The sequence below is a fragment of the Canis aureus genome, chromosome 25 (genome assembly GCF_053574225.1).
Source record: "Canis aureus isolate CA01 chromosome 25, VMU_Caureus_v.1.0, whole genome shotgun sequence".
Taxonomy (NCBI): Eukaryota; Metazoa; Chordata; class Mammalia; order Carnivora; family Canidae; genus Canis; species Canis aureus.
This window is the reverse complement of record NC_135635.1, coordinates 5,739,987-5,861,882: the sequence shown is the minus strand read 5'-3', so window position 1 is coordinate 5,861,882 and position 121,896 is coordinate 5,739,987. Positions and strand designations below refer to the sequence as shown.

At 43.4% G+C, this 121,896-nt stretch overlaps 4 protein-coding genes and 3 non-coding genes across 25 annotated transcripts; 1 reads left to right on the top strand and 6 right to left on the bottom strand.

The window, feature by feature from the left end:
• Positions 1–2,982: 2,982 nt before the first annotated feature.
• KANSL2 (KAT8 regulatory NSL complex subunit 2) lies at positions 2,983–22,069 on the bottom strand. Of its 6 annotated transcripts, none has more exons than XM_077870259.1 (10): positions 21,915–22,069; positions 21,135–21,393; positions 19,765–19,943; positions 19,133–19,247; positions 16,399–16,566; positions 15,815–15,977; positions 14,174–14,270; positions 9,648–9,901; positions 4,399–4,549; positions 2,983–3,764 (listed from the first exon to the last, which is right to left on the bottom strand). In XM_077870259.1, exons 1-10 carry the CDS (start codon positions 22,039–22,041, stop codon positions 3,709–3,711), a joined length of 1,569 nt encoding a protein of 522 aa, XP_077726385.1. In that variant the 5' UTR covers positions 22,042–22,069; the 3' UTR covers positions 2,983–3,708. The 6 variants fall into 6 exon arrangements, with proteins under 6 accessions (XP_077726385.1, XP_077726387.1, XP_077726384.1 ...); XM_077870261.1 differs by having other exon boundaries at positions 4,430–4,549; positions 9,750–9,901; XM_077870258.1 differs by having other exon boundaries at positions 4,430–4,549; positions 21,915–22,068.
• On the bottom strand, positions 3,968–4,103 carry LOC144297792 (small nucleolar RNA SNORA2/SNORA34 family). Its single transcript, XR_013364654.1, has one exon. It is a non-coding gene; the product is annotated as a small nucleolar RNA SNORA2/SNORA34 family (small nucleolar RNA).
• LOC144297791 (small nucleolar RNA SNORA2/SNORA34 family) lies at positions 5,470–5,602 on the bottom strand. The gene has a single exon (XR_013364653.1). It is a non-coding gene; the product is annotated as a small nucleolar RNA SNORA2/SNORA34 family (small nucleolar RNA).
• LOC144297790 (small nucleolar RNA SNORA2/SNORA34 family) lies at positions 13,946–14,082 on the bottom strand. The gene has a single exon (XR_013364652.1). It is a non-coding gene; the product is annotated as a small nucleolar RNA SNORA2/SNORA34 family (small nucleolar RNA).
• Positions 22,070–26,236: 4,167 nt separating the features above from the next.
• On the bottom strand, positions 26,237–59,159 carry CCNT1 (cyclin T1). Of its 3 annotated transcripts, none has more exons than XM_077870256.1 (11): positions 58,611–59,159; positions 56,381–56,462; positions 49,497–49,625; positions 46,942–47,002; positions 45,393–45,455; positions 43,842–43,887; positions 42,081–42,244; positions 41,849–41,919; positions 31,137–32,309; positions 30,432–30,595; positions 26,237–30,140 (listed from the first exon to the last, which is right to left on the bottom strand). In XM_077870256.1, exons 1-10 carry the CDS (start codon positions 58,769–58,771, stop codon positions 30,587–30,589), a joined length of 1,959 nt encoding a protein of 652 aa, XP_077726382.1. In that variant the 5' UTR covers positions 58,772–59,159; the 3' UTR covers positions 26,237–30,140; positions 30,432–30,586. The 3 variants fall into 3 exon arrangements, with proteins under 3 accessions (XP_077726382.1, XP_077726381.1, XP_077726380.1); XM_077870255.1 differs by having other exon boundaries at positions 26,237–29,938; positions 30,075–30,140; positions 30,432–32,309; positions 58,611–59,158; XM_077870254.1 differs by having other exon boundaries at positions 30,432–32,309; positions 58,611–59,158.
• Positions 59,160–67,878: 8,719 nt separating this feature from the next.
• SPMIP11 (sperm microtubule inner protein 11) lies at positions 67,879–92,387 on the top strand. Its single transcript, XM_077870264.1, has 4 exons — positions 67,879–68,034; positions 88,936–89,058; positions 91,618–91,762; positions 92,197–92,387. The coding sequence occupies exons 1-4, from the start codon at positions 67,956–67,958 to the stop codon at positions 92,243–92,245; spliced, it is 396 nt and encodes a 131-aa protein (XP_077726390.1). The 5' UTR covers positions 67,879–67,955; the 3' UTR covers positions 92,246–92,387.
• A 360-nt stretch (positions 92,388–92,747) lies between these two features.
• ADCY6 (adenylate cyclase 6) lies at positions 92,748–113,809 on the bottom strand. 12 transcript variants are annotated; one of them, XM_077870249.1, is made up of 23 exons: positions 109,559–110,873; positions 108,820–109,006; positions 107,130–107,991; positions 103,452–103,601; positions 102,975–103,096; positions 102,770–102,881; positions 102,503–102,630; positions 101,870–102,028; positions 101,651–101,792; positions 101,406–101,534; positions 101,162–101,187; positions 100,779–100,950; positions 100,439–100,536; positions 100,176–100,263; positions 99,884–100,000; positions 99,446–99,604; positions 99,002–99,180; positions 98,050–98,085; positions 97,837–97,966; positions 97,301–97,564; positions 96,291–96,495; positions 95,387–95,511; positions 92,748–95,189 (listed from the first exon to the last, which is right to left on the bottom strand). In XM_077870249.1, exons 3-23 carry the CDS (start codon positions 107,985–107,987, stop codon positions 95,064–95,066), a joined length of 3,525 nt encoding a protein of 1,174 aa, XP_077726375.1. In that variant the 5' UTR covers positions 107,988–107,991; positions 108,820–109,006; positions 109,559–110,873; the 3' UTR covers positions 92,748–95,063. The 12 variants fall into 12 exon arrangements, with proteins under 12 accessions (XP_077726375.1, XP_077726368.1, XP_077726369.1 ...); XM_077870242.1 differs by lacking the exons at positions 108,820–109,006; positions 109,559–110,873 and adding an exon at positions 113,656–113,809 and having other exon boundaries at positions 107,130–107,988; XM_077870243.1 differs by lacking the exons at positions 108,820–109,006; positions 109,559–110,873 and adding an exon at positions 113,656–113,805.
• Between the last annotated feature and the right edge of the window lie 8,087 nt (positions 113,810–121,896).

Genomic DNA, 121,896 nt, shown 5'->3' with positions numbered 1-121,896 from the left:
TGACATGGTTACAACCAAAGTGGCCAATCATTGCAGGCTGTGAAATCTGGGCAGCTGAGCCAGTTAGGGACCATCAAAGTGTCAGGAATATAAAGAACAGGGAATCCAGAAAATATTCTTTCCACTTAGAGGAAGCTAGATCTCAAAGATTGAGACTATGACCTCTTGCCCAGTACATACCATCTCTGGCTGCTGGAGTCTGAAGGCATTAACCTATCTTTATCCCAACCATGTACTGGTCACAAGGCTTCCTGGAAAAAGGAAATTCTGCCATTTGGGACAATATGGATGTGCCTAGAAGGTATTATGGTAAGTAAAATAAGCCAAAGACAAATACAGTAAGGTCACCTGGGTGGCTAAATCGGTTAAGCGTCTGCCTTCGCCTCAGGTCAAGATCTTTGGGTCCTGGGATCAAGCCTCACGTCAGATTCCCTGCTTAGTGGGAAGTGCCTCTCCCTCTCCTCTCGTTACCACAAGCCCATGCTTGCTCTAATAAATAAAAATTTAAAATCTTAAAAAAATACTGTATAATCTCACCTACACATGGAATCTTAAAAAACCAGATTCACAGAAACAGAGAGCAGATTGGGGATTGCCACAGACTGGGGGTGGGGGTGGAGGAAATGGGTTATGGTGGTCAAAGGAAAAACTTCGTTACATGATGAATACTTTCTGGAGAAGTAATTACAGGCTGAAAAAAAATTAGAAAGCTAAAGTGGAAATAGGAGAGCCAGTGGGGTTTCTTAAAAAGGTCTCTTTCACCTGAACACTCAGCAAGCACTCACAGCTAAGTAGCAGCCTGAGGATTTAATGAGTTGAATTCCAGAGAAGCTTAAATGCTCAAAGTGGTACTGTGATGCCAAGGTCAGGAGCGTGACCGCAACAACCTGGATTGTATTAATGTATAAGTATGGTATTAGGGATCCCTGGGTGGCGCAGCGGTTTGGTGCCTGCCTTTGGCCCAGGGCGCGATCCTGGAGACCCGGGATCGAATCCCACATCGGGCTCCCGGTGCATGGAGTCTGCTTCTCCCTCTGTGTCTCTGCCTTTCTCTCTCTATCATAAATAAAAAAAAAAATTAAAAAAAAAATAAGTACGGTATTAAGTATGGTATTAAGACATCTATGTGGAAGCTCAAGAATATCAGCTCTGCAGACTTCCATGACCCGTGTTTGCAGAGGTGACCCATCACTCCCTAGGAAGAGCTAGCATTTCCCCCATGGAGGCAGGAAGACTCCCTTAAAGAGGGCCATCCTCACAAAACGTGTCCTCTTCCTCCCACAAAGCTGCCTCCACCTCATTTCTTTCCTGGTAGGCCTGTACTAGGGTTAAATTGCAGCATACCCCAACTAGAAATGCATCGAGCCTGATAAGGAAGTAAAGAAATTTTACGGGCAGTCCTGCTGGCTCAATGGTTTAGTGCCGCCTTCAGCCCAGGGCCTGCTCCTGGGGACCCAGGATCGAGTCCCACGTCAGGCTCCCTGCATGGAGCCTGCTTCTCCCTCTGCCTGTGTCTCTGCCTCTGTCTCAGGAATAAATAAAATACTTAAAAAAAAAAAATTTACCTCAAAGGAACCATAAGAACTAGCCAGCAGACACTGGTAGAAGGTAGCAGAATATCCCTGAAACTGGATTTTTGAGGGTGCTTAATAAAGGGGAAAGGAACATAAAATTGGATAAGTCACTGACTTGGGAGCACGTGCTCAGTTCTCAGGATTTAAGACCTTGGCCAGGAGCCCAGGGAATGGGGGTAATTTAGCTTCCAAGGTGCCTTTCAGAAATCTGGAAAAAAAAGGTGAACACTCAGCAAAGTAAAAATGCTGGAGTTGCCCTCGAAAAAGGCAGATGAAGGAATCAAAAGGTGCAGGGGAAAAATATGCCAAAATGGGTCCATTATGCTGAGGCCCAGAGGACATTCCTATTCACCAAAGGCATCAGATAAGGACACCAGTTCCACTAAGTTCAATGAGCCTTCTCTACAGGCCAGGATTGAGCTTGTAATAGCCACAGATCATGGGGCTAATAAATAAGAAAAGTGGGCAGCACTTTAACTGACAAAGGTCAAGGGACAATTACAAGCATACCTCATTTTACTGTGCTTCACTTTATTACACTTTGCAGATACCGCATTTCTCACAAATTGAAAGTCTGTGGGAACCGTGCATTGAGGAAATGTACTGCCACCATTTTCCCAAAAGCATTTGCTCACTTTGTGTCTGTGTCACATCTGTAATTCTTGCAATATTTCATTATTATATATGTTATAGTTACCTATGATCAGTGATTGACTTGCTAAAAGCTCAGATGATGGGCATTTCTGAATGATAAGTATTTTAAACAATGTATGCACTTTTTAAAGACATAACGCTATCCCATACTTAATAGACTATAGTATAGTAAAAATGTAAGTTTTACATGCACTGGGAAAGCAGAAAATTCACCTGACTCGCTTTATCAAGGTATTTGTTTTTACTACAGTGGTCTGGAACCTAATCTACAATATCTCCAAGTTATGCCTATTAGAGACAACTTCTAACATAGGTAACTCAATCGTAAGTGAACTTCTATTTTAACCTTATCTTTAGATTCACCATCAAAATGATCTTGACAGTTTATGCTTCTCTCTGTGATCTAACATCAGGCCCAACTTCAGGAAGTTTTACATATATACGTTCCAAGATCTAGAGAATTTTGAGATATAATCAGACGGATTTAATTGGGGAAAGAAATGGAAGTGGGAGTAGGTGGCAGAAAGTAGGATGAAAAGGATTTTTGGAACCGATAGGCTTTCATAAGGTAGTTCCACCCCTTTCTCTTACTTCTTTCAGGTTTTTATCTTATCCTCCTAATCAAACCAAGTTACTGAAAATGTATTTACTTCTTGGGATGGAAATTTACCTGTTGTGTTTTTCCCTTTCCCATCAGAAACAACTCCCTAAGAAACCCAAAAACATATATACGCATTCAAATACAAAGAAAACATGCATTCAAGTGATTGCTTTATATTTTCATAACATTTTAACATTTAATAGAAATTATATACAATAATTTTTTTATTGTATCTTACATAAGAGAGCCACTACAGAAATTTACACAGGTTAGAAGCAAGATGGATGGTTAAGGAGGGTCCAGTCGTGTGGGCTATTCTCAGAGGTTATAGGTTAGAGTTCACTGGGGGAAGGGAGGTTCCGATTACCAATCAGATGAGAGGTAAAGAAAAGCTAAAACACAGGCCATTAGATAGAGATAACCAGACACTGGGTTCCATTAATATCCCAAGGGTACACATCTCCTACCTAAACACCTATGTGGATTTGTTCCAAGACTTGGGTATTCCCATTACAAAGATGCCTCTCCCCTCAGGCACAATCCCAAACACTCAATCCCAGCAGCTCTAACAGGAATCACCTATCTCTCTCTTCCTTGCACAGAGTGGGAAGACATCCACAATCTGTAGACACCATTGGTCCCTCCCCCTACAAATTTGGTTTGTTTACCTATAGCACTCAATAACCCAGAGGAAAAACAACCATCGTAGTCAGTTGTCCTTCAGTGAGAGACAATCATAAATACTTGTTTAAAGAATGGAAAATTCAAATCCGCCAAAGTCAAATGGTTCCGAAAACAAACTATCAACTGATAGAAGAGGGTTCTGGCTTCCCATTTGCAGTAGCCACTCCACTGTGAGGCAATGGTGCAGAGGCTTTCTCAGTATTTCGAGACCCCTGTGATCTGCACCCATCTCCAGCCATCTGCATCTGGCCCTGTTAAAAGAAAGTCACTTTGGTTACAAATCCATTCATTATGGTCTGAAACATGAATCTAACTTAATCAACATCAAGAAGGCAGAAATTTTAAAAACTCTGAGACGTCACTCTTCCCCATACTTAACTATCTCTGACCCTTGGAGTCAGCAGTCATTATTTGTAGCATTCCTGAGGCCCTCCCAGTGGGAGGGAGAGCTGTGCATTGTTTCTTCCAATGAAACAGCCATTCACTGCTGAGGTTCCAAAACAGCCAGCAGATCAGAGGAAGATAGTCCTTTGGGCCTCTGTTTGAAACCAACAGCTATAGTACAACTGCTAGTCTTCAGTCAGGGCCACTGGTACCCCACCCAAGGTTCAAAGAAGCCAAATCACATTACTTGTCCCTACTCTATGATGAAAACAATCCCAGTGTCAAACTCTCCCTTTAAAAAGAACCATTTATGTAGATTCTTTATCTTAACCTCTTCTAGTTAACTAAAAAATCATGTGTCCTACTCAGAGAGTCTGGGACTAGTGGTGTTCTCTTTAGGAGCCCATCTGAAGAACTGCCATCTGGGGCACCTGTATAGTCTACTTGTGATGACAACCCCACTCACTGGGAGTACATGCTAGCCATAGCCAGCAGGGAGACCTGTGCCTGGATGGGGCTGTCCTTCACTTGCCAGAATATCCACTGGGCCTTCAGCAATTTCTTTGACTGAATGATCTTCAAGGGTTAGAGAAGGATCAAAAAGTAAGGGTGAAGGAGGGCACTGCATACCATCACCCACGACATCCAAGTCCTAGGAAAAGAAAGAGAAAAAGCCTATCAGCAATACCAAGGGAACCAATAAGCTGAAGCTAGCATATTTTTCAACAAATCTCAAAGCAATTTTCCCTTATTTCCTTTACCCCCTTGCCTACTTTCAATCAAAAAAAAAGATTTCCCCACAATGTCCAACAAATCAGGTAAGATCCAAAAGCACTAAGAACTTTTTCTTGCTGCTGAGTGTAAAACACAGACCACTATAGTAGCTTAGAAAAAGAAAAAGCATTTTCAAATAGAAAAATTCAGAGACATAAAGTAAAATAGTAGCAGGGACTGGAGGGAGAGAGGAAACCGGAGTTATAGTTCAATGGGCAGAGTCTCAGGGCTGATACAAAAGTTTCAGAGATGGACAATAGTAACAGTTGTGCGATACTGTTAATGTACTTAATACCACTAAATTGTACACTTAAAAACAGTTCAAACAGCAAATTTCATGTTACAAATATTTTACGAAAAAATTTTATTAAAAAAAGTATATTTCTTTTAAAACTAACTGTAGTCACCACCTAAGTTTGCCAGTTGTGAATCTAATATGGACAATCAGCATAATCGCAAGCTAAAATAAAATACTGCTTTAAAAGACTGGACAATATGTGGGGTGCCTGGCTGGCTCAGTCAGTAGAGCATGCAACTCTTGATCTCAGGGTTGTGAGTTCAAGCACCACGATGAGCAGAACTTACTAAAGAAAAAATTGAAAAAAGATTGGACAATATGAGATTGCTTGATTAATGTCTTAACAGTCACAGTGGGCTAAGGAAATACTATTTTAAGTCCCTATCCCCACCCAGCAAATTCCTAATTCTTAAACAAAACATACTTCAATTGCTCTTTTAAAAAGAAAGAGGGAAGGGAGGGGAGGGAGAAAGGAAAGAAAGGACATCATATTCCATAGACTATGTTCTTCTAATTGAAAGAGCCATTCCCATTGGGGTGCTGAATGGCTAACAGACCACAGAAACATATTACTCTTGGCTCCTGTTTGAAACCAACAGCTACAGCAAACCACTGGTCTTGATTCAGGGCCTAAAGCATTGCAAAGCCTCTGTGTGTCAAACTGACTTTCATGCTACCAAGAGTCTACTGCAAAACTCCCTTCCCAAGAGTGAAAATTACAACGGGTTTCTACTCCCCCATGCCCAATTAACTTTATAGAAGCTGTTTCCAGTAATCTAGCTTCACCATAGGCTTAGTGCTTCCAAATTAAGTCTAAGAGTTTGAAACCCTCTCCCCTTCTTTGGTGTGCTAATCACCACATTAAGAATCACATTTCACAATAATTAAGATAGAGATTAATTAAAGAATGTAGGGATCCCTGGGTGGCGCAGCGGTTTGGCGCCTGCCTTTGGCCCAGGGCGCGATCCTGGAGACCCGGGATCGAATCCCACGTCAGGCTCCCGGTGCATGGAGCCTGCTTCTCCCTCTGCCTATGTCTCTGCCTCTCTCTCTCTCTCTGTGTGTGACTATCATAAATAAATAAAATTAAAAAATAAAAAATAAAAAAAAATAAAAGTTAAAAAAATTAAAAAAAAAAAAAAAGAATGTACTGGGCAGCCTGGGTGGCTCAGCGGTTTAGTGCTGCCTTCAGCCCAGGACATGATCGCAGAGACGCTGGATCACTGGATCGGCCCAGGGCGTGATCGCAGAGATGCTGGATCGCTGGATCGAGTCCCACGTCTGGCTCTCTGCATGAAGCCTGCTTCTCCCTCTGTGACTCTGCCCACCCCCACCCCCCCCCCGGCCCCGTTCTCATGAATAAATAAATAAATAATCTTAAAAAAAAAGAAAGATTTAAGAATGTACTACACTTAAAAGCTGCGCAATTTAAGCAGAAATTCAGAAAAAGGATATGATCATCTATGTAACATCGATTTCAGATCTGTTAGAAATTATTTTTTTAGATGTTTTATTTACTTTAGGGAGAGCGCGAGTGAGAGAGGGGCAGCGGGAGAAAATCTTTAAGCAGACTCCCCACTAAGCACAGAGCTGGACTTAGGGCTTTATCTCATAACCCATGAGATTGTGACCTGAGCCAAACCAAGAGTCCAACACTCAAATGACTGAGTCACCTAGGTACTCCTAGAAACTTCTATATTAGAAACAGAAACCAGAAAAGAAAAAAAAAAAAAAAAAAGAAACAGAAACCAGTATTTTCACATGGTTAAGCCTGTGAACTGTTTTCTCCAATTTTTTTACTTTACACAATTATACAAATAATTATCTTGGAATTCAAAAGAACTCATTTAAGTGGTAAGGCATAAAGTTTCCAAATCTCAAGATAACAATGGTATGGAAATGCTTTCTAAAGAAAATAGATATTGAAAAGGCTTTTCTCACATACTCATGTTGTATGTTACAAGAATTAAAATTGGGGAAAGGAACCTAAAACTAAAACAAGAGAGGAAGGAAGAACCAGCAGAAATGCCTATTACAACAAGAATACTTAGAAACATAAGTCCATCAGGACATAAAGAATCCACATTTTGTTCTGATTTCAAAAATCACACAAAAAAAGTAATAGGATTAATGTATTAGGTTGTTGCTTGCCAAACATCCTGGATCAAAGCACAGAAAACAGCCAAGTATAATACCCAGAATGAGACTGAATTTTAACCTATATTAATACCTAATACCTGGTCCTCCCATAGATAAAATTACCAGAAGTTATTAAGCTATAAAAATATATCTAAGGCAGAATGTAGGTTATAAGCTAAGATTGCCTGGTGAAATTCATACAATTAAGAAATCATTTTTTTCAGCAAAATTTTATACTAATAAATATACACAGAATTTATAGGACAAAATTTCTTTTCAAAAACTGGATTTTGTTTCAACATTTTCTAGAGAAATTTTACCTCCAAAGATTAAAAACTATACTTATAATAACCAATGTGATTTATCAAAAGTACATTAATATAAACATAGATGATCAAGTACAAATAATTGATCATTTATAGTTTTTAAACCTCTAACATCAAAGGTCCATCTTAAAAACCCACTGGAATCCCCAAAATAAGGCTACTTCTCATATCCCTAAAAAAAAAAAAAAAAAAAAATCAAATCTAAGCAACAAGAATGAACAGATTTGACAATGTTTTTAAATATTCTTAAAGATTTTATTTGAGAGAGAGAGAATGAGTGGGAGGATGGGCAGTGAGGGAGGGCTACACAGGCTACAGGCTGAGCATGGAGCCCCAATGGGGAGAGGAATCCCAGGACTGAGACCATGACCTCAGCCAAAATCAAGAGTCAGACCCTTAACTGACTTGAGCCATCCAGAAGCTCCTAAATATTTATTTATTTATTTATTTTTAAAGACTTTATTTATTCATGGGAGATGGGGGGGGGGGGATACAGAGACACAGGCAGAGGGAGAAGCAGGCTCCATGTAGGGAGCCCAATGTGGGACTGGATCCTGGGTCTCCAGGATCACACCCTGGGCTGAAGGCGGCGCTAAACTGCTGAGCCACCCGGGGTGCCCCCTAAATATTTTTAAAATTAAGATTCCTTAACTGTCAGTTTCACCTATCATCATGAATCTTACAATCTCTATAATTTTGTGTAAAAATTCTCCAAAGAGCAATATGGCAAAAAACAGGTGAAAGGGGAAAAGCAAAAATGAAATGGCTCTAAGAAATTATCAGATGAAATAAAAGTTACTAACCTAATATGCCTACATTAACACGTGCTATTTCCATATATGCATATTAATATGCAAAAGGAATCTGGTGATGTAATGCTTATTAGGTTAATTTTTAGACCTTATAAAGTTGCTCATGTTATTAAAAGTTCAAAAAAAAAAAAAAAAGAAGATAGCACTTCTCTGTATATTCTTCACATTTAAAATGAAGGGAAGTGGACAAAACTCTGTCCTTATCAATCCAGAGCTATCTATTCATTTACGCTCTTCAACAAAATCTCACTGCAAAAACTTGGGAAGCACTAAAGTATATAAGGAGGTCCCTTTCTAGTTTTCACATTCTATAAAATCTGTGTGAAAGAAATTTTTAAAAAAGCAATTAAAATCAGGATAATAAAAATTATAATTTTATTATAAATGAAGTAATAAAAACCAAAAATAGCCTGTAAATCATACATTAAGCAAAGAAGGGGATGGGGATTATGAAAAAAAATGGAATCAGTTTATTCTTAATACTACCTTTCTTTTTCAGATATTACTCTGTCCGGATATATCCTTCTTAGCAAGCAATATCTTTGAAGTCACCCAAACTTTGCTTCTACCCTTAGCAAACAATCTTGCAACCTATATTCAATTTTCCATTTAGATTTGTCCCATTACACATGTCATGGTTATATACAACACACCTTTATTATGAAATTCAGAAGACTTATCTTCAGAACAAATAATGAAAACCTTTATCCAGAACACTAAATATTAAGTAACTTGCTAAGATAGAGATGGTAAGTCAGTCAACTGATCCCTGAGTCACATAGTAGGGGTAGTGCTAATTAGGGGAACAATAAAATCAGAGATGGGTTCATGGGCTGGGACCAATTGAGGAATAAGCTTAAAAAAGTAGTGTACATACTTAGAAGACTGTAAATACTTAAAAAGAGATCACTGTTGTTCTAGTCCATTCACAACAGAATCTGTAATAATGTATCAAAAATAAAAGTGAATAGCCAGAGTTAAGTTTAGAGTCATTTCCTGTGGGCACCTTACCCTGAAAATGAAATCTTTACTACTACAGAGCAAAAACATAAGCTTACAACTGTCAAGAGTAGGTATCAGAATTCACTTGTATTATTAAGATTCTAGTGAATCACTTACCTTGTGGATGGTACCAGACTTCCTGGCCACACCAAGTCCAACCATAATCTTGATTTTCTAACTTCCCATAGTTTACAATTTAATTCCCTTTTTATTCCCTCAGATAAACTCCTGCCATTTTAACTCTCTAAATCAATATGCTAACGTCAAATACAACCATACATGTATCATTTCAAAAACTTGGTATCAAGTCTCCCAGCCACAAAAGACTAACCTAGTCTCACCATTAATAAATAAGGCCTTGCCTGAAGGGCCAACCAGAGCAGAGCTTCTCTAACTTACATCACTGAACTCCAGAGGTAAACTCTCAGTGGGCTGAAGCTCGGCAGCACTCAAGTACAGATCCATGGGGCCGGCTTCCAGATCGTCTGGCACAGACAGTACCTGCTCGGGCTTATACATCTGAGGAGGCAACTGGAAATGCAGTGGGCAGCAGGGATCCTCAGAGAGGCTTACAGGAACTGGTTTGTTGCAGGGTACCTCTTCAGACCCCTGGCAGCATTTGAAGAGAACCTGATTCGTGTCCTGACAAATATCTGTAGAAAAATGGTCAAGGGAAATAAAATGGATCTATTGGAGGCACAAAATAGAAGGGCTGTCGGCCATGTAAAACTCAAGGTCTGCACTACAGAAGACAATGGGTTACATTTGAAACAGAACCAAGCAAGCACAGTTAGCAATTTTTAAAGTTCTTCTCAAAATAAGTATCATTCACTAGCATCTAATTCTAGCTCTACCAGTAATTTAAATCAAGTCCCTAACCTACGCTTCAGGATCCCAGTCATTTAAACTAGAGACACCAATCTTGTTCTCACTTAGGAGTTTGAGAACACTGCTAAGCAAATAGCAATAACAATCCTATGAAACTATACCTACTCAGAAGAAAACTGCTATGGCAAAGAAGTGCTACCAAACCCTTCCAAGAACTCTGGTAAGTAGATTGGCAAAAAGACTGCAAAAACTTTTTGAATCTTGTTCCCAAAATATTTACGTTTAAAGCAGCAGAGAACTCAGGAAAATAAAAGCTCCAGTAATAGACAGACAATAAATAAATAAATTTCCATGTCCCTTTACTTTTTGGGGGGGTAGGACTACCAGTGCAGGGAATTTGTCCTGGCCCCAAACAGAAAGAGATGAAGATAATTTTGCTTATGAGGTCCCTGGAAAGGAAGTACTCCAGGAACACTCCAAGAGCAGTAACAACTTCTATTAAGGGTAAAATAGTTAAAGGCTAATTTCCAAGATGGCAAAAAAGCTCTCTGTAGGATGAATCATAATTAGAATGATTAGATAAAACCACAAAATTTGGTTCAAGTTACTCCATTAAATGGGTTTTATTCAAGTGATACCATGTAATCTAAACTGTTTTTCCCCCTAGATTAACAGACAACTGTTATTTCAAATATCAGCTTACATTTATTTTTTTCTTCTTAAAGATTTTACTTATTTATTCATGATAGACACAGAGAGAGAGGCAGAGACATAGGCAGAGGAAGAAGCAGGCTCCACGCAGGGAGCCGGATATGGGACTCGATCCCGGGACTCCTAAATAAAAAAAAAAAAAAGAACAAAAAAATGGGATCCCTGGGTGGCGCAGCGGTTTGGCGCCTGCCTTTGGCCCAGGGCGCGATCCTGGAGACCCGGGATCGAATCCCACGTCGGGCTCCTGGTGCATGGAGCCTGCTTCTCCCTCTGCCTGTGTCTCTGCCTCTCTCTCTCTCTCTCTCTCTCTCACTGTGTGCCCATCATAAAAAAAAAAAAAGATCCCGGGACTCCAGGATCATGCCCTGAGCCGAAGGCAGACACCCACAACTGCTGACCCACCCAGGCATCCCAAATGTCAGCTTACTTTTAAACCAGAAAGCAACAATTTTCTATAAACTGTACCCAGGATTATAGAATTATGGGTAATTTTCTCCCAAATTTTAAGGTAATTTCTAAAAATTGAAAAGTCAAGCATACATTTTATTTTTTTTTTAAGAGATTTTATTTATTCATGAGAGACAGAGACACAGACAGAGGGAGAAGCAGGCTCCATGCAGGGAGCCCGACATGGGACCCGATCCCAGGACTCCAGGACCACGCCCTGGGCCAAAGTCAGGCGCTAAACTGCTGAGCCACCCAGGGATCCCAAAGATTTTATTTATTTATTCATTAGAGACACAAACACACACACACACACACACACACACACACACACACACACAGGCAGGCTCCACGCAGGGAGCCTGACGTGGGACTCGATCCCGGGTCTCCAGGATCAGGACCTAGGCTGAAGGCAGGCGCTCAACCGCTGAGCCACTCGGGCTGCCCTTATTTTTAAAACAAATAAAACTTCTTGAATAAAGCCATTTGTCTCAATCAATTCTTGGAAACTGCTAAACTCTTAAGGCAGAGTTTCACAACCATGATACTACTGATATTACTGACTGTCCTGTGCATTATAGGATGGTTAGTGGCATTCCTGGCCTCTACCCACTAGATGTCAGTAGCACTCTCACCCAAGTTATAAACAAGCAAAACTGTCTCCTCACGTTGCCAAATGGGGATATAAATGGTTCCCCAGATGAGAACTACTACTCTAAAGGAACAGTGAATAGTACAAATTAAACAGTATTTACTGAATGAAAATGAACAAATGAACACATGAATCCTACGGGAATAACCAGATGTGCATTCTGTGTGCTTAAAAAAATCTAAAGTCTCCAATGCCCAATCTTACTCAATATGAATACTTAAAAATCATTCCATTAAATTGTTTTAATCAGAACTTTTTTCATAGAATTCAAAGGACTTTAACAAGTCTCTTATTTAATACAATATTCTGGAAAAACCCTCCCCCCCATCCTCCTCCACCCCCTTTCCTTTACAATGGGAACAAGAGAGACAAAGAGAAGGGAATGGTTGACCTACAACTAGAGTCTGGGTCCTTCACTTTCAGTCCAGTGCTGTCTCCATTAGACCAGAGTAAAGAGTTAACAGGTCACCAATGGCAGTCGCATGTTTCTCTGGGATAAGGACTTAAGGAAGGGTAAGTGACTTAAGCAACTATGGAGTGGAAAGGAAAAAAAACATAAAACAAAAAAATCATACTTCCCTTCTCTTTTCAAATACATTTCAACTTTGCTTTTAAAAATATTCTAATAAACTATTTGAATATAATACTATAAATCTAAAATACTCCTTAATATTTGTAAATTGAAAAAAAAAATATTTGTAAATTGAGATTTTTTGACTTATAAAGTAAATCAAGCTCACTGAAGAAAACCTGAAAAGTACAGGGCAGAGGAATAAAGGGCATTAATAACCCCACCATCCAAAAGTAGTCCACCTCTTTTACTTTCCCTCTCAGTATCTGATTTTATGTAATTCCATACCTTATTTTTGTCATTATCATACATTTTTCTGTCATTCATAAATTTTGTTAAATCTAATGTTTACTGCCTAAACATATTCCATATTGTATCATAATTTTCTTCTCTATACCCACCCCATTTCTGAAAATTTTAAGGCTGTCTCCGTTTAAAAGAATTTCATATAAAAATATTGGTCTACATTTGACTATCTTCTTAAATTCCAAGGTAACATGATCATTATCAAACAATATAAATACTGTCAACCTGCTTTCTAAAAAGCTTGCACCACTTGGTCTTCCCACTGGCAGTAGCTGGAAGGACCATTTCACTACAATTTCACCAACCTGAAATTTACTCATTCATTAAATATATATATACAAGTATCAAACTCATAGACTAAAAATTTCCTTATTTCCTATTTCACATATGTAAAGTAAAGATAAATACTTTTAATTACCACTTCTACTTTTAAATCTGTCTACCAATGCCCAATTATATATTTTCAGCATTTATTTTTAATTTTTAATTACCTCACACAAGTATTTTGTATATTAGGGACAGCAATCTTTTACCATTTATTACAAAAAGTAGTAAAATGGTAAAATATTCAACAAACAGAACAGAAAAAAATTTTTTCCTCTCAGAAGACCAAGAGAAGGTTCTCCTTCTTTTCCTATTAAAGAAGATACACTTCATTTCCAAATATTTCTTATCTCTTGCCAGGCAAATGATATCCAGCAAGATTTAGGCCTTTCAGATAATAAAGATCTTCATACTCAACAAGTGCTTTTACTGTCAAAGTGACTTTCTTCATATTCATAATAAAGATGTACTTTCACAATCCAATAAACAACTCAGAAGTCTTATAACCTGGTAGTAAATGTGGTCTCATAGCAGAATCAAGAGATGCTATGATGGTTTAAAGGCAAACTAACTGGGAGAGTGGAATCATTGTTTTTGGAAATAGTAAGTTTCCAATTTGAATAAAGTCTAAATATACAAATTAGGGCCCTGACCATACAGAAGGATAATTCTCACAGAAAAGTCAGTTCAGAACCTATAGTATTTTAGCGGGAAACCCAAAGTAATTTTTTGTGTGTGATAACTGGATTCAACAGTATTGTATTTCCAATGAACAAGTTCTATCAGAGAGCTCTACATTTTGGAATCTCAGTATTCATCTACTACGAGTAAATATTAGCCCACTCCTATCTCCAATGACACAGATGTTTCTTTCTAACGAATTGACCATTACATTTCCAAAGTTCTGAAATGGCCAACAGACCATAGAAAGACATTTCTTTTGGCTCCTGCTTGAAACCAACAGCTTCAGCAAACTGCTGGCCTTGATTCAGGGCCAAAGGAAAACAAAGACCTTCAATTAAGCAAACTAGCAGAGATTCCCACCAGCCTTTAATCTAGCTAGCAAACTGAACTGAATAAAAAAGATACGGGTAAGGCAGTGTCTGGTCATTGGAAGAGATTGATTGGAACAACGAACATCATCCACAAAGGCCAAGCACCTCTGACTGGAACGAGTTGTATGAGCCTAAAATGGAGAAAATAGATAAATCAAACAAACCCTCAAAAGAAAATACAACCAACTGGGACTCCTAAGTGGCTCAGATGATTAAAGCATTCAACTCTTGGTTTCAGCTCAGGTCACAATCTCATGGATGTGAGATCCAGATGTGTTGGGCACCCTGCTCCGCGGAAGTCTGCTTGAAGGTTCCCTTTGCCCCTCCCCCACTTACACACAAGCTCCCTAAAATAAATAAATCTTAAAGAAAACACAACCAAATACCTGTGATATTTACTAATAAGAAATGTATGTCCTTAAAGGCTAAAAAACTCAACATTTGACAAGTTCACTCACCAATACTACACAAAAGGAAAAAAATTAAAACCTCATGTCCAAATAATGTGTCAACCCTAATACAAAACACCTCTCCATATAAGTGGGTGATAAGCTTAATGATTTCCAAACTATTTTGTCTTTTAGTGACAATTTTTTAGGGCTTGAACTCAAAACCTCAAGATCAAGAGTTGCATGATCTATAGACTGAACCAGCCAGGTGCCCCTAGCAAAACCCTTTTGTAAATTGCAATTTTAAGTGGAGCCCTAACAAACAAAACAGATAAAAATGGAATTATTCCAGGTGCCTCGGTGGTACAGCTAGTTAGGAATCCAACTCTTGGTTTTGGCTCAGGTTGTGATCTCAGGGCCATGAGATCAAACCCTGCATCAGGATCTATGCTAGGTGCAGAGTCTACTTAAGATTCTCTCTCCCTCTCCTGCTGCCCCTCCCCGACCCTCCTGCTCACTCTCTAAAATAAATAGATAGATAGATAGATAGATAGATAGATAGATAGATAGATAGATAAATAAATAAATAAATAAATTATTTTTAAAAATTAAGCAGAGACCAAGGGCTTAAAAAAACAAATTTAAGAATGATCACTTAACTCTGCTTCTGGGAAGCCTAGGTGGCACAGTGGTTGAGCTTCTGCCTTCAGCTCAGGGCATGATCCTGGAGTCCCAGGATTGAGTCCTGTATCAGGCTCCCTATGGGGAGCCTGCTTCTCCCTCTGCCTATGTTTCTGCCTCACTCTCTCTCTCATGAGTAAATAAATAAAATCTTAAAAAAAAAAAACAAAAAAAAAAAACACCTCTGCTTCCTATCAACTTAGCTCCTGACATTCTTTGCTCCTATTATTCTACCTATCCTCTCATCTTCTAAAACAAGTTTCCCAAGCAACTTACGCTTTAACCAGTCCCTATTTCTGAACTGAAGAATTTCTGAACCAAAGAACTTAGAAATCTATGGCAACCTGTAAATTTACAGAGAACAGAGGCCCAAAGAAGTTAACAGTGCAGACACAGAACTGGTCAAAAGAGAACTAAAAAAAAAAAAAGAGAGAGAACTAAGACTACAATTCACGTCTCTGGACTTCCACGTAAGTGTTCTTTTCAATTTACCCCACGTGCAATTAAGTCAGATTTCCGATCCAAGACTGTACAATGTTTTGACTATTACTCTAACTTGTAAACAAAGCAAATATATACCCCTTACAGATATAAACACAAATTACCTGTTGGGCAGCACCATCTGTAGCCAGCATTCTGCGCTCCTTCAGCTGCCTATGTAATAAGGCTTCCACTCCATAGCGCTGACGATACCGCCGAAGACATTTTAGACGCTTTAAGTTCTCTCGTTCTTTGGCCAAAAGTCCCTCTGGGCCAGTCAGGAGACTACTACCTGGTGAGTCACAACAGTCAAGATTTACGTGCCAAGCAACCAATAAAGGATGGCTTCCCCAATTAACAAGAAATAAACAGAGAAAACTCTGGCCATAAGATAGCCACTTTCAAAAGCAAATTCTCCTTCACTCCAGGTACCAAGACAGAAATAAATCTAACTACTACCAAATACACATTTTGAAGCCACAACAGCTTGTTGGGACTAACATTAAAACTTGCCTAGATGGGATCCCTGGGTGGCTCAGTGGTTTAGTGCCTACCTTCGGCCTAGGGCGTGATCCTGGAGTTCCAGAATCGAGTCCCACATCGGACTCCCTGCACGGAGCCTGCTTCTCCCTCTGCCTGTGTTTCTGCCTCTCTCTCTCTCTGTGTCTCTCATGAATAAATAAATAAAATCTTTTTAAAAAAAGAACACTTGCCTAGAGCTTCATGTTCCACTTTGCGATTATGTAAGTAACGTCGCTTCTTCTCTTTGAGCAGATGCTGAAGTCGTTTAAACTGATCAATGTACAAAGACTGCAAACGAATTAGCTTTTCACGCATAATCAGGGCAACTTCTTCTGCTGTGTAGACACCAGCATGTCTGGAATAAAACAGAGTTAAGCAAAAACATAAGAAAACACAAAAATAAAACCACAGCTTAAACGCAGAAAAGGGTAGAGAAGAGATTTAAGTTTCTTATTTAACAGTAAGTCAGCACAGAGACCATCACCTTATTAAATAGGAATGTTTTTACATACAGCATTCAAGTTATTAAAAAACAAAAAAAAAGTTATTAAAAAACAAAATAATAAAATCCCCAAGTATGGATACTAATTTGTGATCTCACAACATGATGAAGGCAAGAGGTTTCATTATTTTCCCCAGTTACCTGCATTATGTTTAAGAAGTGAAGACATGGAACACTCAAAGTTTTTATTAATCTACAATCTTATCCCAGTTTCATAATTTAATTGTGAAGAAATTAAAGCTATCAGAACAGCTTAAAAGTATTCAACTTAGTAGCATTTATACCTTAACCTATTTTAGTTGAAGTACAAAAGACAGTGATTTCAGTTTCTAATTTAAAATACATTCTGGGACGCTTGAGTGGCTCAGGTCATGATCCTGGGATCATAGGATCAAGTCCCACATCAGACTCTCTGCAGGGAGCCTGCTTCTCCCTCTGCCTGTGTGTCTGCCTCTTTCTCTGTATCTCTCATGAATAAATGAATGAATGAATGAATGAATAAAATCTTTAACAAATAAAAACAATTAAGTAAATGGTTACTTTGAGGAAAATCACATATACATACCTACAAGAGGGGAAAGAAACTACACTAATACTAATTCTAGTTAGGATAAAATCTAATGACAGCATCATAAATAATACAAAAAGCACCCTTCTGAAACAAGCAAGTAAAGAAAACATACGCTGTTAAATTGTTAATGATTCAAAAAAAATGGTCCTAGTGACAAAACACTGGCACCAGAAATGAAATTAAAAGAATTTCATTAAATAAAGAAACTTTTATTAAATTTAAGACATCAGCAATATGGAAACATATTAACAAATTTAGTATCAGGGACGCCTGGGTGGTTCAGCGGTTGAGCATCTGCCTTTGGCTCAGGGCATGATCCCAGAGTCCTGGGATCAAGTCCCACATAGGGCTCCCTGCATGGAGCCTGCTTTTCCCTCTGCCTATGTCTGCCTCTCTCTCTCTCTCTCATGAATAAATAAAATCTTAAAAAAAAAAAAAAAAAACTTTAGTATTATAAGATATTTAACAACTCTACTGACATCCCTAAAAATGCAAATATTTTAGAAGGCCAAAATTTTTTTTGGATAATCTCATAGGGGAATTAGGAAAGCCTTATATTTAGTTGCCTATTTTATTTTCCCCTTTGAATGTTCCTTTTAGGAGACACTGACATCAAGTATCTAGTCCTTTTAACATTTATACATCTCATAAAATTAACTGGTATTTTTAAGTTACACTAGCATAAATGTGTCCCCCAGAGACTGATCCACTGTAGATTACTACTGACAAAAATCAAGTTTCTGGACCTTCAAAGCTGAGTATTTACCACACCAAAGGACAGTCACTTTGTGACCCTACAGAGCATACACCTCTTCAAAGCAGCAAGTCTGGCTTTTTTTTTTTCTTTCAGAACCACAATGGGAGAGGAAAAAAAAAAGAATGGTATAAAATTACTGCTGAGAAAGAATCCTGCCAGTTAATGAACTTTCAAACTACTTAGATGAAACTTTCCAAACAAGATTGTTTGAACTGACACTCATTGTTTGAACTGAGTAACTGACATTACTCAAGAAAAACAGATGAAATTATTCTACTTAGCAAATGTAAACCTAAACGATTTTGTAAAAAGACTAGAAATTCATTACCTATTTACTATACTTGTATGCTGTCAATGCGAAATGTTTCTCAAAAGACAGTAGTCAAAAAGAATGAAGAAAACAAAAAAAGAAAAAACTAAACTAAACCCAAACCATGAGACAGAAATAGAAGGCAGTGAGTAGCAACGGTTTTTTTTTTTTTTCTACAACTCTTAAGGTGATCATGAACTAAGTGAAGAGCAGAATCTTAGTTAAGATATAATTAGACTGATTAGTCACTTCTAGGTTTCTAAATCAGTTTCTCTTTCTTAGGCATGAAACCAAGGAAACTCTTGAACATCTTTTTTTTTCCTACTAGAAAAAAAAAACCCTCATAAAATGTAACTTTGCAAAAAAAAAAAAAAAAGTAGTTATTCAAATACAATCACATTATTGTTCCTGAGGCTTAAGCCAGGAATCCATTTATATCAATTTCCTCTTCTCCAACGGATTTAAGCATTTCTCAACCAACCTCCCATTATGTCCAAGACAGTTCCTATTTTCTCCCCTAGGCTTTTTCATGTGTAGAATTTGATATCCAAAAATTTTTCCAAATTACAAGACTTCCAAAACAGAATAAAATCTTGCCCTGCAGCAAGATGGTGGTGAACCAGGACAGGACACTTTAAAATACAGAAGCTATTACTGCTCACAAAATAGCTAAACTCTCTTCACCCCTCCTAGGTTATTAATCTATTAATTGCATGCATTACTACAGTCCACATTCTAACTACAAAAAAATTTTAAAGCCTTATGTGGAGTTACAACTTACTTTAGGGGATCTTCTTGATCACTGTCTATGCTATCAGCTTCACTGTCAGGGTCACCTCTCCATGTCTGATCCACAGTAATGGGTTCCTGCTCCCCATCACTCCAGCTGTCTTCATCTGAGGCAAGGAAGGGAGAGCAGCCATTAAGACTTCCCACCTCCGTAACTCCACCACACAAAACTAGATTACTTAACACATCAACCCAAACCTTAACGTTTAAGAAAACAAACAAAAAAAGCCCCAACAACTTAGTACAAAGGCACTGACAAATAAAATTGGCTTGAAAAAATACAACCCAGGTAAGATTACTTAAAACATAAATAAGGTAACCTTGCCCTCAAAAGGGCAGAAAGGTCAACTCAAAATTATTCTTGCTTCCTGAAATTACCTTGCCTCACAAAGACAAGCATAAACAACAATGAAGGAAATCATCAAAAACTCAGAAAAATAAACCCAAGCACACACTACTTCAAACTGAAAAGAACTGGTGAACACAGCAATCCTGGAATTCTCACCAAACTGTCAATGAATTACATTATTATCACATGCCATGTATATTCACAAGGCACTGTGCTACCCAAAACAAGTTCTTTAACTTACTTTTTCCTTTTTCATTCTAGGAGAAGATCCTTACCCAGAATTCGGCTGGCTTCACTGCGGCTACTTTCTGGAGTCTGAGACCCCAGCTCTGTCTTAGCGTAAGAACTCAGCTGGCACAAGAGTGTTTCACCCATAGGCCCTGAATTGGTCTTCTTCATTTGAGCATGAAGTGCCAGGGCATTCCTACGGGCATGTTCAGCACAGAAAGACACCCTAAGGAGACAAAAATATTAACATTTATACTCCAGTCCCTTCTTCTTCAAAGAGTTCAACCATTTTCTTAGTCACTAATCTTTAGATCATTCTTAGGAAATTAAAATGAGGGCAGCCCAGGTGGCTCAGTGGTTTAGCGCCTGCCTTCAGCCCAGGGCCTGATCCTGAAGTCCCAGGACTGAGTCCCACATCAGGCTCCCTCCATGGGGCCTGCTTCTCCCTCTGCCGGTGTCTCTGCCTCTCTCTCTCTCTCTCATGAATAAAGAAAATCTTTTAAAAAAAATTAAAATGAGCATTACCTTCATTTATAAATTAAAAAGGCCAGTGAGGCAGAGCAATTTAACCGGCCCAAGGTCAGCTCATTATATATTACCAAGCAGAAATGCAGGCAGCATAACCTGGTGCTTCATTCATCAAACCAAACATTTCAACTATAAAAAATGCTGACATCATCTTAGAACAAATCAAAGAGATCCACTTTCATCTCTCAAAACTGGTTCTGGCAACTCTGTATTTTACTTCAGCTATCAATCCACTGTGGGTAATAAGACGTGGGGCACAATTTCAAAACCAAACTACACATGCAGAGTTAACTAGCCAAATTCTGTTTCTGCGTGAATACTTTTGCTTCTATGATGAAAGCCACAAAGCCTCTCCCAGAAGAATACACGTATACACAGCTTAAGGAGGCTCAGGGTCATGACCCAAAGAGCCAGGGGACCCCGGGGGAGGGGGGGGTGGGTGGGTAAGAATAATCTAGAATATCCCCTTATTTTACAGACAAAAGAAAAGGTCTAAAAGGAATGAAGTCAGTGGCCCTCTTTCCAGTTTTCAACATTAAAACTCCAGCTATGGGGATCCCTGGGTGGTGCAGCGGTTTAGCGCCTGCCTTTGGCCCAGGGCGCGATCCTGGAGACCCGGGATCGAATCCCACGTCGGGCTCCCGGTGCATGGAGTCTGCTTCTCCCTCTGCCTATGTCTCTGCCTCTCTCTCTCTCTCTCTCTGTGACTATCATAAATAAATAAAATTAAAAAAAAAATTTAAAAAATAAAAAATAAAAAAAAAAATAAAACTCCAGCTATTCACAACCTCACGATATACCTCATCCCACCCACCCCCCTCCTCCCTTTAAAACTCAAAGTACACACGACATAAATGATCTGTACATATATATATATATAAATATATACCCATCTTTCTTCTCGGGCTTTGGAGCAGCACTGGGACATCTTTTTCCATTCTTCGTCGATATATAACTGCACTGCTTGAAGGGTGCATTCTTGTCTTCTAGGATATGCTTAATGCAAAACTCCTGCCCTTCCAGACGAGGCTGCGAGCATGGGCGATGAGTGAATGAACAAGACAGGGGCTCCTGAGACCTGGGCACTGGGGTGATCCTCCCCCGATTGGTCGGCAAGACGTGGATCCGAATCCTATTCATACCAAAACCTGCAGGGTCACACAAAAGATCAGAAAGCCCTTAGCCCTCCCGAAAATTCCTGCTGCACAACATCCGGGCTGCCCGCGCGGGTAGTTTCCAAAGGGCTGGCCCAAGTCTCCCTCCGTAGGTCCCCGCCCCCCGCCCCCCTCCTCGCAGCCATTAGTCTCACGGCAACTTCTCCCCCACCCGGACCACCCGCGCGTCGCGCGCCTCCCAGTCTCGCACTGCCGCCGCACGAGGAGGGAGCGCCGGCCACGCCGCAGCACCGCGCCCGGCCTCCGCCTCCCCGCACGCCGCCTTTGTCCCGGCCGCCTCAGAGCTCACGGCTGGGCCCTGCCCGTCCCCGGCCGCCCGTGCAAGCGCCATTTTGTCCTCTGGCTCCAGGCACGGGAGAATCTGGCTTCTGGGAGCCTATAGGAAGAGAGCAACCTCGACGCTGGCTGAAACAAAGCAGCAGCTCGGAGACGGCACGAGGGGCGAAGCGGCTGCCTAACTGCAGAAGCGAGAGGAAGCCCCGCCGCCATCTTACCTCTGCCGCCGCGCCGCGCCGCGCCGCTCAGCCCTCTGGCCGCGCCAGCCGCTTCTAACTCGGCCCCGCTCCTTTCCAGGCTCCCAACCCCTGATTGGTTACGGTGCCCACGGCTGTGCGTCACCATTGGTCGAGGCCCGCTACCTATCACGCCTGAGGGGGCGGGGCGCTAGAGACAGCGCGGCCGGGGTGGCTAAAACGACCTGTCCGTCAGCCAGTGACTCCGCCCCCCCGGTGCGCGCACGCGCGCACCGCGGGACTCGCCAGCGCGGCGTTGCTGGTTTTCGGGCTGCGCTTGGCCGCTGCGTGGTCCGAGGCGGCTACTCCCCCGACCACCCCGGCCCCGCGGCTGCAAAAACTCAGACATACAGAGGCCGGAAGGTCACTGTACAGTTGATTCCTACTGTTTATACAGGAAAAGGCTGTAATTTTCTTTAGTGAGCAGGTCATTTATTGAAACGAGTATTTACGGAGTCTGGGAAGTTTCATATTTAAACACTTGATTTTCAGAGCAAACCCTGAGAGGCCGAGGCTGTTATCTCCATCTTACGGATAAGATAACCGAGGAACAGAATGGGCCTCTCTATCTAGTAAATGGAAAAGGGAGGTGAATTTGAACCCAGCTCTCATTCCTTATCCCTTAATTGCCTCTCCTGTAGCATAGAGCATTGGATTGAGAATAAGGAAATAGGAGTTCTGGTTTTGACCCTACTTCTCTAAAATTCTCTACAATTTCATGCTAACTAATGCAGGTATAGAGAAACGGCAGACAATCCCAATCTTATCATACTTTAACGATTTTTCAGCAAAAGTATCTTTTTTTTCATCTCCACCCCACCTGTTGTAGAAAGGAACCAACAATTTCTCCCTGTAACCCTTCTGGATCTTTTTTCTGCATCCCAGCCTTACAACGTTTATCTAGTGTCAGTTTCATTTAAGAGGTTTCTCCAGCAGCAATGAGCTGATGAGTATGATTCACACTGCAAGTGTGCATAGAGAATCTACAATGCTGGACAACTACACTTTAGGCACACGAAGTGATTAAAACAAAGGGGGGGGGTAGAGGGGGAGGTAGAAGAGATGTCATTTCCAGATTAGGGTGTCCCCAGAAGGCCCTTTTCTGAACATTCATTCATTCATTCAACAAATACTTATTGAGAACCTAAGTGCTAGGCACTAGGGATACAGAGAGAACAAGAGAGATGACCCTGTTCTTTTGAGTAAACATTCTAGAGCAGTTTCAGATTGTGGATGCAAATACAAACATAGTATCCACAGAAAAGATGATATATACACATAAGCAAACGCTCCAACCCTCAGAAGGGATACAAAGAAGACATTTGTTATAAACTCTCTACAACTCAAAACTAGCTGGAAAATATGGGAATCAGAATCTGCAACCAGGGGCGCCTGGCTGGCTCAATTGCTAGAGCATGCAACTCTTGATCTTGGTGGCGTGAACTGGAGCCCCATATTGAGTGCAGAGATTACTTAAAAATAAAACCTTAAAAAAAAAAAAAAAAAGGAGGGGTGCCTGGATGGTACAGTTGGTTAACTGTCTGTTTTTGTCTCAGGTCATGATCCCAGGGTGCTAGAATGGAGCAGAGATGTTATGCGGGGAGCCTGCTTCTCCCTCTCCCTTCCACTCCCGCGTTTGTGCTCTGTCTCTGTAAATAAATAAATAAAATCTTATTAAAAAATAGGAATCTGAAACCAGATGTGGTAATATCAAAACTCTACTACAGTGAACAATGAAAAGAGGCATTAGGAACTAGCTAGGGATGCAACAGACTTTCATTGTTTAGAGTGTCAACTATAGGTCTTAGTTGGAAAAAAAATCTTTTTTTTTTCTTTAAAGATTTCATTTATTTATTCATGAGACACAGAGAGAGAGAGAGGCAGAGACATAGGCAGAGGGAGAAGCAGGCTGCGTGCAGGGAGCCTGATGTGGGACTCGATCCTAGGACTCCAGGATCATGCCCTGGGCAGAAAGCAGGCGCTCAACCGCTGAGCCACACAGGCAGGAAAAAAAAAAAATCCACCTGCTAAAACAAGCAAAAAATTGCTATTTACAACCACTACCTTTAAGTGGGAAAGAGGGAAGATATTATTAAAGGATCAACATGTTGGCAAATTCTTTGTGCTGTTTAACAAAGAAGATGGCTGGGTTTTCTTTGTTTTTTTTTTTTTTTTAAGATATCTGTCTTTAATCCACTGAACACTCTGCTAGCTAATGAATAGGTTCAAGTGGACCTGAGGCTGCTTGTAAATAGATTGGCAAAGATGAAGTTTCGAAGAGAATTTTTGAGAATTTGTAGTTCTCAGTGCCAATCCTAGAGAAAGGGGTGTGTGTGCACATGACACAGAGAATGAATATGAATGAATGCCAAACTCCTGCTCTTTTTGTAGTTACCCCCGTCTCAGTATGACAACTCCACCTTTCCAGTTGGTCAGGCCAAACACTGGGAATCACCCATGACTATTCTCTTCCAAACTTACAGCAGATCCTACTGCCTCCAAATTCAAGATATAACTTCTCATTACCTGATCCAAACCACTCTCATCTCTTACCTTATTACGAAAGCCATTTCAAATACAGATGGCTAAAAGAACACTTTAAAACCTCAGCTACAAAAAAAAAAAAAAAAAAAAAAAAAAACCTCAGCTAGACCACGTCCCTTTTCTGCTCCAAGCTTTCCATTGATGCATTTCACGATCTTACATGGTGGCTTACAAGGCCCTACAGTACCTAGCATTCCATTTCCTCTCTAATCACACATCCTACTACTCTCTCTTCATCTTGTGTCCATACCAGCTAGACTGGCCTCCCTGCAATTTTCAAACATACCAGCATATTCTCACCTCAGAACCTTGTACTTGTTTCCTAAAAGAGCCTGTAATGTTCTTACCCCAGCTACTGTTATGGCTTGCTCTCATCTCGTTCAGATCTTTGCTGAATTGTAATTTTATGGGGCCTTCTTCCTTCCTAGCCATCTTATTTCCAATTTCAAGAGCCCTACTTAGCTTAAACACAGACACACAAAAAATCTCTATTCTTTCTCCGCTTAACATTCTCCAAAGTACTTATTATCTAACATACTAACTTTTACTTATCTCCACTACAACTAAAATGTGTTAAGTTCTTTGAGGGCAGGATGTCTGTTACGTTTACTGCCATATTCCATCAGTAAACAGTACACAGCACTTGATAGGTACTATTTTCTAATGAATGAATAAATTTAAGGCAGGAAAGTACCTGAAACTATTCTTCAGAAAAGGTCTACCTAATATTCAATTTTAACTTGTTTTTGCCTGAGTGTTTATGAAATAAAAGGGCGGATATGCCACAGTACAAAAAAAGGTAGCACAAGTTAAGACATGTGACATAAACGAAATCAGTTCAGAAATAAGCCCCAGAGCCAGACTGCAATAAATACATGCATCCTATCAAGCCAATAAAATCCACAGAAGACACAGAAAGGGTTTCAAATTTTCCTCAGAACATTGAATGATAGAGACCAGGATCATGCAAGCATTGATCATAAGATGAAGCCTAACTGTACGAATTAGTTTAACAAGCCCTATTCATGGGGATCCACCTTTATACTGTGATTTATGTACCTCATCTATTGCCAAGGATGACACAGTTGATATTAACTCTCTTAACAAAGGCAAGTCACTAAAACTTAGGATTTTGTAATATCATCCATTCCTACATTCTTCATTTGCTTTTCTTCCATTCAAACCAGACCAGAATGTCTAAAATGTCAGCAACTTCCACAAAAGTTTCAGGAGAGATACAGCAATCAAAAATCTTAAGTTGTCTTATTTTAGAAAATAGAAGGTTGACGAGAACTCAAGTGATTTTTTTTTCAGATGCGTACATCATTCTGTCAAATTGACCTTTTTTTCCTTTTAGTTTTTAAGCCATAGTTTCTGCTTTGTTATAATTTTGAAATATTTTGGCACAAGTATTCTTTCCCTTTAAATGTGTAATTTATAAGATTTACCGTGTGTGTGTGCGTGTGTGTGTGGTTTTATATGTATCAGGAAAAGAGTGAGCATTCACTATCAGTTTTTCCAGGCACCACCAAGAATGCTATATTGAGTGTGGGTTTTTTTCCCCCTCTGACTACATCATACTTTATACTACTACCAGGTTCACTGTGACAACCAAATCTTAGGTCTTTCCTGGACTCGAATTCTCCAGGATCTTGTGTAGTCAGAAAGTATATACTACCAAAACTAAAAACTATAATCATAAGAGTAAACGGCAGTTAAAGCCTAATTTAAAGACTTAGGACACATAAACAACAATCAGATGAGTGTTTTATCATTAACATTTATTGATGGGATGGATAAATACAGATTGAGAAACATACTTGACAGCAAGATATCAAACTGATAGCCAGACTATAAAATGTATACAACATCCTTTTTTAAATTTTTTAAAAATGTTTTTTTGAATTTTTTACAAAGAGCCCTTACTGTAATGGTCACTTACATCCTATCAGTCACATAACAGCGGTAGAGATCCCAGGGGTAGCATCCAGAACTGAGGTGCCCCGAGGAGGACAGAGGCAACAGCAGAAGAGTGTGCTGAGAAAGGACTCTTAAGAGCAATACAAAGAAAACAGACAAAAATATTACCACAAAATTGTACCTGAGTGACATAGATTGGTAAAGTATTTTACTTTTTTTTTCTTCTTTGCTCTTTGGTCTGATAAGAAAACGGACAGTTTCAGGTGTGTGGAATGGGGCGAGGGAAGGATCAGTTTCAAATCCAGAAACCTAGTTTAACACTATGTTAGGCTGCTGCATTCTTTTCTTAGGGTGCTTAACCCAGACAGCACTTCTATCTTGTAACCAATTCCAATATGATCTACCACTAACCAGTTAGGTCCTCAGCATTCAACTGAAGAGTTCCTGATAACCTGATGGAGACATACTTGTTCTGGCTTCAATTAGCATGCTGTCAAGCATCCCTCTCCATACTTAACATGGCAACGGAAAACCCAAGAGTCTTTCTCTTCTTTTCATTCGACCATAAATATGCACTCATAAAGGGGAAGATCAGACACTGCTTTTTAGTAAACATTTTCTTTCCCTCCCTTTTCCAATGCCAAGTCCATATTAAAAACTTTAGAAACATTAAAATGGAAGGGTCTCCCGCTTAGGAAAGAATTCTCATTCCAGAACACTCTATCAGGTAGGATTACAGTACCATGCTTGTTTCAAACACACACCCACAGAGGGATAAAAAGACAAAATAAAACTTGATAGTGTGATACAACATGAACATCTCTTAAACCATCAGGAGCAAACACTCAGTTAAAAGCTGGGTGTCAACAAGCAGCAACACAGGGAATCTGGGGAGGCATTGAAGTCACCGAAAGCTTAGTGGGACTGCGAAGGGCTTATTTCTCACAATGTGAAGGGTTGCATAGACTGCTTAAATTCTCCTAAACCCAAGAGAATATCATTTGTATTCCAACTTCAAGATGTTCTAGAATATCCCTTTTACTAGCATTAGTATCAAAATAACTTATTGACAAAAGAACAATCCTTTAAAAAAACTCATCTGTCCCCATGTTCCCGCAATTCCTGTGTTTCTGTTGGGAAAGATCTTTAAAATCCTATCATACTGGGCTAAGACTCCTCTAATTGCCTTTGTCCAGAAGCAAAACATGAGGAGTATGCACTTTCAACATGGGGAATTAGGTAGCAGAAGCTTAAGGAAATCCAGCACTGATGTTACCATGATTTTATTTCTATATCCTAATCCATTGCTGTTTCCAACTCAAGATTTGATTTCTTTTTCTATCAACACTGGTGAAGCCAATAATACAGAACTATGAAAAAGGATACATTGAATCAAAACACAAAAAAAATCATTTAAAGAAAAAAAAAAGAGGAAGCTGAGAGTCTCGGAAACACATTGATTCATGAGTGAGAAGCTTAGACTAATTCCTACATATTTTCTAAACCCAAAAAGCATAACTGATATTCCAGAAGACCAATTTAGCTTTAAATTAATGCTTCACTAGAGTTCAGCCAACAGCAACACAGGTATCTGATTAAAAGCCTTCAGGACATTCCACAGGTGTTTGTTTTTGCCAACGTAAGAGTCAAGCAAGGTTTTAGTAATGAGATTTACAGAACTTGAGGCTCCAGGCCTGCTTACCACCACTTATCCTTAATAGTCTAGGTTAAAAGGAGAAAAAAAGCCATGTTTAACTAGACTAACTTCGGATGTATAAATCCCATTTCTCACCCTTTGAAGGTGTGAGCTTAGAGAAAACACAGAGTTTAGAAACCACACAATCCTTTGAAGCCTAAGTTTATGTAATTTGAACAATAGGCATGCTAGCTGACAGGCACATCTGCTAACCCAAATGCAGCAGCTTCATGCAGAGCACACAGGACGTTCATGACATACACAGAGATCTAAAAAGAGACACTGTAAATATCTTAAAACAGTATCAGGAGGCAATAATATAGAAGTCTTTAAATTGACCTACATCAGCAATGAACTACTAGTGCAAAGGCCAGACTGCAGAGCATAAAGCAGCTCTTAGGCTCTAGTAAGCACTGTCTAGTTCACTACAGACAGGAGGTCTAAGGAACTAACTACAGATGCCACGGAGAATTGCTTGAGGCCAAGTGGGTATGTCTGCCTCTGTGGTGAAGGAGTGCATATGATTAGAAAAAATGTGACACTTGATGAGAAAAACTGAATGCTGGAAAAGACATTTTCATAATCATATCAGTGATTGATTCCACAAAGATACAGATCCAAACTAAATAAACTTTTGGGAAGGTCAGGAAGGAAAGTAGACTCCACCAAACAAAATCTAAACAAATAGAAAGCCTAGATTTAGTAAACACATCACACATCTACCAATTACCTAGCACAACACAGAAAATATCAGGGAGATAGAGGAAAATGTCATCTATAAAAATGAAGTAACACTCTAAGTAATACTGGTTTATAAGTCGGCAGAGAGCTCATTTTACACAGCAATGGCAGGCACTCTAGAGAGTTCAAATATGCAGAGATGCAGGACATTAATTCACCTTAAGGTTTACTGTACAAATTCCTTCCTATATTAGGCCAGTGCATCAACAATTCCAACTGCCTCAGTTTTCTCCCCAACCTACTCCTGGCAAGCAGCAGCACATGTACAACTCCTGTCTCCCCATGCCTTCCAATGAAAAATATTCAATTTTTCTATACAGACTATTTGGCGTAAAGGAAGCTGCATTAAAAATAAGGACAAATTCAAACTGCATCATCTTTTCCATAGCCAAAAAGACCATGAAGACCAAAGAATATCACATCAAATGATCTGTGGCTTGGTGGCATTTTCAGTTACACAACCTGGTTTAGAATTCTTTCTAGCCCCTTGACAGATTTCTTGCCTCAACAAAAGTGATGAGTTTTGAGTGCTAGGATCTTGAACACCAATTATCCTGAAATCTGCACCACAATCAAGCACCCATAAGAATAGAACTTCTGATCCATTTTTTTAAAGGACTCTTAGAAATCTTCTGAAAAACCTCTGCCTAGAAACTAAAGCCACCAAAGATGGACAATCTGGATCTGTAGACTAGGCTTGCTCACCCTCATGACACCAGTACTGTTAAATTCACAAGCTCCAATCTCTGAATCGTATAGGTTGCAAAAATTAAGGATGCAGCTGTTTCCCTTCAGATATACAGATAAAAAGCAAGTCTTACATTCATAATGCAATTTAAAATACAATACCCTAAAAACACCCAATCACAATTTCATTGTTTTCAGTATCCTCTAGCTCCATGGCTTCTCCCAGAGCTATTCTCATATATGGTCTGGGCTTTCATAGGCAGGATATACAGCACATCCCCCTTCCCTTCAGAGACCCTGAGACTGCTCTCACTTGAACACTTTCCCAAAGCCCAACTTGAAAAAAAGACACACCCGATTCTGTAGGGCAGAAGCCAGCCTTGCTCTCCAATCCTTCTTCCTCAACCCCACCTTTGTTCTGTATCAAAAGGAAAAGGGAGGGTAAAGGGGAAGTTTTTATAATGGAGTCTAGAATCAGGCTATTGGCTGCACTTGCCCAAACTAGAATTTAGAAGGCTACCACTCAATTAAAACATAAAGAAATGGGAAAATACCATGTTAAACACATGCCTCTTCCTTCCTTTATGTTCTAAAGGCCACACTGTGTTCTCTCTAGTAGACTGTTGGGAAGTGAAGATGGTGAGGGACAGGGAGGGAAAGATAAAACATGATTTTTAAACACACACACTTAAAAACACACACCCACACTTACGTACACACTTTAAGGTCTCAACACTTCAAGTGGCCGAGCCTATCAGAACTCAAGGCCAAAAGCCTACCCCCCCATCCCCCCTCCATACCCCCCACCCTTCAATCCCACCCCCCAGGAGTCACTGCTATGTATCTCATACACACAGCAAAATCCCTATCCCCTCCCCGATGATATAAAAAAAACTAAACAGATAACTTACTTTCTTTAAATTATTTTTTTAAAAGTCTCTTAAAAGATTTGACGTTTAAATACTTCCTCTCTTCTGATATATTAAACACCAAAAGGATCCACAACTGTTTGATAAAACAAACCCTCCATATTTCAGTCTTGGCAAGAAGAGGGAAGACATCAACTCTAATCAACCTAATTAGGAGGTGGAGAGGCCAAGAACAGAGAAAGTATTCTTAATCCTTCACAGCTTCAACACATTCTCACCTCTCTAATACCAGTAAAAACTATAATAAAATAGTTAAATTTCTGAGGCAGTAGCTATAATAACCAAGCCCCTCTACCACCCTCCCACTTGCATGTCGACATTAATTTATTCCCTAGTCCAAGAAGGGTGACATATTTCATAAGGGAAGTAATTTCCTTAGTTCAGAATCAGTAGTTACCAAAAAAAAAAAAAAAAAAAAAAAGTTGTTTTTAAGGAATTTTTTTCCCTCCTCTGTCTCTTTTACTTAGGAAGGGGTGGAAGTGGTGGAGGAGGTTCTGATGGTAGAGGTGGTAGCCGGGGTTTGTCTGTATTGCCAGATCTGGAGGACATTCCCCCAGCCCGTGGATTCAGATATTCACCATAATGAACAAATTCAAATGCAGGGGGCTGAGTGGGCTGAACACCCTGGGCACTGAGAAGGGAGTGAAGCATATTCACAGTATCTTGATAGTCTATTGTCTGGCTTACATTGTGACCATTGGCTCCAGTGGGCCCTTTATCCAGTTTCATATGAGGAACTCGAGTTTTACAGCTGGGCTGTGAAAAGGAAAGGCCACTTGTGTCTGAGCTATGCCCAGGCAACTGGGCCATTGTAGGAAGAGGAGGAAAGGTGAAATTTACAGAAGAGGATTTAGTACTCTTGGCAATCTTGGCTGGATGATCAAACATTGGGCCTCCAGTCTCTTCAGGAGGACCCCTTTTACGAGTAGAACTGGAAGAGGAGAAAGAACTAGACAAGCTATAGGTTTTGTGTGCTAAGGTGCTTGTCTGGCTACTATGTTTTGGATCACCTGGACGTTTGTTCCCAGTACCAGCTGGAAGCTGTGAGTGAGAGTGCTTGTGTGAGTGATGATTATGATGATGATGATGATTAGATGGGTGAGTCTTGTGCTTTTCTTTGTGCTCTCGGCTCTTTGTGACACTGTCCTCTACAGAATTGTGCTTGTCAGCTGCAGCATGGACTTTAATGCGCATTTTTATCTCCTCTGGTTTTGAAGAGGCAGCTTTATCTCCACTTGCCACTGGGATTCTCATTTTGAGAGCTGCTTTGTCAGTCTTTTCCAGAAAAGGCCGCTCGGGGTTTTCTGAGCCCTCTATGGGCATTTTCAGAATGACTGAAGAGTGGCTATCATGGTGAGACAGGAGATTCTGGGCAGCATATGCATATTGTGACTTCACATTGGCCTCCATGTTCTCCAATTGCCTCTTCTGGGCAGCCAACTCTTCTGCATGCTTTGCACGGTATTCTTTCAGTGACACTTTAGCTGATGGCACACTCTTACTATTCTGCTTCTGGGAAATAAATGCATTAGAACCATCCTGTTGCAAAGAATGATCAACTCCTATAAGTGCTAAATTCTCACTAGTCCGATGACCCTGAGCAGGTTCCAGTTTAAAAGGAGGTTGGGAGGAAAGCCAACGCTCGCCCTGCAGCATCTCCACATTGCTTAGGTTGCTGGATGACTCTTCAGTGGCTGGAAGGGAAGGCACTGCACTTGTAGAAGAAGTTGACATGCTCATTAAACCTGCAATAGTTGTGTCTGAAGAGCTCTGGGAAATCATATTGAGAATAGTCTGCTCCGAAGTGTTTTCATCTGCTCCTCGATCATCTGCTTTTGTTTTCTTGGCAGCCTGGCATGCCTAGAATGAAGCAAATGACATCTCTTCACCACAGGTAATTTATAAAATGGAAAAAAAAAAAACCTGGATTGAGGAGATTGTGGTTGCTGCAACACTGGAAGACCTGGATAGCCCACAGGCAGGAGGCTACTCTGGGATTGTAACATTAGAAGTAAGATTTTAAAAACCTTAAGTCAAGAGTAACACAAACAAGATCTCAAGGAGATCTCTGCACTTGCATGTTCACTGCAGCATTATTCATGCCAAGAGATGGAAGCAACTTATATGTCCATCAATGGGTAAATGGATAAGCAAATGTGGCATATAAGTACAATGAAATCATACCTTGCCTTAAAAAAGGATTCTGGGGAAAAGTTAGAGAAGGAAGCACCAGAAATCTGTCTCCCCACCTAGACAATAATTTCACTGGCAGAATTTGTCTGATGTAACTATTTTGGAACTCTGGAGTCTGTTAAAGGCTTGCAACTTGGGCAGCCCAGGTGGCTCCGTGGTTTAGCGCCGCCTTCAGCCCAGGGCCTGACCCTGGGGACCCAGGATCGAGTCCCACATCGGGCTCCCTGCATGGAGCCTGTTTCTCCCTCTGCCTGTGTCTCTGCCTCTCTCTCTGTCTCTGTCTCTCACAAATAAATAAAAAATTTTTTAAATCTTTAAAAAAAAAAAGGCTTGCAACTTTTGGGTTAAGCCTTGGACAGTAAACTGGAGTTAACTTACATCAACTCTTGCATCTCTCAGCACATTAGTAACTACCCATCTCCTACCCCAGCCACAATGGAGGCAGCTGTGCACCTGTTCCTAGAATAGCTTACACACCCTGGAGGAGCAAGTACGCAAAAAGGACTCTATCCTGCAAATATCAGGCTCTGTGCTCTGATCCCTGATTGCAGCTTCTGATCACAGAGGTACAGACCCAAAGGCAGGCAGCCACTGTTGCTGCACTTACCTCTACTGTTACAACCTCCTGCGCCTCTGGCTAAAGTGACTTCCAGGGGACTTAAAAGACGGCACCCTTTCTCCCCTTCATTTATTGTTTTTTTTCCCCTTTCGGGAGCCAGACATTAAAGAGCAGGATATTAAAAAAACAACTGCAGGGATGCCTGGGTGGCTCAGCGGTTGAGAATCTGCCTTGGGCTAAGGGTGTCATCCCTTTTTTTTTTTTTAATAAATTTATTTTTTATTGGTGTTCCATTTGCCAACATATAGAATAACACCCAGTGCTCATCCTGTCAAGTGCCCACCTCAGTGCCCGTCACCCAGTCACCCCCACCCCCCCGCCCCTTCCACCACCCCTAGTTCGTTTCCCAGAGTTAGGAGTCTTTCATGTTCTGTCTCCCTTTCTGATATTTCCCACTCATTTTTTTCTCCTTTCCTCAGGGTGTCATCCTAATCGGGGGATTGAGTCCCACAATGGGCTCCCTGCAAGGAGTCTGCTTCTCCCTCTATGTCTCTCTTCTCTGTCTTTCATGAATAAATAAAATCTTTTTTAAAATAAATAAAAATAAAAACTACATATACAGAGAGAACTAGAAAATTTTGATCACATATTCTCAGGGAAAGGATCAGAAAAGAAGTGAGAATATCTTAGTTTATACCTCAGGGTGACCTTCAGCAAAGACACCATACAAAATCAAATCCATCCCTCCATCCAAAAACAGTTAAGAAAAAATAGAAAAGCCTGGGAATCTGATGTCCAGAATTACCACATTATCAGATTCAAATGTCCAGTGTTCAACAAAAAAATCACAAAGCATTTAAAAAAAAACAAGAAAGTACGACCCATTCAAAAGAAAAAAAAATAAACAAACAGAAACTGCCTCTGAAATGGCAGAACTACAACACAAAGGCTTTAAAATAACTCCCTTAAAGATACTCAAATAACTATATAAGGGGAATTGTGGACAAAGCTAATAAAACAATATATGAACAAAATGGAAATATCAATAAAGAGACAGAAAACCTAAAAGGAAACCAAAAAGAAATCCTGGAGCTGAGAAATACAATAACTGCAATGAAAAATCCACCAGAAGGATTCAAAGGCAGATTTGAACAGGCAGAAGAAAGAATCAGCAAACGTTAGGACAGGACAATGAAAATTATAATGAAAAAAGATTGAAGCAAGTGAACAGAGTCTAAGAGACACCATCGAGTGGACCAACACATGCATCATGAAAATTCCAGAAGGACAAAAGACAAAAAGGGGCGGAGAGAATATATGGAAAAATAATGGCTGCTAACTTCCCAACTTTGATAAAGACATGAATAGAAACAAAAGCTCAACAAATTCCAAGTGAGATGAACTCAAAGAGGCTCACACAAGACATACTAAACTTCAAAAGCCAAAGACAGAGAATCTTGAAAGCAACGAGAGAAGTGAATCAGCAGGTACAAGGGATCCTCAATAAGATCATGAACAAGTATCTCATCAGCAACTTTGGAGGCCAGAAGACAGTGGGCCAATACACTGCAAGTGCTAAAAGAAAAAAAACCCTGTGAACCAAGAATCCTATATGCAGCAAAAATGTCCTTTAAAAATGAGGAAGAAATTAAGACCTTCCAAATAGGTAAAAGCTGAGGGAGTTCATGACTACTAGACCAGTCATCCAAGAAGTGCTCAAGTGCTCAAGAAGTCCTGCAAAGTATAATGAAAGGAAAACCTAGTATTACTGTAACTTTGGTTTGTAACTCAAATCTTATTTTCTATTTAATTTAAGAGCCTAATGCATTTAAAAGGACTATTAGTTAATGTTCTGAGACATAGAGTATATAAAAGATACAACTTTGTGACATCAACAACTAAAAGATATGGAGATGCAGGTAGCAAGAAGAAAAGTTCTGCATGTACTGAAGTTAAACTAGTATAAATTCAAACTATTATATCTTTATGATGTAATGTAATCTTCATGGTAACCAAAAAGAAAACAGCAATAGAATATACACAAAATGAGAAAGGAATTTAAAATTTTCACTATGAAAAAATCAACTAAAAGACAGTAATGCAGGAAATGAGGGACAAAAAAAGACAAGGCATATAGAAAACAAACTGTGTAAGCATAATGACATTTTCTATAATTATTTTAAATGTAAATAGGGGGCAGCCTCAGTGGCCCAGAGGTTTAGCGCCGCTTTCAGCGCAGGGTATGATCCTGGAGACCCGGGATCGGGTCTCACATCAGGCTCCCAGCATGGAGCCTGCTTCTCCCTCTGCCTGTGTCTCTGCCTTTCTCCCTCTCTCTCTCTCTGTCATGAATAAATAAAATCTTTAAAAAAAATGTAAATAGGTTAAACTCTCCAATAAAGACTGGGATTGTCAAAATGCATAAAAATATATGATCCAGCTATATGCCATCTACAAGCAACTGAGATCCTAAGACCCAAACAGGCTGAAAATGGGAGGGAAAAACATAAATCATGCAAACAGTAATCAAGAGAGAGCAAGGATGGCTATACTGATATGCGACAAAATATACTTTAAAACAAAAAAGGTGGGATGCCTGGGTGGCTCAGCGGTTGAGCATTTGACTTTGGCTCAGGGCATGATCCTGGGGTTCCAGGATTGAGTCCCACATCGGGTTCCTAGCATGGAGCCTGCTACTCCCTCTGCCTATGTCTCTACCTCTCTCTGTGTCCCTCATGAATAAATAAAAATCTTTAAAAATTTTTTAAAAAATAAAAAAACAAAAAAGGTTTCAAGAGATACGAAAGGACATTATATATTAATAAAAGACTCAATATAGCAATTATAACAATTATAAACATTTATATACCAATAAAAGACCATCAAAACTGACAGAAGACTTCACTTGGAGACTTCAATACCCACCCACAACACTGGACAGAAAAACCAGACAAAAGATAAGGAAACAGAACTTAAAATATAAACCAACCAGATGTAACAGACATAAACAGAACATACCCAACAACAGTATAAACCATTCTTCTCAAGTACACATGGACCTTTACCAGGAGACACCATATATGAAGCCACAAAGTGAGTCTAGATTTTTATTTTTTTTATTTTTTTAATGAATTTTTTTTTTAAGATTTTATTTATTTAGTCATAGACACAGAGAGAGAGAGGCAGAGACTCAGGCAGAGGGAGAAGCAGGCTCTACACAGGGAGCCCGATGTGGGACTCGATCCCGGGTCTCCAGGATCACACCCCAGGCTGCAGGCGGCGCCAAAGCGCTGCGCCACCGGGGCTGCCCAGTCTAGATTTTTAAAAGACAGATATGGGAACGCCTAGGTGGCTCAGAGGTTGAGAATCTGCCTTTGGCTCAGGGCGTGATCCCAGTTCAGGGATGATCAAGGCCCACATTGGGCTCCCTGTGAGGAGCCTGCCTCTCTCTGTCTCTCTCATTAATAAATAAAATCTTAAAAAAAAAAAAAAAAAAGACAAATATGATACAAATTAGCTTTTCTGACAAGACAAAGTTAGAAATCAGCAACAAGGTGATTGCTGGGTGGCTCAGTCAGTTAAGCGTCTGCCTTTGGCTCAGGTCATGATCTCTGGGTCCTGGGATCCAGCCAGGGTCAGGCTCCATGTTCCGTGGGAAATCTACTTCTTCCTCTGTCCCTCCCCCTGCTCCCATGTGTGAGCACTCACTCTCAAGGGCTCACACTCTCTTTCCCCTCTCCCCAAAATAAATAAATAAAATCTTTTTTTTTTTTTTTAAATCAGTAACAGGGGCACCTGGGTGGCTCAGTGGTTGAGCATCTCCCTTTGGCTCAGGTTGTGATCCCGGGTTGTGGGATCAACACCCCCATCAGGCTCCCCATGGGGAGCCTGCTTCTCCCTCGGCCTTTGTCTCTGCCTCTCTCTGTGTGTCTCTTGAATAAATAAAATCTTAAAAAAAAAAAAAATCATAAAATCTTAAAAAAAAAAAAAAAGAACGGGAATCCCTGGGTGGCTCATCGGTTTAGCGCCTGCCTTTGGCCCAGGGCGCGATCCTGGAGTCCCGGGATCGAGTCCCACATCGGGCTCCCTGCATGGAGCCTGCTTCTCCCTCTGCCTGTGTCTCTGCCTCTCTCTGTGTGGGTGTCTCTCATGAATAAATAAATAAAATCTTAAAAAAAAAAAAAAAAAGAACGAAAGCCAAAGCAAGTAGAAGGAAGGAAATAACAATTAGAGCAGAAATAAAATAGAAAATAGAATAGAGAAAAATTAATAAAACTAGAAATTGGCTTTTTGAGAACAAAATTAAGCCTTTAGCTAGATGGCCTAGGAAAAAAACAAGATTCAAACTACTAAAATCAGAAATAAAAGTGGAGACATTGCTATCAATTCTACAGAATAAAAAGGATTATAAAAGTACTCTCAACAATTATATGCCAATAAATTAGATAATCTAGATGAAATGGACAAATTAAATTCCTAGAAATACAAAACCTACTGAGAATAACCCATAAAGAAATAGAAAATCTGAGTAGATTTATAACTAGCAAGGAGATTGAATTAATAATAAAATAATCTCAAAAAATAAAATAAAAAAATAATCTCCCAACAAAGAACAGCCCTGGACCTGATGCCTTCATTGGTGAATCTTTTAAAGAAGTAACACCAATCTTTTTAAGCAGCATATTAAAAGGATTATACACTATGACCAAGTGGGATTTATTCCTGGAATACAAGAATGGTTCAACATACAAAGATCATCCATATGCCATATAAACCCAATAAAGGAAAAAAAAAAAAACACGATTTTCTAGATATAGAAAGCATTTGACAAAATCCAACACCTTCTCATGATAAAAAAACACGCAACAAACTAGGAATAGAAGGAAACTACCTCAACATAATAAAACCCATATATGAAACACTCATAGCAAATATCACACTCAACAGTGAAAAACTGAAAAGGTTTTCTGCTAAGATCTAAAACAAGAGAAGGATGCCCCCTTTCACTTCACATCAGAACAACCAGGCAACAAAAAGCATTCAGGGACACCCAGGTGACTCAGTCAGTTAAGCATCTGACTCTTGATTTTTACTCAGGTCATGATGTCAGAGTTGTGAGATGGAGCCCCACACTGGGCTCAGTGTTGAGCATGGAGTCTGCTTAAGATTCTCTCTCTCTCTCTCCCTCTGCCCCTCCCCACTCACATGTTTTCCCTCCCTCTCTCTCTCAAAAAAAGAAAAAAAGAAAAGAAAAGAAAAGAATTGGCAAATAAGTAAAATATTTGTCTGCAGATGATATAACCTTATATAGAAATGTCTACATACACAAAAAGTTAGAATTAATACATGAATTCAACAAAGTAACAGGATATAAAGTCAACACATAAAATTCAGCTGCATTTCTATACATGAACAATCTATGAAGTAAATTATGAAAACTATCCTATTTACAACAGTATTAAAAAAAAAAAACCACCAAACCTTATAAATTAACCACGGAGGTGAAAGACTTGTACAATTAAAACTGCAAAACATTGCTAAAAGAAATTACATAAGACCTAAATGGAGGGACGCCTGGGTGGCTTAGCAGTTGGGCATCTGCCTTTGGCTCAGGGTGTGATCCCGGATTCCCAGGATCCTTACATGGAGCCTGCTTCTCCCTCTACTTGTGTCTCTGCCTCCCTCTCTCTGTATCTCTCATGAATAAATAAATAAAATCTTAAAAAAAAAAAAAAAGACCTAAATGGAAAATTTATGTTCTAGATTCAAAGGCTTAAAATTGTTGAAATGTGAATATTATTACCCTAAGCTTCTACAAAATCAATGCAGTCCCTATCAAAATCCCAATGATGTTTTTTGCAGAAATAGAAAAGGCCACCCTAAAATTCATATGGGATCTCAGAGGACCACAAATAGCCAAATCAAAGTGAAAATGAAAAACAAAACTGGAGAATTTATACTTCCTGATTTTAACACTTACTGCAAAGCTAAAATAATCACTGTAAAGTGTGGTACTGGCATAAAGACATACAGATGAATGAAACAGAAGAGAAAACTCAGAAATAAGCCCTTGCATACATGGTCAAATGATTTTCACCAAAGATGCCAAACATTCAACAGGGAAAGGATAATCTTTTCAATAAATGGTGCTGGGAAAACTGGATATCCACATACAAAAGAATGAAGTTGGACCCTTATCTAGTACTATATACAAAATTAACTCAAAAATGGATCAAGGGCTTAATAAAACTCTTAGAAGAGGACAAAAGCTTCCTAACAGTGGATATGAAATCAATGATACAGGTAACAAAAGGAATTAATTTCTGGATATGATATCAATGGTACAGGTAACAAAAGAAAAAATGAACAATCTGGACTTCAAAAATTTGTTTTATTTTTCTAGTTAAAAAGTTTTAAAACCACTTCAAAAGTTAATATTAAAAACAGAACTACCATATAATCCAGCAATTCCAATTCTGGATATATAACCAGAATAAAAAGCAAGGTCTTAAAGAGATACTTATACACCCATGTTCACAGCAGCTAAAATATGGAAGCAACCTAATTGTTCATTAACAGATGAATGGATAGGCAAAATGTGTTAGGTACATACAATGGAGTATCACTCAGCTTTTAAAATAAACAAAATTCGGGGCAGCCCGGGTGGCTCAGTGGTTTAGTGCCGCCTTCAGCCTGGGGTGTGATCCTGGAGACCCGGGATCGAGTCCCACGTGGGGCTCCCTGCATGGAGCCTGCTTCTCCCTCTGCCTGTGTCTCTGCCTCTCTCTCTGTGTCTCTCATGAATAAATAAATAAAATCTTTAAAATAAATAAATAAATAAAAATAAAATAAATAAAATTCTACAATATGCTACAACATGGATGAAACTTTAGGACTTTATGCTAAGTGAAATACGCCACAAAAAGACAAATACTTTATGATTCCACTTATATGAAGTACTTAAAAGTAGTAAAATCATAAAGATAGGAAGTATAATTGTGGTTGCCAAGGGTTGAGAGGGAGGGAGAGTGGGGACTTATAATAATGGGTATAGTTTCAATTTTACAAGATGAAATGAGAGGCACGTGGGTGGCACAGTTGACTAAGCATCCAATTCTTGGTGTCAGCTCTTGGGTCATGATCTCAGGGTTATGGGATCAAGCCCCACACTGAACTCAGAACTCAGCAAAAACAAGATGAAATGTATTATGGAGATGAACGGTAATAACGGTTAAACAATATGAATATATTTAATACTACTAAAATATACATTTAAAAATGGTTAAGATGGTATCTTTATGCTATATGCATTTTACCATAATTAAAAAAAAAAAAAAAGAAAAGGATGGAAATCCTGCCACTTGCCACAACATGAATGAAGGCCTTTTGCTGTGAAATAAGCCGGACACAGAAAGACAAAATATGATCTCACTTATATGAAGAACCTAAGAGAATTAAATTCATTCAGACAGAGTAAAATAGAGGACTGGAGAGTAGGGAAAAACAAGAACCTGTTAGTCAAAGGATACAAAGTCAGTTACAAGATAAGTCCTGGAGACCTACTGTATAATGCCTATAGTTAACAACACAGTACTGTATACTAAAAAATTGGCTAAAAGGATAAATCTTATACTAAGTATTCTATCACACCACCAAAAAGTTATAGTAATCTATACCAATGCTACAAGCCAACTAAAAAAATAATTTGTGCATATCTAAAATTTATCCATGTCTTATGACTTATGACAGCAGTTAGTCCAAAAGCAAATTTCAGAAATTTTGGTGAAGTGTCATATGACCACAGTGATGACCTATGTACTGTCAATTCTTTAAAATCTAGGTAAACTCATTTTCTACAACTCACAAACTCGGGAGAATGAGATTAAATTTATCAATCTGAATTTCTGAGATTGCAAGAATATTTTTATCTTTTTATTTTTTTAAGATTTTGTTTATTTATTCATAGAGACACAGAGAGAGAGAGGCAGAGACACAGGCAGAGGGAGAAGCAGGCTCCATACAGGAAGCCTGACATGGGACTCGATCCTGGGTCTCCAGGATCACACCCCAGGCTGCAGGCGGCGCTAAACCGCTGTACTACCACCGGGGCTGCCCTGCAGGAATTTTTTTTTTTTTGGCAGGAATATTTTTAAACAAACTTTCTATCTGATGCCAAGGAAAAAAAAGAATGATCTCATTATAAGTTTTGAAAAATATTTGAAATACAACTTTTGCCTTCCATCTATAAAAACAAAATTCTACAATCCATTTAAAAGCAAATAATGTCAAAGACAGAATGATACCAGCTCTAACCTTGTAACTCTACCTTTCTTCTACCAGAATCCAACACTTTAGGACTCAGAGAAGTTACATTTTTTCCCCTAACAGTCTCTACATAGAAAACACTCAACCAATGTTGCTGACTATCACAAGAGTTGCACAACACAAAACAAATCCTGCTATCACCTATTACCATTAACTTCCGGGCCAGTATCCAAGCTATGAAGCTGAAGTCATGATTATGACATAACTAAGAAAAAGGGAAATTCCAAATCCAGGGTACATATCCAATTTTGGTATATTTACTGTGCAGTTAAAAGAAAAATAAACTGGTTTTGTACCACAAGCTGACAGCAATAATTCTTACCCTCCAATTCCGAATTCGTTTGAGCCGGTTAGGAGTTTTCTCCAGAATCTGTAGAAATTCATGTGTCAGTTCTACAAATGAAATAGAACATTTAAGAAAAACTCAGAGAAACAGAAGTAAAAAACAAGAATAACCTCAACTAACTATTTTCATCTGAATCAAGTCACTTTGGGCCAGATATGTGACAGATGAAGAGCAAGTGCTTTCCAAGGTCCCTTACTCTAAAACTTACCATCTAAAAGTTCCAAGGTCACAGTGGCGTCAACATACTCCCACCAGTGCTTCCCATCAGTTGAGACTGGGATCTCCCAGTTGGACCACTTGCAAGCCAGATGAATGCAGACACAGGCCACCACAGGAGGTGTGTACTGCAGGCTAAATGTGGTCAAATGCAGGCTGACATCAGAGGGAAGGAAACAAGAGAGTGTCATGAGCTCTCAATTCTGAACCCAAAGTTAAAACTCTCCATTATTTAAAAAGAAAAAAAAAATTAAAACACTGGAGAGTAAGAAGGGTAAGAAATATCCAGTGCTCTGATCCAGCACTCAACATGATTTTCCATTAACCCACCTGCTCAGGTAACATTTCTGAATTTTTTTGGCTAGATTTCATTCAATCTCACCCACTGATGAAAGACCAGGACCCAAACCAAATAGGGTACTCAGTTTTTTAAAATAAGGATCTATTATCCTGAGAATAACTTAGAACTTAAGGAAAATTATAATATTTTTGGTTGATATATAATCCCTAAATCAAATACTTTAAACTGTCTTAAAATCATCTTATCTCGTGCCAATCACAGGTCTGGTCTATTTAAAATAATGTACAGAGGGGAAATTGGGTGATGGGCATTTAGAAGGGCACTTGATGTAATAAGCACTGGATGTTATATCCAACTGATGAATCACTAAATTCTACCCCTAAAACTAATAATACAGTACATATTAACTAAATTGAATTTAAATAAAAAATAAAAATAAAATTAAAAAATGAACACTCTCTCAATTGTGAATGTGTTTAATTGATGGTTTACTTCAAAACTTTCTTCTATCAGGGTATAAAAATGAACTTCTTAGTCCTGACAGTCAGTAGGAATATCTTTGGTTTTCCATGATTAATCAATTGGAGATGAGACTGAGCAAATAATTTGGTAATACAAGTCATATATTAATAATCTTTGTTTTAAAAAGGTTAGAAGGAAGAAAAAATATTATAACTCTTTACACATATACATGCACATTTATCTGGCAATGGGGGAAGAAAACAGAAGTCTTTTAAATACCATAATTATTGGGGCACCTGGGTGGCTCATTTGGTTAAGCATCTGACTTTGGCTCAGGTAATGATCTCAGGGTCCTGAGATCAACCTGGGTGTTGGACTCCCCACCCAGGAGGGGGTCTGTTTGTCCCTCTCCCTCTGCCAGTCCCTCTGCTTGTGCTAATAAGTAGATAAAATCTTGAAAATAAATAAATACCGTAATTATTGCAGAATCCTCCAAATTAGATTCTCAGTCACTATCAACTACAAGTTTACCTAAACTTACAGAATTATGCTCTTGGATTATTTATTTCTTTAGATTTTATTTTTAAGTAATCTCCACACCCAACATGGAACTCAAACTCATGACCCTGAGATCAAGAGCCACTCGCTCTTCCAACTGAGCAGCCAGGTGCCCATGCTCTTGGATATTTTAAAGCAATGTAAGACATGCAGAATCAAGTAGGCTTTCAAACAATCAGTACTACATAATTACATCACCTTAGCAAATTAAAAAGCCCCATGGAAATTTAATTTACAATATGAAAACTGTACAGAAAAATCAACATTTACCAGAGAATTGTCTGTAATACACTGTATCAAATATCCATCCTGGGTCTTTGGGTTCTAGTTGACTAAATGCTAGACCCGATATATACCCCTCAAAAAGTAAAAATTCTAACCCCAGTAAAGTCCTATCCCAAAAATAGAGGGGAAAAATATTAAAATATAAACCTGTTAGTTGCCATGAAGTAAGAAGTCTGTGCTAAGTCCTTGCTTGCTAAAAAAAAAAAAGGGGGGGGGGGGGAGGGAAAAATTATTAGTTCCATTCATTCTCAACAATTATTTAGTGAGCATTTAATATATCCAAGTAGAGAAACATAATAATGAATAAAGCAGACATGGTCCCTGACCACCCAATGTTTAGTACTCTACCAAAGGAGATAAATTAGCAACTTTTAATTATAATAACTATGCTGCTTCCAGACCTAGGGACTCAAGCTTTACTCTGCACACCAAGTATTTGGGGTACTTGCTTAAAATGCAATTCCTAGATATCCTCTTTACAGTGTGACTTGATATGTTTGGAGGACACAAACATTTCTAACAAGTAACCCAGAAATTCTGATGCAAGAGTTCGCTGAAAAGTACTGAACTAAAAGATGAACTAATTTGGACGCAAGATCAGAACCTAGAAGACCCTGATATATTTGAGAAAAGTGATTTGTGCTTAAAATTTTTTTAAATTGAGTAGCCTGTCATTCAGACCCCAAATCATCAAATAACAATTACTTGATATACCACAATGAAGGAAAAAACAAAATACAAAACACATTCACCCTTCCCCAAAAAACTGCTCTGAGTAATAAAGTAAACTTTAATTTTCCTTAAAACTTAAGTCTTTTCAATATGGGCATATATCCACCTTTATTTAACCTTATCCTTGCTCAATATAAACTTTCTAATGCTTTGTAAATATAAACAACTTGGGAAAACATTGGGAATTTACAGACGAAGCACACATTAGCAAAATATAAAATGAGGCCAATTATCAGTTTCATCTACAAAATTAAAATGAACTTCATTGCACCAGTGTCTAGATATTGATATTAACACTTAAAGAAGAGGAACAAGGTTTCATACAATTACAGTTATTACGGTTAAATTAGAATTTAAAAAATGGGGCAGCCCAGGTGGCTCGCGGGTTTAGCACCGCCTTCAGCCTGGGGCGTGATCCTGGAGACCCGGGATCAAGTCCCATGTCAGGCTCCCTGCATGGAGCCTGCTTCTCCCTCTGCCTGTGTCTCTGCCTCTCTCTCTCTCTCTCTCTGTGAATAAATAAATAAAATCTTAAAAAAAAAAAAAGAATAAAAAATATGTCCTACCAAGACTTTGTCAATCATGGAAATAAGTCAAATAAATTCTAGATGATCCTCTGAGTGGCCTATAAAAGGCTGCCTAGGACAATCAACCCTAGAATCACATTAAGATCACCACTCCCAAAATATCCTTAAATTGTCATTACATACTAATCATTTGACTTTATAAAATCTGCTCCAGACTCTGACAAATATTCTCAAGAGACTAATTTTCTTTAACTGGAGATCACCTAAAAACTTTAAGAACCCTGCAGAAAAATCCCAAATTAGAAATAATCATTTTGATTTAAGCCAAGTAAATCCTTTCAATTTAACTTCTGGGCAAAGCATCAATGTTATATATTTGTCACAGTAAATAAATCATGGCTATTAAATGGTAAAACAATTTCAAGTTGGGATTCCTTACCTCGAACCAATTGAGTGCACTTTACCACATGTGTATGTGGGTGATCAATTGTTAGTTCAAAGCCTTTAAAAAAAAAAAAAAAAAAAGCTTTAGTTAAAAAGTTAAAAAAAAAAAAGCACTTTAATTAAAAAGCTAAAGATACTGGAGACATTTTATACTTCTTTTATGTGAGTCATCATCACAGGTCTCCCTCATTGCCCTCTCCCAACACTGCTGTTTCAGAGGGTCACACAACACATACAGCATATTCTTCTCTAACACAAATTATCTTCAAAGACAATTATGTTTTTAACTAAATGATAAAGCTAATGCAGTCTCAAGACCCCTGAGGAACCAATAATCTATAAACAGAAAATTATTCTAAGTGGATAAATGATTTATGCAACTTAGATCTTACTGGCTTCCACATTAAAATATTAATAAAAATTTATTCCACCAGAAAAATATCATTGTCCCCTAAAATAGTTACTTTGAAGATAATTTAAAGTAAAAAGCTAATTAACAGAAATTAACTTGAAATAACCTTTTAGTGCTCACTTTGGCAGCACATATGCTAAAAAAAAAAAAAAAAAAAAAAGATAAGCCTTGAAGAATTGTGTGTACCGACATGCATTAAAATATAGCCATACCAGTAACTTTCCAACACAACTCACGAACTCCTCCCTTACCCAGAGAAGAGAAAAAGAGGCCAAAAGAACTAGGAAAATCTCTTTTATTTTCCTTATTTGCTAAGCTTTTGAAGGTAGTGTCTCTGATAAAAATAATAATGGAACATCTGGGTTCCCAGCCATTCAACTGCTGGAGCTTGAATTTCTCCACCTCCACTCTGCTGTTTTAAAAACTGATTAGAGAGGCATCTGGGGCAGAGTCTGAAAATTCTCTCCCTCTGCCCCTCCCGTCCACATAGGCACACACACATGCACGTTCTTTCTCTCAAATAAATAATCTAAAAAACAGAACTCTATGTGACCTCTTTAAAAAACATTAGAGAGAGTGACAAAACATGAGAGACTCCTAACTCTGGGAGACGAACAAGAGGTAGTGGAAGTGGAGGTGGGTGGGGGGATGGGGCGACTGGGTGACGAGCACTAAGAAGGGCACTTGACAGGATGAGCACTGGGTTGTTATACTATATGTTGGCAAATTGAACTTTAAAAAAAAACAAACCACTGATTACCAATTTTAAAAATAAATACTGTTATCTAAATAGAATAAAAAAACAGAATAAAAAATCCATGAAAGGAGAAAAGTTTTTTAGTGTCTGCATTTATCATAAAGTTAAAAAGTGCCAAACCTTCCAAAGCAAATCATGATCCTAGAATTAAAAAAAACCTGCTAAAAAAAAAAAAAAAAAAAAACCTGCTAACTGCTATTCCAAAGGACAGCTATATCTACCTTCTCTCTATGGTATAGGTCAGGGTTAAACTCTGTACTCCACAACCTCTATAATTTGCAAGAACCTTCACTAGAGATTTTCTTCCTGTTTCCTATTTTGCAAATTTATAACTCTATATACATTTCTTAATGTTTTAAAGAAAAATAAATTTACCTAAAGTCTGCAGAATTATGCTTTCTAGTATCACCAGATCTTGAACTTGTTGCAGGTAAGCCTGCAGATGAGAAGACATATAAATTATTCCCCCAGAAGGCACAATATATAAAGTATAAACAATGCTAACAACTCCTTCCAGGGAAACCAAACCAACAAACGGCAGGGATGTAGAATTAGCAGGCAGCCTAGGAACTGAAATACAATCTTTATCTCTATTTAGCACAAATTCTCCTCTTAAAAGAAGGAAAAAATGGCACATTGAAGTAACACTTTATCCATAATTAGCTACAGAAAAGGCACCAGAGATTTGGTTCATTTTCAAGACTGACATTTTAGGTTTTAAAGTCATGTAATGTAGACAAAGACAACTAAAAATATATATACTTTTTTTTTCAACACCATCAAAATACATTTGTAGACCCTTCCTATAGTACTATAGGTAACCTTAAACATTTGACTCCTGACAAACCTTCACATTTGAGGTAATGCTATATTTCTAAGAATTAGAAGAGTTCAAAGGAAAAGGGAATAAACCAACAAATTCTCTCAGATTTGTACCAGCCAATACTGTAGCCACTATCCACACATGGCTACTGAGCACCTAAAATGTAGCTAGTCTAAATTGAAATGTGCAATAGAATATACACCAAATTTTGAGGACTTTTAATTAAAAACTAATAATGTAAATGACCTCATTAATAATGTTTTAATACTGATTTATGCTAAAATGACAATATTTGAGGTTATATAAATAATATAAAATATAACAGTTCTTTCACTTCTTTTAAATGAAGATTTTATTTCTAATGAAGATTTTAAATGAAATTCAATGAAAGTTAAAAATTTTTAATTACACATGACTCCCTTTGTCCCTTTGTAGTGATTTCTAGTGGGACTGCACTGGTCTAGAACTCTAAGAGAATGAGACATAAGGCAGGAGTTAGAGCTACATTGCAGTGACCTTTCCACCTAACTTTATGATCTTCAGTGAGTCCAATAAGAACTTAAGCTATGCTAGTACTTCTCTCCATATAGTGAAGAAAATATCTTACCCTAAGATTCCCCATCTCACAAGGAATAAAAATTCAGATGAGAAATTTGATAAATATACTTTAGAGGGAAAAAAGTGAGAATTATTTTTTGTTTTACTTTGTTAAAACAAATTTTTTTTTCATTTGGTCAGTTCTATGGACCAATGCCATTTGCTAGTCTAAAACCTAAAATAAAAGTCCAAGGCAGTAATTCTGAACAAGACCTACTGCTGTACCCACAACAGAAAAACAAAGGAAGTCAAGACACTGCTATGTGAAACAATTCACGTAACTAAGGGCTATCATCGAAATAAAGGGGTGTCTGGATGGCTCAGTTAAGCATCCAACTTGTGATTTCAGCTCAGGTCAGGATCTCAGGGTTGTGGGAAATCACGCACAGCAGGGAGTCTGCTTGAGATTCCATCCCTTGCCCCTCCCTGTGCTTTCTCTCCCTCTCAAATTAGATAAGAACTGCTTTCTCCAGCATGATCAAAACATGCGAATTTATTTATCTATTTGTTAAAGGATAATGCACGCATCCATCATAAGAGACTTAAATAATCTTAGTAATAGGAATCCACAGTTTTGTTGTTGTTGTTTTTTTTTTTTTTTTTTTAGGAATCCACAGTTTAAACATGTAAAACATCAGATCTCCAAATTTCTCACAACTCATCACTCCCCAACAACAGACTTCCAAAGCCAGAGTTTCCCCTCATTAAGAAAGTCAAAGAAGGATGGAAGGAAAAAAGCCTATGTGTACATGCTTAGGATAAAGGTCTGATGGAACATATACTGGGATTATAATCAGCAGGATCCTACTAGGGAGAGGGGAGAGGAGTTTTAATTTTAAACGATTCTTAAATGTTCAGGTTCCTTTATAACTAACATATATAACTTTTGTAATTTCTTTAAAAGTAAAAAAAAAATGACAGGATCTTTCTTTTTCTTTTTAGAGTCCATAATAAAAATTTATTTATAAGAATATTATTCACGGGGCTCCTGGGTGGGTGGCTCAATCAAAATCTGACTTTGAAAAAAAAAAAAAATCTGACTTTGGCTCAGGTCACAATCTCAGGGTCCTGGGGTCAAGCCTCAGTGAGGGCTCCCTGCTCAGCAGGGAGTTTGTTTGTCCCCGTGTCCTGCAACCTACTTGTGGGCTCTCTAATAAACAAAATCTTAAAAAATAAAGAAAATGGGAAAATATTTGCAATATAATAGGTGGAAAAGACATACAAGGTACACACGTGTGTAGCTATTCAAAGAAGCTAGAAATAATAATGATTCACTTACATAACTGTGGTCCAAATTATATCTAGGTAATACATTTTCTTCTTTTTCTGTATTTTCCAATTTTACTATAATGAATAAACTTTTGCCATAAAGTTTCTGACATTTTTGTAAAGGAAAAAACAAAACCCAAAAGCTTAACTCCCCATTCAGACCTCAGTAAATCAAAGTTACAAAACTAAGTTATCATCAAAATAAATAAAGAAAAATGGATATGTGTAATTAATCCCCTACCTCACTTCTAGTATCAGGAAGTGATTCCTGCGGATGGAGACAAGCATGTGCTACTTTGATGACATGTTCCAATTTTTTTGGTTGCTCCTCTACTTTAGCTGCTAGAAATAAGGCTGCTGGAGCCACAGACTGGAAGGAAAGAAAATAAACCATATTTATTATTTATTCCTAGATCAAGATAGACCTTTAAAAAAATCTAAGTCTCAAACCAAGTTCTTCGCTTGCCTCAACTTCACTTCTTGTTAATGCCTTTTCTTCTCCTTAAAATGTCTTCCCTTCTCCCACCCATTCATTTACATCCACTCCCAAAAACCAATCCTTCAATGAACTCTCATTAAAAGCTATCTTTGAGATAAACTACTAGATGTAAATAGTTGGCTATTTAAAATGAGATTCTTTCTTAAGTTTATATCATAACCCTCTATATACTTTTTTTTTTTTTTTTTTTTTTTAAAGGAGTAAAATGAAAGTAGATTAGTAGTTGCCAGGGGCTGGAAGAAAATGAAAATGGAAGAGACCACTAATGCCTAAGTTTCTTTCTGGGAGAATGTAAATGTTGTTGAGTTAGATCGTGGCAATGGTTGCACAACCTTATGAATACACTAAAAACCAGTGAATTGGGGCGCTTGGATGGCTCACTCAGTTAAGCGTCCAACTCTTGGTTTCTGCTCAGGTCATGATCTCGAGGTCATGGGATGGAGTCCCTTGTCTGGCTCCACACTCAGCACAGAGTCGGCTTGATATTCTTTCCCCCTCCTTCCCCCTCCCCCTCTGCTCCTCCACCTGCTCAAGCACGCACTCACTCTCTAAAATAAATAAAATCTTAAAAAAAAGAAAAAACAACAACCCGGTGAGTTGTACACTTTAAAAGGATAAATTTTATTGTATGTGAATTATCTCAATTATATCTGAGGGGAACACAAATCTTAAAAAAGAGAATTCAAAACTTATTATATTCAAGATGTTATACAAAGGCATTTTGGGGGAAAAAATCTCAAGCCAACACACCAGTAAACAACAAATTCAGTCATTAAACAATATAAGAGATTAAAGCAATATGACATAAATGTAGCCTGGTAATGACCTGGGAAACCTCAAGAATTTCTACTGAATCTTAAGAAGAATATTTCAGTGAATCAAAGACAGCAATGGCAAGAACCAGGAGTCAAAAAAATATAATAAATAATGTTATACAATTTAATATCTATTTCACTTTAATGAGTAGAACTAACAAGCATTCTAATATTTATTTGTATCCCTGATACTATCTGCTACTTTGCTGAAACAGATTTTTGTCCACAAATCCAATTCACAGTAACAATTCTCTTCCTTCATATCTATTGCAGTTGTATGCAGCAAGCTCCATATATATTCCTAGACCTTAGGATAAGCAAAGCAGAACCAGAAGATGGGGCATGAACAAGATGTAAGGAATCAGAGCATGATGCACACTAAATTGAGTAGGTGATATAAATAATGGGATGTGAAACACAAAAGAGCTTTAACAAGAGAGTGACAGTGAAGATTTTAGAAAAAAAAAAAGTTTAAGAAATATTTAGAAAGAAATATCTAGGGGGGCCTGGGTGGCTCATTTGGTTGAACATCTGCCTTTGGCTGGGGTCATGGTCCAGGAGTCCAGAGACTCAGTGGGGAGTCTGCTTTTCCCTCTGCCCCTCCTCCCAATCATAAATGCACTTTCTCAAATAAATAAAAGGAAAGAATGAAACACATTAAAAGTTAATTTTTAAAAAGAAAAAAATTAGTAATCCAGGCATTAAGAAATAAAGTTTAGAGTAGGCACTAGCAGTAGAAATAAAGGGGAAAAAAGCCCACAGGTGGGCAGCCCAGGGGGCTCAGTGGTTTAGCGCTGCTGCCTTCAGCCCAGGGTGTGATCCTGGAGACCCGGGATCGAGTCCCACGTGGGGTTCCCAGCATGGAGCCTGCTTCTCCCTCTGCCTGTGTCTCTGCCTCTCTCTCTCTCTGTACCTCTCATGAATAAATAAATAAAATCTTAAAAGAAAAAAAAGAAACCCATAGCATGATTTTAGAAAATTAATAGGGCTTCACTAAATGTATGTGTTATGTATTTGCATGTGGAGAAAAAAAAATTCTAAAATGTCAATAGGATTATCTCTGAGCAGTTAGGAACAGGAATATCATCATTTCCTCCTTTATTGTCTTCTTTTAGTTTTATGACAACTACATACAGAAAAAAGTTAACACTCTAAAAATTAACAGGATTTTATAATTAATTGGAAAAAAACAGAAAAGGAAAAGAACTAGCTAAAGACAACACTAAGATTTTAAGCCTACTACTTTGCCTTCAAGGAGCTAAAGATTTATTCAAAAGGCACAAACTAAAATACAGTATACACAAACAATGGCTAAGAAAAGGCAAGCTAGTAACTCATTAAATGAAAGACTGCAAGAGATAAATTTCAGTCTAAATTTTGCAGTCAACCATGTAAATACTCATTGGTCCTTATGGAATCACTTACCAAGCCGGTTTACAACAGCATTTTCCTATCAAAGGCAATTTCTTTCTTTTTTTTAAGATTTTATTTATTTATTCATAGAGATGCAGAGAGAGAGAGAGAGAGAGAGAGAGAGAGAGGCAGAGACACAGGCAGAGGGAGAAGCAGGCTCCATGCAGAGAGCCTTACATGGGACTCGATCCAGGGTCTCCAGATCATGCCTTGGGCTGCAGGCGGCGCTAAACCGCTGCGCCACGGGGGCTGCCCTCAAAGGCAATTTCTAAGAGGAATTCTTATACCAGATAAGAATATAAGATTTCCTCCATTATTTTAAAAGAATAAAAATGCTACCTATTACTTGTTACGTACAGGCACTTTGTAAATTAATTCATTTAAATCTTATTAACTACTGGGGTGCCCTAGGTGGGTCAGTTGGTTAAGTGTCCAACTCTTGATTTAAGCTCAGGTCATGATCTCAGCATTTCGGGATCTAGCCCCGTTTTGGACTCCATGCTGCTTAATGGGGAGTCTGCCTGAGATTCTCTCTCCCTCTGCCCCTCCCTCCACTCACACTCCCTCTCTAATAAATAAATAAACTTATTAACTGCACTGTGAGATAGGCACTATTATTACTGACTCCAAAGAGATGAAAAAACCTAGGCCTATGGTAACTTACTCAGGCCATATAACTAGTAAGTAGTGCAAAAAAATCCAAACTTAGACATGTCTGACTCCAGAGCTCATCCTCTTAACCACTAAGCTTGACTCCTTAAGGATAATCAGAATATAATACACCCAATCAAATCTGTTAGGCATTAAAATACAACACCTACATTTTATAATGTATGAAATATGACATAAATACACACACCAGGCTGCTCACCATAATTTTACACTCCCTCATTTGAAAATATTTGACAGTACATACAGAAATTCAATTCGCGAGGTTAAATTTCTTCTCAGAGTACTGCAATGCCAGAATTTAAGTGAAAATAAATCAGTCCTTTAATCATGTCCACGAAAGAAATAAAATTTATTTCCATCAAAAGGCAAATTCTTTATCTTCCAGGGTGTAGGAAATATACTTATCTTGATCTGAGTGATGGTTACATATACATGTGATAATAATAATGCAAAAAGTAATCAAGTTGCACACTTTAAATTTTTATGCTTTACTGTTAAACCTCCAACAACAAAAAAAAATTTTAGGACACCTAAGTGGCTCAGTCAGTTAAGCATCTGTCTTCGGCTCAGGTCAAGTCCCACATTGGGCTCCCTGATCAATGGGGAGTCTGCTTCTCTCTCTCCTTCAACCCTTCCCCCTTGCTCATGCTCTCTGTCTCTCTCGTGCTTGCTCTCTCGCTCTAATAAATAAAATCTTTTAAGTTTTAAAAAATAATTTTTTTTAATTTTAAAAGGCAAAACTTTTTTAGGCTCCAAAACACTATGAACAAAGAGATACAACAAAATGAGAAAAGTATTCACAACATTTGACATACAGCTCTAATACATGAGAGCTCGTATACATAAGAAAATCAGAAAAGAGGGGCAAAGAGAATCAACAGTCAATTTTTAAGCCAGTTCTTCAATTTCATGAGAACAATGACCAATAATAGGTATAAGGTCAACTTCACTAACTGAAAAAATGTAAATTAAGAAAATAATTCAGGACACCCTCTATCTTGCTCCCCACTGTATCCCAAGTGCTCAGCAATTAGTTAAAACTTAATATTTCCTGATGTAATGAGTATGTTATTTGTGAGGATGCAGAGGACTTTCTCTTATTACAGTGCTGGAAACAATGTATGCTGATATAATCTTTCAGTAAGGCAAACTGACACAATGAAACAATGTATACTGATATAATCTTTCAGTAGGGCAAATTAACACAACAAACCAATGTATACTGATACAATCTTTCAGAAGGGCAAATTGACACAACAAAATTTTTTAAATGCAGCCCTGCGGACATAGTAATTTTACCTACAGGAATTTATATTAGAAAGGTCATGTAAGTCATACATTATATATGTACCAATTTTATGTAACATTATTTATAGTTACTAAACTAGAAAAAACTCAAATATGCACCAATAGGTAGCTAAAAGAAATAGGTGAAGTAAATTATGGTAACTACACAAAAAAAAAATCATGTGGCCAATTAAAATACAGCTGACCCTTTAACAACACTGGTTTGAACTGTGTCAGTCCATGTATGTGCAGATTTTTCCTATAAATACAGTACAGTACTGCAATTGTATTTTCACTTCCTTATGATTTTCATAATATTTTTTTCTCCAGCATACTTTTTTGTGAGGATATGGTATATGATAGATATATAAAATATGTGTTAGTTGGATTATTGGTAAGGCTTCTGGTCAAAGTAGGCTATTAGTAGTTAACTTTCTGGGGAGTCAAGAGTTATATGTAGTTTTTCAATGATGTGAAGGTAGGCACCCCTAACCCCACCCTGTTCAAAGGTCAAGATATCCAATATATATTCAACTGATAAAGGCAACTCACATAACAGTAGTATGGTAAGAAGAAATTTTTTATTAGAAATACATAAATACTAGTATATGCACACAAAAATGTCCAAGGAACTATATGAAAAAAAAAACATTTATTAATAGTTACCTCTGAAGGGTAGGATTACAGAACAGCTTTCACTTTCTACATTATACATTTCTGTATTAATTTTTGCCATACATATTACCCTTGTAATGAGAAAAAAATAACATGAAAAAATGCATGGGAGCTTGACAGGATAAATCTCAATGCTACAACAATGTATTAAATATTCTCCAATTTGAACTTGGATTTATCATAAGTTAACTCTTAAAATTAAGATATTAAAGGGTGATGCTTCTGATCTGTTAATTCCAGATGCCTAAAATTGATTCTCTAGAGAGATCAACAGTCTCTAAAAAGTCATTGGATTTTGGCAAAGGTCATGTTATCCACTAGAATCTCTCCATATTAAATAATTACTAGATCGTTCATTCATTCAAGTTTACTGACGGTGCTTTGGAGGATACACAGAAAAGTGAGTCTCTGCCCTTGCTAAGCTTAAAACACAGGAAATAAGGAAAAATATAATTTAAAAGATAAAAATAGAAATATATACTATATACATGCATAAAGTGGACAAGTTGATTTGAGATGTATTACATCCTGGATTTCAAATCTTTACAATAATAAAAGGTAAGACGTAGAAGACATTCAGAACTGGCAAGATGATTATGGACTTCCTCTTCGAATTTCATTCTTTATCTACTACCTTCTATTCTAGAACTATCAGATAGCCTCATTAAATGCTTTTTTCTATCTTAATAAAATTGCTCTTGCAATCAGAGGTAGAACATGGCTGGAGGTAAGAGGTCTACTGGTAAGAGAAAGCCAAGCTGACTGGATAATCAGTAATAAGTGGGAATACTTAATCCACAGATGCAAATGGTTTCCTATGCAGTTATTCCCAACAGTAAATACACCAATTCCTTACATTACAAGAGCAATATCTAGCTTCATAGATTCTCTTTCCATGGCATTAAAAAAAAGCTCAAAGTCTAAAAAAAAAAAAAAAAAAAAAGAAAAGAAAAAACAAAAAAAAAAAAAACAAAAAAGAGCTCAAAGTCTATCATCCTAGAGGGAAGTCTTAAACACTTTTCCTCAAAACATAACCTTTCTCTTAAAAAAAAAAAAGAATTTCACTCACAAACCCATATGAAGTATTCATCAGGCTTAGTCCTATTACCTTGTCATTTTATTAAATAAATAAATCTTACCTGCAACTGGGATATCACTATGCACTTGCTTCCAAGTCATTTATAATAATGTTAAATAGGACCATTTCAGGTATCAAAACTGAAAATAGCACTATTTACAATTCTGTCCAGAAAAAAAAAATCCCTTTATTACTATTATTTTCTTTTTCCTATCTTAAAAGTCACCTCCCAGTCATCACATAATGTGCCTTCCCTCTCCAACCATTGATTGCAATTATATCAAAGGCTTTTAGAAAATCTAAATCACTTACATTCACTTGTCTTCCTCTGGCTATTTTATTATTTACCACTTCAAAAACTACACTTAAATTAAGCAATATTTCCCCTTTAATGCTCCTCTCCCAACCCGAAAACGCCAAGTTTAAGCGTTCAACAATCTATTTCTTTATCAGAGAAGCCATCTATTCTAAGGATGTACTAAATCTACTAAATAACTGCCTGGACAGTTTACAGGAAAACTGGATCCAGTGTGACACATAATGAAAGTGATCAATCCTAAATTCTAAACTTCAAATCCCAGTTCAGCAACAAAGATCAACTCCACCCTCACCACCCCACCCCCCCACACACACAAGTTGTTGCAATTGATTACAAAAAGATTATACCATACAAAAAAAATACTTACGTTTCGATGGAACTGTGTAAAGGACTGAATCATGTAGAATCGATGCATGTATACTATAGCAGTGTTGATAGTCAATTGTGAGCTAAAATCCTAAAGTTAAGGCTCCAAAACAGACAGCAGTACAACCCCCAAATATATAACCTCCCTATCCTCCCAAAAGGACCAAGCAAGACAAACATAGTATGTGCTTCCTTTTTTTGTTTTTTAAGATTTTATTTATTTATTCATGAGACGGGGGCGGGCGGGGGGGGGGGAGGCGCAGAGACACAGGCAAAGGGAGAAGCAGGCTCCATGCAAGGAGCCCGACGTTGGACTCCAGCCCGACGTAGGACTCGATCCGGGGTCTCCAGGATCAGGCCTTGGGCTGAAGGCGGCGCTAAACCGCCGAGCCACCCGGGCTGCCCCAGTATGTGCTTCTAAATGAAAATCATACTTAATTTTCCAAATTAAAGAGCAAATCTGTTTTCTTTCATCAATTATTAAACACCAATTGACACAATATAATGCCCTACACACAACCAGTTTTCAATATGTAAATCTGAATTGATAAGCAAGCTTCTTAACACGTGTGGATCAAGGAATATAAGAAAATTATGTAGACCTAAACCTGTCATTTGCCTCCTGAAAGTCCTGCAGTGGTGATCCATTAGCTCAGGGTATCTCTTCACATGACTTACAATGCCCTCCCTAATCCAGCTCCTAGGTATGTCTCCACTATATCCTCACTTTCTAAGGTCCAGAAATGAGCTTTTTCAGTCCCACTTGTCTGTGGAGACTAAGCCTTCCCATTCGGTGATCCCTGGGAACAGGAACACTGCGGAAAGATTTGATATACTCATTCACTAACAAGAAAAAATTTTAAATGTCTTACTTCTAAAAACCTCCGAAGAGAACGCGGGTTATCAGAAGAGGCCGTGGTCCCAAGATGTCAACAACCTTAATAACACACACAGAAAAAAGGTCTAGACATACTGAAACAATTTCAAACAAAAGCTCAACTCAGTACTAACCGGATGCTTAGGAAACAAACTGGATATCCACAATAAAGAGAACACTTCTTTTGAAGCGAGCAAACACTTTAAGACACAACAAACATTACAGCCAGCGACACACTTAAACAGAAGCTGCACTCAGAAATAATTCCCCACTTCCCGAGCGCAAAGAAGTTTATAACTACATAAGCTGTCTCTGCTAGGAAATGAGTATATTTTCTGACAAAAATACTTGAGGGGGGAAAAAAAATCACTAAATTACTTGATCTTGGGCAGCCCGGGGTGGCTCAGCGGTTTAGCGCCGCCTTCGGCCCGGGGTGTGATCCTGGGGACCCGGGATCGAGTCCCGCATCGGGCTCCCTGCATGGAGCCTGCTTCTCCCTCTGCCTGTGTCTCTGCCTCTGTGTGTGTGTCTCATGAATAAATAAATAAAATCTTTAAAAATAAATTAATAACTTGATCTTTGGAATATTAAAAAAAAACAAATACACATTAGAACTGAGTACATTAAAAACTCCACATTCTGTAAATGGTCTTTTAAAACATTAGATCCCTGGGTCTATATCCTTACAAATAGAAACTGACATCCTTCCTTCCTCTGAAATTCTAAAACTTTAACAATAACTACCGTTTGAACACGAGTGCCACACATTTTGTTAGGCATTAAAAACTAGATGCAAGGGGGCAGGACTCCATTTTACAGACGAGAAAACCAAGAATTCGACAGGTTTCTTAAACAGTTCCTAAGCGGAAGGAACGGATTTTGAATCAAAGCTGGGGCGTTAGTTCTGGGCCACCCTCTGTCTTTCGAAGACTTTCCAGGTCTTGAATTTCTCAAACTCTCTTTACACACTAAAGTTCAAGAGGCGGCCATCCACAGCGAAACCTCCTCCAAACCCCTAGGGCATAGCGGGAAAGTAGAATCTCTTAAGTCACCAGACTAAGAGAACAGAACACAACGAAAGGAAACTACGAAGGGCTGGTTCAAATACAAAGCTGCGAAGGATACGAGTTCCCAGCAAGGCTGGTGGCCCTGGTGAGCGAGCGGGAAATTAACTCCGCCTCGCTTCCCGGGCGCAAACACTGACTTTCAGCCCGCCCCACCGTGGGCTCCTCCACCCAGACATTCAGCCCCCGTCCCCCCTCTTTCCTCTACCGTCTCTGACAGAGCCTGGAGCCCGGACGCCCGAGCAAGGCGGGTCTGACTCCAAGGCCGGAGGCCTAGGCCGCAAGGATACACGTTAAGACGTTGTCCCATGTCCTGGAGCAGATTGGCCGCCTGCTGGCGATAAGAAAGTTCTTTATCTGGGTCCAGGCCAAAACGACGGGATGGGCTATTTTCCAGCTGTTCTCGACTAAAATACCACCGTTTGTTGTTGTTCTTCCTCTCTCCCTCCATAGTGCTTCAACCAGAAGGCAGCGGCGGAGGCTGCAAGCACTTCCCAGCGTCACCTAAGCGGCGACACACATCCGCTGTGCGGGGGCAACTGCGACGTGACGAACTTCCGCTGAAAGGTGGCCGGCTGGGTTGTAACAGGCTTCCGCAAAAGAATGCTAGATAAAGGGGCTACTTCCGGAATGGGCCTCGCGACGGCCTGTAGCAGAGTTAACAGCCAGTAGGAGACCAGGAAAGACCTCGAGTCGAGGACGCAGGCGCCAGTCACGTGACCCTTAGAGGGTTGGGTGGGGTTAGAAGGTCTCGTTGGAAACCGCGTCTCCTCCCGCGAGAGCTGCGCTGAGTCGTCGCGTGGTGGACGAGGTGGCCAGGCAACTGTTGTGGCGGGAGGAGGCGCCCGCCCACGCGCCCCTCGGCGGTTCCTCGGAGAACTTCGTTTGTGACGGAGGTGGCGACGTAAAATGGGGGAGGATAGCGAGCTTGACAGAGGGAACAGGTGAGATTGTCCAAAACTGGACAGAGTAATCAAAGAGAGTGGCCCTACCGTATATATCGTAATAGAAAGCAGGTAGAAAGCTCTTCGGTTCTTGGTAGCGGTGTAAACTTTGCGAAGGCGCTTTGCAGCATTATCTAGAGCTTTGAAAAGAATTGCCTGTGCTTCGCCATAGTGATACCACATAACGGAATGCAAATTTAATTAATAGTATTGATTTACGGATTCCCATGCTCCAGACACACTGTTTACTCTTAAATATACTATTTTCATTTAAAAGGCGGCCCAACCCCGGGGAACCTGGGTGGCTCCGGGGTTGAGCATCTGCCTTTAGCTCAGGTTGTGACCCCGAGGTCCCGGGATCGAGTCCTGCATGGGGCTCCCCGGAGGGAGCCTGCTTCTCCCTCTGTGTCTCTCATGAGTAAATAAATAAAAATCTAATAAATAAATAAATAGGCCCAAACCCCAAGAGGTAAATAAATAAAAATCTAATAAATAAATAAATAAATAAATAAATAAATAGCAGGCCCAAACCCCAAGAGGTAAATAAATAAAAATCAAATCAAATAAATAAATAGCAGGCCCAAACCCCGAGAGGTAGTAGTACTATTTCAGTCCCTGTTCTGTGGACGAGTGAACTAAAACTGGCCCTTCGTTGTGGAAAGCTTCCACCTCCACCTTGCACACGTAAGAATTGTCCCCCGCCAAGAAACATCCCCGCTGAACGCCTAACGCGTGTTTGATCCTGGCCTAGATATCTTAACCTCTTTGTACCTCTTGTATAAATGTAAATGACAACAACAGTACCTACGTTTTAGGTTGAGAAGGATTAAATGAAGATGGAATTAGTTGAAAGGCTTTATTTTTTTTAATATATTATTTATTTATTCATGAGAGACACAGAGAGAGAGAGAGGCAGAGACACAGGCAGAGGGAGAAGCAGGCCCCGTGCAGGGAGCCCAACATGGGACTCGATCCCAGGACTCCAGGATCAGGCCCTGGGCTGAAAGCGGCGCTAAACCGCTGAGCCACTCGGGCTGCCCAGTTGAAAGGCTTTATAATAGTACTTGGCACATAGGAAATCTATTGACATTCAGTAGATGTCATCATAGTATTTGTTGTTATATGAAAAGTGAGTTGTATCCATAGCACCTACCTAGTACAGTCCCGGCCCTGGTAGTCAGTCAGTACATGTCACATAAATGCACCCTACAATGAAGAAATTTAGGGCTCGGGGAGATTAAGTAGTTTGCCCTACACTACACTGCTATGAAGTGTAGGTGTTTAAATCAAGTCTAATTCCATTGTTCTTTCCATTTTAACAGACTTCATTCTTGCGTTTCTGAAACCGTTTACTTTGATTAAATTGGGAGAGTATTAGAATTTTTTTATCTCTTATAATATTTTGAGTTTTGTCATTTTAGACATGCTGCTGCTGCTCAGTTTGATTCTGATTCACTCTCAGAAGTATTTCCTCCCATTTCAGCCCCTCCTTTGCCATATACTACCTATAATTAGCATTAGCTACATTTTACTCCAGAAAAATTGAGTTTTGGGAAGATTTAAATGACTTATTTCAGGTTATAACATTTAAAAATGTATAATTTCAAACTTCTAACATCACAGACTTGTTTCTTTTAATAGATTAAGCATTTTTTCAACTATGTAGTCATTATGTTGTCTTTTTTTTAAGATTTTATTTATTCATGAGCGATAATACAGAGAGAGAGGCAGGCTCCATGCTCCCTGCATGGACGTGGGACTCGATCCCGGGTCTCCAGGATTACACTCTGGGTGGAAGGCAGGTGCTAAACGGCTGAGCCACCCAGGGATCCCCTATATTGTCTTTTAAACAGCCAAAATTATTTCTTCCAGAATCCTCTTGCCCATTTCTGTCCTGTGTTTGGTTCTCCATTATTCTTTTTTTCTTTAAGATTTTATTTACTTATTCATGAGAGACACAGAGAGAGAGGCTGAGACACAGGCAGGGGGAGAAGCAGGCTCCATGCAAGGAGCCCGACATTGGACCAGATCCCGGGACTCCAGGATCACACCCTGAGCTGAAGGCAGATGCTCAACCCCTGGACGCTCAACCCCTGAGCCACCCAGGCATCCCTGGTTCTACATTATTAAAAAAAGATTTTATTTATTTGAGAGAGAGTGTGTGTATGCATGCGCGAATGGGGGAGAGACAGATGGAGAGGGAGAAGCAGACTTCCCCACTTAACAGGGAACTGCCTGGAGGCTCAAGCCCAGGACCCTACCCACTCAAGCCCAGGACTCAAGCCCAGGACCCTGAGAGCACGACCTGAACTGAAGGCAGACACTTAACCCACTGACCCATCCAGGCACAGCTGGTCCTCCATTTAAACTCTTAGATTGAGGATTCCAATTTTGCATTTGCTATCCTGGCTGAGTATAACAATTTTCCGAGAAAAAGTTTCAGGGATCTGTTAAGCTAGACAATGCAGGTGGTAATCAGTGGGTTGCTATCCTGCCATACAGAGGACAGGGACCTGTAAATTATTCTTTGAGAAGATAAAGACTTGAAAGAAGGAGGCAGGAATAGCCATTGCTAAACATGAGTTTTTAATCAGGCCTGATTCAAATCCCAGCTATTCTTTTTTCTTTTAAACCCTCAACTCTTGTACGTACAGTACCATAGTGTCAGCCATATTCACATTGTAATAGAACAACTCTCTACAACTTTTTCATTTTGCAAAACTGAAACTCTTCTGCCTAATATGCTTCATTTCCCCCTCCTCCCAGCCCTGACAACCCCCATTCTACTTTGTTCTACTTTGCTTTAGATCTCTTAAGTAGAATTATACAGTGTTTGTCTCTGTGACTGGCTTATTTCATTTAATGTAATATCCCTAAAATTCCCAGCTATTCTTTTAACTACCTGTGTGATCTTAGGTGTCATCTCTGGATCTTGATGGGACATCATCTTGGCACACAGTAGGTGTTCAGTACATGTTTGTTGTCAAAATAATGTTAACCTTCAGGTAAATTGTCCTTAAAGAACAATTGACAAAATCTTAAACTAGACGAATTTTCTTTTTTTTTCTTCTTTTAAGTTTAAATTGGACACTGTTTCCTGTAAAAGAAACCTATAAAGCTACTTTTCCTAGACTAATCTTGTTTTGAATATAGTATTACACCATATTTCATGGTTTGATCTTATTTTGTGTTGTGCTTATGAATGTCATGTCGAACATTATCATTTACTACTGTTAAGATCATTTCTTTCCAACATTTATATAGCCTCCAAATTAAAACAAAGGTTGGTGTGCCATTTGTAACTCTTCCCAATTCCACATTCAGTTGATGTGATACTGATAGCTTGAAATTGGCCATGGTGTGCGGGTATACTGATAAATTATTAATAATCAGCTATCCAGAAAATAATTGCATATGTGTGTATACATATGTAAGTTTAAACGTAAACTTATTGATGTAGGGGTGCCTAGGTGGCTCAGTTGGTTAAGTAGCTGCCTTTAGCTTAGGTCATGATCCCAGATCAAGCCCCACATGGGGCTCCCTGCCGAGCAGGGAGCCTGCTTCTCCTTCTCCCACTTCCCCTCCACCGGCTTGTGCGCGCGCGCTCTCTCTCTCTCAAATAAATAAAATTTAAAAAAGAAAAAAACCTTACTGATATAAAGGATGTATAGCATGGGGGCATCTGGATGGCCCAGTCCATTAAACATCTGTCTTCTGCTCAGGTCTTGATGTCAGGGTCCTGGGATCAAGCTCACCAAAGAGTCTCCTTCTCTTTCTCCCTCTATTCACCCCGCCCCCAGGCTCGTGCTCTCTCTCTTAAATAAATAAAAATCTTTTTTTTTTTTCTTTTTTTTTTTTTTTTTAAAAAGGATGTGGGATCCCTGGGTGGCTCAGCGGTTTAGCGCCTGCCTTTGGCCCAGGGCATGATCCTGGAGTCCTGGGATCGAGTCCCACATCGGGCTCCCTGCATGGAGCCTGCTTCTCCCTCTGCCTGTGTCTCTGCCTCTCTCTCTCTCTGTGTCTCTATGAATAAATAAATAAAAAATCTTAAAAAAAAAAGATGTATAGCACACAATTTATAAAAAATACAATAAACAATTTTATTATAAATTTCTTATCACCAGTTGTTTCTCACAGAATGCTTTTACTCAGGACGCCTGGGTGGCTCAGTGGTTGAGCCTCTGCCTTTGGCAGGTCATGATCCTGGAGTCCCAGGATCAAGTCCTACATCATCAGGCTCCCTGCATGGAGCCTGCTTCTCCTCCCTCTGCCTGTCTCTGCCTCTCTCTCTCTTTCTCTCTCGTGAATAAATAAATAAAATCTTTTTTAAAAAATGCTTTTACTCAGTTTTGCCAACTTCTTGATTCAAGAACCAACCTGTGATTGCATTTGACAAATGAGAATAGGGTTTTTTTCAAAGACTTATACATTTATTTGAGAGAGGGAGAGCATGTACAAGCGAAGGGAGGGTCAGAGAGAGAGAGAGAGAGAGAGGTAGAGAATCCCAAGCAGACTCCCTTCTGAGTGGAGAGCCCCACATGGAGCTTGATCTCAAAACCCTGAGATCATGTACCTGAGACGAAATCAAATTAAAGAGTCAGATGCTTAACTGACTCAGCCACCCAGGAGCCCCAACAAATGAAAAAAGTTTTGACTAGTCATTGACATTTTCATTTGCATTAGTAAAATAAAAGTGAAACAATAAGGGGCACTTGGGTGGCTGAGTCAGGTTAGCATCTGACTCTTGATTTCAGTTCAGGTCATGACCTCAAGATCGTGAGATAAAGCCAAGCAGTAGAGCCTGCTTAAGATTCCGTCTCTCCCTCTCCCATTGTCTCTCCCCCCCTCCAAAAAAAAAAAGATGAAACAATAAGACTTACGTTGGAACTCACTTATTTATCAGTGACTTTTTTTTTTTAAGGATTTTATTACTTATTCATGAGAGACACAGAGAGGCAGAGACACAGGCAGAGGGAGAAGCACCTCCCCACAGGGAGCCTGTCGGAGGACTTGATCCCAGAGCTCTAGGATCAAGCCCTGAGCCCAAGGCAGATGCTCAACCACTGAGTCACACAGGCATCCCTATTTATCAGTGAGTTAAGCAACATCTTTGCTGAACTAGATAGTAGTTTTTGAAAACTGGAAGAACCTTTTGATTTTTTGTGCTCTTTGACAATGAATGCTTTTTAAGGTTTTAGTTATTTATTCATGAGAGACAGAGAGAGCCAGAGACATAGTCAGAGGGAGAAGCAGGCTCCTTGCAAGGAATCTGATATGGGACTCAATCCCAGGACCCCAGGATCACAACCTGCGCCAAAGGGAGACGCTAAACCACTGAGCCACCCAGGTGCCCTTGTGCTCTTGACAGTGTAATGGGCATAGACATGATACACTTTTAAACTTAATCTACATTATTTACATATTCTATCACTTTCTTAAGTCTAGTCAAAAAGAAATCAAACTTTGAACATTTACCAATTTCTGTAGAATAAATTTTCCCATTATGGCCAATTTATTTTCTTTTTTTTTTTTTTTTTAAGATTTATTTATTTATGGGAACCCTGGGTGGCGCAGCGATTTGGCGCCTGCCTTTGGCCCAGGGCGCGATCCTGGAGACCCGGGATCGAATCCCACGTCGGGCTCCCGGTGCATGGAGCCTGCTTCTCCCTCTGCCTGTGTCTATGCCTCTCTCTCTCTCTCTGTGTGACTATCATAAATAAATAAAAATTTAAAAAAAAAGATTTATTTATTTATGAGAGACACAGATAGAGATAGAGACACATGCAGGGGGAGAGGCAGGCACCATGCAGGGAGCCCGATGTGGTACTCGATCCAGGGACGCCAGGATCAGGCCCTGGGTTGAAGGCGGCACTAAACCGCTGAGCCATTGGGCTGCCCATTATGGCCAATTTCAAGCTACCAACATGACATCACTGAGCATGGAATTGGGAAGAGATGAGCATACCAACACATAGTATTTCCTCCATATAGATACAATACATAGGGACTTCTGGTTTCTGTTATGTAAAGAGTTTGGAAGTCATTGCTCCTGTTAAAACAACAAAAAAACCTGAATAAACTGAAAATCAACAACCCTTGTTAGATTGAGTCTTGAGGGGACATGGCAAACCCCCACCACAAAAACTGGAGAATCAGAAGAGGCAGGGATGCCTGGGTGACTCAGTGGTTGAGCATCTGCCTTCGGCTCAGGGCGTGATCCTGGAGACCCAGGATCGAGTCCCACATCCAGCTCCCTGCATGGAGACTGCTTCTCCCTCTGCCTGTGTCTCTGCCTCTCTCTCTCTCTGTCTCTCATGAATACATAAATAAAATCTTTAAAAAAAAGAATCAGAAGAGACAGAACAAGACTCATGGCTTATTGGAAGCAGAAACTACTTCTGAAACCAGCAACTGATAGGAATACTAAAAGGGCCATTGACTAATTGCTGGAGACTGAACTTGGCATAGAGTGAGAGACCAAAAACAAACACAAAAAAAACTCTTGGGGGCCCCCACAGTTTCATGAGTTTTACTTTCAGGAGCCCTATAGGTCTTACTAAGAAGGTTGGAGAAAAATTTCATTATTGGCAAGGAAGGGGGCTACATAGAAATAGGCCCAGAGGGCAGCCCAGGTGACTCAGTGGTTTAGCGCCGCCTTCAGCCCAGAGCCTGATCCCAGAGACCTGGGATCGAGTCCCACATCAGGCTCCCTACATGGAGCCTGCTTTTCCTTCTGCCTTTGTCTCTGCCTCTCTCTCTCTCTCTCTCTCTCTCTCTCTCTGACTCTCATGAATAAATAAATAAAATCTTTAGAAAAAAAAAAAAAAGAAATAGGCCCAGAGCATTCAGTTCTCCTTAACAACGGCCTGTATTCAATGGAAGCTACTTAACAGAGCCTAACCAATGTAGGAAAAGGAAAATAACTCTAGCATTTGTGAAGGTCACAGTTCAGAGAGGACACAAGCTCACTAAAATACTGAGACCTGATAAGATTATAAAGCACTTTCCCCATCTGCCCACCCTTACCAGCATATTGGTAGATGATCTATATAATAACGAGATTACAACAGAAAGAAGGAAAGAACTACAAACTCAGACCCTATTGAAGAAGGAGTCTGTAGGGAAACCCAAAGACAACAGGGGAGACAAACATCAGGAAATTTTAGCCTCTGAGACCTACAGCCATAGCAAACAGGAAACACCAGCCAAACTCCCAAACAGATAAACGTAAAACATCCATTCCTTTTACCCAATATATCACATTTAACTTTTTACAAAAAAGTTATAAGACATGCTAAAAGGCAAAAAATAGGACAGCCCAAGTGACTCAGTGGTTTAGTGCCGCCTTCAGCCCAGGGCATGATCCTGGAGACCCGGGATCAAATCCCACATTGGGCTCCCTGCATGGAGCCTACTTCTCCCTCTGCCTGTGTCTCTGCCTCTTTCTCTCTCTCTCTCTCTCTCTCTCTCTCATGAATAAATCTTTTTTAAAAAATAAAAGATAAAAAATACAGTCTCAAGAGACAAAGCAAGCATCAGAACTAGAGTCATATATGGCAGAAGTGTTTGAATTGTCAAGCTAGGAATTTAACTGATGAATAGGCTAAGGACTCTATTGGAAAAAAAGTGGACAACAGGCAAGAATATATGAGTAATGCAAGCAGGGAGATGAATACTAAGAATCAAAAGAAAATGTTAGAAATAAAAGACACTGTAACAGGGATACCTGGTTGGCTCAGTCAGTAGAGCATGGGACTCTTGATCTTGGGAGTCATGAGTTCAAGCCCCATGTTGGGCCTAGAGCTTACTTTTAAAAAAACAAACAAAAAACACTGTAAAGGAAATGAATGCCTTTGGTGGGCTTATCAGTGCACTGGACACAACCAAGGAAAGAATCAGAGTTTGAAGATATGTCAACAGAAACTTCCCATCCTGAAAAGCAATGCGAAAAAAGAATAAAAATAGAATATCCAGATACAATAGATATAAATAACTTTTTTTTTTTTAGATATAAATAACTTAATGAACATATGTAATAGTAAAATATAGTAAAATGATTAGGAAGAGATGAGTTTTTAGTATTTATTACCTTTTTAATAATTTATTCAATTGTAAATTTAGATAATTTTTAATAATGGCTTTAACCAGCTTGCAAAATTCCTGAAAATTTAACAGGAGCTCAAAAATCAGTATGGACAGATTCAGCATATCACTGCTTGAAATAAAGACTCATGAGAAGTACCATATTCACATTTGAATACTGTTTGTTTCCATCATATGCTGAACACTATGCTAAGTAAATCTGTATGATCTCATTTAATTCTCATAATTCTATGAAATAGGTACCACTGTGGTTTTTTAAAATAAACAGAGGCTTAACTTACTCAAACTCAGACACTGAGAATATGGCAAAACTAATATTTGAGCCCAGTTCAGTGCTCTTTCTAATCCCTGCCTTCAAGAAACTTACGGTATAAATAAGACTGGGGCAAGGAAAAGGGTAACTGGCATTTTTCTGAAGTTATTTAGCCCACTCTCACTCTAGCTCTACTGTGAAACCATAAATCCTGTGTCTCCTTAGACAAAGGGAGCGTCAGTCATAGTAATTCTTCAGGGCATTGCCATGGTTACCAAACACAGAGTCCAGTGCTCCAGCCTGAACATTCCAGAAGAAGACAGGGAGGAGCTGAGATGGCCTTCTTCAACTTGTATCTGTTGGGATATCAAAATTCCTTTCGGAACAAGAAAAGGGACACAACTGAAGAAGCAAGTAAGAGGAATATAGGGTAGAGGGTTAGAAGAGCTGCTTCTTGCCATTTCTTTTTCTACCTTGAGTTTGAGCTTTGTCACCCACAATTAACAATTACACCAGTTAAAATTATAAAGTAGGGAGATTATCCATTGAGTTTCCCTCTTCTGTCCTTTAATATCCTTATTAAGACTTTCAATCCAGGGGCACGTGGGTGGGTCAGGTGGTTAGGCATCTGCCTTTAGCTCAGATCATGATCCTAGGGTCCTTGCTCACCAGGGAGTCTGCTTCTCCCTCTCCCTCTGCCACTCCCCCTGCTTGTGTGTGTGCGCTCTCAAGCTTTCTCTCAAATAAATAGATTAAAAAGTCTTTTAAAAGAAAAGATGTTCAATCTGTTCAACTGAATAAATGTGCATTATTATTAATTTGCTCATTTAGTTAACATTTATCAAGTACGATTTTGTGCCAGGCTTTATGTTGGTGACTGGGGTTACAAAGATGGATAGGATAGTCTCTGCTGTAAAGTGGCTATTGAATAAAGATAAATATGCAAACAAAAATTTGCAATATAGTGTATGAATAAATTATGGAATACTGTGGAACCACAAAAGAAGTACTTGATACTATTGGATTTTAATGAGCACAGGAGAATCCTTTAGAGAAGACTTCATATAGGAAATGCTGCCAGAATTGAGAGTAAAAGGATGGTGGGAGTTCACCAAGTAGACAGAAAGGGAATATTGCACAGACAAAGGAACAAAGAGTTGAGAGAAAGAGCCATAGTCACTGAACTCCAGATAAAGTATAAAGAAGACAGGAAGTAAGCCTTGAAAGCTTGGCAGGAGCCAGAAAATCTAGGATAGTTAGCCATGCTAAGCATTGTAATTTTATAGGGAACCATTGAAGGATTTTTAATAGGCAGTGAGTAAATATCTGATTATATTATACCCAGAGTGCCTAGCAATGCTAATACATAATAGAGGCTTAATAAATATTTGTAGGTAAATAAATTAAGTGATACTTGAATGACTAAAACAGGAAGTTAACAGGAGGCTTTGGAGGGGATGTGACAATTGGTTAAGATCTTAAAAGATAAATTTAAAGCATAGAAATGCAGGAGAAAGGGTATTTCAGGAAGAATGGAGAACATGTGAAGGAAATTAAGTGTAGACAGATACTAAAAGTTTTATTGGGGTGAAGGGAAGAGTAACTGGTAAGTATAAAGCACAAAGTTAAGATTGAAAGACACTATTGTATAGGGCTCTATTAAACACTCTGTCCTTTTTCTAATGACAACAAAGAAGCTCTGTTTTATATATCCAGCTTTCAGGTAAGGTTTGTACAAAGGGGCCCACTGGTGAACCCTAGAAATCCCTTAATAGCCCTACACCAGTCCTCCCCTGCTGGCCCCCACCTGGGTCCCAGCATTATGCCATGGGGCTGCTATTGTCTCCAAATAAGGAGCTCTTCACCCTCTCTCAAAGAAACACACTTTGCCTAACCCATAAATTTTCCTTGTTCCAAGAATAGGCTTTTCCTGGCTGCTCCAACCCTGCCTACCCCTACTAGATGGGACGCCTCATCATGAGAGAACTAAGCACTAAGCCTGGGGTTTCCCTATCCAGTTAGCTACCTAAATTCCAGTAAATAAGAGTACCAATCCAAAGAGGCCTGAGTCTTGTTTCTAATTAGTTTCGTTTTAGGCGAGGCAGAGAGAAAGACTTCACTTTATAAAACCATGGGGTAGAGGCACCTGGGTGGTTCAGTAGGTTAGGTAGTTACTTTGGTTCAGGTTGTAATCTCAGGGTCCTTGGATTGAGCCCTGCAGCAGGCTCTGCACTCAGCAAGTCTGTTTCTCCCTCTGCCCCTCCCTCCATTTGTGCACGCTCTCTCTCAAATAAAAAAGAAAATCATAAGAGAAAATACATTTATAATACTGTAATTTTCTTTTGTTGTGTATTCAAAAAAATCCACATATAAACGAACCAGTGTTCAAGAGTCAGTTGTACAGTAGACTCTTAGACAAATCGTTGGTCAGTTAAAGATTACATTGTAAATTGGGAAATCAAGAAAATGTACACCTTATATATTTTAGTTTCACTTAATACATGTAATTGTAGATTCACCAATTTTTTTGATATGGTGCCAGTTCCATTTCTTTGAAAATGTGTCTGTTGATGAGTGCCATGCCCTTTTTTTGCACAAATTCATCTGTAATTTCCATTTGGGTCTATTTAAAGTGGAGTCAGACATATGCAAAGCAAACTTACTTTCTTATGATTTTTATTATATTCAAACCTTTTAGGTATCTTCCTCGTGTCTAATCAGAAATACTTAAAAGTTATCTATGTAATTCTTGGGTCGCCTGGGTAACTAATTGGTTATACATCCAACTCTTGATTTTGGCTCAGGTGGTTATCTTGGTGTCATGGGATCAAGCCCCTCATTGGGCTCTGCACTCAGCATAGTTTTCTTGTCTCTTTCACTCCCCTTCTGCCCCTCCCCATGACGTATGCACATGCTCTTCCTCTATTTTTCTAAAATAGAATCTTTTTTAAGAGTTATCTAATTCTTTTTCAAAGTAATATTAAACATAATAGTGCTAAAAAGCTTATAATGAAAAATGGGTTCCGTACCCCAGTCCCCTCACCTCCACTCTCCAGAGACAAATTTTCAGTTCTTCTAGTTTCTTTTGGTATTTAACCTTCCTACTTCTAAAGGAAATCCTCATATCGGGACACCTGGGTGGCTCAGTTGGTTAAGTGGCAGCCTTCAATTTAGGTCATGATCCTGAAGTCTCAGGATCAAGCCTTGCTTCTTCAGGCTCCCTGCTCAGCAGGGACTCTGCTTCTCCCCCTGCCCCTCATCCCACTTGTGCACATGCACACTCTCTCTCTCAAATAAAATCTTTTTATAAAAAAGAAAATGCTCATATGTGTATTGATTAATCCATTTTGGCTGTTATATATTGCCTTCCTGTTATGACGGTTGACAATTTAGCTTTCTTTTACCATACTGTTTTTCTCCTCTCCCACCCTGGTTTTTCCAGTATAGTTATATTACCAGGTTTATGTTTGTGGAAGGCAAAATTCTAAGAATGACCCTCAATGAACTTTGCCTTCATATAATCCCCTCCCTTTTGAGTGTGGGTGGAATCTCTGAATAGTATGGATAACACTCCTTGATTGTTACTTTATATGGAGAAAGGGAGATTATCTGAGTGCGCCTAATCTAATCACACACGCCCTTTAAAAGCAGAGTGTTTTCTCCAGCCAGCAGCAAAAGAGGAATTCAGAGATTGGAAGCATGAGCGGAATTTGACACATCATTGTTGGCTTTGAAGATGGAGGGGGCCACATGCCAAAGAATGTGAGTGGCATTTAGGAGCTGAGAGTGGCCTGGCTGGCCGCCAGCAAGGGCTCACCCATCTAACCAAGAAACTGAATTCTGCCAACAACCTGAATAAGACTGAAGGTGGATTCTTCTTTAGAGCCTCACAAAAGACCCCAACCCAGTCAATACCTTAATTTCAGCCTTATGAGACTAAGCAAAAGATCCAGTCAAGCCTGCCCAGACTTCTGACTTACAGAACTGTGAGGTAATAAAAGAATGATGTTTTAAGCCACCAAGTTTGTGATGCAACAATAAAACATGAATAAAAGTTTCAGTCAAGGGCAGCCCCAGTGGCTCAGCGTAAATTTAGCGCCACCTTCAGCCCAGGGCATGATCCTGGAGACCCGGGATCAAGTCCCAGGTCAGGCTCCTTGCATGGAGCCTGTTTCTCCCTCTGCCTGTCTCTGCCGCTCTCTCTCTCTCTGTGTCTCTTATTAATAAATAAAATATTTAAGAAAAAAAAAGTTTCAGTCAAGTCTTGTGATCTTAAAAATGTGTAAAAATTGTTCACTGATGGGGTACCTGGATGGCTCAGTTGGTTAAGGGTCTGATTCTTGGTTTCAGCTCAGGTCATGATCTCAGGGTCATGAGATCAAGCTCTGCATCACGCTCCATGCTCAGTATGGAGTCTGCTTGAGATTGTCTCCTCCCTCTCCTTCTCCCTCTAAAATAAAATCTTTAATAACAATTGTTCACTGCTAGGCCAAATAATGTCACTATGATAACTTTCTTTTGTTCAACCTTTTCCTTACCCCTAGAGTTAAGAATTGCCACCATTTTTCATTGGCTTGGTTCTCCATATAACTATTATTTTTCCCCTAATATTTCAGCATCTCTGTCAAATGTCCAATATATATTTTTTCAATCACTCAAAACAATAAATCCGTTCTGATTTTTTTCCTAACTGCCTCTCTCCTATTCCATCTGGACTGTTCACTCTCTAAACCTGGTGCATAGCTCTTGTCCATAGAATTTGCTTTTGCCTCTCTCCCAGATTTTTTATTTTTTTAAGAATTTATTTATTCATGAGAGACAAAGAGGCAGAGACACAGAGGGAGAAGTAGGCTCCTCGCAGGGAGCCTATTGCAAGACCCATCCCCAGACCCGGGATCATGCGCTGAGCCAAAGGCAGATGCTCAATCACTGAGCCACCCAGGCATCCCTCTCCCAGGTTTTATTCCCTATTTCCTGGATCCCATGTTTTCTTTCTTGATTTATTCCCTCCCTTTCCTGGAATATATGCCTGAATAGCTTTCTAAGAATGTGTAGGAGGTATATTTTTGAAGCCAAAATGATTTTTATTTTACCCTCATACTTGTCAGTTTTTCCAGCTGTGAAATTCTAGGTTGAAATTTTTCATTTTCTGAAAATTTGGAAGTATGCCTTTATTATCTTCCACTTCCAGTTGGATTCTTCTATATGTGACTTATTTCTCTCTGAAGCTTCTAATTTTTTGTTGTTCCTTGGTGTTCTGAAACATTGTAATGATGGAATTTGCTGTAGGGATTTTTTCATTCATTGCACTAGATACTACACAAACTTTTTGAATCTGGAAATTGTGCCCTTCATTTCTGAGAAATTTCCTTTTATTTATTCTCTATTTTCTCTCTCCTTTTTGGAACTTCTGTCTTGTCAGCTATAAAACCTGCTGAGATGATCCTCTAACTTACTAATCTTTCTCTTTATTTTCTTTGGGTTTTTAAAAATACATTCTTCAGGAGATTGCCCAACTTTATCTTCCATTTTCTGTTAATTATCTATGTGTAACAAAGTATCCTAAAACAGAGGCTTAACGAACATTTATCACCTCACAGTTTCTGTGAATCAGGAGCCCAAGGAACAGCTTAGCTAGGTAGTTCTGGCTCAGGGCTTCTTATGTGGTTGAAAACAGGATGTCAGCAGGAGCATCAGTCATCTGATGGTTGGAGGCCTCAGTTCCTCCCTGGCTGCTGACAAGACACCTCAGTTTCGTGCCACATGGACCTCTCCATAAGCTGCTTCAGTGTTCTCACATGTTAGCTAACTTCAGAGCAGATGATGCAGAAAAGAAGGAAGCCACAATGCCTTTTTATGACCTAGTCTTAGAAGTGACTCTTACTTCCACCTTATTCTGTTAAAAGAGGGTCACTAAATGCAGCCCACACTCAAGGTGAGGTGAAACAAGCTCTACTTCTTCAAGAAGTATGGAAGAAGGGAATCCCTGGGTGGCTCAGTGGTTTAGCACCTGCCTTCGGCCCAGGGTGTGATCCTGGAGCCCCAGGATCAAGTCCCACATCAGGCTCCCTGCATGGAGCCTGCTTCTCCCTCTGCCTGTGTCTCTGTCTCTCTCTCTCCTCTGTGTCTTTCATGAATAAATAAAATCTTAAAAAAAAAAATATGGAAGAAGTTGCAGACATACATGAACACACCTTTGTATCAGAACTTTTGTTTGTTTGTTACTATGTTTAAGTTCCAAGGGCCATTTTTGGTCCTCTGACTTTCCTTGTCCATATTGTCTCTCTTTTCTTCACAGATATTCTGCTTTATTTGAAGTTCTGGTCCTGCATTAGCTCTGTCTCCTCTGTGCTCTTTTTCCAATGAGTTTATTTTGTCTCTGTCTTTCTCTGATGACTGTTGTCAAACAACTGGTGATCCGTGGCTTTCCATTATAATTGAGGAGTGAAAAACTAAGGGGATCCCTGGGTGGCTCAGTGGTTTAGTGCCGCCTTCGGCCCAGGGCATGATCCTGGAGTCCCAGGATCAAGTCCGACATCGGGCTCCCTGCATGGAGCCTGCTTCTCCCTCTGCGTCTCTCTCATGAATAAATAAAATCTTTAAAAAAAAAAAAAAGGAGTGATGAACTAAAAGCCTATGTGTGGGGGAGTCCATTGTGGGCTTCACTGGGAGCTTTCCTTTGTATATCTACAATTTTTCCAGGGAAGGATCTGATAATTGTTTCTCTGGGGATTGGTTATGTGCTTGTCTGCCAGCCTACTAGGACCAGGACAGGAGAAGGGGGTATTAAGAGTCACACATTTGAGGATCTTGATTTTCACATTTTTTAGTCCTGCACCATATGCCACCCCTCATGGTGAATCTTGGCTAGGAGTGCAATGCCTGTTAGATTCAGTTCCTCCAAAGAAACTATTTTCAGTTTTATTGAGATGTAATTCACATAAAACATGTAAATTTAACATATTGATTTGATACGCTTATATATTGCAAAATGATTACCACCATAGTACTAGCTAACACTTCCATCTCATCACATAATTATCTTTTCTTTTTTGTGGTAAGAACATTTAAGATCTACTCTCTTAGCACCTTTCAAATATATAAAAACAATATTATTAACTATAATCACTATGCTGTACTTTAGGTCCCCAGAACTTATTCATCTTAAAACTGGAAATGTGTAACTTTTGACCAACATTTCCCCCACCCAATGGCCCTTAGTAACCACCATTCTACTCTCTGTTCCTGAGTTCAGCTTTTTTAGATTCCACATATGAGATCATACAGTATTTGCCTTTCTCTGTCCAACTTACCTGACTTAGCATAATGCCCTCAGGATCTGTTCATGTTATTGCAAATGGCAGGATTTCCTTCTTAATGGCTAAATAATATTTCACTGTGTATATATACCACATCTTTTTTAGTCATTAATCCATTCACAGACACTTAGATTTCTACATCTTGGCTATTTGTGAATAATGCTGGAAAGAAAATGAGAATGAAGGGATCCCTGGGTGGCTCAGCAGTTGGGAGTCTGCCTTCCGCCCAGGGCGTGATCATATAGTCACATGATTGGGTCCCACATTGGGCCCCCTGCGTGGAGCCTGCTTCTCCCTCCGCCTGTGTCTCTGTGTTTCTCATGAACAAATAAATAAAATCTTTTTTAAAAAAGAAAGAAAGAAAATGAGAATGAAGATAATTCTTTGAGCTCTTGTTTTCATTTCCTTTGGATATATACCCAGAAGTGGAATTGCTGGACAGAGAAATCTTTCATATCCTTGTTGGGGCTGTTGGGGAAGGTGGTTTGTGTGCTCATGCTGCATGTTCTGTAGACAGTCTCTGTATCCACCTTCCTGTGCTCAGACCTATTTCTTAACTCCTGCCTTCTATGATACCTGTTATAAGATTTGAACCTCTCAGATGGATTAGCCCAATTCTAGTTCTGTCCTCCACTGCAGAAAATTAAGTTAGAACTTTTTCCATTCTGAAAGGTTAGTTACCACCCTTCTGTCCACTTTCTATTTTCTGCAAAAGATACTTCTCCTGAAATGTTTCATCTGCCCTTATATCCTTGCTGTCTCTCTCTTTGCCTTGCAGGTTAATGCCCTTGTTATTTTTATGTCATTTTAACAAATTTGAGAGAGAAAGGAAACTTATATGGTCAATTATTTTTAAAAACTTTCCTTGGTGATATAATTCAAAATTATAGAAAAGTTGTAAGATTAGTACAAAGAAATTCCCTACACTGTTTACCCAAATTAGCCAATTATATTTGGCCACATTTGCTTTACTTCTCCCTCTCATACTCTTTCTTTCCAAATATATGACTTCTAGTTATCAGCTGATATATATTTCTCATCTAGTTGAGAATAAAGTGCTTATATTATATTCCTTTACCACCAAATATTTCAGTTTGTATTTCTTAAGAATAAGAACATTTTCTTAGATAACAACCCACAATACAGGTATTAAACTCATCAACATTTTTAAAAGATTTTATTTATTCATGAGAGACACAGAGAGAGGCAGAGACACAGACAGCGGGAGAAGCAGGTCCCATGCAGGAAGCCCAATGCGGAACTTGATCCTGGGACTCCGGGATCACTCCCTGAGCCAAAGGCAGACGTTCAGTCACTGAGCCACCCAGGCATCTCCTAAACTCATCAAATTTTAACATTGATACAAAACTATTATCTAATTATCTGTAGTCTATATTACAGTTTTGCCAGTTGTCCCATTAATGTCCTTTAGAGCAAAACTTTTCCTTCCAGGATCTGATTAAGGATCAGCATTGCATTTAGTTGGCATGGCTCTTTAGTCTCCTTTAACCTGGAACAATTCCCATGTTCTTTTGTGTTTCATGATATTGACACTTTTTTAATAGTGCATACATTTTATAAAATTTTCTTTAATATGGGTTTGTCTGATGTTTCTCATAGTTACATTGGGTATAAATATTTTCTACAGGGCAGCCCTGGTGGCTCAGCGGTTTAGCGCCGCCTTCAGCCCAGGGTGGGATCCTGGAGACCTGGGATCAAGTCCCATGTCGGGCTCCCTGCATGGAGCCTGCTTCTCCCTCTGCCTGTGTCTCTGCCTCTCTCTCTCTCTCATGAATGAATAAATAAAATCTAATAAATAAATAAATAAATAAATAAATAAATATTTTCTACAGGAATAGGCGGCAGCATGTCTTCAGTAGGTCACATCGTGAGGCTCAGTGTCCTTTTGTTTCACTGATAATGTTAAATTTGGCCTTGTCATTAAGATGGTGTTTGCCAGTTTTCTCCACTGTCAAATTATTTTTGTATTGTAATTTACCAAGTTATTATTTTTGTCTTGTAATTTGTAATAATTTCCAGGAAGATATTTGAAAAACATGTAAATATTCTTCATCAAATTTTTACCCACTAGTTTTTGTTTTTGTATCTGTTGATGGTTCTGAGTGATATTATTTCTATGAGAGCTGCAAAATGGTAATTTTCTAACTCAAATCTATTTTAATTCAATGTTTACGGTAATTTGTTAAGTTTTAATTTTTTCTAATACAGTCAACTTAGTTTATACAAATCACTGCTCTTTTTTAACACTGCAAAATTATAATTACAAAGTAACCCAGCATAAATTGGGAAACAAAAAAAATCAAACACAACACTACTGACTCTTGGTAACCATACAGTTTAATTTGTGAGAGCAGAAGTATGCAGATACACTGAAGAGTAGCTCTCAGCTGCAACTGAAATGTTGCAGGCATCTTTTAATGTTTTTCAGAGGAAATGAAGAACGTTAATTAACCTAGCAAACCTATTCAGTGGAGCTTCTACTAGTTATAATATTGAGCTATTCACATTTAATGTCCTAAAATACATCAAGAAATTAAAGCATCTTAAAGAATTAATTATTAATAGAAACTTAAACTTATCCAAGTTGGAGATTCCTGAATGTTTGCCAAATTCAAGATGTGAGTTAGGATGTAGGAGAGGGATAGATTTAAGAGCCCTTTCTAGATGCAATTTAGATTCTTAGAATTCTTTGTGCTGACATATCATCCAAAGATAATGGTTCCTGGCAAAAATTGACAAGATATCCTGAAATTGATATGAAAACGCACCAGACCCAGAATAATCAAAGCAATCTTGAAGAACAACAGTGTTGGAGAGCACATTTCCCAATTTCAAATCTTCTACAAAGCTACAGTAATCAAGACAGTGTGGTACTGGCCACAAGGATTGATGTGTATAGATAGATCAATGGAATAGAATTGAGAGTCTAGAAATATACCCTTACACTTATGGTCGATAGACTTTCAACAAGAATGCAAGACCAAAAAAAAAAAAAAAAAAAAAAAAAAAAAAAAAAGCAAGACCATTTAATTGAAAAGAATCATTTTTCAACAAACAGTGCTACAAAAACTGGAAATTCACATGCAAAGAATATGAAATTGGACCCCACATCACACCATATACAAAAGTTAAGATGAATCATAGACACAAGTGTAAGAGCTAAAACTTTAAAACTGTTAGAAGAAAAATCTTCATGACCTTAGATTAGGCAGTGGTTTCTAAGAAATGACACCGAAAGCATAAGTGACAGAAAGCCAAATAAATTGGATTTCATCAAAATTACAAACTTTGTGCTTCAAAGGACACCATCAAGAAAGTGAAAGGTTTGTGGAAGTTTTTTTTTTTTCTGGCAAACGTTTAGATTATAAGACATTTAAAATAAACAAGTATAGGGGCACCTAGGTGACTCATTCAGTTCAGCGCCTCTTGATTTTGACTCCAGTCATGATATCAGGGTTATGAGATCAAGCCCTGCCTCAAGCCCCACATTGGGCTCTGCACTCAGCAAGGAATCTGCTTGAGATCTGAGATGCTCTCTCTCTTTCTTTCCCTGCCCTCTCCTCTAAAATAAATAAATCTTTTTAAAAAATAAATAAGTATAAACCCAAATTAAATCAATGATCACCAGAGGAAAACTTGCCAAACAGTTGCTTTGAAAAAAGGCTGTGCGTACGATTTTCATAGGGAATTTTTTCAAAATTTTGAGACATAATGTTAAGACATAATTTCATTTTCAAAAGCACAAAAAGCAATGAAAATAATTCTATAATACACAAAACTAATGCCATAAAACATACTATAGAATATAGTACAAAAGAGGAACCCATAGATCAATGTAAGTATAAATGGACAAATGGACAAATCCCACTATCAGATCAAATTCAAGAATATATTAAAGATAATCATCTACTGTCAAGTAGGAATTATTCCAGGAATACCATGATGACTTAATATTAGAAGAGATTAATATGATACATAACACCTATGTCAAATTAAAAAGATGTGTACAACTATCACTAAAAACTAGAAAGGCATTTGGGTTTGGGGGGGGTTTGTTGTGTTTTTTTTATGATTTTATTTATTCATGAGAGACACAGAAAGAGAGGCAGAGACATAGGCAGAGGGAGAAGCAAGCTCCCTGCAGGGAGCCCAATGCAAGACTCGATCCCAGGACCCCAGGATCATGACTTGAGGACCTGAGCCAAAGGCAAACACTCAACCACTGAGCCACCCAGGCACTCCATGGGGTTCTTTTTAAAGAGAGCACACAAGCCAGGGGGACAGTGGTGGCAGGGACTTGAGCCAAAATCAAGAGACAACCAACTGAGTCACCCGGCACCCCTACACTTGCTATTTTTTAAAAACACTTTGAGCATCTGCCTTCAGCTCAGGGCGTGATCTCGGAATCCCGGGATCAAGTCCCACATTGGGCTCTCTGCATGGAGCCTGCTTTTCCCTCTGCCTATGTCTCTGCCTCTCTCTGTATCTCTCATGAATAAATAAAATCTTTAAAGAAAAAGAAAACAAACTTTGTAAATTAAGAATAAAATTGTAAGGACCTCCCACTTCACATCATACACAAAAATAAATTGCAGATGGATTAAAAAGCTAAATATATAAAACAAAGCTATAGAAATAGAGGAAAACAATATTTTTAATCTTAGAGTGGTTTTGGAAAACCTTTTTTATTGGACATACAACCAGGAAGCCTCAAAAGATGGCAACTTGTACTAAATAAAAATTATAAATTGTGTAGCAAAAGACATTATAAAGTTGAAAGACAAGAAAGAGACTGATAGAAAATATTAGCCATATATAGATGTGTGTATATTAATACATATATATATAATTATTATATATAATATTCAGGATAAAAAGCTCTCCAGTAAGGCAGCAGTCCAGACTCCCCTTCTCATCCAACATCAGATATTTATTTATTAGGAACTGATTATGCCAAGTATGTGTTAAGCACTGGAAATAGAGCTGAAGGCAGATGCTTAACCAACTGAGTCACCCAGATGCCCCAACTCACCTTTTACTTCATAGTTTTCAATTGTGAAAACAGAAGCAGTTAGAAGATTATTTCTATAACCTCCCGCAAACCACATTTACCCATCTATCTGCATCTTTGCCCACGTGTCTTATTAAATGAACAGTCCAAACAGCTATTAAAACCAACCCCTCCAACTGTGCATCAGGTCCCATCTTTTTGTTTATTCAAGGACACTACAATGGGTTTTTTTGTTTTTGTTTTTTTAAAGATTTTACTTATTTATTCATGAGAGGCAGAGGCAGAGAAATAGGCAGATGGGAGAAGCAGGCTCCTCGAAGGGAGCCCAATGTGGGACTCAATCCTGGACCCTGGGATCACACCTTGAGCCAAAAGTAGATGCTCAACCGCTGAGCCACCCAGGCATCCCCACGCTACTCCAATGTTATTTGCACTCCATTGCATCAAGTTTTCCATCTCTGACCATTCCTATCTGGACACATACATGCTACAATTTCTTCCATCTTAAAGCCCTCTATTTCCTATTTCTTTGCCCCCACATACAGAAAAATTCCTCAAAAGACAAAGTTGTTGTCTCCATTTCTTCTCCTTCAGTCTCATGAACTTATTCCTGTCAGGCTCTTGCCTCAGTCACTCCTCTGAAACTACTTATATCTAGGCGCCAGTGCTCATATCCACTTACCATGTTGCTAAACTCTTAGCTCTCCTCTTGTTCAGCAGATCAACAGAGCTCAGATTGTTCTCACTCCTGGTACTGCTGAGGTTGCTTGCAATATATGGTCAGCTAGGAGAGTCTTGGGCCTGTGGACCACCATAATGGGGAACTTGCCTCAGACATGTCTATTATTTCAGAACTGGTTTGGGAAATTAACAGAGGGGGGTGGAAGAAGTATGGGTAAAATACAGCATTCTGTATGGCTCCTAGCAAGCCCATATCTGCCTTGCTTGGCTGAGTCTTCCTAATCCCAACTGCTGCATCCATTAATTCAAGGAACCTACAGTTCTGACTCAACTCACATTAGTCCCACAATCCAAATCTTGCAGGACTCTGATTTGTAATCCACACTTGTCTTGAGAATGATTCTCTGGCTGATTTCACCTCATCAACACATTCCCTCAAGTGGCTTGATCCTTTTCTGTCCATCTGCACTAGCACTTCGGCCTGTTCTCCATGCTCAAATTAGCCACTCTTAACCTCACCCTTCAGCTAGGGCTTTAACAGCAACTATAAAAATGAACCTATTAATATTAACACGTCTTCATCCTTAACATTCTTACTATAGTGATATTTTTAAGTCATTCAGAATTTTCCTTTGAAGAAAGATAGGGCTTTTTTTTTTTTCTCCTAGTAGGTGTGAGTGTATTAACATTCTACTCAAAAGGGCCCACTCAAGCTTTCCTTATTATCATCATAATGAAAACTCATAGAGGTGAGTCAACACACATAACCAAATATTCTGCAAGTCTCTGCCTCCTTCCTTTCTTTTCCTCCTGATAAAGAACCCAAATAGAAAAACCAAAGAGGAAAACAGGTGTGGAGAGCATACTTTGGTCTCTTCTTGACTTCGTAAATTCAGTTTTATCAAGTACCCAAAGTTGTTCAGATTCAGGGGGCTAACTCACACTAAGCAAATTCAGAGTACCTCAGTCTCCTTGCCTGTAAATGGAGATAATAATGCCTTATAGGTTTGTTGTGGAGATTAAGTGAAATTATGTACGTAATATACCTAAGACCTAGCACATAAAACTGCACAATAAGATAATTGCAGGAAATTTATAAACCATAACATATAAGTTACTACATACCTTTACTATGACTGAAATATCATTGACATGTTTCAAAGACATACTTGCCAGGATAGGATACCTGGAAAGCAATATTTTTAACTATTAAGTTTCCCTGGGAAGCAAAACAAACAAACAAACAAAAAACCTGCCTAACTTCAAAGGACTTTTCATCGTTACAGCTATCCACAAAAAAGCACCTCTGACCAGTGACCAGAACTCACATGTCCACCAATCATAGATTCCTGCCCTCCCAGACTCACCCTTCCTGATCTTAATACTGATGGCCCCTGCAGGTTCAACCCAGCTTCCAGAGTCTGTTCACCTTTTGCCCTGGTCTCTTGAATGCCTAAGCTTTCCCTTCCCTGTCCTCCCCTGGGGAACTTGGCCCTATATCTGTCCTTTCCTTTGCAGACTCTGTCTTACCACCTGTTCTGAACTCTGCTCTCCTGTTTAAGCTTCATACCTAGGCAGTCGTCTTAGTCCAGAGTGTCATGGTCTTGATTTCAGACAAATTAACTCTTATTTGGCCCTCTGCTGAGACAACACCATTGCCCTGTTATATGAAAACCATAGGTCAGACTAAACCTCATCATAACACAAATAAACACACAGGACATTTCCCACTGATAGGAATCTCAGAGGCAAGTTGATGGGGGTGGTGGTGAGAAGAGATTATGCTTGTTTTTGTCTCGAGACAAATGACGTTTCCCTGCCAGACTCTTTAGCAACTGCCCTCTAGTCACAGACACAATGACGTCCAAGCTCCACACATCTTCTTCCACTGCTACTTTTATCGTTCCTCTTCCCAGAGGAATTCACTGAGTCCTCAGAGTTGCTCTTCCAGTTCTAAATGAAGCTCCTCAAGAAAGACTAAATCTCGAGTATATGGTATTGTGGTAAAAGCTGAGCATGTCTCACTTGGTCCTCATTTTCTGGATCCTGTCAGACGATGTAATAGATGGCTTTTCCCACCCTGACTGGAATGTTCTTTGCTCAATCTTCTAGGTCTTCTGATCTCTCCAAACTGCCTGTTTGGTGACCCACCTGTTAGGAGACAGCTGGGGAGGCCCTTCTTAGGCTCCAGCAGAGGGCACTGTAGTTCTGGCTTTTCAAACAGGAGAACGAATGGCACAATTCAGCCAAGAATGAACTGGCCAAAGCCTCTAAACCCCTCTGCCTTTCCAAATAAATACTGAAATTGTAAAAACGTATCTTGGAAACAACCCATATATGTCTTGTAGCTGCTACAGACCATCATCCCCTGTCCCCTGAAACTAGAGGAGAGAAGATACTCAAGCTACTCATAGCTTCAGTCAGCTAAAGTCTAAGGAGTGGGCACCTCCAAGGTGGGTGACTATGTATAGCAGCAGAGAGGCCACTTTTTTTGTTGTTGTTGTTTTTTAATTTTTTTTAATTTTCTTATTTATTTATTTATGATAGTCACACAGAGAGAGAGAGAGAGGCAGAGACACAGGCAGAGGGAGAAGCAGGCTCCATGCACCAGGAGCCCGACGTGGGATTCGATCCCAGGTCTCCAGGATCGTGCCCTGGGCCAAAGGCAGGCGCCAAACCACTGCGCCACCCAGGGATCCCTAGGCCACTTTTTCTAAGGAGGCTCAGCCTTTCCCCACTAGTTTTCCCCACTGGGACTAGCCCAGTCTACTGCAGAGCGGCCCACTGCAGTTCAGTCTTCTCTGTTCCCCCAATGCTGGATATAGGAATGATACTCCACATTTCAGTGGGGTATCAGGGATCTGCCTCTGGAACAAGGTATAGATATCATGTGCCCCACCCAACTCAGGGCTGCTTCCAGGATGAGCAGACACCTTTGACAGGACCCGCCCCCCCCCCATTGAGCTGTACTCAAAGGATTTCAGCAAGAGGCTAGTTGTATCAGTTTTTGTTTTCCCACAGTCCTTTGTCCTGCCTGGAAGCCCTATGAGATGACTTTAAGAACAGGTTAGTGTGGTAGTTAAGAGCATGAGCTCTGGAGCCAAATGACTTGAGTTAAATTCATGCCTCTGCCATGTGCTAGTTTAGTGAACTTGGGCAAATTACTAAACTTCTCTGGGACTCTGTTTCCTTATTTGTAAAATAAGATAATAATAGTACCTAACTTTTATAGTTGAGTGCATTCACTAAATATTAGCTTGGTTTATCATTATCATCTCTAGAAGATCCATGTAGTCTGTTTTACATCAGCAGTCTGCAGCCAGCACTAAGCCTCTGTTATCCCATGTCCCATCTACTTCCCCTGTGTTCAGAATCCTGAACAAGGGGATCCCTAGGTGGCGCAGCGGTTTGGCGCCTGCCTTTGGCCCAGGGCACGATCCTGGAGACCTGGGATCGAATCCCACATCGGGCTCCCGGTGCATGGAGCCTGCTTCGTCTTCTGCCTGTGTCTCTGCCTCTCTCTCTCTCTCTCTCTGTGTAACTATCATAAATAAATAAAAATTAAAAAAAAAAAAAAGAATCCTGAACAAGTATTCCGCTTGGAGAAAGATATTTTTGGACATGGAGATCAAGAAACTGTCCCCATAGGTAAAATGTGCCCTAGTTCCCTGGGCTCATGTTTCTGTCCACTTCCTCCCAATGCACTGACAAGTCCCTTGTATCAGGGAAGACAATATGTGCAAGATAGCCTTCCAAACACATTTCAGTCAATTTCACTCTATGTTATCCCTCCAGCCAACGTCAAGGGATTAATGCCCGGCATCTGATAGGAAATCCTAGATAGGAATCATTTTTTATGTACAATACACCACATTTTCTCTCAAACTGATCTCGTGTGAATCTTTAGTCAGGGTAGTATTACTCTGCTTGCAGCAACACCAGCTCGCAAGTAATGTGTGTTAGATATTATCACCACTACGTACTAAGCATTTGAAACAAGCAAGTGTCCTAACCTAGAAGTCAGAATTCTGGGACCCAATCTAAAAATTCTTCGACCTGAAAACATTGTGGCCAATCGGTCCCACTTGGAACTAATCAGAGGCAGTAGGCAAGTAGTGGGTAAGTAAGATTTTGTGACCACTCAGAGGCCTAGGAAGCCTGTAGTATTGAAAAAATCAGCAACATTAATTTGAATAAAAGGAAGATTTACCCAAGTACTTTTGCACCACCCCCAAAGTCCTTCATAGTATATTCAAAGTATTAGATATAGTGTTATAGCAACTCTCAATTTATGGCCCAATTCTAAAAGAAACCTGTCAGGGCCCTTCGTATCTACTTACCACCAAAAACTATATGGAGCATAGTACTAACTGGGCAGATGAAGAACCTCTGTTACACTATCTACCAATAAAATGATGAGTTCAGGAATGCTGGGTGGCTCAGTGGTTGAGCGGCTGCCTTTGGCCCAGGGTATGATCCCAGAGGCCTGGGATCGAGTCCCACATCGGGCTCCCTGCAGGGAGCCTGCTTCTCCCTCTGCCTATGTCTCTGCCTCTCTCTGTGTGTCTCTCAAATAAATAAAAATAAAATCTTTGAAAAGAAATGATGAGTTCATCTATCTTGCCACATTGTAGTTTGCTTATAAAGAGCTCATTGGCTCTCCCTACCCATAACCTGCCCATTCACAGTAGCTATAGCATGATTTTTACCTACAGCTCACCGCCCTTCACCCTAGGTGGCTTCAAAAACTTGGCAGCTGTGGGAAACTATGGGTTACCAAAAATATCTTCCAGCTTGCCAGAAATCAAAGAGTATGCCAACTGGTGCTTGATTCAGGAGGAAGGCATCCAAATGGGTGATACTGTCCAGCACACCTCCAAGTACACAGTAGCCTTTTATATGGGAATCTGGGAACCTACTACTTAGAAACTGAGATAATAGAGAACATCACCTGGCTATACCCTTACGGACAATCTGTCTGAGGTCTCAGGACCAGACAAAGAGCTCATACAATTACCTGCACCCAAACCAGTAATTACTCGCAGTCAAGGTCCCATTGTCCACTAGGAGTATACTCTTACTCTTTCTCCTCAGAACATATCTACTTGGCCACAGACATTCTGGCACCCCCACCTTGCCCAAACTCAAATGACACTGCTTCGAGGAACTGGCTTCTCATTACCGTAACCTGTGATGAAGTCCAAATCAGCCCCCTTGTTCAGTTCAGGCTTCCAGAATTCTATATTGTCACCTATCCAAATCCTCTACTGTCAAAGGAGGGGTTTCAAACAGTGCTCCACTTTGGCGGGATCATTCTCAAAAGAGTGTGAAAGGAGATTTCCACTAGAGTGCAAAAGTGGGGAAGGAGGGACAGAAATGAATGAGTGGGGTCAAACCACAATGACGGGGAAAAGCAGGAGCTAAGGGAAAACCGCAGAGAAGTGGCATCCCCATTCTCCACCAGAGGTGAGTCAGAGATTGCAACAATTTCCAGAGAGATTGGCAAACTTTGATCCAGTTTCTGACAAGCTCAGGTTTCTGAGATGCAAGCCAAACCTAGCCTATTTAAGCAGAACATGAGTTTATTAAAAGAATATTGGTGAGATAACATCAAACTAAACAACTTCACGGCAAAGGAAACCATCAACAAAATGAAAAGAGCCTACAGAATGGGAGAAAATTGTTGCAGACCATATATTTGATAAAGGGCCAACAGCCAAAATACATGAGAAACTCCTATAACTTGATAGAAAAGTTGGCATAAGATGAGGAGACATTTGTCCAAAGACGACACACATATATATGGCCAACAGGTGTATTGAAAGATGCTCAATATCACCAATCTTCAGGGAAATTAAAACCACAATGAGATATCACTCCACACCTGTAAAAGTGGCTATTATATATTTAAAAAGATAACATGTTGGTGAGGATGGGGAGAAAAGGGAAAACCTTTGTATACTACTAATGGAAAAGAAAATTGGTGCAGCCATGATGGAAAACAGTATGGAAGTTCCTCAAAAAAGTAAAATTAAATCCTATTTCTGGGTATGTACCCAAAGGAATTGAAATTAGGATCTCGGGACACCTGGGTGGCTCAGCAGTTGAGTGTCTGCCTTCAGCTCAGGGCGTGATCCCAGGATCCAGGATCGAGTCCCACATCGGGCTCTCTGCAGGGAGCCTGCTTCTCCCTCTGCCTATGTCTGTGTGTGCGTGTGTGTGTGTGTGTCTCATGAATAAATAATCTTTTAAAGAAAAAGAAATTAGGATCTCAAAGACATATCTATGCTTCTCTGTTCATTGTGGCATTATTCACAATAGCCACGACATGAAAGCAACATAAATGTCCATCAATGCACAAATGGATAAAGAAAATATAGTACACACACACACACACACACACAATAGAATATTGTTCATCCTCAAAATTAAGAAGTCTTACCATTTGCTACAACATGGTGAACCTGGAAGACCTGCTAGGTGAAATAAGCCAGACAAAGACAAATACTATATGAAGAATCTAAAATAAACTTGTAGAAACAGAGAATAGAATGTTAGTTGCCAGAGGCTAGAGGGAAGGAGAAATGGAGAGACAGTAGTCAAAGGGTACAAAGTCTCAACTATATTAGATTAATAAATCCTAGAGATCTGTACATCATAGAACCTGTAGTTAATACCATATTATATACTTAAAAATTTCCTACAAGCATAGCTCTTTTATTTGTTCTTATCACAAAATAACAATAAATAGGGTAAATAGGGTAGGAGGAAATTTTTGGAGGGGACGGATATGTTTACGGCATACATTGTGGTGATGGTTTCACAGTTGTATACTTACCTCCAAACTCATTAAGCTGTACATATTAAATACATCCAACTACTTGTATGTCAATTTTACATACAATTTTTTAAAAATAATATTGGGAAGTACATAAAAGCTGTAAAAGGAATAGAAAACCAAGTTTGGTGGATAACAACCAGAATCATGCTGGGCACAGACACTGCTGTGTTCAGTACTGTTGCAGGCACTGTTGGTACCAAGGACCCTGGGCTCTGGACATGCTACTAGAAGATGTAGCTGCACTACTTAACTATCCTAAGTAGTTAGGATCTGCTAACTTCCCATTAGTAGAAAAAGGACTACATAGCATAGACTCTACCCCCTGCTTCTTTGCAACATTCCTCTATGATTCAGAATCTGAAGCAGATGTGTTTGGCCTAGCCAAAACTCTTTGCCCGTGCCCTAGCTGCAAGAGAGTCTGGCATCTTAGTCCACTTGGGCTGCTGTCACAGAATGCCATCGACTGGGTAGCTTATAAGCAACAGAAATTTACTTCTCAGAGTCCTGGAGGCTGGAAGTGTGACATGAGCGTGCCAGCATGGTCAGATAAGGGCCCTCTTTTAGTTTGCAGACTTTTCATTATGTCCTCATGTGGTGGAAAGGGTGAGGGAGCTCTCTGAAGCCTCTTTTATAAGGGCACTAATTCTATTCATAAGAGCCCTACCCTTATGACCCAATCACCCCCTAAAGGCCCCACCTCCAAATACTACCATGTTAGAATTGAATTTTCAACATATGAATTCAGACATTCAGACCTGGGCAAAGATGCTCTGGTCTTTTCAGGCCCCGTGGTGAGATTCGTTTTGCTTCAGAGGGGATTCCCAAACCCCCATAAGAATGCTAGGTCTACACTGCTCTACTCTACCCTACCTTACCTTACCCTACTCTACATTACTTTTCCAGCGCTTTCCCTCCCCTTTCCACTTTACCTAGCACTAATCAGGCTCCAAATCAATAACAAGCTGAAACCTCTCTAATGCTTCCATCTTCTACGCACTTGCTATCCTGTTGCCTGAAAGGCTCTTCCTGATACCACTATGTCCCATGGACTCCTTCTTATCCTCCAAGACTTAGCTCAAACATAATTTCCTCTATTAGACCAATTAAAGTTCTGCAAATATGCCAATCCCAGGTAATAAGTGTCCCTTCAGATAAAGAGCCTTTTTCACCGGCACTAAGTATCTGTCAATATCCTGATTCTAGCAGGAGGCTACTCAAAACCCAGGAGTCAGAGAGGAGCAAGAGAATGGTGAGGGATCACTGGGGTTCTCCCTCCTTCCCTTCTGACACAGGCATTATAATTTGACATCTGAGACCCTGAGATCAGATTTGAGTGGTTAGGAGAGATCCCTGCCATGTGCCTGGTTGGCATGGAGACCAGAGACTCAGAAAATCAAATAGCCCCATTTCCTAAATACTCATAACAAGTCTGCTCATTTCAGACCAGAAGGAACCAGTGTCCACTAGGCTTCCACCTATTATCTCAGAAGATGGGAATTATTCCGTGCACCAGAATAGCCATACAAAGTACCATGAAGCTGTAAAGAAGGTGCTGTTAAAGACGTGTAAGTATTGGGGCACCTGGGTGGCTCAGTTGGTTAAGCTTCTGCCTTTGGCCCAGGGTTGGGCTACTTTCTCAGAGGCAAGTGGGGGGGGGGGGGGAGTGCTCTCTTGCTCTTTCTCAAATAAATGAAATCTTGAAAAAAAAAACCACAAAGACATGAAATTATCTTAGAGTGGGCCCCATGCTAGAGGCTGAATAGATATGCCTGAGTTTGTAAAGAATGGCTGGGCTGTGGTGGGGCATGGTTATAGAACAGGGAGGAAAAAAAAAAAAACAGCGAAGGGAAACTGAGAAAAGCAGGCAGAAATTAGACTTGAATGGTGGAATGAGCAAGATAAAACAAAAATTGAATCAGACTTGGAAGCAGAAGCTCCATATTGGCATCTCCTAGTTCTGCTTCTTTTAAGTGTCTGTCTTTGGATACCCACTTATCTTCTATTAATGTGCTTTCTCACTAAGAAAAAGAAAAGAAAATGCCTGCTCTATCAATCTTACAGAATTGTGAAGATCACAACAAAATGAGACAGTTTAGGAGAGTACTTTGTATATTATGTGCTATGCCTGTGAGGAGTGGTAGACCAAACTTTGGCTTTGGAATTTGAACGGAGTTTAAACTCCAAACAAGTTGTATGACCTTGGGCAAGTTCCTTTAACCACTTAACCTCTCTGACCCATCTGAAGATGGGAATCATATTCTAGCATTGTTGTGAAAGTTAGAGAAAATGTACATTTAAAGAAGTTTCTAGGGGCACCTGGGTCGATCAGTGGTTGAGAATCTGCCTTGGGTTCAGGTAGGCTCAGGTCGTGATCCCAGGATCCTGGGATCGAGCCCCGCATCAGGCTCCCCCATAGGGAGCCTGCTTCTCCCTCTGCCTATGTCCCTGCCTCTGTCTCTCTCGCTCTCTCATGAATAAATAAAATCTTTTTAAAAAATAAATAAACATTCTTCAAAAGCTTCTAGGGTGTGCCTGGGTGGCTCAGCCAGTTAAGTGCCCGCCTTCAGCTCAGGTCATGATCCCAGGGTCCTGGGATGGAGCCCTGCATCTGGCTCCCTGCTCAGTGGGGAGTCTGCTTCTCCCTCCCAGCTCTTGCTCTCTTGCTATCTCTGTCTCTCTCTCTCTCAAATAAAATCTCAAAAAAAAAAAAAAAGAATTTAAAAATAAAAAAGCATCTAGGACAAACTAGTGATACATGCGAGAACTTCTAGGATTCTTCGGGGAGTTATGCTATATAAAGGAAGCCAGCCCCCAAAAGATCACATATTGTCAGTGATGCCAAACATTGCCAAGAATGTTTATATAACATTCTTAAAATGACAAAATTACAGAAATGAAGAACACCAAGGGGGCTAGGAGGACATGGCTATAAAAGGGTAACTCCCTTTCCCTATTGAGGGAAATCGGGTAATAAAGGGTACACAGGATCCGTGTGTATTATTTCTTACAACTATATGTGAATCCATAATTATCTCAAAATTAAAGTTTAATTTAAAAAACTAAGATACTTTCAGAAATTTAAAAAGACATATAGATGGAGTATTTAAGAGTTATTCCTAGTAGCAAATTCTTTTTTTAAGATTTTATTTATTTATTCATGAGACACAAAGAGAGACAGTGGCAGAGACACAGGCAGAGGGAGAAGCAGGCTCCATGCAGGGAGCCTGACATGGGACTTGATCCCAGGTCTCCAGGACCACACCCTGGGCCGAAGGCGGCCGCTAAGCCACTGAGCCACCCGGGCTGCCTGCAAATTCTTTTAAGAGTTTATAATCAGGGACGCCTGAGTGGCTTAGCAGTTGAGCGTCTGCCTTTGGCTCAGGGCGTGATCCCGGATTGCTGGGATCAAGTCCCACATCAGGCTCCCTGCATGGAGCCTGCTTCTCCCTCTGCCTATGTCTCTGCCTCTCTTTCTGTGGCTCTCATGAATAAATAAAATCTTAAATAAAAAATAAAAATAAAGAATGTACAAATTTTATACAGTGGTAGAATTAGATTTATCCACATAAAGGATAAAATTATTAAAAAGAACTAGGTAAGTCTGATACTATTTCAAAATCTTAAGAACATCTAATACACCTAGAACATGATAGGTACTTGATAAAAGAATCTACTAGCAGTATCTAAACATGAGATGGTATCATTATTTAGTTTCAGAGAATTACCTGGAATGAGCAAAGGAAGGAATTTTTTCAGAGAGGAGGGAAGGGAAAGAGGATGATTAAGCCAGGGGGGCAGAAGTGGAGTGAGGGGAGCCAGGAGACCCATCTTGCATATTTCCCAAGTGAGCTGCCCACATGTTTTTCCACCGTCTTAGCATTTGGGGAAAGCTCTCTTGGAGATGGGCTTAGGGGCAGCAGGAGAAACCAAGACTGATTCAACTGACCACGAAGGGTGTGAGATGCTGGAATCCGGAAATGAAGCTGGGTGTGGTGGCCAGATTCCCAGGACTTTTCAGCACCTGGTCAGGCCCATTTGCTAGGCTGGGCTTGTGCTGCCATGAGGCACAACAGGAAGAGAGAACTTGAAGACACTGGATAACCTGCCCTTCCCCAACTATTCAGTTCCCAATCAGGTCTTCAGAGTCCCCTTAACGGATGCTCAGAACTTCAGCTTCTGGCGGTCCCATGGTCCAGGAGTACATCCAGAGGAAACCATGCCATGGATCCGAAGCCCCCGCCACTGTCTCATTAAAAGCCCAATGACCAGGTTAGTCTGGGATGGAGGAGGTGGGAAGAATAAGGGAAGTACTCCCTCCCTTCACTTAATTCCTTAGAGGCTATTTCATCTCTTCTCAGGGAATAGAAGACAAAGTTGTCTTACCAGGGAGAGCTGGCCCTAGAATCTGGCATTTAAAAGAGTTAAAGATGTGTTTGAATCTTTGTGTTTTGTCTTGTGGATAGGACTCCTGGACAAGCACAAGACAAGTGTCTGTAGCTTTCCTAGGGGAGTCCAGGGACGTTTTTGCTTCCTTCATTGCTGCTTCCCATCCTCCAACCACCATTCACTGTCTGATGCCATATTTCCTCATTACTGCCCCTGCCCTTTCTACCCTGAGGCAGTCAGGGGAGACATTTAAAGACACTGCCACACACACACCAGGCCGGTCTGGCTGAATCTGAGACCTTCTCTCTCTTTTCCAGGTTTATGGATCACTCTGTTCTTAGTGACAGGCACTTCAGTCTGTACTGAGCAGGATGTGTTTGCAGAAGGGCCAAGATGGACTGTGGAAGCAGGGCAAAGAAGGAGAAAGTGGGAGAAGGTGTCCTGGTTCCACTGAAGGACTAATGGGAGGAGGGGATCCCAAAAGCAGAGTAAACAGATTGGACTAGAAGTCACTTGTATGTACCGGAAGGAGGGGGGATTATTCCAATGCCCAAATTCCTGTGAGATCAGATGTGTGTGGGCCAGAATTTGGTGTTTGGTGTGGGAAGGGCTTGGCCTCACGAATGGCAGGTGTCAGAGTAACAAGTCTGGGAAGACACACACTGGTCCTCATGATGCTGAAGGGCCTAGAGTAGTCATGATCTCTGAAGATACTGCAGCTTCACCTTGGCAGCAAGACAGCCAGAGGAAGCCCATTAAGCACAGAGGAAAGAGGTTCACAGCACTCTGGCAGGAGGCTGCCTCCTATGCCCAGCTCTGCCACTGCTGACCCAACCCAGGGCCCAGAACATCTTCAGAGAGCTGGGAATTTTACAAAGAATTTGATTTTATTGATATTTAAATATATTAAATATTTCACTGAAATACATGATACACCACCCTCCCCCCGCCACAGTGGTTACATTATAAAACCAAAGTCCATGGGCCTCCCATCCACTGACTCCCCCATCACCTGGTGAGAAAGGGGGCAATGGGAGCCCAGGAGAAGGGCATGGCTGGCACTGTGGTATGGGGAGTCAGGGTGTGGACAGGACCCACTTGGCAAGAAGCAAAGACAAGTCACCCAAGACTGAGGTCTTTCCCCTCTGGTCTCCTTATATCCTCACTCCCACCCAAGGGCTCCAAGCAGTCCTTTCCTATCCAGGGGTATGGCTGGGGAAAGGAAGCTGATTTTCTGTCTGGACCAATTAGTCTTTTCCCCTCCTCCTGCCATGGCTAATGAAGTGCCTGATAGCCCATTTGGTTGATGCATGAAGATCCCCCAAGGGAGGCAATATGAGCCAGAACCAGGCCTCCGCAAGAGGTCCCAGCAACTCTGGGACCCTCTCTCCTCGGTCTTTCTAATCACCTCCAAGACAAAATGATCTTCAAGCAAAATTCAGGCTAATGCCTCTGACTCTATAAATAGATACAGAGAAACCAAGGCACCAATTAATTCAGGCCTGAAGCAAGGAGGTTGCAGAGAAAGCGGTGAAAGGAAGGCAGAGATAGGAAGGGTATCTAGAGTCCAACCTCCCAACCCTTCTAGTCCTTGCAGGCTTCATGGGGATTGAGGAGCCAGGAACATGCTAAACTGAGACTGAAGGCTGGAGAACGCCAAGTTTCAGGTTCCCTGCCCCATCCCCTAAGTACCAGTATCTGGGTCTTCAGAGAGATCCCATGCTACCCCAGTCCCAAAGTATACCACCAGCTGGGGAACCCAGGAAGTTCCTGAGCCTCTGGCCACCAAACCCCAGACGGTTCAAGTGCCTGGAGCACTGAGGCTCAAGCAGGCACCTGGGTCCCCGCCCCAGGCAGGGACACAGTCATGCTACGCACACAGCCCCCAAATGGCACTTAGGGATTTGGCACAAAAAGGACTCTTCTCCCCAGGGACCCCCTCCTCTTACTACCATACCCCATGCCACTCCTGTGCAACCAAGGCATCTTTCTCCATCCCTTGAAATCCGAAACTCTGCCTTATTCCCAGAAGACAGAGGCCCACAGGAGAGAGGCAGCCCCAGGTAGGGAGCTGAGGAGGAGCACAAGGACACACACAAACCTGGGAAACAGATACACACACCAAAGCCAACATGCACACACATGACACAGACACACAGGCCCTCCCCAGTGCCAAAGACTTGGGAGGACAGGTTTGGACCAGGGTCATCCTCCTCCATGCCCTGACCCTTTTCTATTTGGCAACAGAGGGGGTAGAGATGCTCTGTGCCCCTTTGCCGGCAGACAGCAAGAGAGCATGGGGGCAGAGTGACCTGATCCCGACCCCAGTGGGGCCCTCAGATCAAGAGTCTGGTACCACCCCACTCCCTGGCCGGCCTGCTCACTTTGGCACCTGCAGGTGTACTTCCAGCTCCTGATCTTCTGACATCCCCACATACGTGCTTGCTCTCTGGCTGGCCATTTTCACAGTACCAATGAGGCCAGATGCCCCTTTCCCTGGAGTTGCGCAGGAACTGGGGCTAAATCTAAGCTGTCAAAAGTCCCTTTGTTCCCCTTTGGGGACAGATCATGGGACTAAGATTTGGCAAATGGAAATACTCCCCTGAAATACGGACAGAGCTGGGTCCCCAGAGTGTCTCCCTCCTCTGCCCTGTGCCTAGAAGGGAGACCAGACTGGGGTGGGGTACCCAAGGCCAGTGCTGGGGATGCAGGCATAGCAGAGGCAAGCACGGAATAGGTACTCCTCATGCCTGCCCCAGTCTTTGTACAAAATATTCCCAGGAAAAAGAGGGAAAGGAAGGGCCCAGCCCCGAGTCTGTTGCCCAGACAGACAGGGGAAAGGGTAGGCATGGCAAGCTGCCATTTTAAACCCTCAGGCAGGAGGGCTCCTGCTGCCTCTGCTGCAGCTGCCTCCCCTGCTCCCAAAAGCAGGAAGAAAGAGGGAACAGCCAGCCCTACCCCAATTAGAAAAGTAAAAGTCACTTGCATAATCCTCTTGGTATCCCTTGTTCACCAGCCTGAGGGCAGACGAGCATGGTCCAAGCACAGCCTGCTGAGGTGTTCCCTTTTGTGGTCAGCAGGGTCTGGAGGCTTGGTGCCCCCGGCCACAGCTCCATCCAGCGAGCACAGAGTCCACTTAAATGCCCACCTTGGTCCTGACAGCTGAACTTGTAGCTGGGCCCTGCTAACTGGGGGGGCCCCCATTGAGGAAGTAGGTGGTCATCTCCCCCTTGCCCTTCACCTTGACCACCCCTCGACACTCCAGCTGGTAGCCTTTGGCAGCTAGAACCTGGTACAAGTCCGTGGTCACCTGGGGGATGGGAGGGGAACCCACTTAGCCTGGGATCCTTCCTGCTGCATTGGCAGGGGTCCAGGGGTTCTCTAATCATGCTAGCCACCCCCCGCCGGCCCTCCGCCCCCCCAACCACAGAACACTGCCACCCTACCCCTGTCCTAGCTGACTGCAGAGAGGGACCCGCAGAAGCCCTCTGGACCCATCCTCCTCACCTGGATTCGGTCAGGAACCCCCGTGCTGTCCATACGGCTAGAGACATTCACCGTGTTCCCCCAGATGTCATACTGTGGCTTCCGAGCCCCAATGACGCCTGCCACAACTGGGCCCATGTTCAGCCCTGCAATGGGGACAGCAGCAAAAAACTGAGACCAGTGGACATGCCAGGGTCAGCCCAGGGAGTCATCCCCCCTCCTGGAACCTTTAGAAGGACCCAGAGGAGAAAGTGGCAAAGTGACAAGTGTCTTGGTTGTAAAGAATGGAAGATCTAGGCCTGTGGAGCTCCCCGGAGTTAAGGCAGCTGTTGCCCTAACACTGGCTAACCCCCTGAATGCTCACTCTGTGCAACCCCTCTCATAAGCATTTAGCGTTCCATCATTTCATCCCCTCAGCGGCCCTAAAAGGGATCATCCCCATTTTGCAGATAACCTCAGGGAACTGAGAGGAGTTGGGTGATGTGCTAAATAAGCCAGTGAGTGGAACACCCAGAATTCAAACCAGAGTGACTCCAGAACCCCTAACGTTAGCCACCCCTCCCGCTCACCAGCTCCCAGCTCATCAGACTGGCCTCAGAGGACAATGGGTCCTGGAGCTTCAATAACCCTGGTTTTGAATCCCAGTCCAGCCACCTCCTGGCTGTTTGACCTCGGCCAAGTTCTTTAATCTGAGAGTCAGTCTCTCTCTGTAGAAGGGGATGAGAATGTGAAGACTAAAATGTCCAGGACAGCGCCCGGCACACAGCAGGCCCTCGGTCAATGACCTCTGTTCTTAATACGAGACGAGGTAGGAGGCGGGAGAAAGGACATCCCAAAGGATTCCTGATGGGGAACCCCTAACCTGCCTCCTTGCCTCACCCAGAAACAGCCCAGGCAAAGCTGCCAGGCGACCAGGCCATCTCACCAATCTTCATCTGGAAGTTGTTGAAGGAGTGCTCGTTGATGTGTTTCATCTGCTCCATGAGCCGCATGGCATAGTCGGCCAGGGCAGTGATGTGGGAGCGGCCGGCCTGATCGTAGGTGCTGGCGTTCAGCCCCGACGCAGCCATGTACGTGCTACCGATCGTCTTGATTTTCTCCAGCTGCCGGAACCGCTCCTCGCTGATGATCTGGACGGCACAGGGAGACCTGGCTGTCAAGGCGGAGAGGCCGAACGCGCCCTGCCCAGTGCTCACTCGGGCCAGGCCTCGGCCTCTTCCCCCTTCCCTGTTGCAACAGCTCCCCTCCTTTTAGTGAGCGAGCCCCGCCTTCCAGCCGGTGTTCTCAAGGCGGGACTGAGGAGCCAGGAAAAAAGGCCGCCTTCACCAGGCAGGCATCAGAGCCCCAGGCCAGAACTTTGGCACACAGCTTCAGGTCAACTTCAAATGCTCCCTCACAGAATCCAAAACCACACAAGGGATATTAGCCATCAATTATTCTAACCATCACTTTTTGGGAAACCGAGTGCCAGAGTGAAGGAGTGACTTGGCTCCAAGACCGTAAATGGCCCATTCCTGAGCTGGATATTCTGGACACTTCCTCGTGTTTGCTTCCATTTTCTCTATTCAGGAGCCCATCTTGCTTACTTGGGCTCATGGGGTTCTGTCCACAGATTACTGCCACCTTTTTCAGTAACATCCACCTGGTACCCTCCTGTCCTCTCCACAGATCCTCATGTCCTTTGCTCCCCAGCAGTGATGACCCTGCCCCACTGGGGCGGACCTCCCTGCTGCCTCGGACACCACAGTGGGTCCTTGGTCTTGTCCCCACTGTACCTACCCTGACTACTATCCCAGTATCTCTGGGTCCCATCAACCCTTCCTTCCCCCTCCCAATCCAGCCAGCCCCCCAATCCTGGCCTTCCCACCCAAAGTTCTTCCCACTGCCCTCGTCCCCCCCAGGTGCTCTGCCAGCAGCAGCCAAACAGACAAGTACCTCATCAAAGTCGGCGATGATTTCGTTGAGCAGCCGCAGGCACTCGACACCCTCATTGTTTGCCTCCAGCTCCACATAGAACTCAGAAAAGTTGGCAATGGAGGCAAACATGACGGCCACACACTCACACGACTGGTAGTAGAGCTCATCGTTCCGGCGCTCCCGGGCCAGGAAGTGGGCAGCCACGTCCTTAGGCAGAATGTTATGCAGCAGCCTTCGGTTGTAGGCCTGGAGCTCCTCCATCTCCTCCTTCTCCCCCGTTGCCTGTGGACACCACACCCATCACCCACTGCCCAACATTCACAAAAAGTGGGAGCCAGTGCCTGGAGACGGTCATCAGAGGGAACCACGGGGAAGAAGAAAGGCATGGACAGCGGAGACTCAAAGGGATGAGAGGGGCAGGGACAAGATGAAGCAGGGGTTAGGGGACGGGCACGGAGCAGGTTGGAGCCAGAGTGGGCTTGAGCGGCCCGAGCCTTGGCCAGCCAACGAGATGCATTTCTGGTTTGTCCCAGGTTCTGTCCCCACTCAGTCACCTGCAGTTTCCAGAGGAAGTCCAGACGTGCAGTTGATTCCACCTGCTGGGCGTGCAGATACAGCGCCAGGGCAAACACCAGCAGAATCACAGGGGTCATGTATTTCAGTGCCACCCTCCCCGCAGCGGGGCTGAGGGTAAGCAGAGGCAAGCTCAGTGCCTGAAAGAGGCATGTGGCAGCCCTACCCTTCCCTGCCCCGGAGCCCTCACTCACCAGTCCAGCCCATCAAAGGTGTCATTGGAAGAAGCCCTGGCAGGAAGATACAAGAGACAAAGTCATCGGTTCTTCTTAAGTTGCTGAGTTGGGACAGGGAAGGGGAGACAGAAACTGCATTTACCAAGCACATAGCACAAAATCAGGCACAGGGCCAGGGCTTGTGCTTACAGTAACTCAGTAAGAGCAGAGGTTGAGAGAAGGTTTCACTCTTAGCTCTTCTACCTACCTGTCCTGAGACTCGGAACAAGTTGCTTAAGTCTAGGCCTGTTTCCTCATCAGTAAAAGAGGGACGAGATCTAAATAACACATGCAAACGGTCTAGCACGGCCCCTGGCGTGCAGTAAGGCTTCGACAAACGTTAGTGACCATAGTCTTTACAATCACCTAGGATACAGGTGCCACTGCCATTTTACAGATGAGGAAACTGAGGCTCAGAGAAGTTAACTCACCTGTCCAAGGTCACACAGCTAACGAGCAGCAGAGCAGGATTCAAACCCAAGTGGACTCCAGAGGCTTTTCCTACCACACCAACCTATGGCCCCGTATCACAAGGGATGGGGTTTGCAGAGGGAAAGCCAGTGTGGTGTCCCAGGCCAAGCCCCTAAGTAGGAGTCAGAAGTTTTGGTTCCTAGCCAGGGCTCTGCTGCCAAGCAGCTGTGTGACCTACAGGTGGTTAAGAGAATGGATATGAAAGAACCATGTGAACAAGAAAGGGAATTTTTTAAATGTCTGGCCTGAAGACACAGGGACTTCCCAGGACTGGGGTTTCCTTGGGGTGATTGTGGAGTCCTATGCTGGGAGCTCCTCCCACTGCCTCCTTTCCCCCCACAGGTGAGGGGTGAGTGATGGCATTACAAGGGCACAAGAGGCCTGAGCACCAGAGAGGCTCACAGTGACCAGCAGGGTCAGGAAGCGTTTTGGGGGTTAAAAGGGCTAAGGATAAACTCACAAGCCATGGACACCAAGCAGCAGGTCATAGTTGTCAAAGATGGTGGCTGGGGGGCCCAGCAGAAGCAGCACCAAATAAATGAGCCCCAGGACAAAGATCATGGCCAACTTCCCGATGCTACTGATGTGCAGGAAGACAGAGCTGGCCAAGAGACTCAGCAGCATGTTCCCAACGAAGTACTGGGGGGTGATGGCAGAGGTGGTGTTAGACGAAGGCAGGAGCCATGGCACCCCCTACCCCATGAAGGAGGAGCCCTGCACACCCCTCCTCAACCTCAAACCCAAAGGTCCTTCAGCCTCCACACGCCGCCCCACACCACACTAGAGCCCCCGGCTGCTCCTCCGGCAGGGACTCTGGTGCCCATCACCAGGCCTGACACAGAGGGGTCAACAGCTAGGACTGATCGGGACAGCCCCCCATCCCGCCTGAGCACGGCTTGGACACCTCAGGGAAGCTGCAAGTGGGTGCGGTGCCCTCACACAGCGGAGCATCCAGGCCCAGAGAGTAATTGAGCTGCTGCAGGTGGCAGGCAGTGATGTCAGCGGGTGTTACATTCAGCATCCGGGCTGCACAGGTCCGGATGGGGGTGTGGTTACAGGTGAACTGCAAAAGTTGGGGGAGACATATCAGGGTCAGCACGCAAGAGAGTGGTTGCAACAGCCATGCCCCGTGCCTCATACCCTGGGGGTCAAAGTGCTCACTGAAGGATGACAGGAGGTAGGGGGAGCAAGGAGAAAAGAGTTAACCTAACCCCCTCCTTTGAGATAACACGCTCTCGCTCTCGGAGGGCAGGAAATGGGTCTTATTCCTCTACCTACCCCCAGGGCCCAGAGCAGTGCTTGGCACAGACAAAGGGTAGAAGAATCCCCACTGGGCCTTTACCATGTTGGCGATGGCAGAGGTGAACACTAGCAAGACTGAAAAAATGCCAACCACAGTGCTGTGTGCCCGAGAGCGGACGATGCTGCGGGAAAGACGTCGCAGGGCCTTGGGGAAGAGCTGCAGACAGGCGAGAGACCAAGAATTAGAGACCGCGTCAGCCAAGGGTAAGGCCAACCAGGGATGGGGCCCCGGGCAGGAGGCCTGGCCTTCTCCTCCCTCTCCCCGTGTGACCTCTCACCACGGTGGCGCGGCCTGCCCTCCCCAACCAGCCCACGAGGAACCCCCGACGTACAGAGCCACAGGAGTACACGGCACAGGTCAGCACGGTGATCAGCAACAGCACAAAGATACTGGCGTAGATCCCAAGCATCACGGTTGAGCTGGGGCACAAAAGGGCCAGGGAAGATGTTACTCTGGAATGTCTGAGCATCCTCATCCCACTCCCCAGATGGGCAGGGCCCAGGCTCCACAGACCGTGAGCTTGCACGGGTGTCTGGGAAGGTTCTGGGAAGTGGTGGGGAAGAGGAGCAGAGGGAGGAGGGGCAGGGCTCTCACTGTGGGAAGACGAGGAGCTGGATAAAGCAGATGAAGCAGAAGACCAACAGCGCACAGGCCACGTAGGCTCCGAAGCGGGGGTCCACCTTCCTCGAGTACTGAGGGAGAGGAGGCTGAGCTGGGTGCTGGGCTCTGGCCTGGGGGAGGCAGGGCCCTACCAGGGCCTCAGAGAGGAGCAGCAGTGGCCCCGCGGATAGGGATCCCCACTGCGCCCTGTAGTCGCCCCCTTGCCATTCCCGAAATAACCTCTGCTGCTCCCTCAGTTGTGCTCAGCCTTCCCAGCCCCTCCTCATCCAGCCCTCATCCCGCCCTCATCCCTCTGCCCTCAAATCCCCCAAACCTTCTTTTCAAGATCCTCTCTCTGGAAGGTGAGCAGGAAGCGGCGCACGTGGTCCTTCCGTAGCTGATCGATGCTGCGGGCATCGATGGCACGGCCCAGGAACTCATCGACCTCATCCTCGGGGTTCAGGGCATCTTGGGCACCCCGGCTGAGGGCAGGGGACATGGCTTCACCGGGGGCATGAGCATTGCCGCAGGAGAGGCAATGAGAAGGGGAGGGCACAGGCGGCACCCAAAAGACAGAGTGAGCTGGCTGTGTGGCACCTGCTCCCACATGACACACCTAAGGTCCAGGAAAGAGGGGGTCTCGGCTCCCCGCAGCCCTGTCCCAGGGTGCAAGTGCCTCCTCCCTCCTCTTCCTCCCTCCTCAATAACCTGACTTACTTGTCTTTGCTGGAATCATCAATGCCCTGGAGAAAGGGACAAAGTGTGCAAGTGAGGGGAAGGACGGACCGCCTTCACCCCCATGACCCCCTCCCCGTCCCCAGCACTGCTGACCTGGCGAGGCTTGGGACCCTGGGGGTGAAGTCAACCCTCCCGCCTCACCCTACCACAAGGCAGAAGAGGGAAGGGCGCACAGAGTGTCAGGACAATGAGGCCTCGGGTCCCCGTGCTGCGGGCCCCTCACCATCTGGCGGAAAGCCTTGGAGTCCTTGGTCCGGGAGAAGGCGCGGTCGGGCACCCAGCGTGGCATCAGGCCTTCCATGGAGTTGGCCCGCGTCCGCTGCAGCTTGGCCAGCATGGCCTTCTCCTCTTTCTGTGGAGGCAGCAGGGGTACGGGATCAGGAAAGGGGCCCAGAGAAGATGTCTCTGCTGCCCACGTCCGCCCTTCCGTCGCCCTGCACCGCCCACCCCCCACCCCGCCGGCCTGACCCGTTTCTGGCTGGCTCCCAGGATGAGGAAGGTCTCGATGTGCTGCTCCTTGAGGTAGGCGTTCCGCTCGCCACCGCGGCCCGGCTCCACCTCGTAGTCCCCGTTCAGGTACTGCAGCGTGGCCCGGGTGATGTGGATGCGGCTGTGAGCCGACAGGAGGGTGAGACCTGGCCTCGCCCACCTCGCTCCCACCCCTCACCTGCTGCACCCCACACTCACCCGGCCCGGCCGCCCGCCTCCATGTGGTTGGCCAGAGTCACGTCATTGGACCACACGTCGAACTGCCATTTCCGCAGGCCAAGGACGCCACAGTGCACACGCCCGCTGTGGATGCCCACGCGCATGTTCACGTTCACACCTGTCACCTCACGCACCAGCCTGGGAAGAGGCGGCTCTGGCTCGGCTCCCGGCACTACCTTCCCCACTCCCAGCCCCGAGCTCGGGCCCTTCACTCCCCCTCGGAGCCAAGTAGACAGGGACAGAGCCAGACGCAGGCCACAGCAGCACAGCCCTGGCTGGACACGGGCAAAAGGCTGCATGGGTCCCAAGGACAAACGTTTGTGAAGCGAGTTCACCAGTGGTGGCCCTGCGGCATCCGGTGGAACGGAGCTACGAAGGGAGGGGTCACTGCTCTCCCCGCAGGCCTGCGCAGCTAGCATCCTCGCCAGGCCAGCCCCATTCCCTGGGGCTCCCCCCGCACCCCCCCCCCCCGGCCTGTTGGCTGGGGTCTAAGGTGCAGAGGCTCCAAGACAGAGGATTAGCCAAAACGAGACAATTCCTGAGGACAAAGCCAAGGGCAGAGGCCGGCCGGGGCACCCTCAGTTCCAGGGACCTAGGAGGGGCACCGCTTACGAGATGGCCTCGATCATGTCCACCCCCATCTCCACACAGCAGTGGGCATGGTCTGCCCGGGCCTCCGGCAGCCCCGACACACAGTAGTAACAGTCCCCTAAGATCTTGATCCTCAGGCAGTGATTTTCCTAAAGGGGAGATTTGGGGAGAGTCGCTCTCACTCTCCTGCCCGCCCAGCACCCTCACCGAGTCGCCATCTGTCCCCACCGTGCCAGGCCGCCCCAGTTTAAAGCTATGCTCACACCACGTGTGGCCCAGCCCCCTCACCGCAGCCAGCTTGTCAAACCGGGCGAAGAGCTCGTTCAGGGTCATGACCAGCTCCTGCGCGGTGCACTGGGACGCCAGGCTGGTGAAGCCTTCAATGTCTGCAAACAGGATGCTGTGGACAACGGCAGAAGATGGAAGGACCCCATGGCCCTCAGGGACTCCCAGGGCCCCCATCCCTCCGGGTACCCTCCCACCCCCGCCCTACCTGACATTGTCATGCTTCTGGATGTAGATCTTGTGGAACATCATGTCTTCTTTCTTTGTGTTGATATCTTCTTTCATCTCCATGGCAACATGCTGGGGCAACACGGACAGCAGCAGCCGTTCCTAGACCAGTGGTTGCAACAGGGCACCACTATCTTCTCAGCCTCACGCTGAGGCTCCTGATCCCTCCTGATGCCTCCACCACCCCAGAGCCCTCCCAGGCCCCTCTGGAGACCTGAGCTTCCCTTTCGGACCTCCCCCCCCCAGCCATGCACCCCCTCACTTGCGCTCCCATCTATCCTCTCCCACCCTCAGACAGGACAGGAACCCCAGTGTCACAGGGCCTGTGTGCTGCCGGGGAACACTCAGGGGGACCACCCACACTTACTCCATGGAATGCTACAAGGCGGTGGAACCAGTTTGCTGGTTATTGGGGGCAGGGGGTGGGGGGGGGCTTGGACAGGGAGGGCAGTCACACCTGCTGCCGGTTCTCGTGCTGCAGGTGCAGCCGGGCCTGAATGTAACCGCGGGTCTCCTGAAAGGCCTGGCGCTGAGAGACCTCAGCTGGGTAGTGTGTGCAGATGCCAATGACGTTGGTGCAGAGGAACAGCAGCATGTTGGCACCGAGCTGCAAGAGGGTGGCAGAGGCAGACTGGTGACGCCCCCCCACCCCCACAACGCACAGGTGCAACTTGCTAGGCTCTCTGTGGGGAGAAAGCCAGGATCTTGTGCCCTGTCTGTCCCCACCCCTGTAATACAGCTCCCTCTCCTCCCACAGGACTCCGGCCCCCTGCCTGGATCGCTCCACAGCTAGAAATGGGACCTTTTCACGACTCCTGGGAGCAGAGGCACCAACCAGGGCAAGGCGGGTCATGGGGCCTGCACCCAGCACACTATGATTTCCTGCCCCACAATCAGCCCAAATAAAGACAAATGCTGCTCCTTCTGCATGTGGTTCTCCTCACAGGACAACACCCAGGAGACTTGAGCTCTATATCGTCCTGTGAATGCCTAGGACAAATCACCTCGTTTCTCTGGGCTTCTGTAGGCTCACCTAGAACCTGGAGAGGGACAAGATTTCTAAGGTCCCTCCCTGCTCTGACATAATGTGATATGATAATTATCATTATTATTATTATTGGAGCTAATCTGTTGGCTGCCTGTTTAATATGCGTGGCTTCCATAGCTGCTTCCTATACGGTAACTAGCGGATCTCTTATTCTCTATGAAACAGGTAACAGTATCTCCTTTTAAAGGTGAGCACTCAAACACAGAGAAGCTAAGTCACTTGCCCAAGATCACACAGCTAATAGTGGCTGGTGTGGGACTTGAATCCAGGACAGTCTCCAAAGCCTGTGTCCAAACCCTACTGCGTGGTACATTCCAGATTTCCAAGATTCCTACTCACTCCACTTACACAAGCTCTTGAGGCCCAGCCTCAGAGCCCAGGCTTGGGAGTCATCAATTCTACTAACATGGGACCTTCTCTTCCACCACGCCCAGGTGCCGCCAGTACTTGGCACAGCCAGGCCCCATGCCCGAGGACCCCGATCTCAGGGTGGTCAGCCCTCCTCAGCATCAATAGCACTCACGGGACGGCAAGTCTAAGGAGAACTGGCCTCAGTGTTTCCAGAAGTTCAGGGGTTAACCTGGCACTTGTGGATCCACCCCAGAGTTGGCTGGGGCGGGGCTCCGGTTTGGGGAGAAGGGAGGGAAAGAGCACCAACTGGAAGCCAGGAGTTCTGGGCTTTGCCCAGAACCAGAACTAGTCCTGCAAACCTGGGCAGGTCACTTAATCTCTGGGACCTCAGTTTCATATTTCTTAGGTAAAGCAGAGGGGTACGCTCAGCAAACCCCCAAGTCATTTCCAGCTCTGACCCTCAAGGACTGGCCGCCTAGCTTTCCTTCCCAGTCCAGTTCACAAGGCCCCCCTCCCAGCAGCAGGGGTGAAGAGGGGGGCACACTATCTCCCTGAGGGGTTTCTAAGAATAGCCCCCAGTGGGGGAGAAGGAGGAGGGGTTAACCAGGCAACTTCCCTTCCTGGCCCCAGGAGCCTAAGAGGAAAAAGTGAGTCATGGTGGAGGGAAGGGGAAGGGGGACGAGAGACTGAAATAGATCAGGATCAGTACCGGACCCCTAGGACCCCTATCCATCCGACTGTGAGAAAAAATGGATGCCGGGGCGCTCCAGGAGACTCCAGGCGGGGCCGGGGTCACTGGGTGAATGAGTGGGTCAGGGAGGAGTGAAGGCTCCTTCCCACGAGTGTGAGCAGGCCTAGGTCTGGTCAGGGACTGTCCAAGGAGCCTGGAAAGGAGGCCACAGCCCCAGGCCACCCCGGCATGCGTAGGCCAACTGGACACGGGGAATCAATCCTCCTCAGTTCGGAGAAGGGGTCCAGGTATGAGCAACCCTGGCTCCACAGACAGGCGCAGGGGCAGGGGTGACTTCCTCTCCTCACCCTAAGAATGTGCCCGCTGAGACCTACAGAGGATAAGGCTGCAGCTGGGTGCCCCTGGGGAGGCAGGAGGCTGCAAAGTCCCAGTCTCCATGGGGCTGTGCCTCCCCAGTCAGGCCCTGGGCCCGGTTCTGGGCACCATGCCAGCTGAGAGCAAAGAAGAGACAGCCACCTACCCCCCTGGCCAGCCGGAGAGGAGGTAGAGAGGAAGGGAGGCACCACCTCCAAGCTCCTCCTTCCCCAGGAGGGCAGTCCAGCTCCAAAGCCCAGGGCAGCAGCCACCCCAGGGAGAAGTGGGGGGCTAGCAGAGGCAGAAAGACCCTGGCCCTTTAAGAGGTCTGACTGCCCTGTGGGTGCTGCTCCACAAACAAATGGGCTATAAAGTTTCTTTTAAAAAGGTACATTCTGTTCTGGAGCACAAGCTGGGCGGAGGAGGGCATCATGCCAGAGCACCCAGCTTCTCACCCTGGGAGCCCCGGGCAACTTCCTCTTTGCGGGCAGGGTAGGGTGGGCTACACCGACCACGGGCCCTCAGCAAAGCAGAGGCTGAGTCCCTCAAAACTGGAGCAAGACAGAGGGCAGCACCCCCGAAATCCGAGTGCCGACAGAGGGATCGTGAGGTATGTTGGTTAGGGGCTGTGCCCTGAAGGATCAGCCAGGCAAGATGGCCCGGTCTCTGCTCCCCGGTCAGGGGGGTGACCTGAGACGGTGGCAGCCACATGGAGCCGAAGGGGACTTCCGGGAAGGCCCTTCCCTGAGTCCCATCCCCTCCGGCACTCCCACACCTCCCTGCCCCCAGGTGAGAACCCTGCCCTGTTGGCTTCTACTCCCCTCTGGGAGGGTGGGGCCCTAACAGCAACCTCTCATATGAGGTAGATCCTATTTTTATCCCAGTTTTACAGACCGGGAAATCAAGGCTGGGCGAAGGGAGGTCAGTCAGTTGTCTAGGATCTAACAGAGAAGAACACAGCCCATCGGACAAGCAGCCAAGCCTTCATTTCTCACTCAGCATGGTGCTGTCGCACCCCACCCCACAAGCCACACAGAACCCGGACACACTGGCTGGCGTGGGCCCAGAACCCCCCGCAGGGCTGCCGGACCCCTGCTGCTCAGTGGGAAGACAGGGGGAAGAGATCCGACCCTGAGGCCCCTCTTTTCCACATCCAACTCCACTCAAACCGCTCCCAGCCCCAGGGAAAACTGATCCCACTCATCCCCCTCCCCGTCCTCTCAGAGATGGCCTTGGTCCAGGAGAGAAGCAAGTCCTCCCTTGCGAAGTCCATCCAAACCCTGCTTGATCCCTCCAGGTCACCACCTGGAGCTGCTTTCCAGGGAAGGCAACTTGAGGCCAGAGCTGTCCTCCCCGCCCTCCCCCGCCCTCCCCCGCCCCGGGGTGAACCGTCATGTTCCCACCTCCAGGGCTACCTCACATCTACCAGCCTTGCTGTTCAAGGGCATCAGGCCAAAGCCCATGCAACAGAGCACAGGCTTGGGTCCTGGGGTGCTGCCTCTCCCGGCCAGTGCCCTCTGCTCCAGATCCAGGATGGAGCGGACCCTGAAACTTGGCCTCTCACTATTTCCCGCCCCCTCCCCAGGACACAGCCAGACATCCCTGCGCGCAGTATCCACCCACCCAACCATTACTAAACCCCTTCTCATTCCCCGCCTGGCGCCCCAAAGCCTACCTCCCTGACATCCCACCTGCTTCCAGAGGAAGGCGTCACCGCGGTTGAGTTGCCAGGCCAAGATCAAATGCAGGGTGGACAGGCCCAGGCCACTGAAGACAGCTGCCCGCATGCGGATGGGTAGGAGCGTGTAGGTGATGTAGACAAAAAACACAGGGCACCAGAGGCCCACAGAGGGGCTGCGGGGGTTGGCTGCCAGGGCACCCCCAACCTGAACGGCTGCCAGGATGCCCAGCACCACGTAGCTCACCACCCACATGGAGTCCTGGCGAAAGCTGTGCCGGTTACACACCACCATGAGCGCCACGAAGAGGGTGGCGGCACAGGCCAGCAGGGCCACGTAGGCAGGCTGAGGGCGGGCAGGTGCAGCGTGGAAGGCTAGCAGCACCGCTGTCAGCAGCACCAGCACCGCCATCAGCAGCGTCAGGCTGCTCTGGTTCATCTGAAAGAAGTACCGCTGGTACAGGCGCTCCAGCTTGGCCGAGCGGAACTGCTTCGACTGGAACACCTGGGCCAGACGGCGCCAGCAGGATCGCCTACTCCCGGGGGTCACGTCAGGGGCCACCTCAGCTGCCCCAACCGCTGACATGGCCTCAGTGTCCTCGAAGCCCAGGGCCACCGCCCGCAGCCCCAGCTCCGTGCCCTTGCCCGGGCCGCCTCTCCGGATGAAGGCCTCATCCTGCCAGGGGCACCGAGGGGGAGCCGCAGGGGTGGGACTGGGGGGCTGCGCATCCCGGAGGCAGCTCATATAGCGCGGCGTGCAGAAGCCACTGGTCCGAGTCCCGCGGCGTGGACGCTTCTGCCCATTGCGTTCACCCCAGGCTGTCTTCCGTTCGTCCACTTTGGGGACCAGGAGGCCACTAAACCACGACATGCTGCTGAGAGAAAGGGAGGAGTTGGTTTTAACACCAGGACAGCCGACCGCCGCCGGGAGCTATCATCGTAGACAGCACCTCCCGGCCAAGCGAAGCCCTTCAGACGCCTCACCCCCCTAAAATTCTGGAGCAAGGCAATGGTATCCCCCTTCCATAGGCAACAGGCGAGGGATTGGAGGCAGAGGGAGGGAGGTAACTGCCCTGCCCTAGCTCAAGTAGCCCCAGAGGTGTAGGAACCAGGATTTGACCCCTGATCCGCCTGACTCCAAAGCAGCACACTTACACGTTCACCTCTTCCCTAAACAGCACTGATTTGTTGGTGGTGACAAACTCAAGTGCCTGTGTCAATGAGCAAAGGCACCCATGGCTTAGGGGATCTGGGAGGAACGAAAGAGTGCACCCCCTGAGCACAGCAGGGGCACGTACCACCCCACACCAGTAGGTAGCTGCCACTGGCATCCCAGTGGAGCCTGATCGGATTTTTCAACAGCTGCTGAAAAAAATGTACATTTTAATGTGACAGCTCCTGATTTTTAAATGTTGGCAAGTAATTCACATTTTTCAATACTGCAAGCCAAATAAATCACATCTATGGAATGAATTCAGCCTGTGAGCTGCCAATCGGTGACCTCTATACAAAAGGCAATCTCCTTCCATGTCGGTCCCCATCACACTCACACCACGCACACTTCGCCGAGTCAGGCTCAACTTCTCCCCCGGGTCACAGCTTAGATGGAACTTCCTCGGGGAAGGTGTCCCAGCTCCCCCACGCAGACTGCAAACTGTGTTTGGTCTCCTTTACCTTCTGTACGTTTCCTCTATTGTACTTACCACAATTATAGCTAAATTGCCCTGGGCAGCCCGGGTGGCTCAGCGGTTTAGCGCTGCCTTCAGCTCCGGGCGTGATCCTGGAGGCCCAGGATCAAATCCCAGTCGGGCTCCCTGCATGGGGCCTGCTTCTCCCTCTACCTGTGTCTCTGCCCCTCTCTCTGTTTCTCATGATTAAATAAATAACAATCTTTAAAATAAAAAAAACAATTAAAAAAAATAAATTGCTCCTTGTTTCACCACCCCGCTGACTGTAAACTTTGGGGAGGGATTGTAACCATTTTGCTCAGCCCTTTATCCCTCAGCACCAAGTACTGAGCCCAGCACATGGTAAGGACTCAAGAAATATGTTGAAAAGACAAAAAGAGAGCTCAGGATGGGGTGCCTGGGTGGCTCAGTCAGTTAAGTGTCTGACGCTTGGTTTCGGCTCAGGTCATGATCTCAGGGTTGGGAGATCGAGTCCCCGTGTTAGCTCCACCCTCAGCACAGTGTCTGCTTGGGATTTTCTCCCTTTCCCTCTCTCCCCTTCCCCCTCCCCACCCCAAGCACACGCTCTCTCTCTCTCTCTTTCTCTAAAATAAATAAATAAAATATTTTTTAAAAATTTTAAAAGAAAATTAGCTCAAGGGCATTGGCACTGAGCAGCTAATGTGAAATAACAACAAATAGTGATAATCCCGTGACTGTCCCTCTCTCTCACTGCACCCGGTCCTATGAGCCTCCTTGCTGTTCCCCAACACACCGTGCACTGGCCGGCCTGGGACTGCGGTGCCCGCTGTGTCCTCTGCCTTCGACAAGAGCTCGTCCTGGTCACAGCTCAAATGTCCCCTTATCAGTGAGTCTCTCCCTGACCGTTCTATTAAAATAGCAACCCCCTTTCCTGGAGCTCCCTATCTCTCTTCCCAGCTTTATGCTTTATTTTTCTCCATTGCTCTTTATCAGCAACGGCCATTCTATATATTTGCCTTATTTGCTCATTGTGTCTCCTCCCCAGAATGTCAGCTCCATGAAGGCAGGGATTTGGGCCCATTCTGCTCACCGCCCTACCTGCCACACCTAATAGAGACTACATAAATGCTCCTAGAATGGCTGGGTATGACATGCCTTCTCTGTGCTGTACCTTTCCCGGGTCCTTCCGCATGCCCAATCCCACCTGATCTTCACCAGAACCCTGTGGAGCTGCTCCTGTGGCCACCTGGAGCACAGATTTGACAGGAAGACCAGGTCCACCCACGGCACTTTTATCTGGCTGGTTACAGAGATCCTGCCTGGGCCGCCAGGTCAGCTCCAGATCTCGGGTCTCCGGGAGGGTAGTGCCTTGAAGCAGGGTGGGGAGGACTCCAGGACAACACCCTCCGGGTGCCTCCTAGCCAAGCTGGGCTCAAGAGAAAGTGAGGATGACAGCACAGTTATCCTTGGATGCCTGTGCCATATACTCCTCCCTGCCCACAGGGCACCCCGGGGCTCCTTGTACTTAGGCAAAGCTAGCAGCCTTGACATTTGTATTCACTGGGGGACACGGTGGGGGCGGGGGGGTGCCCAGCACTTGCCCCAGGTGGCCTCAGGCTCAGGCGCTCTAGACAGACAAGCAGCACTTCAGACACCCAGAGGCCCACAAACAGAAGGCAGACCGGGGACCACTCTGCAGGCAGGACCCCCATCCCTACTTCACCCTCGGCCAACTCCTCTCAGCATCCCTTCTCCCTCGTCCCACTGAGCAGCTTGCCCTTCAACCTCTACCACCACCAACAGCACCCTCTGGAGGGACAGATGGGAAATCCAAGAGTTTGGGGAAAAGTTACCAAAGGAAGCCTGGCTCCCCAAGATACTTCATTAGAAGCAGGAGCTTTGGAGCAAGACCAGGCCTCAGACCTGAGAGTAACCGTGCGCTAGCTGCACAGCCTTGAACAAGTTACTACCTCCCTGCACCCGTTTTTTCATCTGTAAAATGGGAATAGTAACAGTCGTGAGGAGAGAATCCAAGACTATCTGCCACGGAGTCCACACCTGATAAGCAGTTCTTCTCCCCCCGCCCCCCAACGCCACTCTAAGCCCCAAACTCTGCCACTGTCAAAGAAATGAAAAGACAGAAAAGCCATTAGCAAGAACACACACCTCCCCAGCCCATCAGACATCTGGTTCCATCAGACCTTGTGCCCTTGGCTGTGAGTCCCCAGAGCTGCTGGAGACAGAGCCCAGAGCAGGCAGGTTTCCCACCACCCCTACCGTGACATTGTGCTTCATTCAGCCTCCTCCCGCTTGCTTGTCCCCTGCCCTATATTTACGGCCCTCCCCCCTCCCCGAAATGGCCAGATCTCTGTTCCCAAAGGACCTGTTTCTGGCTGTGTTCCCGGCCTCCTGGAAGCACATCCTAGCATCTGGCTCATACCCACAGAGGAAGGGGCAGACACCGTCCAGGAGAACGCATGACCATCCCCAGAACACCCTGAGCACCCCCCCACCTCCGCCAAGGGGATGGCTTCGGAGCTGTGTAGTTGTCCAACTAACTGCACCCATCCTACCTGCGGCTTCACTCCAGGCACTGCCCACCCTGGAGAACTCACCAGGCTCCCAGCGCTCCTGGCACCCCAGACTAGGCTGATACGACAAGGAACAGGGGAGGGCACTGTTCAAAGCCACAGGACTTCCCTATATGGTCCCCCAACCCTCACTGTCCAGAAACAGCGCATCACTCTGAACCACAGACCACCTCCCTTTTCCCCAGAGACAGGCTCCTGAGCCTGTGCCTCTGACCTTCTCCTCCCCGGGGTCCTGGTCCCTTGCTCTCTCTCACAGATCGGCTGCTCCAGGCACCACTGGCTCCCACAGCCGGAGCCATACTCATTCAGCCTGGCAGCTGGAGGCCTAGTGCCTCCCAGACCTCAAGTCCCACCCAGTCCGGATTCTCCAGCCTGAGACCCAGAGTCCGAAGCAGGCCAAGGCCCAGCCCCAGGATAGCTCTGCCCACTGCTTCTCGCTGTCCAAACTCTCTCCCTGGCCACCCCGATCTGCCCCTGCCCCTGCCCTCCTTGGCAGAAGGAGGCTCCAGGGGATTTAAGACGACTTCAGAAAGTTCATGGTAGAAGGCGCTGCCCAGGCAGGGCCCTTCAGTGCCAGCACCGCCCACCATGCTGGGAAGTGGGCCTCAGTTCCAGGCCTTTCCAGATGTAGAGGAGCCTCCCCCAGGGCCTGTATCTGAAAGTCCAGGATTGCCTTCTCCCTGCTTCCCCAGTCTCTGGTCTCCCCGAAGACTGCAGGCGGCTCCCACTTCCACGCCCAGCCACACAAGCCCCACCAGGTTTTTCCACCTCACAGGGGGGTTCTGGTAAAGGGAGGGTACGGGGAGCCGGTCCCCACCGCAGGCTTCCACGTCTAGGTTTGCAGCCAGGCCTCGTTTGCAATACAGCCGGCTCCCCCCGTGGCCCCCTGCCGCGGGCCCCACAGCACCGCTTGCACCGCCGGGTCGGGGCGCGGGGAGTGGAGGGCACCCCTGCAGGCGGAGGGCATCCCCCCTCGATCACAGCCACCCTCCGCCCCAGAAACCGCAGCCAGCCCCTCCCCTAGGAGCAGCCCGTCCCCGGGCCCGCCGGCCGGGCGCTCGCTTCGGCTGGAGGAACGGGGCGAGGATGGGAGCCCGGAGCCCCCCGCTGCCCCCGCTGCCCTCCCTCCAGCCCCCCCGACGCGCGCTTCCGCGCCCCCAGCCGCCCCCCGGGAGCCGCGCGGGGGCCCCACGCCCCACGCCCCCCGACCCCGCGCGCCCGGCGCCGCTCACCTGCCGGCCCCGCTCCGCGCCGCCCCGGACCCCGCCCCGCCGCCCCCGCGGGCTCCGGCCGGCCGGCCGGCCGCCCCGCGCCCCCCGCCGCCCGCGCCCCGGCGAGCCTCGCCGCCCGCAGCCCGCCCGGCCCGCGCCCCCTCCCTGCCGGCCAGCGCAGCCGCCCTCTACCCCGGATCCAGAAGTCCCCTCCCCGCCGGCTCCCGGACTCCCCGCCTTAAAGGCACAAGCGCCCATTGTCTGGCGCCCCCTCCCCCTCCCCTCCCCCTCCGCCCGCCGCGCCCCGCGCGGGGCCCACTGCCCCCGGAGCCGCGCAGGGGTGCGGGAGCCCGGGCGCCCCCTCCGCGCGCCCCCTCCCCCGTCCTGGGCAAACAAGCGGCTTCTGTTCTGGGAGCCGGACCCCGGGGACCGCCCGTCCCGCGCGCCCCTTCCCTCCACCCCCTGCCGCCTCCCGCCGCCCTGCGCCCGCCCCCGGCCGGGGGTCCCCGCGCGCCCGCGCCCGCGCCCGCACTCGGGGCCCGCGCCTCGCCCCCGCCCGGAGCAGCGGGGGGCGGCTTCCCTCCGGCCGGGGTCCCCCGGGGCGAGCCGGCGCCCCGCGCCCCCCTCCTCCCCCCCTCCCGCCTCCCCCCTGCCCCCCGCCCCCCCCCCCGCCGTTCCCGCCCCGCCGCCGCGGCCCCGCGCCCTCCCGCGGGAACTCAGTTTAATAATTAATTAAGGTTTCATTCCACCGGGCGCCAGGTGTGTGCGGCCTGCTTCCCCGCTCGCCGCGGGTTTCCTCCTCCCCAGCCCCCGGGGCACCGGCCCGACGCGAACCTGCTGCGCCCCGAGCCCCGCGGGGGCCTGAAGCGGGGGGCGCCCTCGGCCCGCGCCCCGGCCCCGCTGCCTCCCGCGGCCGCTCCCCGCACCTGCCGCGCGCAGAGCCCCTCCCCCGGGGCACCTTTCACCCAAAGGGCTGCGCTTCCCCGTTGAGGGTGGGGGTGAAGGGGTGCCTCGCTAGCTGCCCCTTCTGAAATGGTTTGGGACTTTACTTCCCACGTTTTCTCGCACAAAGCAGCGCTCGGAGTTACCTGGGTGATGGGAAAATCACGTGGAAGCTGCTTTAACCCTTTAAGGGTTTGGAACATGCTGTAGGCGGACCGCGGAGAGGGTTGGTTCCCAGAGCGCGGGGAGTCGGACCTGGGGCGAGGGCGCCGCTCCAGAGCCCGGCCTCCCCAGGCCCCGCCGCCTTCCCGCGGCCACACCTGTGGCTCCTCCTTCTCCGGCTGCCTCTTCCGCACGCCGGGGCCCACCTGGCGCCTCCTGCCTTCCAGCCCCTCGCGGAGAGGGGAGGAATTAGGAAAGTCGGTTTCCATCACTTATCAGCCATATCCGATTGCAAACTATATACTTTAGTAAATCATTACTCTCTTGGAGCCTCATTTATAAAATGGCAATTTTTTTTAAGTTTGTTTGGGTTTTTTTTGTTTTTTTTTTTTTTTGTTTTTTTTAAGGGGCACCTGGGTGGCTCAGTTCGTTAAGCGTCTGCCTTTGGCCCAGGGACTTGAGCCCGGTGTTTGGGTCCCTGTTCCGCGGGGAGTCTGCTTTCTCTCCCTCCGGCCCTCCCCACCCACCTTCCATCTTGTGCTGGTGCTCACTTGCCCACTCTCTCTCTCACTCTCAAATAAATAAAATCTTAAAAAAAAAAAAAAAAAGGTGAGGAGGTTTAAGATTTACTTATCTGGAAGAGAGCACACCCTTGGGTGGGCCAGTGAGGGAGGGGCAGAAGGAGAGAGAATCTTCAAGTGGAGCCCACGTGGGGCTCTATCCTAGGACACTGAGATCATGAGCTTAACCCACATCAAGCTGGCTGCTCAACCATTGAGCCAGCCAGGTGCCCCTTTAAGATTTTATTCTTTAGGGACCCCTGGGTGGCTCAGCCATTGAGCAGCTGGCTTTGGCTCAGGGAGTGACCCCGGAGTCTCAAGAATCTCAGGATGGCACACTGGGCTTCCCACAGGGAGCCTGCTTCTTCCTCTGCCAGTGTCTCTGCCTCTCTCTGTGTTTCTCATGAATAGATAAATAAAATCCTTAAAAAAAAATTTTATTCTTTAAGTAATCTCTATACCCAAAGTGGGTCTTGAACCCACAACCCTGAGATCAAGAATTGCCCTCCCTACCCACTGAGCCAGCCAGGTGCCCCCAAAATGGGAATGTTAAAAGACTGTACTAAAATAAAATTAAAATATAAAAAATAAAATTAAATAGGGATAAAATGATCTGCTTTCCCTTTCTTATAGGATTTTAAGGCTTAGATAGAAAAATCTTCAACAATGGGAAATAATTGTAGTTTATTTTGCTATGTACAATTTTCGGTTATGCCAGCCTGGCCTATTATTTGACCTTTGGGGGCTCTTCACCTGACTTCTCCCATCAAGTTGCCAGTGTTCTCACTGCTGTCAAAATTTCCTCTCCAACCCGAAGCCAGGATCTGCCACTTAACTATTAGGATAATGTGTTCAAGGGCCAAGGGGGGAAATACAAAACACAACTGAGAAAAAGAGATTAGGGCAGCCCGGGTGGCTCAGCAGGCGCCGCCTTCAGCCCAGGTCCTGATCCTGGGGTCCCGGGATCCAGTCCCGCATCAGGCTCCCTGCATGGAGCCTGCTTCTCCCTCTGCCTGTGTCTCTGCCTCTCTCTGTCTTTCTCTCTCATGAATAAATAAATAAAATCTTTAAAAAAAAAGAGAGAGATTATAAAATTTTGAATTTTTTTTTAAAAATTAAAAATAAATAAATGTTGAAATTTGTACACATGTGTGTGCATTATAAATTTTCATATTTTGTCCTTCGTTTTATTTTGAAATGAAAACAAACTTGGACACCAACCAAGTACGCGGGAGAGATACGCTAAGGCTCCATGTCTGGGTGCATTCAGTCCTGCAGGCTTCCTCCACCCTCAAGTATGGCCTTTGTGTTAGTCTGAGCTCCTGAATTCCAGTCCCTTGCTGGAAGGCAGAGCCACCATCAGCCCCCACCCTTTTTTTTTGTTCCTCAACATCAGCACCTTACACAAAAGATCTCTTCTAGCACTAGAGACTGTTTGGTTATTTTTTTTTTTAAGATTTTATTTATTTATTCATGAGAGACACAGAGAGTGAGAGGCAGAGACACAGGCAGAGGGAGAAGCAGGCTCTCAGCAGACACTCGATCCCAGGACTCCAGGATCATGCCCTGGGCTGAAGGCAGAGGCTCAACCGATGAGCCACCCAGGCGTCCCCAAGACTGTGGTTCTTAAAAATGATTCCAGTCTCTTATCATTAGGAAACACGAGCTACTGCTAAGCACATGGAAAATACTCAATCACTGAATTTTTAAACTTTTAAGAGAGTAGGAAGGGGTCATAAAGATGATCTAAGTCAGCTGCTACCCTTTTAGTAATTTTAACAGCAGGCATTTATACAGCACTTACTATGTGCCAAGTTCTCTTCAAAGCCCTTACCATAAAATAACTCATCAATCCTCATAAACCTCCCTGATGCTATTATTATCATGCTCACCTTAGACATGGGAAAAATCGAGGCACAGAGAGGTCCAGTAATGGAGTCTCCAAGACAGTGGTTCTCAGACTTACTCCAAGCCCCTAGAAGAAATAATACTCTTAGCACCAGCACGTACTAAAATAACTACACAATTTGTGCTCTGACAGATCTGATAGTCTAGAATCGCAGGCACCAAAGATTGAGGGGGAAAACCCTTAACAGTGAGAAAATCCTACCAATGTATTTTTCTTTGAACTGGGACAAGACGGCTATTACTGAACTTTCACGACAGAACACCTTGATCCAACTTGCAGAGCACCAGCCCTGTTGAGCCTCGTTTTCTACAATAAGGAAAATATTCAGAAAGGACTTCCCTGTGACGAGAGCCGAGCCAGGCAGCTGGCATGCACTGTTTCTGTTTCTCCAAGTCTAGCTCTGTCTCAATGACCTTGGTTTTTCTTTCTTCTTTCTTTCTTTTTTAGGGTTTTATTTATTTATTCATGAGAGACACAGAGAGGATAGGCAGAGGGAGAGGCAGGATCCCTGCAGGGAGCCTGATCCAGGACTTCTGGGACTTGATCCCAGGATCCCAGGACCCTGGGATCATGACTTGAGCCAAAGGCAGATGCTAAACCACTGAGCCACTCAGGCGCCCCGACCTTGGTTTTTCTAATACAGACCACAGTCACAGTGGTGTTGCAACCTCTCATTTTCAGGAAGAAGAAATTCCTACAAGGAGAGTGTATTACATGTAAATGCAAGTTTCATATAGCCATAAGTGTATCTGGACGACACTCTATAAATAGCCAGTGTTGCAAACACCCTATAACAAAACTAATGGATGGGCTTGAGTCCCCTGAGCCTTCCCTGGGCTATTTGGGGAACAGCTAAGCGAGCCTCCACCTACTCCCTTTTACAAAGCATGGATTCCCTCTAGAGTGCAAATAACCATTCCCTGACTTCTCTGTCTTAAAGCTCAGATTTCTGCACGTTACATTTTCCGAAAGTAAGAAAGATGTGTAAAGAAAGCCCCCGTCCATTCAACTCAGTAAATAGACTTGCCCACTTCACCACCGCTAGAATGACTGCTGCTACCACTAGCACCCTAAAGACTTAGCCTTCCTCTGGGTCTCACGGTTGGAGGAGGCCTTGGCCACCACCAATTCCACAACCATGAACACCCATAGGAATAAAATGATTGACTGTAGACTCCAGAGGGATACAGACTTCCCTTGCCCGTCCCTTGGCTCCCCACCATTCGTTCATTCGGAACATTCTTTGTGCAAATATTTACTGAGTGCCTACTCTGGCCAGGTCCCACTCTAGCAGTAGGTGCTGAGGATACAGTTAGCCAACTGGCTCCCAATTCTCACAGATTTGCCTTCTTGTGGGAGGAAACCAATGAGCAGATGAAAAGGTCGTTGAAGGTGATAAGTGCCATGATAACAATTAGGAATGGGGATGGGTGGGAAGTGACTGGAGGAGAAATATAGGCTGGATTGTCAGGGACCTCTCTGATGAAGTGACTTTCACAGGGGGACCTGAATGACAAGGAATCAGCCATGCCGAGAATCTGAGAGAAGAGCATTCCAGGGAGAGGGACCTCATGCGAGAGTCCTAAGGCAATAGCAAGCTCACCATATGGAAGGCCAGTATGCTGGAGGAAGAGAGTACAAGGTGAGGTCAGAGAGGGAGGCGGGCCCTGGCTAGCAGGGAAGCTCACAGGCCAGCGTAAGGGGTTTGGATTTCATTCGAAGTGTAATGAGAAGCCTTTGGAAGATCGTTAAACTCGGAAATGGCATGATCCCATTTACGGTTTTCAGAGATTGTTGGCTGCTGGGTACAGAATAAATCAAGGGAAGGGAAACCACTTAAGAAGCTATCACAGCGGTATGGGAGAAAGCAGTGGCTTGGACAAGGATGGCAATAGTGGGCTGTTGAGAAGCTAAAGGACTCAGGAGATGTTTTGGAGTTGGAGTACCCTCATAGCCTGCCTTGGTTCCCTCTGCATGGTTCATTCATACCAAATAATTATCAAGACCAACAAATATTTATGGAGCACCTATTGCATGCCAGGCACGGTGCTAGCAACTGGAAGTTACAGTCCAGAGAAGACTAACCCACCTCCTCCTGCCCTATTGCCATAGAAAGCTCTAGGTTGGGGAAGCTACACCCATCCCAACCCTGCCCCATTTTCAGGGCCAGAGGCACACCCCTCACCCCACCCCTGCACTCAACTCCAACGCTGAGCTGGGGTTAATGAGGTGGGGGGGAGTGTTTACGGTTGGAGAATTGATGCCATAAAAAAGAGTCCAAAGTTCTCCCAAGATCTCAGAGCAAAGACCAGGGGAGCCCAAAGCCCCAACAATGGGGAGAGGGTGCAGCCAGGGCCACGAGGGCAAGAGAAACCTACTGGCGCCCACAGCACTTCTCCTCCTTCTCTGGGCCCCCAGAGCCCAGCCTGCAGGGAGCCCCAGTCCAGGCTGACTTCCTCAGCCTTCCCCACCATTCCATAAGATTCAGCCGCCCCAGTAACCTCGGGCTCCCTGCTAGATTTCCGAGTCTCCAGTTCCCTCTGGTGGCAGATTTCTGACACTGAAGCCCATAGTTCCTCTTCTCAGTTTTTCACTACTCCATCTGCAGTCTTCCCTGGTTACCTGCTCCCTGGGGAGCAGTATGGGAAATTCGGAAATCCTGGGAAGGGCTGGGAATGTCATTGCATTAAAGCACGGGGTCATACCAGTTTCTGAGCCTCAGAGGCATGAACCAGCCTTTCATCCAGGGCCAGATTTGTCTTTTGTTTATAAACTGAATGAACTATTTTTGACTCCCTACAGTGAGCTGATCCCAGGCACCGACATGTGCAAAGCTGACCCCAGCTCAAAGGATCAGGCATTTCCACTAAGGACTTTGAGTCTGGAGCTGATGATGTGAAGAGGCTAGAGCAGTTTAAAATTTATTCTGCTGTCCAGTGACAGTGGCAAGAGCCTCCCAAACCAGATCCTTCCATGGTTCCTGCTGCCTAGTTTCCCTTTGTTACTGCCTGGGGCTTTTTTTTTTTTTTTTTTTTTTTTGGTGGGTTTTTTTTTTTTAAGATTTTATTTATTTATTCATGAGAGACACACAGAAAGAGGCAGAGGCACAGGCAGAGGGAGAGTCAGGCTCCCTGAGGGGAGCCCAATGTGGTAACTCAATCCCATGACCCTGGGATCACGACCTGAGCCAAAGGCAGATGCTCAACCACTGAGCCACCCAGGTGCCCTGTTCCTGTTTGTTTTTAAAGCCTGGCTAGTACTCTGACTTTTCCATCAAATCTGTGAGCAAGTTATTCCCTTCTAATAAATGTCTTTTCTGCTCACATTACTTGGAGTCTGTTTCTGTCTTTGCAACCAAGAAGATGACTGGTACTTTAGACAACCCTTTCTGAGCCTGGGTTTCCTCCTCAGTAAAAAGAGATGATAACAATTACTTCCACATGCAAGTTTATTTTATTAAATTAGTGTATTAGTTACCTATTGCTACATAACAAATTACCATGCATTTGGCTCCTTTAAACGACACACATTTATTATCTCCTGGTTTCCATAGATCAGGAGTCTGGGCATGGCTTAGCTGGATGCTCTAGGCTTCAGGATTTTCACAAAGATGCAGTCAAAGTGTCAGCCAGGAGCTGCAGTCTCATCTGAGGCTCGAGCAAGAAAGAATCCACCTCCAGTTCAGATGGTTTGTTGACAGGACTCAGTTCTTTCAGGTTGTTGGATGGGCCACAAAGCCTCTCCGACGTGACAGCTTGCTTCATCAGAGCCAGCAAAGGAGAGCCTGCTAGCAAGATGGAAGTCATAACCTCTGGTAGCCTAATCACAGAGGTGCCATCCCATCACTTTTGCTGTGTTCTACAAACTAGAAGCAAATCACTAGGCCGGCTCACACCCAAGGGGAGGGGATTACCAAAGGACATGAATACCAGAAGATGGGGATCCTTTGAGGGGCCACCTTGGAGTTGTCCTGCCACAATGGGTAGCTGTTGGTCATCATCCAAGGCCTTGCTCAAAATCCCACTTCCTTCTCGAGGGCTTTTCAAGACCCTCCTCAGCCCAAACTCACCACAGATGAATCCAAACACTCCCATTACAAATGGAGAAGCTTGAAGGTATACCAGGTATTTGATGGAATTATTTTTAATTGTGTTAGGAGGGATAATGTGATTTTGGTGCTGGTGTAAGAAAAATGTTCTTCTTGAGAAAGACTACTAAAGTATTTGGAAATAGCATATCATAATGCCCACGCTTTTCCTTAAGAAAATTTAGAGTAGTAAGGAGAGAGTCAGAAGGTCATTCTTCCTTTGTTTCCCAATCTCCCTGACTAAGCAGTTACCATGGAAAAAGCTACTTTAGCTCATGCCAAAAATGGTCCAGGAAGCCAGTTTTCTATGTGTGTGTAAGAGGTGAGAAGATATTTAGTAATACAGTCTTTTAAAGGAATATTATCAAACTTGCTCATCTCACAAGCCCCAAAGGGCTCTCATGTTAGGACAGTGAATATACACTCATAGATAGATATAGATATAGATAGATATAGATATAGATATAGATCTATAAACTTACTAAAATTCTTCCATCATCTTGAACAAAAGAATGCGGAGTGGAGATGGTTGTCATTGATATTGTCAATTGATATTGTCATCAATTAAAAAGCTGTATTCAGCTTACGGAACTTGGCCTTCTGCTTTGCTCCTGATCCATCACATTGGGAAGAGAAAGGATCCTGGAGAAAGCCCAGGGTGGAGAACCAGCTCCCAGAAGTTAGTTATCACCTTGCTCATTGCCAGCACCATCACACAGATATGGAAGGCAGACACTCAGGACTCTCTTGATTCGGTTTTGACCCAGTGGATCTCAGCCCTTAGCTCAGGGGAAGGGAGGGAAGGAAGATGCTGTCTGGCTCAGGCTGGATCCTTGGCTCACAACCTCTGCAACAGGGAGCAGCAAGCAGCTCGTCACTTGATGCAGCCTCGTCCCCAGGGCAAAATGATGAACAACCATGGCCCTTCGTTTTCAGGTCTCTTTTCCGGTCTCCTTCCCCTCGTTTCTCTCCTCCTCTCTAAGGGAACATCCTCCATGAGTAAGAAAAATGCCACGGACACCACCTTAACCCAGTGATCAAATTTAACACCGCCGAAAATGGGACAAACTGACATTATATGCTCCCAGTGGGATATGCTGGGGAGGGACACAATGTCACCCAATGTAGTATTCTTGCCAAAAATGTTTAAACTGAATCTGACCACAAGGAACAAACTGAGGTATAGTTCTAAAACAACTGGCCTGTTCTACTCAAAAATATCAATGTTATAGAAGAAAAAAACCCAGCTGGGAAACTGCTCCAGTTTTAAGGAAACTAGAGAGACATAACTAACCTGGATCCCAGATTTTTTTTTTTTTTAATCATCAGAAAGTTGTTGGGACAACTGGGAAAATTTGAAATGGACTCTATACTAGATAATACCGTAACAATGTTCAATTTCCTGAGTGTGATGTGATAATGTTTGGTTATGTAGAAATGTCTGTTCCTGGTAAGCACATGATGAAGTATTTAGGAATGAAGTTGATGTCTGCAATCAACTTTCAAATTGTTCAGCAAAAACACCTCACAAATATGGGAAAGTATTAACAACCAGTGAATCTAGGTGAAATTGGACTACTCTTGCAACTTTAAACCTACAGGAAGGTTAAAAAAAATTTCAAGATAACAATTTAGGGAAGGGCACCTGGCTGGCTCAGTCAGAAGAGCA

What these genes read in the sequence shown, in the direction of transcription:
- KANSL2 (XM_077870258.1), bottom strand. Translation starts at nt 22,041, where the DNA reads ATGGTGACGCACAGCCGTGGGCACCGTAACCAATCAGGGGTTGGGAGC. An exon ending in GAACATGAAGCTCTAGGCAA is followed by an intron (nt 15,978 to 16,398) that starts GTGTTCTTTTTT and finishes CTCACCAGGTAG; the next exon opens with TAGTCTCCTGACTGGCCCAG. An exon ending in GACCAGACACTGCCTTACCC is followed by an intron (nt 9,902 to 14,173) that starts GTATCTTTTTTA and finishes ATTTTTCTACAG; the next exon opens with ATATTTGTCAGGACACGAAT.
- CCNT1 (XM_077870254.1), bottom strand. Translation starts at nt 58,771, where the DNA reads ATGGAGGGAGAGAGGAAGAACAACAACAAACGGTGGTATTTTAGTCGA. An exon ending in GTGCACTCAATTGGTTCGAG is followed by an intron (nt 43,888 to 45,392) that starts GTAAGGAATCCC and finishes TTTTTTTTTTAG; the next exon opens with CAAGCAAGGACTTAGCACAG. An exon ending in TACTTCATGGCAACTAACAG is followed by an intron (nt 42,245 to 43,841) that starts GTTTATATTTTA and finishes CTCTGATGTCAG; the next exon opens with CCTGCATTTGACCACATTTA.
- SPMIP11 (XM_077870264.1), top strand. Translation starts at nt 67,956, where the DNA reads ATGGCCTTCTTCAACTTGTATCTGTTGGGATATCAAAATTCCTTTCGG. An exon ending in GAAGGTGCTGTTAAAGACGT is followed by an intron (nt 89,059 to 91,617) that starts GTAAGTATTGGG and finishes CCAACTATTCAG; the next exon opens with TTCCCAATCAGGTCTTCAGA. An exon ending in ATTAAAAGCCCAATGACCAG is followed by an intron (nt 91,763 to 92,196) that starts GTTAGTCTGGGA and finishes TCTCTTTTCCAG; the next exon opens with GTTTATGGATCACTCTGTTC.
- ADCY6 (XM_077870242.1), bottom strand. Translation starts at nt 107,987, where the DNA reads ATGTCGTGGTTTAGTGGCCTCCTGGTCCCCAAAGTGGACGAACGGAAG. An exon ending in AGCACGAGAACCGGCAGCAG is followed by an intron (nt 103,097 to 103,451) that starts GTGTGACTGCCC and finishes CCACTGGTCTAG; the next exon opens with GAACGGCTGCTGCTGTCCGT. An exon ending in GGTTTGACAAGCTGGCTGCG is followed by an intron (nt 102,631 to 102,769) that starts GTGAGGGGGCTG and finishes TCTCCCCTTTAG; the next exon opens with GAAAATCACTGCCTGAGGAT.